Consider the following 137525-nt stretch of genomic DNA (forward strand, 5'->3'; position numbering starts at 1 on the left):
AGATCCTGTCTCAAATTATAAAATAAGAGCCAGGCACGGTGGCACATGCCTGTAATCCCAGTGATTCTGGAGGATCACAAGTTCAAAGTCTGCCTCAGCAGGTGAGGTGCTAAGCAACTCAGTGAGACCCTGACTTATAAAAAATAGGGCTGGGGGTGTGGCTCAGTGGTTGAGTACCTGAGTTCCCCTCCTCCCAAAAAGAAAGAAAAATGAGAGACTGGGATGTAACTCAGTGACAGAGGGGCCCTGGGTTCAATCCCCAGTACTAAATAATTTTTTTTTTTCCTGATGCCAGAATTGCCTTTATTTTTTTGAGCTGTGGTTCCTATAGTATACATTTAGTATAAATCCAGACATTAAACCTAACTGTTTTGTAGGCCTGGGATTCTAATTTTTCACAGATGACTCTGTTTCAGGATAGTTGTTCTAGTACCATTTGAATACAAGATCTCTTTGTGGCTTTTATGGAGATTAAATCTCATCTCTGTGGGGACTGAGATCCTATTTTCCTTGTTATTCAACAGAATTTGGTTTGAATGTAAATTACCTGAGATTTACAGAAACCCTTTCTGGAAACAGGAGGTAATTTTTATCTTGTTAGAGATGATTGTTGACACTGCTTTTTGTGAACAGCAAACATTTTCTATTAATAGACATAACTAAAGTTTTTATTTTTGAGTTCTGTGTTATTTTTAAAAAAAATCATTTTAAACACATTTATTTAATATGTGGTGCTGAGGATTGAACCCAGAACTTTGTGCATGTGAGGGCAGCACTCTGCCAACTGAGCTACCTCCCAGCCCAAGTTCTGTGTTATTTGATAACATGATTCACTTAAGATTCCACTAACCTGCATATATTCTGGGAAACTGAGGAGGTCCATAGAAGGCAGAAGACTGTATTCAGATTAAATATTTGGAACAGACGTATGATGGAATGCTTGTTACTTTTCTGTAACTTCTGTGTTCTGTAGTTCTACTTCTGTCTTTTAAATGGTTATATTCTCAAATAGCTTCCCTGGAAAATTCCCTGGATTATTTATTTTTGGATAAGCTTATTTAAGCCATCCAGAAGGATTAAGGCTACAGCAGTTCAGCCCCAACATCAAAGAGTTTCATCTTTGTTACCATTATGATAAGCTCTGTTGAAAGACTAAGATTTCTTTGAGAAATGTTTGTATAAAAAGTGTATGTACTGTATGAATGTGTAAATATACATGAGAAACAAATTTTACCCCAAATCCAAATTTTTAAGATTTTCCTACAGGAAACATTAGTGATAAGAACCTCTGAATTTATAATTATTTTAGCTGTTTGAAGTTTTCTATAACATACCAAAAAAAAAAAAAAAAAGGAAACAGTATAATGAATATCTATGAACCCATTACCTAACTTAAAATAGCACCAACATTCCACCAAACTTGCTTTATTTCCCATATCCACACAATTTAAAAGTCATAACTATCTCATCATAGCCACAAAAGTGACAGCAAATATCATTCATTACTCAATTCAAACTTCCTGGAATCTCTGTTGTTATCCCAGCCCTGCCCTACCCCCTACAGCTAGGGACCAAACCCAGGGCTTCCTCCTTGCTTGCCAAGTGCTCTGTCACTGAGCTACCTCCAGCTCTAGCCTCCATTATTCTTAAGATGTACTACCATGACTGGGACATTTAAAAATATTTAGTTCTTACAAAGTAGTTTTAGTTTTAAAAATAAAATGTGTAATGCAATATTTCACAACTCAAAAGATCTTTAAAATGTTAAAAGTTATACTAGGCCTGGCATAGTGGTACACACTTATAATCCCATCCACTTGGGAGGCAGGAAGATTAGCAGTTTGAGGCTAGCCTTAGCAACTTAGTGAGACCCTGTCTCAAAATAAAAAGGGTCTGGGAATGTAGATCAGTGGTAGAGCACCCCTGGGTTCAATACCCAGTACCAAAAATAGGGGAGAAAAAAAAAGGTTATGCTATTTCCCACTCAAGAGATAGTGACTATTGTCATTTTCTTGTCTATCCTTCTAGAAACATTTTACTAATTACACATACATATTTTCAGACTTAAAAAAAAAACTTTAAAATTTTAAACTACCTAAATATCTGACTTCTAGTTCTATCTGACCTTTTAAATCAGGGGAAACTAACTCTGTGTGAATTCTTATGTCCCTTATATACTATCTCTTTAATGATATTGCTCCTTGCATATTCTTAGATCATAGCAATTGATATTTTCTATGTTAAATAGCTGGTTTTGGAAATAGCTAATAAATCATTAACAAAGTTTTAACTCAAGTACACAGGATATTTGACATAAAGTCACAAGTTTCTTTTTGGTCTTCTAATTTTGAATATAAATCCCCCAAATAATGAAGATAGAGCTTTTAAAAAAATCTGTGGATCTTGACTGCCTAGTGCGGTGGTGCACGCCTATAATCCCAGAAGCTTAGGAGGCTAACACAGGAGGATCAGGATTTCAAGGCCAGCCTCAGCAATGGTGAGGTGCTGAGCAACTCAGTGAGACCCTGTCTCTAAATAAAATATTAAATAGGGCTGGGGGTGTGGCTCAGTGGTTGAGTGCCCCTGAATTCAATCCCCAGTATCCCCCCCCCAAATAAAATAAATCTATGGATCTGAATTATTTTTATGATAATTTCCTAAAAATAACACACAATTGCATATATTTTACAATTTCAATCTTATATTTATTCTCTTGTGGAATGCTAGGTTTAATATTACAGTATGGTTGCCAAAGCTACTGAAATGTGACAGATGTCCATGTCTAAGTGCTGCAGAACAGTATAACTTTTAATAATTTTAAACAAAACACTTGTTATTGTACAGCTGAGGTCTGATGGTTTTTAAACTGATGACTATATGTATGGCCAGCCACAAACCTTGGGGATGTTTATTACCTGTATTTATATATATATATATATACATACAGGTATATATATAAATACACACACACAAATATATCCCATACATGTGTATACACAGAAGCATGTATTAATTTATGTGTGGAATTTATAAAATTATATCATACATGCATATCTATATACATATACCCACCCTCACCATTGAGCTCACTCTTATAACACAATCAGTTTCATGCCCAATTATTGTTGCCCAGTATAACTACATGATTTTAGTGCCAAAACCATGCACCTTTTGGGTGCAGAATAGATACATTTATGCATATAGATATGAGTATGTTTGTGTATATAAAGAAAGTATCTCTCCCTTTGCTGCTTCTGTCATGCATTACTATAATAAACAGTCTTTTCACCATAGGTTTTGGAATTTTAAACAGTGTAAAATCTACTTTTGGAAAACTGTATATGTTCATAGTTACAAAATATATATTATATATATATATATAATATATATGATTGAAACCTATTGAGTACATATGTTCTTTGAATCTGGCTATACCCTAGCCATTAGATAAATTAAAAAAACAAAACACACCCTCTTAATAGGATGTTATGGTAGCCTTAAATATACCAGTACCTGCATTTAGAATAGTTATTATATTTTAAAAGTTGACAAAATGATGTTAAAGACTTGAAAAACACTATGCATCCGCATTAAATATATAAAGGTTTTCACCAAGGGCCTGGTTCAATTCATTGTCTAACATTTTCATGTTCCAAGATCGACTAATATTATAGTCGTTATTTTTATATTCTTATAATTATGGCTCATTGAGGCTTTTGTACAAAAAAGCCCTATTTTTAATCAGTTATAAAAACAAGTTCTATGTAAAAGGAAAAATGTACATGAACACGAAAGTACTCATGGATATCATCCTGTACAAAGTGTGTAGAAAGAGGAGGCTTGTGCCCTATAAGAACACCTCCCAGTAGCACATGTAAACCTGGTTTGGTTCCTCTGCTCTGCAGCTATTCAGCATGTAAAATTTAAACGGTTTCACATTAACATTTAAATTTAATACAGTGCAAATATTTTGAGAATAACTTGTTCCCCCCAGTGAAACAAGAGCCAGCATTATGCTGGATATTCTTCAGATTTATTTACACGTTGAGTTAAAAGTTCACCATAAACTTAGAAATTTTGCTGAATATCAGCAGAAATGTAACTGAACTAGCAGCAATTGCATTTACAATATTTGATAGTTATTTAAGAGAATGCATAAAATTTTCAAGGCTGTATTCTGAATCATATTGCTCTTGATCCCAAAGATCACTCAGGTTTTCAAGAATTGATTTCATACTTGCTTTTCCAGAAGTTGAGGTATCAGCCTTTTCTGCTTTGCCATCCTTAAGAAAAATTGGCAGAAACATAAAATGAAACATTGTTCAGACATGACTTCAAAAGATAGCCCATCCAATTTTCCCATAGGTCTAGTAATTTTATCATTTTTTAGTCTATACTTAGGAAGAAATTTTGAAACAGCATTATCAAGAATTGTATAGTAATTTTGTCATCCTCCCCGATCCCAGCCCCTTATCTGTATTAGTCAGATCCATAGTTAAACACCAGTTTTTTCCTTGCCCTTTATCTTTAAATAGGAATCCACATATATTCCTGAAACAAGGATATTCTCCAATATAACAAAATTAGATGAAGGAGTTTTAACAGTGCTAGATTAAATGTTCTAATATATAGTCCATTTGTAAATTCTTCCAATTGCCTCCAAAGTGGCCTTTATGGCAATAGCTCATTTCCCTGGAATATCCGAGGCTAGTTCCACTTTGTGAATAATTTTTTTAAACAGAGTAAGAACTATTTGAAGATAGGTATACATGTATCTTGAGGTTAAATATCCCTCATTCTTTCAACTTTACTCCTAGGATATGACTCAAGAGCTTTCCTCCATTCTGACCATCAGGGACTAATTTGTTACCACTAAAATGTAGCACCCAGAATGAGACACTACTGCACATGTGGTTTAACATACAGAATATTCTCAGGCTTGGATGCTACAATTCTGCTATTATAGTTTAATTTCATCTTTATAAAAGGTCATTTCTAACCACAAATTATATTGAGTATGCAGCTGATTTTCTGAACCTGTGAAGGTTTTTTTGTTTTTGTTTATTGATACTGGGGATTGTACTCAGGGGCACTTGACCACGGAGCCACATCTCCAGCCCTATTTTGTATTTAGAGCAAGGTCTCTTTGAGTTGCTTAGCGCCTTGCTGTTGCTGAGGGTGGCTTTTTTAGATCCTCCTATCTCAGCCTCCGGAGCCACTGGGATTACAGGCGTGCACCACTATGCCCGGCTCTGAAGGTTTTTAAATTCAATACTATCAGTTTTGTATCCTGAGACTAGTATTTCCAGCTGGTGCACCTTTTTGATTGTGGACTATTATCTGATGTATTGATTCTATCATCTACTATAAAAATAATGACTACTATTTATTGAGAATCTACTTTAGGTATCCTAACTACATATATATATCTTTATCCTCACAACCAGGAAGCCTGTGAATACATTAAACACAAAACAAATTGTGTAAGTTTCCTACCTTATCAAGAGTAAAGAGATCAAGAAGTTGATCAGTTCCCATACTCTGCAAACTAGAATTCTCTTGGCTAATAACAGTATTAGCTATGTTCATCTTGAATTTCTGCAAACCCATTATTTTCTCTTCCAATGTTCCTCTGGTTATTAATCGGTAAACATTAACCACACGTTTCTGAATGAGAAAAACAATTAAGCAACTGTAGCACACATTAATAAATTCTACGGTTTACCAAGTCAGGGGACTAATCTTAAGCACTTCTGTTTTTTTCTTCCCATTTTTTTTTTATTGGGGCATTATAGTTGTCCATAATGATGGGGTTTATTGCTACACATTCATATATGCACATGTACTAAGTACTTTCTATTATGCTAATTAGAACTGGAATTTTTTGTCTGGCTGCATGAGTTCAATGTATGCAAAAACCATAGAATATTAGGGAGGGACACTGACCCAGGTTTTCTTAGCCCAAAGCACCTCATTTAATACATTAAGGAAATGATACTACACACAAGTTTAGTGACTATCAAAGACTACAACTTGTTAACATCAGAGTAAGAGCCTGAACCTGAATCAAGTCTTCCCCCTTTTGTTTTTTTTTTGGTGGAGAGGTGGCAGGGGTGGTAGTGGTGGGGTGTTTTCCCCAGGGTACCAGGTAACACATGTTTATGTGAAACTAAAATATTTACCTGCCCAATGCGATGGGCCCGGTCCATAGCTTGTAGATCTCTCATGGGATTCCAGTCATGCTCCACAAATACCACTGTGTCAGCGCCCGTCAAGTTAAGCCCCAGGCCACCAACATGAGTCGTAAGTAAGAGAACATCTATGGATGGATCATTGTTAAACCTAAAAGTACAGATATCAAAAAATAAAATTAGTACCTTTCTTACTAAGGCTCTTATCACAGAAACGGTTTAATAAAAATTAAAGAGCACAAATGAAAACAATGCTTTAAAAGCACATGGATAGGGCTGGGGATGTGGCTCAAGTGGTAGCGCGCTCGCCTGGCATGCGTGCGGCCCGGGTTCAATCCTCAGCACCACATACCAACAAAGATGTTGTGTCTGCCGAGAACTAAGAAAAAAATAAATAAATGTTAAAATTCTCTCTCTCTCCCCCCCTCACTCTCTCTTAAAAAAAAAAAAATTCTCTCTCTCTCTTTAAAATAAAATAAAATAAATAAATTAATTAATTAAAAAAAACCCCACAAAACACATGGATATTTCTATGACCTGAGATGAAAATATCCTCTTTTAAAAATTGTTTAGTTATAGATGGACACAATATTTTTGGGTGATGCTGAGGCTCGAACCCAATGCCTCACATTTGCAAGGCAAGCACTCTGCTACTGAGCCACAACTCCAGCCCTGAAAATATCCTCTTTTAATAAAACCTGGAACAGAAGTGTGGGGAATAGATTATATCATTCAGGGAGGGTAGAATATAAGACTTTGGGAGGTTGTTACTATTTTACTAGTTCTAGAAGATATTGATAAAGGACATCTAGTAGTTTCCAGGAATCTAATATCACTAAATTTAAAAATAACAATTACCAAGCCACCATTACATTCTTATTATGAGCAAGCAATGAGCTTCAACTTTATTAACATTGTTAACACAATACAGATCTAAAAGAGTATTGCCATTATTCCTATTTTAGAGGGACTGGGAACACTGTTTAAATAGTATAATCAGGAGTCAAACCTGGGTCTGTCTGCCTCCAAAACTCCCTCCTGAGTCTCTAACTGTATTGTGCCTAACAGTCTTTTTTTTTTTTAAGTGTTTTAAACCAAATATGCTCCAGTAAGTATATCAGACATAGATCTTTTTTGTTTTTTAATATTTATTTATTTATTTTTTAGTATTTGGCGGACACAACATCTTTGTCTGTATGTGGTGCTGAGGATCGAACCCGGGCCGCACGCATGGCAGGCGAGCGCGCTACCGCTTGAGCCACATCCCCAGCCCCAGCCCATGCCTAACAGTCTTTTAGACTTGTTCAAAATGCCCAAAGTCAGCAGGCTTGAGACAGAACCTAGGAATCTGCATTTTAAAAAAGGCAATCACTGAGATGTTTGAAGCAGACCACACCAATTCTGCTTCCTGGATAGGCCAACTTTCAAGAGGAATCAGAACAGATAATTTAGCTAAGTCACTTTTTTGCTTCCTCCCACCTAAATTCCCAAAAATGTAAAGGAGAAAGTAGTTTTCTTAAATTTCTTACATGCTTTTCAGAGTGCTTTATGAATATACTTTTTCATTTATTGAACTGCTGTATTTCTATATTTTTGTATTTTAAAAGGATTTATTTGGGTTCAATTATTGGAAAAACATTCACAGACATTTAGCCAATGAAAATACCTCACAAGGCCAACTTCCAAATATGTAATAATGCATTTATTATACCGTGATTCATAATAACAGTTTTGGGAGCCACTTACCGGGAAACAATGGAATGCCTCTGACCAGGAGGTATGCTGCCATCCAATCTCAAATAAGTGACAGAGGGCAGGTGAGGTTTCAGCAGATCATGTTCTACTATATCAAGCATACTTTTAAGCTGACAGAAGATCAGTATCCTGTGCTGGGCCACAACAGATTCTGTGCCACTCTCTGAAGTACTGCCATTTCCCAAACCACAGTCCAACAGCAACTTGGAAAAAGAAATTATTAGGTATTCAATTAAAGTAGATAACAATTCTCACTGTCACAAGTACTTTTCTCTATGGCAAGCAAAGGGTAAATGAACCTGTAATCTGGAAAGAGATTAGTTCTCTGGGCTATAATCTGTCACCCTTTAGCCTTGGGAACTACTTTTTAAGTGCTCAGACTTCAGAGTTCCTTGGTCACCTCTTCAGGAGGTCACATCTAACAGGGGTTTCTCCTTAGTTCTTTGAGGCTCATTTGAGCCTCAATAAGTGTTGACTGAAAGTAATGACAAAGCAGATGACCCAGGCAAAATGATTCATAAAAGATCATAAAAGAAAAAAGTGTGAAGAATACACAATGGAGCAACTACATTGGAGAGAACCAAAAGTATCCAGCTAGATCACCTGGATTCCTGATAAGAGTCCCCCTTTAACAGCAGGAAACATACTGCCACAGATCTTTTTATTTCCTATACCCTAAGTCATTCAGTGAATACTGTTACTTGCAGTGCATACAAGATAGTTATAAGGCAATGTTCATTATAATATTTTTCATAATAGCCAAAAGGCAGAAATAATCAAAGTGTCAATTCTGTAAATATTTCAATTAAATTGACACAGGTGCATTAAAATAAGTTGGAAATCATAATTTAGAGATTTATAACCTTTCATATATATATATATATGAAAAAAAATATTTTCAAATGTTCTAATCATATACCAATTACTTTTCTCAAAAGATAAGAATTCTAAAAACATTTCAAAGTGACTATAAGTGATATATTTGTTGCTCCCCTCGCCCTCCCCCCCACGTTCTGGGGATCAACCCAGGGCCTTATGCATGCTAGTTAAGCACTCTACCACTGAGTTACATCCCTGGCCCTCAATTTAAAATTCTGATAGGTTTCCCACATCTGGGATGATGGGACAAAATGGTTTGAAGATTGCATGGTGCTAGAAAAAGGGAAAACGATGGGCAGAGTTTTTGGGTGATGGAAAGTTTTTGGAAATAGTGTTATACAATCATCACCAGCACCTATGAATGTAATTAATGCCATAGAACTGCACACTAAAAGCATACAATTTTTTAAAAGGGCTATATCAAAAAATTAACAAGCCAAATATATATCTATGCATTATTTATGTATTTTGGAAAAGCAAATTTACCTAGTGTTAAACATCAGGAACATATCTTACCAGTAAAAGACATACATACTTGTTTCAAAGCTGAGAGTTTAGGCGCATGTTGAATATCATGAAGAGAAGAATTCTGAATTGCCAGTTTTTCAGTAGTGCTCTTGAACTCTGGATGTTGGGGTGTTAAAACTAATGCTGGATGGTTGCACAGTTTACGTAAGTATTGTAATGCCTTTAAGAGGGAAAAAGTTTACATAGTCCATTTCACATACCACAAAAGTTTATTTCTGTATCTTAAGTTATACCATCTTGTCTATATTACCTTTTTTCTTGGAAAACTCCTACTCATTATTCAAGAACCAGTTCAAATGTCTCATTTGTAGTCCTTACACAGTTTGTATATTTCTAAGAATGTAATTTGTAACTTGAAAACATTGTATTGTTTATATCTGCCTCCCCAACTAAACAATGAGCTTCTTATGGCAAAGAGAATGTCTTATTCATCAGCAGCTATAAAACCCTTTCCCACTCAAAGTGCCTGATAATGTATACAGATGTTTCTAGAACCAATATTCATTTCCTAAAGAAGGATTTCTCAAACTTTTGTGGGTATAAACTTTCTTGAGGATCTTACAAATCTGCAGTCTCTCCCTAGACTAACTAGGCAGCATTCTAATTCAGTAGATGTGGTGGTGGTGGGGTGTGTGGGGGGGGGGGGGCAGGGAGGTGAAGGCAGGTAACTGAGAAACAAATACCACAGGGTTTCTTCTCTAATTCAACCACATTCTTTTTCTTCTGCCTTTCACTTGGTTTTTGATTTCAGTCTCACCTTTGGCACACAGTTTTGTATTAGTAAGCTCTATTGACAAGGCTCAACATCACTGAGCACTATGATAAAAATTGTGTGGGAGAGGCATTAAGTCTTCACAACTTCCCTCTTCCCTCTCCTCTGTTTAAAAAAAATGGTACCACAGGGGCTGGAGTTGTGGCTCAGTGGCAGAGAGCTTGCCTAGCATGTGAGGCACTGGGTTCGATTCTCAGCACCATATACAAATAAATGAACAAAATAAAGGTCCATCAACATCTAAAAATTAAAAAAAAATGCTACCACAATTAATTTTCTATGGTGGAATATTTCAAGAGGAAAAGGAAAAGTGAGTTGACACTTGCCACTTTCTTTTCATTTACTAACCTGTTAAGCACACAAGACATGTTCTGTCTCAGGACTTCTGTATCTTCTGCCTAGAATCACTTCCCCTCAACCTATCTGCATGCTTTAATTTTCCCTGAATGTCACTTTCTCAGTGAGGAAGTCCCTAACCCCTCTAATTAAAAACCACAACCTACCCTAAACTCCTGTCTATAATTCCACTCTCTGCCTTATTTTTAAATTTTCTCTTAAATAATATGTATTTTGCCATCTCTACAAGAGAGAGTCTATTTTCTCCACTGTTTTTTTTTTCCCCCAAGTGGCTAGGAATCAAATCCAGGTGCTCATACATACTAAGTGCCAGGCAAGCACTTTACCACTGATGTACACCTCCAGCCCACTGTCTATTGCTTTACTTAATTCTAGAGCGTAGAAAAGTTACTGCTATGTAGTAGTTTTAGAATGGGAAAGATTTTTTTTCTTTTTGGTACCGGGGATTAAACTCAGGGGAACTTAACCACCGAGCTACATCCCTAGCCCTTTTTTGTACATTAGAGACAGGCTCTAAGTTGTTTAGCACTTCGTTAATCTGCTGATACTGGCTTTAAACTCATGATTCTCCTGCCTTAGCCTTCCCAGCTGCTGGGATTACAGGCTTGTGCCATGGCACCTGGTGGAAAAGATTCTTGAGTCTAAAACCCTTCTTTGTATGCAATACACAAACATATATTGCATTTTTGTATATTTAATATTTTCTAATTAATGTTAAACAGGTACTTTGACCTATTTTGATTGATGTGCAATACTGAAAAAGATTGAAATAAACTCATATTTCAGTGTTCCATATAAAAATTGCACCATTAAAAAATATTCTTTAACATTTAAAAAAAAAAAAGTAGACTATAAACTATACCTGGAATACATGGCCTGTAGCTTTAAGCTTTGGTTTTTCAGTTTCTTCAGAAAGTGCAGCTGAAGAAACTGTTTCATCAACATCACACTTGGCACGAGACTTGGCGAAATCTTCATAGAGCTGAACCTGTAAAATTGCCCCCATGAAAACAGTGAAGTATATAATCAGGCATCATTAAGTAAAAAAAAAAAAAAAAAAAAAATATTATCTACAATTCACTACTGATATTATAGATTATCTACTGCATCTTAGTAAATTCTTTTAAATTTACATTTGGAAAAAATAAGTATAGCACATGAAGTTTGGTTGCAAAAGTATTAAAAATACTAGTCCAATAGTCCTATTTCAGTTTTCCTACTGTTCAGAAAAATAAATACTAATAAAAGAGAACCTGAACCCTTCCAACCAAATGGAAAAAGTCTACCTTAAATGAAGTTATGTGAGTGAGACCCTATAAATGATCTCAATAGACAAAAATTTAAAAGAATGTTACCACTAGCCTAGAAAGGGAACTCCTATCAAGTTTAAAACATTACCTTTAGGGTCTGGGATCCTGCATTGTACATACTAAAATAATGTAAAGGGCAATAAAATCTAGAGGGCTAAAGAACAGAAATCAGAGAATGAAAACCTGTGAATGCTAAACAAAGTCAAAATGTCACTTCCCTCTGGAGCTCTCTTCTTCCAAATGTGTTATATACCTATGTTATAGCATCACCACCAGTATATCACCAGAGATATTTCTTTGAGAGGGCATCTTTTTAAAAACTGCACAACTGTAATTAGCCCAAGTTTTAGAAATGAAGGAATAGAAGACCAGAGAGATGAGATACAAAAGAATCAGAGATCTATTAGCTTTCATACTAGTACCTTGCCCACTAAATCCATGTCAAATTTATCAATACTAGCTAATACATTGGGGGGTAAGGGTGGGGAGTAAATTTCTGATGTGTGCATGTAGCTTCCATTCATTTGACAATACTAAATCAACTCCTAATACTGATCAGATTGAATATATATCAAATACTCAAGTATACATCAAACAAAAAATTCTGACTTAGAAGCTATATTACTAAGTCAAGTGACAGTTCTCATTTACATCCTTAGAAAAGTATAAGAAAAAGTTCATAATAAAGTCTTCTGAAAAAAATCAGAACCATGCAGAAAACAAATTTAATTTGGTCAATTTATGGGAAATGTTTAATACTTCAAAGAGGATGAAGTTCCACTGATCAAAGTTTGAAACTCAGCCCTGATGTACTTTGGCTCTATGATTACAGGTAATTTGCTTAATTTTCTTGAGCTTTGCTTTCCTTGCTTGCAAAATGGGGATTAACAATAACTATAATGCTATTGGGAGGATGACATACCATATTCATAAGCAAATTTTTTTGACCCTAATAAACATTGGTTTATAGTAGCCACTCAAAATCCATAGTTTTGTTTTCTATTTTTTCAATTATCCATGTCTGAAAATATTAAATGGGAAAATTCCAGAAATAAACAATATGTTTTAAAACACGTGCTATTGTAAGTAGTGTGATGAAACCCTGCACCATCCCAATGTGTCCTGGTAGGAATGTGAATTACCCTGTTGTTGAGCATAAACACTACCTGCCCATGACTCACTCAGTTATGTCTCCATTATCAGATCAAGTGCCATAGCATCACAGAGTCTGTGTCCAATAAAACTTAAAATTTAACTTAATAATGGCCCCAGAGCACTAGAAGAGCAATGCTGGCAAATTGAAAATGCCAAAAAGAAGCCATATCTTTGAATGAAAAAGGTGAAAGCTTTTATGAAGAAAGAAAAAGAAATCATGCTGAGGTTACTCAGATCTATAATAAGAATAAAACATGGTATACATAGGTTTCAGTACTATTTGTGGTTTCAGATATCCATAGGTGGTCTTAAAATGATATGCATCCTCCATGGATAAGAAGGGACTACTATATTTCTTCATCAATTTAACTTTGCAATCTTTCCAATTAACTAGACATTTAAGAATGCAACTATGGGGCTGGGGATGTGGCTCAAGCGGTAGTGCGCTCGCCTGGCTTGCATGCAGCCCAGGTTCAATCCTCAGCACCACATACAAACAAAGACGTTGTGTCTGCCAATAACTAAAAAAAATAAATAAATATTAAAATTCTATCTCTTTTTAAAAAAAAAAAAAGAATGCAACTATGATACTGTATTTGATCTAATGCTGAATTCTAACTGCACATATCTAAACCCATATTCACATAATTAAACAGATTCAGTTAGGCCTTATTTATATCTGTTTGACACAAAATATTCCTAAAAGCTAGGAAAGTCAAAGCTATATTGTATAAACTATTTTGTAGTTTATATAAGACATTCTGCTAATAAAGATAGCTCTAACAACTACAATCACCAGATTCCTAACCTGGAGAGGACTAAGAGTACAATAATAATCTTGAATAATTTTAGGTGGAAGATCCTGCAAAACATCTTCTTTCATTCTTCTCAAAAGAAATGGCAGGACTTGGCGGTGCAGTGCATCCATTGCAAGAACACCTGTTAATAATAAGAAAATGAGTTTTTAAAAGTTGGGAATGAACTACATTCACTAACATAGGCTCTATAATTAGATCTCTTTCATACCTGCTTCTTGTTCTCGACTGGAACTTCGAGCATCTCTACTTGCTAATATAGGTTTCCCGTATCGAGCAGCAAATTGACGTTCAGTACCCAAAAATCCTGGCATGAGGAAATCGAACAACGACCACAGCTCCAAAACATTGTTCTTAATATAAAAAAGGAATACCAATTATTTTTTGTACTGGGATCACTTCCTTATACTTAAGAAATAGAACATTATTGGAAGCCCATTATGACGACACAAATGGGAGATAATCACCACATTCTTAGGTGTATGGTGTAGGTCTATTTTCAGAATAGTATCCTTGGAGAAAATATTCCATCCTATTTGAGGGAAATCTAGTCTCCTCCAGCAGAATGAGACTAGGTCCATGGTGTTTATACCATACTGCTAGCATCTATGAAGCAGTAAATAGAAGAGCAGAAAGTTTCTGATTCTATTTATCTTTGATACCCAAATTAACAGCAAGATTTAAGGAACCTGGACACAAACACCATGTCTTCAACAAAGAAAACCTATAAGAGTTTAATTATAAGGTCAAGTCCACCCAGAATTTATAGGTTGTGGGGCAAAGGCCTAATAAGTTCCTTCCAAATCACTGGGTTGTTGGGTGGGAATCAGCACTTTACCATTTTGGATGTTTTCCCAATATATGTGGATCCTATGGTGCCCATTCCCTTAACTCCCCCTTCCAGAAAGGTCTTCTGGGTCACCGTATCTTTCTCAGGTCACTATGCTATTCTGCTCTCCCATATGCTCACCCTTCTAAACCTACTCAGGCTCCACAGTGCAGAAATCCACCTGACAGCAGAGTAAAACTGTTCAAACGGAGAAGGGGAAAGAAAGAGGCCTTTAACTAGACAAAACCCCAACAACTTCTTTTGATGTCTGAACCAAATAAAAAAGCCATTATCTATTTAAAGCTACTGTGATTTTTTTTTTTCTTTTGGTGTCTATGTGCTTGGGGATTTGAACCTAGGGCCTCATGCATGCCAAGGCAAGCACTTTACCACTGAGCCACACCACCAGCCCCACTGTGATATTTTTATATGACTTTAAATTGAAGCAAAACAAATTCTGATAATTCAAGCCTAAAGAGTCTTCTTTTCCCTTTTAAGTGTACTCTAAAAAAAAATATTGATAAATTTCTAAAGACTTACCCTTATAATAATCATCAAAAATAATTTAAGCAAAGTAATAAAGACCTACCAATTTTTAGAGTTCAGAGGAATCTCAGGGGTCACTTGGTGTTCACTCTCCTACTGACTAGAAAATAATCAAGGGGATTTTCCTACCAGAGTTGGTTATCCAGGCTAGATGTGAATATATTTGCAACCAAGTCCAACAACAGAATCTTTCAAAAGTATACAAAGATACCTGCATATCCATCCCTTTCCTTTTTCAAGATAAACTTATACAATTGTTCCCCTTCAACTGCCTCCTTATATCAGGTATTCATACATTCACTATATGATGATTCATTTTATCAATTGGTTCTAGTTTTTCAATATTAAACCAGATTGCATGTTATACTACAGAAGAAGAATCATCAGTTTGATTCCCTTCTTATCCATGGAGGATGCATATCATTTTAAGACCACCTATGGATATCTGAAACCACAAATAGTACTGAAACCTATGTATACCATGTTTTATTCTTATTATAGATCTGAGTAACCTCAGCATGATTTTCTTCAGTCAGTAAAGTCTGACTGACTTCTTTCATATTCTGGACATAAGACTCGTATTTACATAGCCTAAAATTATATTTTAAAAATGACTTTTAAAGCCTGGTTTGTTCAGATACTGCTATATTCCAACTGAATCATTATAAAAACAACATAATTATTAGAAAATTATTAAACTAAACAGGTCCTTCCATTAATTCACTAACAATTGCCAAGCCTACTCTCCACTTGTCAAATGTTTTTTAAAAAAGAAAATAGGAAGAACAGTAAATAATTACCTGGATTGGGGTTCCAGAAAGAATAATTCTATAATTAGCAGTCAGTTGTTTTACTGCTTTTGACAACTTTGTTTTTCCATTTTTGATGACATGGCCTTCATCAAGAATACAGTAGTTAAATTTAATATTTCTAAAGGAGAATAAATAGAAAATTTTAGATCTTTTACTATAAGTAACTATAAGGAGAATCTCAGAAGCAGGAAAATACAAAGTTTCTTCAAATTTGATACTAAGTTTCTCAAAAATAATAATAATAATAATTCTTACCTAAAAAAATCTATGTCATTCCTCACAACATCATATGAAGCCACTATCAGATTATGCCTTTTTACTTGATGCTGTAACCTTTATTTAAAAAAGAAAAAAATTAGGAAATCTTCAAAGTTTTAAGTGCAAATTTAATGGTGAAACTACAGCTACCATGATATAAAGTACTTCAACCTGCTTCAGTATTCTTATTAAGCCCTTTCACTTACTCTCTATAGATGAACCTGCTACTTGAAAAACTACTCTCTTTATGATGTGGTCCTGTTATTCTATTAAGTTTGATGAAAAAGGAGATGAAGACTGATTCAAAATGTGGTAGGCATTTTAAACTTGATTTGCCAACATCTATTCTCTGGGAGCACCATTTCTTTATCATTCCAGGTTGTCCTGTGGGTGGGGGTGGCATACAGAGGGTTATCATCACATATTCCCTCAATCAATAAAAAGATGATGCATCAGAACCAATTTGAGCAATTCACAATATTTTAAATTCTGGCCACAGAGGCTGGTTTTGAGATATAATCCAAAAAAGGCCAGTCAATCATGTGTAGTATTGATATTGCTGATGGAAGGGGGAAGATCTGTTTATTATAGGTGCCAAACTGGGACAATGTCACCAGAAGAGCTAATTAGTTCTGCCCATGGTCACCTTGTCCACCATAGACTGAAGTCCAGTAGAGATCAATATAATAAATTGGGAGGAAGAGCAAATGAGAGTAATCTAGATGTGCCTGAAGAAAGAATCCATCCCTAAAATTCAAGATAGTGAATGAATTTACCTTTTCACTTAAGCTAGTTTGAATTGAATTCATATTACTTGCCAATGAATTCTAATCAAGAGGCACTTGCCAATGAATTCTAACTAAGAGTAAATTGCTCAAAAGTGCAAGTTTCTGAACTGCCTGGGTACAAATCCTCACTATACCCACCTTATTAACTGAATGACCTTGGACCCAGGCCTTATGCCTTAAAGTCTTTATCTCTAAACTAGAAAAGCTGTTAATACAGAAGAGCAGCCAAAGCTATGGTTTAATCAGCAACCTTTGACTAGCCAAGCTTTAAAAGATAAAATGAAATAAATGAACTTCCATTCTTCAAAATTTGTAGCTAGGAGCATAAAGAGGTGTACTAGTTAACAGCAAGGGGGTAAAGCAACAAGAACTCTAATGTTGTAATAGCAGTGGAGTGGTTAGAGCAATCACTGTGAACCAAAAGCATATTTGAGAAGAGGAAAGAAAGAGGAAGGAACAAGGGAAAGGGGAACTCTTATAGAAGAAGGTAAAGAATGAAAGTATAACAGAAGCAGCAAGAAGTTACTATGGTAACAAGGCTTCTCAAGGAGCATACAGAATGAACTTGGTTCCCAGATAGCTTCTCCACTCTAATACCAGCTGATTGTACAATGGCTTTGATAAGATTCAATTATAAGTATACCCACCTTTCTTAAATGAGTAATTTTCCATCTTATCACTAAAAGAGCTAACTAAAATTTATTTTAAAATGTTTTACTCTTTCAAACTACATAAAAGATTAAAATATTTTTGTTGTGAAACTTACCTTATTCGTTCGGTGGGAGGTCCAGTATAGTGCAACGGATTGAGATATTCTCTGGAGCAAAATTTACCTACTTCATCCACCCAATGACCTGTTAATGTTGGTGGACAAACAACCAAGGAAGGAAGTGGCATACATTCTGCCAATTTTGACCTTGCATATTCCTGGGCCCTTTACAAAAGCAAAACACAACAAACTTACCAGCTTGTTTATATTTCTTAGAATCTACAAATCTTAAACTAAAATTTAAAATTACCTGTGACAATGATCTCCTGCTAGAATGCAGATGGACTGTAAAGTTTTTCCTAAACCCATGTCATCACACAGAATTCCATGTAGTTTATATTTATTAAGAAATGCTAACCAGTTTACACCATCCTATAAAGTTAGGGGAAAAAAATATAAATTTGAATAGATGATAATTTTTTTTCTTACAAAAAACATGTTTGCACAGACCAAATATCTTTTTAAAAATATTTTTTTAGATGTTGATGGACCTTTACTTTATTCATTTATTTGTATGTGATGCTGAGAATTGAACCCAGTGTCTCACATATGCTAGGCAAGCACTCTACCACTAAGCCACAACCCCAATCCCCCAAAATCTTTATATAAGCAAAAGATAAATAAATGTGACACTAAACATAAGATTTTATGAGGTCAATTTAAAAAATTCTTCAAGGTACAATGGAAAGGAAAAATAACTGTTTCTATTTACAAGATAAGTATAAAACTTACCTGCTGATATTTTCTTAGTTCAGCATTGATTGGTACTGGAATTTTATAATTTTCTAACTTTTTCCCGTCTAACAATTGTTCCAAAAAGTGTCGCTCTTTTGCTTTCAACTGGATTAATTCTTCTGACATGTTTGGAGGGTCTGGAATGCCTGCCTAAAATAATTTTTTAAAAAATGTATTAAAACTATTTAGTCACAATTTTTCATTCTCAAAAGTATCAAATAAGTCTTACCAAAACAGAAATACACAGAAAAAAATAAACAGTATGGTTTTAAAGACTTAAAGACAAACAAGTCTAAAGAATTTGATAGGTATTAAAACTGCTTGAATCAGACTACTAAGAAAACATGAGGTATTTTAAAGAACACAGCTATAGCTTAATTTTCTCACACCATGAATTACTTGATAAAAAGGTAAATAAAAAGTTATGTAGTTTAAATTAAATGTTGTAACTGGGAGTTTCTCAATTTTAGTGTTGTGATGCCCTCTGGTATTTGATCTCAAAATGTGGTCTGGAGAGATCCCTGTGGTAGAGACCCCCTTTGGATCCTAAGACCTTTTTTATCAGAATAATCTGAATTAACTTTTTTTTTCAGTGTTAGAAACAGAATTTAGGGTCTCCAATATGATTTCATTTTTAAAAAAGCCAATATTTGCATTTTTAATTGTGTTGACATCTGCATAAAGTTTGTTGAGTGAAATTGATAGTTTTTTTTTTTTTTAAGAGAGAGGAGAGGAGAGAGAGAGAGAGAATTTTTTTATATATATTTATTTTTTAGTTTTTTTTTTTTGGCGGACACAACATCTTTGTTTGTACGTGGTGCTGAGGATTGAACCTGGGCCGCACGCATGCCAGGCGAGCGCACTACCACTTGAGCCACATTCCCCAGCCTCCGATAGTGTTTTAAGAATGAACCAAGATATACTAGTAATCACTGTATTCCTAGTAATCACTGTATTCCTCACAGCTATCCATTAGCATTTTTAAAAATGCCATTCACTTAAGAATGACACTAATAAAGCAGTAAAAATGACTAATGTTATCAAACCTCAATCCTTGAATACATCTTTTTAACATTCTGTGAGATAAAATGTGAAATACACATAAAGTACTTCTGCTTCTCAGAGTATTATATATTGAGGAAAAGCACTTGTGAGAGATTGTTTAAATTGTGTCTTGAACTACCTACTTGTTTTGTGTTTTCATTTTTTTTAAATAAGTGATCTAAAGTCTTTAGTACTCTGTGCTGTTCAAAGATTCATATTGTATGAACCCAACATTTAATTATCAGGTAATCTGTCACATTTTCAAAGACTAATGATTGCTAACCTTGGATTTATGAACAGTAATTAATATGTCAACAAATTTTGCCCATGGAGATATAATGTACATTAGCATACATTATTATCATTATTATTTAGATGGAACAACACTTTACTTGAAAGGATTGATGAGCCATGGTTAATTTGACTGGGATATTTGGTTGACATTTTCTCAGAAATTAACCTAAGAACAACTGAAATAACCTGTTGGCACTGATAAAATTCAAGATTTTCAGAGAAATTAGCTTCCCAATACTTCCCAATGGTGATATTAATGAACATCTTTTAAAAAATGTATGATGAAACATGTCAACTTGTGGGAGACCAGTATTTCCCAAATGACTAATAAAACATGTATGAGTAAAAGATTCATTCAGAATATAAGTTAAACTAATGGATTTTAATGTGAGAAGATATGAAATATTCATTGACAGAACTTTAGATTCTTACTACCCAGAATATTTTTAAAAATTATTTCTTTTTGAGTTTTGGTATGCTTTTAGATCAAAATATATCCACAATTACTTGAAAAGACCATCAAAAGATTGCTCCCTTTTCCGACTACCTAACTCACTGAACTTTCTTCAAATACCTCAACCAAAATAACATACCTCCAACTATCTACCAGTAGGGCAAACATAAAAGAGATTTACAAAAACGTTAAAAATTGTCCAGTTTCAAGTTCTATTACAGAAAATATCATAAACTAAAGCTCTCTGAAACTTCAATTTTCAAAGTGTAAAGAGGTCCTGAAAGTAACAATGAAAGAAAAAAAAAAATCAAGAAATTATTTTTTTATTTTTTAAATTTTTTTTAGTTAAACAAAATAAAGATACTGTGTCCTTGTATATTTATTTTTATGTGGTGCTGAGGATCATTTGAACCCGGTGCCTCACATGTATGAGGCAAGTGCTCTGCCACTGAGCCACAACCCCAGCCCAAGAATTCCATTTATAATAACATTAAAACAAACATTAAGGCCACGCATAGTGGTGCACATTTGAAATCCAGGCTACTTGAGAGGAGGAGGCAGGAAAATTATAAGTTCAAAGTCATCCTGGACAATTTAGCCAGACCCCGGCTCAAAATAAAAATTTTTAAAAAGGGGACATGGAACTCAGTGGTAGAGTACTTGCCTAGCATGTACCTGGATTCAGTCCCCATTATCAAGAACAAGAACAAAAATTTTAGGAATAAATTTAATCAAGATTTAAACAAAAAAATTTTCTCTAGTTGTAGACGGACATATGCTTAATTAATTAATTAATGTGGTGTTGAGGATTGAACCCACTGCCTCACACGCTAGGCAAGCGCCATACCACTGAGCTAAATTTAACCAAGATTTATGTAATATCTATTCAAAAATTCAATGGCATTTTTCAAAAGCACAGAAAAACAATTCTAAACTAATAATCCTAAAATATATGGAACCCAAATAGCGAACCCAAATAGCGAAAGCAATCTTTAACAAAAAGAACAAAGTTGGAAGGATCATACTACCTTATTTAAAATATACTGGAGGGCTAAGAATATAGCTCAGTAGTACAGCACTTGCTTAGAATGTTCAAGCCCCTGAATTTGATCTCTAGCACCATAATAGTAAGTAAGTAATAAGTAAAAAGAGAACTACAAAGCTGTAGTAATTAAAACAGCATGGTACTAGCATAAAAACAAATTATAGACCGATCTTTGACAATGGTCCAAGAACATAAGAGGGAAGAACAGTTTCTTCAATAGATGGTGCTAGGAAAATTGGATATACAAATGTAGAAGAATGAAATTGGACCCTTATTTTATACCATATACAAAAAACAGGTCATAATGAACCAGACTTTCTATTAGTCTGATTTTTGTTACCTGAAGCTGAGTAACTTTCTTCTGAGAAAAGGTTTATTTAGCTCACAGTTTTGGAGATTTGAGGGCATGGCACCAGCATTTGCACATCTCTGGTTAAGGCCTCATGGCAGATGGCACCACAATCATGGGAACCCATGTGAGAGGGAAAGATCACATCTTAAAATGAGAAGCCAGAGAGTAATTCAGGATCCAGGGGTTGAGCTCACTCTTATAATTATTCTGAGAACTAACTCAGGGACCCATGAGACCACCTCAATTCCTTTGGCACCCTCAATGACCTAAGGATCTCCCAATAGTCTCTACCTCTTAACATCAACACACTAGGGCCAACCTTCCAATATATGAGCCCTTGGGGCAGGGGAGACCACATTCAAACCATAGGACCTGAAACAAAACTACCGAAGAAAATAGGCAATTGGCTTGAAATTGATCCATACAATGATTTTTGGGGGGGATAAAACCCCAAAGAAACAAAAACAAATGGAGACTGATGAGAATGCATCAAACTAAAAACCTTCAGCATAGCAAAGGAAGAAATCAACAGTGAACCTACAGAATAAGAAAAATTATTTGTGAGCTGTCCATCTGATAAGGGGTTGATATCCAAAACATACAAGGAATTCAAAAGCAAGAAAATAACTTAAAATGGACAAAAGGGCTGGGGTTGTGACTCAGTGGAAGAGCACTTGCCTAGCAAGTATATGGCACTGGGTTTAATCTCATCACAACATAAAAATAAATAAAATAAAGGTATTAGGTCCATCTACTAAAAATATATACATTTAAAAATATATATTGTAAAAAAATGGACAAAGGACCCAAATAAATACTTCTCAAAAAAATGTATAAAACAGCCAAAATGGTCAACATCATTAATCACCAGGCAAATCAAATTAAAACTACTATGAGCTATCACCTCACACCTAATGAATGGCTGTTACAGAACTACCATATCATCTAGCAACCCCACTTCTATGTATATATCAAAAGAAATCAGAACATTGAATGGAAAATTTCACCACTCATTACAGTTTTACTCACAATAGTTGAGATGATTTGGAATTAACCTATGTGTTTATCAACAGGTGAATAGATAAAGAAACTGATATATGATGGAACACTATTGAACCAGAATAACACTATGCTAAGCAAAACAAGCCAGACACATAAAAACAAACACTGAATGATCTCACTTTGTGGAACCTAAAAGTCAAATGAATTGAGTAGAGTAGAATGGTGCTTGCTAGGGGTTCTGTAAGAAGGGAAATAGGAAGATGTTGGTTAAAGGATACAAAGTTCCAGAGGGGATGAATAAGTTCTACAGCATGGTGACTATAGTCAATAATAATATATTGCCATACTTAGAAATTCTGAAAATGACACTAAGGTCTTTTATATAGTGGTCTAGACATTTTTTTTTCTGGCCACACTGGTTATTTCTTAATATCATAATAAAATCTACATGCAGAGAAATATGACAATTTAAAATAGTTTTATAAATTAGTACTTTAATAAATTATAAAACCAACATCTCTTTATCAAAACAAGAAAAATCACCTTAGAAAATCCCCTATGCTCCTTGCCAATTAGAATTTCCATTTCACTTCCCCAAGAAGTAATCACTTGACTGAATTTTACTATATCTTTATTATATAAGTGTGCATCCAATTTCTTTTGCCTGTTTTATAACTTCATAAAAGTGGAATATTATGTTAAGAGTTCATTAATAGAGCTGGGGCTGGGGCTCAGTGTTACAGCACCTGCCTAGCACGTGCGAGGCACTAGGTTTGATCCTCACATTATATACAAATAAATAAATTAAATAAGGGTATTATGTCCCTCTACAACTTCAAAATAAATAGTTCACTAATATTGTTCTATGTGTCTGCAGTTTGTTTTTGTTGCAGTGTAAGAGTTCACAACTTGGGCTGGGGATGTGGCTCAAGCGATATCGTGCTTGCCTGGCATGCGCGGGGTGCTGGGTTCATTCCTCAGCACCACATAAAAATAAAATAAAGATGTTGTGTCCACTGAAAAAACTAAAAAATAAGAATTAAAAATTTCTCTCTCTCTTAAAAAAAAGAGTTCACAACTTAAAAATCTACTGTTTGTGAATATGAGTTCCTGGTTTTAGACTACTATAAGTCACGCTATAATAAGTCTTCTGGAAAATGTATCTTGGCACATGTGTTGAGTCTTTCTCTCTATATATTTTTATGTAGAATGGATTTGCTACATCATCGAGATAAATATCTTCATCAAATAAAGCCAACTATTTTTTCAAAGAAGCTATCCAATTTATATTCATACTTTCGTGGTAGGAATATAAAATGGTATAGTAACACTTTGGGGTAGTCTGGCAGTTTCTGGAAAGCAGTCATGGAGAGTCCTTAGAAAGCTAAACTATTGGAAGCACCTAGATGCCCTTCAAAAGATGAATGGATAAAGAAACTATGGTATATATACACAATGGAATAGAGAATAAAATTATAGCATTTGCAGGTAAATGGATGGAGATGGAGAATATCATGCTAAACAAAGTAGACCAATCCCCTAAAACAAAGGCTGAATGTTTTCTCTGATAAGTGGATGCTGATCCATAATAGGGAGGATGAGGCATGGGAAAAATGGAGGAACTTTTGACTCGGCAAAGGGGAGGGGGTTATGGTGGTTGCATGGGGGCATGAGGGCAAGTTGGTGGAATGAGATGGACATCATTACTTTAGGTACATGTATGACTGCTACATCGTATACAATCATAGAAATGTAAAGTTGTGCTGCAATTGTGTACAATGAATCAAAATGCATTCTGCTGTCATACATACCTAATTATAATTAATTAATTTTTTAAAAAAAAGTTTAACAAGCTGAGTATTGTGACACATGACTGCAATCCCAGGTACTTGGGAGGCTGAAGTAGAAGGACCACAAGTTTGAGGCCAGCTTCAGCAATTTAACAAGACCCTGATTTAAAAAAAAAAAAAAAAAATTGGGGATATAGCTCAGTGGTAAAGCACCTCTGGGTTCAATTCCCAGTACCAAAGGGGCAGCAGGGTTAAACTTACTATGTGACTCACAATTTCATTCCTAGATATTTACTCAAAAGAAATAAGAACAAACATATGAAGACTTGTAAGTGTGCCATGCTCATTATTCATAATAGCCAAAAGCTGGTAACAATCCAAATATCCATCATCTGATGGATAAACAAAACATGGTATGTTCATACATGGAATTCTATTCAGCTATAAAAAGTAAGTACCAATACATTCTATATATGTGCCTATTACCTGAATTATGTAAATCCTATCAAAATATTAAAAAGCAGCTTGGTAATGGGATCTAGGCTGATCTCTTGCTTTAAGACACTTCTACTTCCTGCTTCAAGACACTTCTACTTGCTTGCAATAGTTTAGCTTTTTAAGGACTCTCCATGACTGCTTTCCAGAAACTGCCAGACCACATACACTATTTCTGTCCCATGAATGTACTCCAAAGTGCTCCAATTAGCCTTTTAAATTTCTTGCTCCATACTGCTAAGAAACTTCATTTGCTTTTTACAGTTTTAATTTCTATCTCTCAAATTTACCTCTCAACTAAACTTCAGCCCAGAGAAACTTAGGAACAATTCTATTTCTAGAAGAGCAGCAACAAATCATCATTTTTTAAGGAAACGGTCTCTAATTTCTTTTTAAATTAAAACGCTGTTTTTAAAAAAGTATCAAAGTATTAGAAATCTTAATACTTGTAACACTTTCAAATTAATGCCTTTTTGAAAAAACTTGCCATGTTTTAAAGAAGAGTAAAATTATTATGAAGTTACAGAAACATTAAATCCATAAACCAAGTATTGTCAACTTACCTCAAGTGGCATGAGTCTAATTAATGTTGCAAAACATTGTGTAGCCATGAATCTTACACTGTCTGTCTGATCACTCATTCTTCCCAACACAGGAACAACTAAAAGAACAATATATGGAACAATACCAACATCTAGTTGTTCCATTACACCTGAATAAGTGATTAAGGAAATTTTGAAAAGATGTTTTCAATAACAATGACTATATTGTTCTGAAACACTTCCTTATTTTCTCATCTGCACTGAGATGATAGACTTAACCCGAAAGAACTATGATGTAATTATAACATCATTTTCATACTGTACTTCTGAAACCATTATATATTTTTTTCATGATTGAAAACATAAAATTATGTTTTTTTGCCTAAAGAAGACTGGAGGACATTTTAGTAAAAGGATTTTTTAAAACAGAAATTTCAATGTCAAAAAAAAAGTTAGCCACATTTTAAATTAAGAGAACACAATGCAGCGTGTCAAAGATTAATTCTAAATTTCCCTACAGGATCTTGACAATCACCAACTAGATACAGTGGAACTTGTGAGTGCAGGCTCCTATAATCCTCTGCATTTTGAACCAGTTTCTACTGATCTGATCTTCATCCATCTTTCTTGCTCCAGAACCATTTTTCCGATACTTCAAGTTAAAAAATAGCTGCCTTCTCCTTTACAATGAGCTTGCCTACCTAGTTCTAGTTATCTAGTATTATTTTGGTCATTTTCCAACTAAGAAACAAAGAAAGTTTGGAAATATTTTATGTTTATACCACAGGTACTACCTGAAAAAACATTAATTATAAACCAAATAAACAAATCAGTTATTAGATACATAGTTTAAAAGTACATAAAATAGCAAAATTATTTTAAAATTAATAGTGAATCTTTTTTTTTTTTTTGTACCAAGAAGTGAACCCAGGAGCGCTTAACCACTGAGTCACACCCTCAGTCCTTTTTTTTTTTTTTGGTGCTGGGGATTGAACCCAGGGCTTTGTGCATTGTAGGCAAGCACTCTACCACCCAAGCTATATTCCCAACCCCCCAGTCCTTTTTGATATTTTATTTTGAGATAGGGTGTCGATGAATTGCTTAGGACTTTGCTAAGTTGCTGGGGCTGGCTTCAAACTTGCTATCTGCCTGCTTCAGACTTCTGAGCTGGTGGGATTACGGGTGTGTGCCACTGCACCTGGCCAACAGTAATTCTTAAACTTTCCATGTGAAAATTTTAATAAAATATAAAATATTTGTAATGAAATAAAATTTTAAAAGTAATTTTCTTTTTTGAACAAAGTAGGTTATTTATATACATATTTTAATAAGTCAATTTTATTTTGGTCATCCTTAAGAAAACTAAATAAAATGTCTAAGGGGTTTGTCAAAATTAAAAAAGGATACAGGCAAGTGCTTCAATTGCACCCTCTTGTTTGACATTGTCATCAATTGCTCCCAGCCATGGAAGTACCTTTTCCAAAAAGATGTTCATTGTTTCCATGGTAGCTATTTTGCTCATGACACCTACACAACGAGCAGCCATGTGCCTCACTGCAGTGCTCGGGTATTGAAGGCACATATAAAGATGAGACAAATGCTGTACCAACTAAAAATAAAAAAGTTAAAGGCAATCAGAATACTCAATAAGGTCTCTATCATTTAAAATGTTAACTATAATAGCCCATAATCAAAGATGTTCTCAATATTTCTAGTTAACTCTAAATCCAAAAATATCTCCAAATATCTCAAAACATTACTGTCAAGACATCAATGGAAAGTTAATCTAAACTCATTCTAAGATATCATAACTGTTTAAGAAAAGGTACAGAATTTCTCACCATAAGAAAGGCACACACAATTCTTTCAAACTCAACAAGAGACACATCAAAAGGCACTTTCAACATTCTGTTATTAAGACTGGGAATATGATACCACACATCATCAGCCTCCTTCAAATTTGTTGATTTAGGTTTAAGAATGTACTTTTTATTCACTGGGTTCAGTATTCCTAATTTTGTTCTAGGTACCATACTCTGATAGAAATTATCGAGTTATGATTGTGATAACAATAACATCCTATTATTAAATGCTTGCTGCAGGGAACACTAAGATTAATATTACAGTCAAGAACCTGCTCAACAGTTACAACAGCCTTATAGATCAGCTGAATGAATGTTTGCTAATCATGAGGGTAAGAGTATACAGATGGATTCTGTCTTTCTTTACTAATGATAAATTTTTTAAGACAGCTCAAGTGATCCTTATGCCTCAGCCTTCTGAGAAGTTGAGACTACAGGTACACACCACTGTATCCACACCTTATTAACAAAATTTTATCAAGTAAAAGAACATACTTTATACTACATGAACAAAAATCTTTATTCTTCTCTACTCCCTCTTAGCGAATCTAACAATAGAGAACTAGAGCTATTGTCCTTCAGAATGGTACAATTGCAAAGACCTTCCTAATGTAGGTATATGCAAAGAATAACAGTCTTCTTTAGAAAAAACACATAACTAATTTTCCTCCTCCTCCTGTTCCAATTCTTTTGTAAGAAATATAACAGTAAAGTCACAAACCAGTGTTCTATCTTTGACACTGACCAGCTGTGGTTTAGATGATTTCCTTCTACCTTTATATTTACCTTGGGAACAAGCTTTATTACCTGCGTTTTTCCTCTCTTGGAGGTATATTATTGGAATGGTTTGAGCAGCAATACTGGCTTTCGTTCCTGTTTATATCTGGTTTCTGCGGCATTAGAGCCCTTTCTGTAATGCCCCATATTCTAAGCTTCCAGATTGAGATTTCTACCATTCATGTACCCCAGCTCACAAAGCCCACACGAGCTGTACTGTCAGCAAAGAAGAAATATAGTAATACTGTCTTAAAAAAAAAAAAAACAAACAACTGCAATTACTAGGGATGACATGAAGTTGCATTTTTCAAGTCTTAAGATGTTTTAGTAAGATCATTTGTTCTATCTGAAGAAATTTTACATCTGCATTAGTTAAGTTACCAAGGGATGAAGCTCGGAATCCATTGAAGCTGCTGATGTTTCAAAAACTTGCAGAGAATTCACCAATTCTTGAGCAGGTCCATCTCCCCTTTCCAGGAGGGATTTTCCATCTATTCAAATATATTAAAAATCTATATCACACTTTGCAAGTTAATTTTTCAAAATCTCAACCTTCCCCCCATACACAATTTTTAGCACCTCTCAGCTAGTAGTCAATTTTACGTTTCATGTTAAAATGCCATGACCTTAATTTAAGTGCTAGGGTTCTGTACTCAGAGCAAAAAAAGAAGTTAATAATAATGATCTATTTAGACTATCTCTTTTTAGAAACAGAAAAGAAAAAAAAAAAAACGGTTTTTTTTTGGGGGGGGGGTACTGGGGATTGAACTCAGAGGTACTCAACCACTGAGCTATATTTCTAGCCCTAAATTTTATTTTATTTAGAGAAAGGGTCTCAATGAGTGCTTAGCGCCTCACTTTTGCTGAGGCTGGCTTTGAACTCATGATCCTCCTGTCTCAGCCTCCCGAGCTACTAGGATTACAGGCATGTGCCACTGCACCTGGCTAAAATGAATTACGATGTTTTTAACAAATTTCCAATTTTTAAAATTTACAGTTGTCTGGGATAAACAGAAAAAGGTATTTTTATTTTACAGATATATTTAATTGATAGACACTGAAATGTATTAAAAATGGAACTCATAAAATATATATGCATACCAAAATTATTTAGATCAATTATATTCCTCAGTGGGCCAACCATAGCATCCCAGAGATGTGGTAATTTCACTGCCATTTCACCACCAAAATGCTTCACTATAGTTGTCAAGGCAAATTCAGCTCCCCTCCGTTGTACCAGGTAAGGCTTTTGGGCCTAAAATTAAATATTAGTTGAAAACAATCTCAGGAAAAAAGCATAATACATTTAAAATTTTATCAAGAGAATTTAAAGACTTTACAGTGCTTCATTAACTAATGAAGCAATTATTAGACACAATTATGACAACCATAAACATTTTCCAATAATTAAAATACAAAGGACTAAACCTCCTAACTAGATTTTTGTGCCCAAACTAAAATACTTTTGTAGGGTCAGGGATAAGGAATTAAAGGATATATGCTGCTTCTAGATATAGTCCTAAGTGACATTTTTTTCTTTGTTTTATCTTCTTCTTTTCCCTATCCCAAAGAAATTTAGCAGTTAGAAGAAAGATGAAATGATATATCCTTATTTATATTCATGTAAAGGACATAATAAGACATGTTAAGCTAACTGCAAGATTGATAATGTGGTATTCAACAATAATTGCAGTCCATATAAGACCATCTCCCCCACAAAAGAAATATATATACATATTTTTTAATTACTTTAAGATGAAGAAGGGGTTTGGGATAGTGGTAGAGCACTTGCCAAGCATGTGCAAGGCCCTTCATTTGATCCCCCAGCACTGCAAAAAAAGAAAAAAAAGCTATAAAGTATTAGAAGAGCTTTGTAACCCACGGAGGAATAAATACCAAAATCACAGTAAAATTTTGATGGAAACTATTATGGTGAGATATAACCAATGAAAAAGATTTCACACAATTTTGTTTATGTTTTTCTTTTTTCTTTTCTTTTTTGAATCAAGGATTTAACACAGGGGTACTGACTGAGCTACATCCCCAGCCCTTTTTTATTTTTGAGACAAGGTCTTACTAAGTTCTTTAGGGCCTTGATAAGTGTTGAGGTTGGCCATGAACTTATAATCCTCCTGCCTCAGCCTCCCAAGATGCTAGGATTACAATGTACACCACTATGCCTGACAACATTCATAGAGTATAGATATATAGACAATAACTTAAGATGATGATTTTAAAAACAAATTAAAAATAGGCTTATATTTTACAAACCCCTGTCTTTTAGCATCAATAGTTTACTGCTGAACCCAGGTAAGTTCCTACATATTGCGATCAAAACTGTTTAGATTCATTTCATTGTTAATAACGTGAATCAAATTTTCTAAACAAAACACTTATCATTGGTTATTATTTATCTTTAAAGAAGTTAGTAATAAAGAACAGAGAGACCAACAGTACAGAATGGAAAGTCGGAATAAATCCTCGAAAATTAAAAGCATGATATATAACAAAGGGCCCATTATAAATCAAGGAAGAAAGGTTTCAACAGTGGGATAACTGGTTGTTTGCACACAGTTTAGATCCCTATACTCATACCACACATTTAATAAATTCTAAGTTAACCAAAAGTCAGGTGGTCAATGATGATCTCACATTTGTAAAACTACTGTCTGAATATCAAAAGAAATTCTGGATATCAATAAGACTGAGAAGTTGTTTTTTACTCTTGTTTAATATCTTCTTTGTAGTCAATACTATGGGAGTGAATTCGTTTATATATTTATAAATAGCTTATGTACCCACCATCAAGAGGGTTTCTTGCCTAGGAAGGTAAAGTTAGGCTGGTAAAAATTATAAGACACATGAGAAATTTAAATAGCTTAACTATTATCCTGGACCATGTTGCTAGAGTACTCCAAAAAGCTATTAATACTAGTCCTTTCATTTATAAGTACAAAAATACAGTTCTGGAACTTGACATGACAACTTAGTTCTCAATGTATAAGCTAGATATCTGTTTTAAAATCAAAACATTCAAAAGAAAAAAAATCTACTTACCTCATCAAGTTCGACAAGGATACTCCCACTACTTCCAGCAGGAAGATCTGCTATTTGAGCTTTTACTGCTTTCGGGGTAGGACCTCGCCTACTTGTGATAGCAAACGCAGCTTTCTGATGCCTATAGAGTGTAATTATACCTCTGTGCTTGGTTACAGTATGGTGCATTCCATCTTTTTCTGAGTTGGGTCCTAATAAGGAAAAAAATTAGCCTTTTAATTATAATATAGATAACTAAAAGTCTCTGCTCCAAATGAGACACAGCCCTTTATTTAAGGCCTCGATTTTTATAAGCTAATGACATGTTTTTTTAAGACAATGAAATGGCAACAAAAAAATCTACTTGCATAGGTTTTATAACACAAAGTTGTAGAATCATGTGAACAATAAGAAATATCACATGCACGAATGATTGTGCCTAGGCACAAAAAGAAACATTAAAAATAACTCAAGTAAGCTTCCTCTGAAATAATGTTCATGGTCCCCATGAATTCAGGAAAACTTGACCACTGCAGAATATTCCTGCCTCATATAATAAAGGAGAGGGGAAAGATGATAACCCTCTTGTATTTTTATGTTAATATTCCAAATGTTCACATTCTTCTTTCAGATCGCTTTTTGATAGCACCAAAGTAGCAAATCTATTACATTTTCAATAATTTGTTTTGTTTTCCTAAAATCTTATTAATAAAAAATATAAGTCATGTAGGACTGAGTCATGTGAAGAAACACTGGTCTTTGATACCAGACTACTAAATGTAGTTATTTTCCACATGAATTCTCCAAAAGAAAATAGAAAAACTGGTTAAGCATTATTTACTAAACAGAGTTCAATCTCATGAAAGACTAAATTTAGAAAACAAAATACAATAGGAAGAACTTTCATTAACATTTGATACAACTGTTTTCTAGCCTATTAAGTCATACAATGACAATTTTCAAGATGAAGGTAAGGGTGAATACCTGTCTCAATGGATTTCAGTCACCTTATATCAGATATCAGGTCTCTTATGACTGGCTTATTTAAGAGGGTTGTAATTGATTAGCTAATTGAAATAACAAGGATTTTGTTGTAACCAAACTTTTTTCTCTCAGAATGGAATGTGGAGAAAATGGCTCTAACATGAATGATAGATATAAGTAAATGAAAACAAATTTAAATAGTTAATTCCTTCTCTACCCCATATAAAGGTTTAGATATATACCTTTAGAATTTTCCTGGCCACTTTGTGTTGGTACTGGACATGTTACACAAGGAGTTAGATATGGGTCCACACAAAGTGAGCTACAGAGATTTTTAATAATCTTTGAATTGGGACAGGGTGTCCTTGTTGTGCACTGCTGAAGAAGTTTAGCTATGCACTGAGCTGCATAGTTTTGCACTAGTGTATTCTCTTCTTTTTTAATCGTCTCCATTAGTGGTTTTATGATAGGATTTAATTTCTCCGGAAGCTGCTGCAAGCTCACAACTGCACATGCAGCAAAAGTATGCACTCTCAACTGCAACACTTGCCACTCTTGGTTTGTCTCTGTAACTGTCATTTGGACCTGCTGTCGTTTACTATCTAATTGCTGTAATACTTGAGAATTTAAATCGAAAGTTGATGTGACTTCATTAAAAACAGTAGTGACCTAATAAAAAAAAAAGAAATAAAAACTCATTAATTACATCAACCCCAAATAGACTATAAACTCCTAAACAGCAGACAGCAAGTTTTCTGTTTCACAAAAGTTCCTTATTATCTAATATTGTTTTTTAGTACTCAGTAAACTAACAAATACCTAAAACCTCCCAACTAAAGTTTACTTAGTCTAACTTAACATTAACATTATATTCCTGAAGAAAGACACATTCTTTTGAGATGAATAAAATTTCTTATCCTTTAAATATATCTAATCTGTTTGAGGGGAAAATCACACTCAACACTTATAGTGTGCTTTGGTGACATAATGAGAAAGCAATATGCAAATACAGATATATGCAAATATAAACTGTTAATATCAAAATTTAAAAACTTCTTGGGAAAAATATTCTAAAAAATGTTTAGGGTAGCTGTTTACAAAGTGGTTAAGTAATGCTAATTGAATTATTTTCATTCTTTCTTTGACCTCCCTTCTCGCAGAAATGTTCAGGCCACAAAAGAGAGAGGGGAGAAAAATGCAACAGCCATTATTTGTTTAATTACCTAGATAAAGTTGACTGCTGTTCCAGACAACTTTACAAACCTCATTAACAACTGTTCAGTCCATTTTTTTAAAACAACTTTAGTGAGATATAGTTCTTATGCCATAAAAGTAACCCATCTGAAGTATTTATAATTCACTCATTTTTAGTATACTCATAGTTATGAATCAAAATTTTAGAACATATTTTCATAAGTTCATAAAGAATACTCATACTCACTAGCAAACACTCCTCATTTTTCCCCAGCCCTATGGAACTTTCTTATCTGATTTGTCTTTCCAAAGTTGTCTATTTTGTAAATTTTATGTAAATGAATTCATAAAATATGTAGTCATTTGTGACTTATTTCATTCATTTAGTATTATGCTTTCAAGGTTCACAAATGTTTTAGCATTGTATCAATATTTCCTTTTTTGATCAAATAATATTTCATATGATAATTTTTACTTATATACTATATTCATTCATCAATTGATTACTGATGGGTTTTTCCTACTTTTTGAATGATGTTGCTGTGAACATTCACATACATAGAGATTGTCTGATGGGCTCATATAACAAAAACTCATGATAGATAGGTTATAGCAATTATTAAAAGCTTGCAGGGATAGATCCTTATTGACAAGAAAAGCCTAATAACATTGGAAAATTTAAAATCTATTTTCTTTTTAATGGAGAGCCCTTTTTGTTCTCCAACCTCCTGAGTCATTGGGATTACAAGTGTGCATCACTATGCCCAGCAAATCTAATTTTTAATACTTAGAAATTATTAATTTCATTGTGGACAATATCAATAATGCTATTTATTATAAAAAACAAAATAGTCATACAAATAAGATCTTCTTTTATCACTATAAAATGCTGAAGACTAAGTAAACTATATCAGTTTCACTGTCAATCTGCTCACCACACTTACACACACACACACACACACACACACACAAAAAAAAATCACATACCTTTCCTAGCTTATACTTTCTACTCCATTGTTTGTTTTAAGTTCTGCGCAAGAATTATCTGAAACAGGATACACTACTAAAAATTTTCAAATATTGTCCAAAGTACACTATGCTTATTTTTGACAATGTCCAATGATTGTAGGCAATCAAGGAAAAGCCAATCACCCGCAATTAATTCAATCATTTAAACAATATTTACTATCAGATGCTCAAAGATGAATAAGACACAGTCTTAACATACCCTAAAAATGCATAGATGGGAAATATAAATAAAGAATTAAGACAACATAATATATCACTGAGGCAAGGGCAGGTTGCTATGAAAGTTCAGAGAGTCACTTAAAACTTCTTAGTAGAGGGTTGGAGCTATAGCTCAGTGACAGAGTGCTTGCCTAGCATGTGTGAGGCACTGGGTTCAATCCTTAGCACCACATAAAAATAAACAAATAAAATAAAGGCAGTCTGTCCATCTACAATTACCAAAAGAAAATTAAAACAAACAAAAAACTTTCTTAGCAGAGGAGCTTAGGGAAGACTTGCCAGAGGCAGTTAACTAATTTTTAAAAAGGAAAGACTTGGAAAAGTGTTATTAATTAATTTATTTTTAGGTGGGATGTTTCTGTTTTCCAAGCTTGCCTGAACTCCAAGGCTTGAGGATTCCTCCCACTTCAGCACCCACCCACTGCCTTGTAGCTGGGACTATAAGTGTATTGCACCACATCTAGCTTTTTGGATTGGTTTAAAGAATGGTTAAATCAGGAGTTATATACATCTTTGTAAACAGATGAAGTGAGGTAAGAGGTGGAAGGCAGGATACCGTCTAAAGAACTGAAGACAGTTTATCATTGCTTGAGTAAAAGGTGCAAATGGAGAAGTATCAAGAAAAGAACTCTAGGTGAGTGTATAGTGTTGAGGCAGAGAACTTCTGGAAAAGGACCAGGAACTCAGGCATAGAAGTGAGACTGAGTGAGGCACAGAAAACACTGTGTGTGATGTATTTCCGCAAAAAGAAAGCTAACCAGTTTGGCAGAAGTTTGGTAATAAGAAAAGAGATGGGATCTGTATATGGGGTAAAGTTGGGAGTTCATAACCCACTTGAATCAAACTGTGAAAGATGATGTATTAAGAACTGTGTAATGTTTTGAACGACCAACAATAAAAAAAAAAAAAAAGAGTTTCAGCAAAGCTTGTGGAATAAAAGGATGTTAGGTTAAAAAAAAAAAAAAAAAAAAAAGAAAAGAGATGGGGTATCTAGAGAAGGTAATGAGAGTAGGGGGGAGGGGGACTAAAAAGCAAGGGAAAGGAAACCATTTTTAAGGAAGAAAGGGATACAGAGTGGCACAAAAGGATTAATACTAGTCTAGCAAAGCATGAAGGATGAAATGGACCAGAAACTGCCTGGAGGTAGAATCAGAGAAGAATCAGACCTAAATATCAAGGCCTTTAGGCTTTGAAAATGCAAACAGAGAAATGATAAACATGAGACTTTCTGAAAGAAAAATTCCACTTTTGGTTATGTCTGAAGTGGCAATGAGATAATAATCCAAATAAAAGTGCTTAACAAAAGAACATAAGATTAAGAGTAGATAATATTGCACATGATTGAGAAAAGATAATAAGGATAAGAACTAAATTAAGAGACTGGTGAGAGACGAAAAGACAGAAATGCTTATATCGGGTAAATGCCCCTATCTGGCATTTAAGAGGAAAACAGGGATCCAATAAAAGATATAAAAGACCTTTAACTTTTAAAATTACCATCCCTAAATACTTTCTTCCAGAGATTCTGATATTTATGCTATTTCCTGTCCTAAGTTGAAACCACTGGACTGATGAAATTGAATAGTAATTTCACTGGGAAATAAGGGGTCCTTCTTGAAGAAGGAGGATATTTGAAACTTCAATAAGTTTACAGAAATAGTAGGAAGGAAATCTAATTATAAAGAAACTTTGAGGAATTTTAACTCTAGGCATTTAGAAAACTTTACCAAAGAACAACTTGGGTACAAAAATAACAAGTTTAGCTTTCTCTCATAAGTGAGAAAAAAAAAATTCAACTACAGTATTTTTCAGTCAGAAAGGGGATTAAGAAATGAACATTTGGACTGGGATTGTGGCTCAGTGGTAGAGTGCTCGCTTAGCACGGGCGGGACCTGAGTTCGATTCTCAGCACCACATAAAAATAAAGGCATTGTGTTGTATCCATCTACAAAAAAGATTCTCTCTTAAAAAAAAAAAGAAAAGAAAAGAAAGAAACATTATTTCATGAGGCCAAACACAAACAAGTAGCTCAATTTCTCAATTCTATAACCCAGGAATAACTAATTTATACTAACTGAACTCACAGACTCAACTAAGTACAAAGCTGTAGTAATCAGACACTGGTGTTGGTTAGGAAGATACAAACATATCGGGCACAAAGATTCAGATAACAGATCCACATACATTCTTCAGTTGATTTTTTACAAAGATGCCAAAGCAATCCAACAGAAAAAAATGTCCTAATAATGATGCTAGGAAAACTAGATATATGTAGAAAAACAACCTTGACTTCATACTATACACAAACATTAATTCAAGATAGATCACTAGGGATGTAGCTTAGTGGTTCAAAGTGTTTGGCTAGGACACATGAGGCTCTTGGCTTGATCCACAGCACTACTAAAAACTGGCAGAAGAACCGAACGTGGTTGTGCACACCAGTAATCTCAGTGGCTGGGGAAGCTAAGGCAAGAGGATTGCAAGTTCAAAGCCAGCCTCAGCAACTCAGCGAGGCCCTCAGCAACTCGGCAAGACCTTGTCTCTGAATAAAATATTTAAAAAGGGCTGGGGGGGCTGGGGATGTGGCTCAAGCGGTAGCGCCCTCGCCTGGCATGCGTGCGGCCCGGGTTCGATCCTCAGCACCACATACCAACAAAGATGTTGTGTCCGCCAAAAACTAAAAAAAAAAAAATATTAAAAAATTCTCTCTCATTCTCATTCATATTCTCTCTCTCTCTCTCTCTCTCTCTTAAAAAAAAAAAAGGGCTGGGGATATAGCTCAGTGATTAAGCGCCCCTGGGTTTAATCCCTTGTACAAATAATGATGATGATGATGGAAGACAAATCTAAACATGAAAGCTAACACTATGAAGCTTTAGAAGAAAATGAATGCAAATTCCTTCACTATTTGGAGATAGAAAAAGGTTCTTTAGATCACAAATCATAATCAAGGAAATAACTGATAAATTTATTCAGACTGAATCTATCTGACAAGGAATTGGTATCCAGGATTATAAAGAACTCCTATGATTCAATAAGAAACAACTAAAAGCAGTCAAAAGATCTGAAGACATTTCAGAAAGGAAGATACAGAAATGGCCAATAAAGATATAATTTGTCACAAAGAAAATGAAACTCAAAACCACAATGACACCATCACACAACCACAGAATGGCTAAAGTTAAAGGGGCTCATTATACTAAATGCTATTAATGATGTAGAGCACCCAAAACTCTCACACCTTGTTAGTTACGAAGTAAAATGATACAACCACTTTAGGAAGTCTGAGTTTTTAAAATTTAATTTTAGTTTTTTGCAGTGGTGGGTATTACCTAGCTTTATCACTGAGCCATACCCCTATCCTCTATGTAGTTTTCCAAAAAAATAAAGAAAGGCAACTATCTTAAGATTCAGCAATTCCACTCATATATATTTACCAAAGAAAAATGAAAATATATGTCCACCAAAAAATGTATATTAAAAAAGCTTACAGAAGCTTTGCTCACAATAGCCTCAAACTGGCAATAGCCCATGTCTATCAACAGGAGAATCACTTAAACTAGTTTTGAAATATTCATACGATGCCATAAAATGCAGTAATAAAACTAATGAATTATTAATACACATAACATGGATAATTTGGAGGATACCAAGTTCAAGCCAGCCTAGGCAAGTTAATGAGACCCTGTCTTAAAAAAAATGAAAACATGTTGGGGATATAGTTTAGTGGTAGAACACCTCTAGGTTCAATCCTTAGTACACAAAACAAAACAAAAAACCCTTCAGAGCACAGTGTATAATTACATTTATATGATATTGTAGAACAAGCAAAATTAATTTACCATGAGGTAAAGAATGGTTACTTAGGGACAAGGAGAAGAAGGGACTAACTACAAAGTAGTGATGGGAATTTCTATCTTGACAAGGTTTAGATTTTACATTCATATGTATCTGTGAAAATTCATCTAATGTTCACCTAAGACTGAGCACTTACACACTGAAGTGTTCAAATATCTGAAATTTACTTAGAAATACATTAAAAAATAAGATGGATTGGTGGTTTGGAAAGAAGGGTAGATATTTGAATATATGCGTGATAAAGCATATATTCAAAATGTCAACGGCACAATCTAATTGCTGAGTATATAATGTTTGTTGTATGAATTCTTTACTTTTTAAAGTATGTTTAAATTTCCATTTTCATTTAATGTTGGGAGCAGGGAGAAGAAATATTTAGGAATTTGTTAAAGTTTTACCTATATTTTTCCCTTCTCAAGCAAGACTAGGAAACAACAAAATGTAACAACTTTTTTGAATAAAGGTACATTGGTTTGTCAGAATTTGAGTTTAAAGGGATGGGGATGTAGCCCAGAGGCAAAGTGCTTGCTGACATGCATGAGGCCCTGTACTACCAACAAAACAAAACAACAACAACAAAAAAACCCAAATACAAACAATAACAACAACAACAAAAAAAAAAAACACAGAAAAAGAAGGGGAAAACAGAAAAGAAAGTTTTTCCCCATTCTCCAAGAAAAGTCAACACATGAAATAAACTAGAATTGAGATGAGAGGCTACTAGGCCATAGACAGATACAACAAAATATGTGGTTTTGTGACAAACATGCTATGACAAATTTCTAATCTTTATTTCATGCTCTAAAATGAAGAGAGTTACTTCTTTACTCACCAGGTCATTAGCTTGATCTATAGTTAAAACGTTGTTGTTTACTCTATTACCAACTTCAATATGTGCATCAGCTAATGATGATATAAGCTGTTTACATTCATTCTGCATTCGTGTGAATGGAACAGCAATTTCATCATAATATAAATGTTCTGAAAGGATATCAAGTAAACGTGGCTGCACAGCTAGGGTAACAGCTTTACATTCCTAAAAATATAATAGACAACAAATATTCAGGGCAAATATATAAACATAATTTTATAGTTATATAAATCTTCACTTAAAAACTACCAAATTCTAAATTTCTACTGATTTTTTAATCTGTTGTTTTCTCTCAGAGCAATAATTAGTTGTACAGAGAAAGGTATTATACCCAAACTGCTCCAAAATTTTAATATGAATGACTACAGAACATGCATGTGGAATTATTATAATTCCATTAAAATTTATTTTATTTAATTACTCTTATTGTACTGAATTTATTTGATGTTTACATAAATATAGCACAGATTTAAAAGTACATTACTATAAAAATTTCTTAAAAATAAGTCAAGAAAACATTTGGCATGCACTAACTAAAAATATTACTTAAAGTCATTATTAGACTTCTTAACAGTTTAGACCACAGCTTTACATGCCATACTGTAAAAATGGATATATAATTTAAAAGCTACTTACCTGCCCCCAAATTTAACTAACCCTTCCCACTCTCTCTGGTTGTTGCCTGCCCCAACCAGAGGGGGAATGGCCTCAGTGGTGAGCCATGAGGGGTTCTGTGGGATCTGGGTGATCAGCCTGGGCTTCACAGAGTAAATCCAGAGAAGCTCTGTGAGGGTCCAGAAACCGAACTGTCAACACTTGCTGCTGAGTCTGAGAGGCACAAAAACACAGCATCACTGCCTCTCCAGCACACCGAGTCCTGCCTAAAAACAGATGAGCCTTGCTTCTTTCCAGAGGCAAAGCAGGGGTCTCAGTTGCAATAGAGCATGGCTCAATTACTTTTAGACACAGTTTTGACACACTGCTAAGAGGCAGTAACAAGCAACTCTCACAGCAAGTGCAGACAGTTAAATTTCCAGAAACAAGTCTTACAAAAATCATACATCTTATGATAAATTAAAGGTTAAAGGGGCTAAAAGAGAATGATTTGTTTGATACATGAAGATCTGGGTTTAACTATGGAGAGATTTCTCCTCTGACTAAAATTCTGCCCTTGCTACTACCCATTCAAATAGAGCTCTAAAACACAAAGCAGCTTTTTGTAGTTTTAGTATTATGAGATATATACAAGAATGAATGACCAACTGCATACATACAACCCAGTCCATATATACCCATGTTTATATGGATAGGGACCTTTCTTAATAGACTTCGAGGTCAAAAACAAATATTAATTATGGGCATGCCTATTAGTCTTAGGTATGGGTAGAAATGTTAAAAAAAAATGTTATGGTTAAAGGTAAATGAGAATGAAATAATGTTCAATATAGTTTGGAATACTTTTTCTATGATTGCTGGATCCTATTAGAGAAAAATTTCACTTTCATATTGTAAAATATAAATTATCCTAACAGCTAATGGAAATTAGTTCACATAATTTGTCTTTATTATTTTCAGGAAAAAATCTTACCTTTTGTAAAGCAGCCCATTCACAGATTACCAAAGCAACACTAATTCTTTGTAAGGCAGATTTGGAGTTGAGATGGAAGAGTAGTAACTGGCCAAGGGATTCAGCTGGTTTAATTTCTTGAGTTACCATATTTACACCTGGATCACAAATACAGCAACAAAGTGCTCCTAACAATCTAACAGGGAGAAAAAAGAAGTTACTATAGAAATTACCTGAAATAAAATTTCCCCCAATGAAGCCATATATTTTCCAGTAGATTTCACTCCTATCTCATGATTATAAATAGATATAAATTCTATTTTTAAAATGGAAAAAAAAATATTTACTTGCTCTAAGTTTTTCATAGGCTGTAACAAGTGTGATAGAGGAAGGATTAACAGATACATGAGAGGAATCTTTCCTTTAAATGACTTTGGAGGCTGTCCTGGGACAGGGGTCTGAGGGACTCCCTCTAAGGGGACAGTGGGACCTCGACTTAGCCCAGGTGGGTTCTTGACTCACCCTGCTGAGAAAAAATTTAGGATACATGAAAGTAAGGCACAAGCAAAGCCTTATACATTCCTAAGGCAGGCTACAGATGCTGCTCACCTCTCAAATCAGAGAAGAGTGACACACCCAGGGTTGACCTCTGTGACTATATATAGGATGTTCCTGGGAAGAAAAGTGCAGGTTCCCAGGAAAGCTTTTGTGGAAATCAAATCCCATGTTAATTACTTTTGATATTTGGGATTTAGAAAGTTTCTTTTTGGTTAAGCGGTCTAGCCATAATTCAGCTATGGGCACACTATATAGGTCTTTGACTATGGTGACATTTCAACTGAATGTATTTTTGTTCTACTTGATCTATATGCTGAAGGTTTTGTTCATCAAACTAAAGATAATCATGGCTGATAGTGCTCATAAATCTAAGTCTTCATCTAGTTAGGGTCTCTTTTTCTCTCTCCCCATGAGAGCTAATCTGTCAGGCTAGACATATAAATTATTCAACACTTGGTGTGTACTCACTTGGCTGCCATCATTCTGGCCCGCATAACTACAAAATCCCTTGTGGCAGGGTCTTCCATGATGGTGTCTGCACCTGCAATATACTCCTGAAGTACTTCTTTACTTTGACTTTGGCCTTGACGTACCTTACCACCTGTTTTTTCCTACAGAAAAGAAAGAAAAAACAAAAACAAAAAACAATAAAGGTTAAACATAAAATTTAATTGGCAACAACAAAAATATTGAAATAACCACAGTAAAATACACTTCACAACATTATATATTTTTTTTAAATATGCAGTCTCCTTTATTTTATTTAGTGATGCTGGGGATTGTGCATTCAAGGCAAGCAAGCACTCTGTCAAATGAGCTATATCCCCAGCCCCACTTCATAACATTTTAATGGATTAAAAATTACTATTCAACCTTATCATGGTCCTAATAAAAAACAATTTCTCCTTACAAATGCTAAATTAATTTTTGCTGTTAATAATAAAATAATATGAATTTCCTACATGGTTACTATATTGAGGACTGGGGATGTTGCTCAGGGGTAGAGTACCTGCCTGGCATGTATAAGGCCCTGGCATGTATAAGGCCCTATTCAATCCTCAGTGGCTCCCAAAAGAAAAAAAAAATTAAGTTGAATATAGAAATACATGTGTCTCTGTACACTTACCTTGGCTCTAGCTTTCACTTCTAGCAACATATTTAAATCAATAGGTAAGTGAGAAGGCTGCATCATTAAGCAAAGCCAAGCACCCATCCATGGGCAAGCAGCTGCTACCACATACTGAACTGATGCCTTGCTCAAGAGTTCCATCCAAACCTATAAAGTAAAAAGAACATGAAAGTGAAACTTTCCTGTTAAGTACTAACAAAACCTAATATTTATTTTTAGGGATACTGAATCAAATTTTAAAAAGTAAAAATGGCATACATATTAATTTTAAAACTCAACAGAGGCTTATTTTGAAATTCTGTTTTTGGATGGGTTTATATACTACAAGAAGTAATGAAAGAAAAGTTGATTTTTTTAAAAAAAGGAAAACAGAGCCTTCTCCAATATTTTATGGAAAACTTTAAAATATATATTAGCCATAAAGTAAGAGTTGTCTCATTAAGTCACTACACTTCTTTTCATGCATCATAGGGATTGATACAAATGCAATATTATATTCAAGAAAACACTTTAACAGATAATAGCTCTGGATAAGTATTCACTGATAAATTTTAAAGTGGTAATATCCTAGTTGAATTAAAAACAGAGTAAGTCTCAATTCATGATCTTACTCAGTAAGGTATCTTTATTGATGCTTAACATTAAATTGGCTACAACCAGCATGCAGAAATAACTCCACTTTTAAAAGTCTAAAATGAGCTAGTTACCTCAGAGACTAACAATTCAAAACAAATCCTCAAGATACAAGTGCCATTTTTCCCCCACAAATGCTATTAAATATATCAAATGTCTCCTCCTTTTAAGACTTCAACACATATAACTAACCTTGCTAATTTAAAAAAAGTACAAGTCTAAACTTTGATAATTAAGACTTTCCATACTATCAAAATCCCGCCCCCAAATACTTGGATCTATAAGCATACTATAAACAGCAAAATCAGTCTTCCCTGTTTTATTTTCTGTATTAAGGCTTTCAGAAAGTGCTTAAAACAAAGCCTTAAAGATCACAAAATAAGAAAGCAGAATAAGAAATCTTTTGTCAATGGCTTGAATTTTAGCTTAAATAAAATGCACTACTCTAACCAACAATTCCAGCTTGTTATGGCTAACTTTAAAGAAAAAAAAAAAGTGTATCGTACAAATTAAAATGCACAGGCCCAAAGGGACTTTTTCACCTCCTTGATTTTTTTTTTTTTTTTAAGCTTAAAGTACACATTCAAGCTTGGTTACAAAAATAAAACATTCATCAATTTTCATTTACCAACCAAGCACAAAGTTATTTTACACTATGTATTTTAAAGTATACTCTCTCAGATATGGCTTCTTATAGTATTTAAGATACAGCAAGGACATGACTAATTTTTTCAAATTAAAAAATCAGCATTAATAAGTGGGTTTATTGGTCTTTTCTAATTATATGATTTAATGTAAAGTTTGTAAGATAATGGAGGGTATATATATATTATTTCTATGACATGGTGTAGCATTTATATCTTTTTACTACAGTGATCTGTGACAGCAGCAGCTTCATTTTGTATTTTTTTTTAAACTGAAATTATAAAGTATCCATCTTAAAGATATCCACTATTCTAAAAATATGTACAGGATATTCTTTTACTGGTAGAATTAAAAATGTACAAATATTGGCTTTTTCAAAAATATATTTTTTTCTCTTAAAGGTTTAAAGATTTTTACTATATGTAAGAAAATGTAATCATAAATATTAGTTTTGTACCTATATTGTGCAATACTTAAAAAAATTGTATAAAGGTATTTTGAGGCAGTGCCTTACATGTTAAGAGAAACTAAAATAGTTCATATTGTATTATTCTCTAAAATTGGAAAAAAAAAAAAGTGAAGAAGCATGGCTAACTTAACTATTACACTGCACAAGAAACCTACATTCCTGTCTCATTATAAAGACTGCTAGACTTTTCAAGATGACTTTTAATTTCTTAAAAATCTCAGATCCATAGTATAGAAATTATGAAAAGCTTTAAAAAAAATCTACAAAATTTATAGAAAGAGGGATAAAGATATATTCATTATACCTTGTGAATGAGATCCAGAATTTCCTGGCTGCTTTCTAAAACACAGAACTGAAAAATATGTCGAAGCATATCAGGCAGTATAGGTATAAGCCAAGATGAAGAATTCTGAAAATAAAAAGAATCAAAGGTATAGTGTTTAATTCTTTGTTGTCAGCTTATCTGAAATATAAGTCAAATAAGCTAAGTATTATCATGAAAAGATCACATGGCTTTATCAAAAATGTTCAGCTGGTGATAGATTTTGATAAGCCTGAGAGAAAACAAATATTATATTTGTTATTCCAAAGGTGGAGAAATTACATAGAATACAATCATTGGGGAGCTAAAAAAAAAAATTATTAACATCCAAATAAGGTGAAATTATCCTCCATATAGAACCAAGCAGTAACCAGAAGTTTCTCCTTGGTTATATCATACACCACTGCATTTTCAGAAAATTTGGAATAACAGATTATTACACTGTGCTAGAGGATCAGAGTTTAAGTTCTATGTGCTCACTAGTAATACAAGTAATAAGTTTTAAGATAACATCCAACCTAGAAAATTGTACTTTGCATTCACTACAAAAAAAATATTTTAATCTATTTCAGGTAAGGGACATCTCAAAAATCTGATGAAAGTTATTAGGCCCACTCTTTTCTTAGAAAAATACACATTATGTATATACTTTGGTATATAATTTTGTTTCCAATATCAGAGGCTCAAATGTCTCCTCAAACCTAGATTAAAAACCTTAAGATAAGGGATTTCTCAACATTTCAAAAGCCTACCTAAATCAAGTAGCCAAAAAGTATGTAACCAAATACCTATTATGTACCCAGAATTCTCAACACAAGGAACTCTACATATTCTCAATGCTATTCAAATAATTACAAGCTCGTTTTGACCAGAAACACCAGAAAAATCAAATAAATTAGTTCACAGTACCTATTATCCAAACCACATCATGACTTTCTGAACACAAAAAATACAGTGTCTGGAAGAAACTGAAGAGAAATTTGATACTTTTAACTGAAATTCCAGAAACACACGTTCCAATGATAGTATTGCATAACTTAAAAAGCTACCTATCATTTTCTAGCCAGTGAAAAACTAATGACAAATATAGGACCTGGGCTTTACCTTCTCATGATGGTTTAAGAAAAGTTTAAAATAACTTACAAAAATCATCAACCAGGGGAGCATATTTACTAAGTTGGTAAACCATAATTCTTCTTTTTGAAGGAAAGGTAGGAAGAAGAAAATAAATTTATATTTTTTCACCAGAGAGAATTAAAGACAACTAGAAAAACAGTAATAGTGATATACAGATAACTTAATATTATTAGTCTTTCATACTCTCTCTCTTGTGGATTTGTTTTTGATAGGTCTCACTAAGTTGCTAAGGCTAGCCTTGAACTTGTGATCCTAATGCTTCAGGCTCCCAAGCAGCTGGGATTACATTATAGATGGATGTCACTGTGCCCAGCTCCATAATCTCCTTTCATTTCTGATTTTCTCCATTATATTTACCAACTCTTCCCCTATCCTCAACTCCATTGATGGCAATTCAAAAAGTTGTTCGTGGATTCAGAAGCTACATTTGTAGATTCCTTTCTATCACCACCATTTATAACCAGGAAAATGTAACACAAACTGTAGATATTTTCTCAGGCTATAAATTTTTGTTTGTATTTGTTATTTTAGCCAATTCTACCAGGGAGAAGAACAGAGACATGGGTAAAACACAAAAGATTTTTAAGGCAATAAAACTATTCTCTGTGATGTAATTGTGGATACATGACATTATTCATTTCTCAAACCAGTGGTTCACTGATACACACACACATTCATAGATACACCATTGCACGTATCAACATTTCCTGGTTAAAGAGACAAGGGGGGGGGGGATGGTAAATTCCTTTGTTTGATTACCAAGCTAATAGCACAGTAAAAAAAAAAAAAAAAAAAAAAAAAAATCACATCTTCACTGTAAGTAACTACCGATTGAAACCAGTTTGGTTTTCTTAGGAGTTTCTATTTTGTACTCCCCAAGAGTACACTTAGGAAGTATAAAACACTTCCATATGCTAACATTACTCATTAATAAAGACACAGGAATTAAAACATTTTCACAGATGTGATGGTATGCCACAGGGAAATATAATGAAAATAAGATTTCATGAACTATTAACTGTGGTTCTATTTAAAGACATCTTAGAAAAGTGTATACCTGTATACTTAAAATGGGCAAAATTTAAAAATACGGACATCTTCCTTTTTAGTCTTCCAATCTTATCAGGGAAAACAAAAAAGTTAACTAAAGATAATCAGAATAATTTCAAGAGAACAGAAGCTTCAATCTTTTTTTTTTTTTTTAAAAGAGAGATTGAGAGGGAGAGAGGGAGAGAGAGAGAGAGAGAGAGAGAGAGAATTTTAATATTTATTTTTTAGTATTCGGCGGACACAACATCTTCGTTTGTATGTGGTGCTGAGGATCGAACCCGGGCCGCATGCATGCCAGGCGAGCTACTTGAGCCACATCCCCAGCCCCAGAAGCTTCAATCGTAATGAGGCAGCAGTATGCTGGGTCAAGTTTGACCTCACTAATTAGTCTGGAATTATTGAGAATAATAGCTGAATACATGAAAAACTGAAACCAGAACAGTTACTAATAATTCAGAAGTGAGATTCATTTTCTTACTTTGTATGTAAGATGACTTCATATTCAGAAATGGGAAAGCAATTCAACCAATACTTAATCCATTTTGTCCCTATATAAAATGTAGGTTAAAAAGCTGAATGTCAGACTTGAATCTGAAGTAAGCAGCTCACTGTGAGCTGTGTAGCTTATATGGGTTTGGGAAAGTTTCTTAATCTTTGATCATCAGTTCTCTCAAATGCAAAATAAAAATAGCAGTAGTCACTTCATATACAGCGTTTAGCACATCTCCTAGGATAAAACAAGCCAATAATAACTCAGATTATTATTATTTTATTATTAATATCACTTTTAAATATTGCATAAATATATAAATATTTATATAAATATGCTATATCCAAGAATATAAATAAGATTACCAAATTATAAGAATTCTTGAAGTGCAAATGTTAGTGTTTTACTATCCGAACTACTAATTATTTATATTTGTATAGTATTAACATTTTCAAAGCACTTTCATATATGTTATCTCACTTAATCCATACAATTCTGAGGAAGGCTGCATAGGGATTTAACCAAAAAGAGTTAAATAATCTTGACTGAGGTCAAGAAGTCAACAGATGGTAGAGTCAAAGTTAGAACACAGATCCTTCTGTTTAGTTAAAAGATCTTTTCATTAAGCCATTGAAGGTAACAAAATGCTCTAGTTTAATTTAATTTTAATAATTTAATAATCTTTAATTTATGATTGTTTCTATATAAGAATGTCAACTACTCAGCAATAGTAAGATGAGATAAACGGCAAGGAAGCAGCTCAGAAAATGGAAAGCAAGTTAAAGCAAGCATAAATTTTAACATTAGAGGGTTAACATCTCTCATCCAAATTGCCAAGTGCCAGATGTGTTTTGAAATTCAGAATTTTCCAGGTACAGTGACACACACTTGTAATATCAGCAGCTCAGGAGGCTGAGGCAGGAAGATCAAAAGTTCAAAGCCAGCCTCAGCAACTCAGTGAGGCCCTCAGCAACTTAGCAAGATCCCATCTAAAAATAAAAGAATTTAAAAAGGGGCTGGGGATGTGGCTCAGTAGTTAAGTGCCCCTGGGTTCAATCACTGTTAAAAAACATTTTTTTTTCAGAACTTTTCAAATTTTAGAATAATGATGTTGTATGTATTGTACATAATGTAAACACCCAATAAGTCTGAGGCAGTACTTAAATGAAATATATTATTTCTGAAGCAAAATATAGGAATAGGCCCATTAAAAAGGAAAAAAGAGTAAAGAGCCTCTATTCAGTATAGTTTGCAATCAAATAAATAGTTTTATAAACTGACTCAATTTACAAGAAATTTTGGATTTCAGAACTGCAGGTAAGAGATCATGGAATTGAATCAATCAATAAGTATCAGATAATTTGTGAGGAATACAGTAACTGCCTCAAACACGGTTTATTTTGATCTTTAGCACATGTGCTATGATCACAAGATTAAAAATAAAAATTATGTTTTCACCGCATATTAATGCTTTCATCAAAATAATACTTTAAATACAGAAAAATCACAATGAGTGACTAAAGTTGGAATAGATTTGTGGCACTAAAGATTTTGACTTATTCCATGAAGGGATACTCAGAGGCAGAAGGAGAACTGACATTTAGTAAGGTGAGGGTGAGGATAGGGAGTTGTAAAAGCAGAGTGATGAGACATGTGCAAAGATATTCTGATCAAGTGAACATAATTACAATTGTGATACAGAGATAGAATTGGGATATTTTATTGACTCCTGAATATAAATATGGAAACAGATTAAAAGTAGATTTAAAATTGATAAAAGCCAGATATCTGAAGACCAAGAAAGAGAGGAATTTAATTCTAATATAGAGTCAACAACAAACTACTAACAACTTTGCAAATAATTGAAGCTATGCTCCCCCAAATTTTTGTTCAAAGACTTAATTCTCTCCCTCCAGAAAAACTATGACTATATTGAAACTAAGCACTGGAGTAAGAATGATTATATTTTCTATAAACATGTAAAAGGAAAGAAGTAGGTAAATTAAAAACAAGTGATATTTAAACAGGATTACAACTTATTTTTAAATTTTCTTAAACAATGTAAATCAATAAGATAAAAACTAAAACAAATGCCAATTGTGGATGATGAAACATGAATGACTTAATTCCTTGCTCCTTTCTCTACTTAACCCCCCCCCCCGCAAAATAATGGTTGTAGTTGTAAAAGATTTTTTTTTAAATTTTTTTGTAATGGTAGATGGACAGAATGCCTTTATTTTATTTGTTCATTTATATGTGGTGCTAAGGATTGAACCCAGTGCCTCACACATGCCAGGCGAGCGCTCTGCCACTGAGCCACAGCCCAGGCCCTAAAAGATTTTTTTTTAAGGGTTCACTTTATACTACTATTTAAAAAAACATAACAACAAAAAATCAAACAAAAGGAGTAAAGGATATAAAAGGACATTTATGAAGGTCAAAAGCAGAATGTACTGAGGATGAATAATTAACCATAGCTACAGTCTTCAGTGGTAAGGATACTGTGAGGAAGACTCAGGCAGTGACAAAGTACAAAATGATCTATAATCAGCAGTATTAAGTTTCAATGACAGCATTACCCAGGAAAAAGATACTCTGAACAAGTAATAGTTATTCTATGTATGTATAACATGTCAAAATACACCCTACTGTCATGTATATCTAGAAAGAAAAAAAAAAAAGATACTCTGAAGGTAAAGGCAAGACACAATGGGAAATTTCATTAATGATGCTATCAAAAAGTTTTTTTAATTTTATTCACTTATAGTCCTGGAGTTGAACCAAGGTCTCATACATGCTAGGCAAATGCTCTACTACTACTAAGCTACAACCCTCAAAAAGTTTGTTTTATTGACAGTATTGGAGATAGAACCCAAGGGCCTTGTGCAAGTTAGGTAAGTGCTCTACCATTGAGCTACCTCTCTATCCATTTTTTTTTTTTTTTTTGAAGACAGGGTCTCACCAAGTTGCTCAAGTTGACCTTGAACTAGCAGGCCTCCTGCCTCAGTCTCCTAAATAGGTGGGATTGCAGGTGTGCATCACCACGCCCTGCTAAAAAGAAATCTTGAAATTCAACAAGAATAAAACAAGCAACTCAATTTAAAAATAGGGGGACTGAGGGTGTGGCTTAGTGGTAGAATTCTCTCTTAGTACCTGCGAGCCCCTAGGTTTGATCCTCAGCACCACATAAAAATAAATAAATAAAAATAAAGGTATTGTGTTCAACTATAACTAAAATACTTAAAAAAAATTGAAAACTGGGTAAGATCTGAACAAACACCTCACCAAATAAGACAGACAGATGGTAGATAAGCATATAAAGGTGTATATCATCTGTCATTAGGAAACTGCTAAAACAATGAAATACTACTACATAACTACAAGGAAGGTTAAGATCCAAAATAAACAACTGCTAGCCAGGGTATGAAGTAACAGGGACTCTAAACCATGGCTAGTAAAATGCAAAATCACAATCACTTTGGAAGATAATTTGGTGATTTCTTATAAAATTAAATATATGGTTACTATATTATATAGCAATTATGCTCCTTGAAACTTACAGGAGTTGAAAACTTATAAAAAATCTACATAATGACATTTATAGTAGCTTTATTCCTAATTGCCAAAAACTTGAAGTAACCAAGATGTTCTAAAGTAGGTAAATAGATAAATAAACTGTAATATGTCCATATGATGGGATATTATTCAGTGATATTCAGTGACAAATGAGCTACCAAGTCATAAAGACAGCAGAAACAATAATTTCATATTGCTAAGTTAAGGAAGTCAATATAAAAAAGACTGCACACTATATGATTTCAATTGTATAATATTCTGGGAAAGGCAAAACTAAGACATTAAGATGATTTAACCATTAAGATGGTTGCAAGGAATTAAGGGAGTGAAAAGGTGGGATGAACAAGAAGTACAGGGGATTTTTAGTGCAGCTTAAATACTCTGATGATACTGTAAAACTGGATATATGTTATTATTGTAAAAAAAGAGAATCTACAACACAAAGAGTGAACCCTAATGTAAAATAAGGACTTTTGCTAATAATGTAATAATATTGGCTAATCAATTTTAATAAATGTACCACACTAATACAAGATACTAACAATGGAGAAATTGTGAGGATAGTGGAAGGGATGTAAGGGTATATGGGAACTCTACTTTTCCCTTAGTTTTTCTGTAAATCTAAATTACTCTTAAAAATCAAATCTGTATGTTAAAAAAAAAAAAGATTAAGTAGAAGGAATAGATTTGACAGCTTTGAGAGGGTTTTCTAAAGTAAATTTAAGACTGCTTACATCAGAAATATTTAGGCAAAAAAAATATCATAAAACTACAGCAAAAATGAAATGAAAATTAAGAACAATCCATGCCAGTTGTCATATCAACCCATGCCTGATCAACAGAGAATTATAAAACACCTGATAGTTTTTCTGCAGAGAAGATTGATTAGACAAAATCAAAATAAGGCAAAACTCAACTTACAAATGTTTATTCACAGTTTGACACAATATCATGCTGCAGGTTAAAACAAATCTACATAGAATATTCCTAATTCACATGGAAACACATGGTTAATGGACACAAGAGAGACATTTTATTCATGCAATAATCTATTACCTAAAAAAGTTAACCACTGCTTTTTTAAAGATGACTGGCCCAAACTACAGTACTATGTACACTATAGCATGCTATTAACAATAGATTCCTTACTGATATTTCCCCTCAGGTATTTTGTTTTACCTATATGGGGTTATTTTAACAATAGGAATGTGAAGCCTTTTAAAACAGGGCAGGACTCATCAGCTCACCACAGACTACATTCACCCACTGATATTACCTAAAGGATCCCTGTAGGTATTTCAATATGCGACTCCTCAAGTATATTATCCTTGGAAATATCATACTCTTAAGAGTAAACTTTAAGAGAAGGCAATAATATGGGAATTCAGTGGTAAGTCTTTAAGGGCTATACTTCAAAGCTTCCAATGTAGTCTTTCTAACATGGGATAAGTTCTGCCAATCACCAGTTATCAACCATACAAGGCAAGCAAAGACTGAATAACAGGTTTCCTATAGGAAGGGGCTAGTCAATCATTCAGCAAATACTGAGGACCTTGTATGTGTTAAGCACTACTCCAAGGGCTAAGAATACAACTAGAACTAAATATTTAAATATTTCTGCCCTCATGGTGATTGTATTCTTCTATATAGGCCCAACATTTTGATCATTGAATATGTAGCAAGGGAAAGCTAATGATCAGGTTTATTTTATGAAATTAATTTATATAAATTTCAAGACTGCTATATACAGTTATTAGTTCTTACCTGGTCCTGTGTTGATAATAACGTAAACAGAGTTTCCAATGCTGCTCTTCGAACTGATGATATAGTGTGATGCAAAAAAGGCCAGACACGTGGAACTAAAACTGTAAGTGACTGCTGAATACTAATAAAGAAGACACAAATTAATCTTACTCATTCTCAGTTGAAACTCCATACAGTACCTACATTATCATTCTCATGCGGATGGTGATATTGATATCAAGTGTCTTTTTGATGAATAAAAGATGATTCTATCTTACTCGCATATGAACTTTCACTTAACATCCTCATTCAGGCAAGCGCGCTACCGCTTGAGCCACATCCCCAGCCCCTTAACATCCTCATTCAAAACTGTTATCACAGCACCACGAGTCAGAGGAAATGCAGCCAGAAAGAAGGTTTTTCTTTGGCCCTAATGCCATGAATAACCTTTATGAAGTTAGAACTTTCCAAAATAATTATATTTATAACTATGTTTACTCAGGAAAATGGGACACATATTCTAGCTACACAATCAGGTTTGCCAATTCTTATTCCAGCTCCATGGCTAACCCCAATGGGAGATGCACTTAAGTTTAACCCCCCCCTTTAAGGCCATCTCTGCCATGTATCTAAGGAGCAAGAGATAGTATGATGGTAGCTCTGAAATTTGTTATCCTGGTTTAGCATTACTAAGTTAGAAAACCTTTTTTTTTTTTTTTCCTTCTCACAGATTAGATTTTAAATGGGAAAAGAGAAGTCAAGTCTATGCTAACTTGAGCCATAAGATTCTTGCCACATTCATGAATCAGTTGTAAAAGTTTCCTAGAATTAGGAAATGATTCATAAGTAGCATTTGAAATATACACCTCTGTAGAAAAAGTCATGAACAAAAAAAGAACATGCCAAGGTTAATTTCTTATCTATTCGTCTCTAATGTTTCCTCTCAGGACTCCTGTCTTTTAATATTATTTTTATTACTTGCAAGTTTGTATGAACATTACTTCTTGCACTTAAGTTCATTTACACATGTACTAAGTTCATTTATAAAATTCTAATTTGAACACATGCACACAAAGACATAAGAGACTTAAAATATATAAAGCATTATAACAATGTCTTGTTAATAGTGTAATTGTTCATGCACCAAAAAACATGCTGCATCCCTTCTTACATAAACTGCAAAGTATCTGCCAAATAACACACACATGAAGCAGAATTTCTAATAATGCAATTTTGAAATAAACAAATAAAAGCATAGAAAATACATTATTTCACATCAATTTCCCAGAATTTTCAGAACATCACTTCATTTTCTTACATTATCTAGTTTTTCTGACACCATCCTACAAGGCGCAAATAAATGTCAGATCCACTCCAGCCTTTTTTTTTTTTTTTTTTTAAGTTTTATTGGAACACAGGCAAGTTCATTCCTTTATGGGTTTTATATGGCTGTTTTCATGCTGTAACTGCAGAATGGAGTAGTTGTGACAGACACTGTTTGACTCACAAACCAAAAATATTTACTATCTGTGCCTTCACTGAAAAACTTTACCAACTCTTGATTTAGAGCAATTTAAAATCTCTGCATTTTGCAATTTAGAGAGATTTCATATGGATAAACTCACTTAATTCCTATAATTTTCATTAGTAATTAAAGCATACAAAAGTAGGAAACCCCATACATGTACCACCACTTCCATTTCTCTTTTCTACTGTTTTTACAAAGACTTATTTTGTTATTCCTACTTATGTGCTGTCCTATTAGTCTAAATTTAGTGTTAAAATAAAAGCAAGTCATATTATTTGAGAGCTTTTCTACATGTTTCTTTATACATCTAATTTCCACTGGAAATACTTATAAGCCAGAACATTCTTAAGTCACGATTTTACAAACTTTCATTGACCACCTTCACGAAGTTAAGAAAAGTAATTAAGAAAAGTAATTAACATTCTCAACTGTGAATTTTTAAAACTTGCATAGAAGGAGTCAATAATATTTAGGAGCCAGTCTTAAAAGATAGGGAACACACTAATTAACTGAGCTTTACATTAAATATCAGGATACCAAAGCCATTAACTTTAAATTTCTGGTGTATGTTTTTGGCTTCACCTAATCTCTGCCTTTGAGCATAATAGTATTATATATTCACTTTCTGATAAGAAATTACTGAAATCAAGAGTAAGAATTGAGGAAATTAACATTACAAAGAAAAAGTTCAGGGGCTGAGGCTGTAGCTCAGTGCTAAAGTACTTGCCTCACATGTGTGAGGCACTGGGTTCATTCCACAGCACCACATAAAAATAAAGATACTATGTGTTCATCTACAACTAAATAAATATTTTTTTAAAAAGTTCACAGAGAGAAAGTTTTTGAAAATAGAAAGCTGATGGTCAAGTATAATCCTGTAAACTTAATATCATTAAATAATGTCTACGTTATGGGACCAAAGCTGGTAACAATATGTAATGATTATGTTTTTAAAGTGAACTATTTTATGGACTTACATAACTAAAGTAACTCTAGGATAAGGAAACTGGGGGTAGGGGAGAAGCATGGAAGACTGAATTCAGAACCTTGTGCATGCCAAACACACTCTATTACTAAGCTATGCCCATCCCTGAAAATAACTTCTTGCCCCAAATGTGTTGTGGCTACAATAAGGAGAAAGGGGCTGCCTGTGATCTTTTGCCATCCTCAACTTAAATTTTATTAACTCTTAAGATTAATTATCTGAAAAGGGTATGTAAAGAATAATAATCAAAAATAATTACCTGCATTGTTGGACCTGAGGATAAGTTAACAAAGATGAAAGAAGAGTCATAATACTATTTGTTGAAGCTGTGAGATCATCTAATTCCAGAAGAGCATCCCATAATGTATTTATAATGAAGGGTACCTATAAGATCAGTTTTCAAGAAAAGTTATTAACTTTACACAAAAATTTCACAAGCCCTGACAATCCCAATTAACTTTGATAGTGACAGTTTTAAACAAAGTTAAGAGGGAGATATTATTTGCTATTAACATATCTCTATCCCTCTTTTTAGTGCCATTAAACTCTACTTTGGCATTTCCCTTCCTAATCATATTCACACTGGGCAGAAAATTCAGAAAATAAAATAGCTAACATTGTATTTTATATAAAAAACTAAACTCTGAAGATACTGTACAGAAATACAAGACATGCCCCTTTACATAAAGCAATCTTGCTACATTTAAAATGGTACTAGCCATCATGAAAAGATAAATTTAATTTCTGAGCTCAAAATACAATGCTAGTTACACATTTAACTATTGTGTTCTGGATTTGATAAAATGGAATCACATATAACTTAAAACAATCACTTAAAAGAAATGAGGAACCAACCTAGATGCCCTTCAATAGATGAATGCATTTAAAAAATGTGGCATATATACACAATGAAATATAACTCAGCAATAAAAGAGAATAAAATCATGGCATTTTCAGGTAAATGGATGGAGTTAGAGAAGATGATGCTAAGTGAAGTTAGCCAATCCCCAAAAAACCAAATGTCAAATATTTTCTTTGATATAAGGAGGCTGATTCATAGTGGGACAGGGAGAGGGAGCATGGGAGAAATAGATGAACTCTAGATAGGGCAGAGGGATTGGAGGGTAAGAAAGGGGGCATGGGATTATAAATTATGGTGAAATGTGATGATCATTATTAACCAAAATACATGTATAAAGACACGAATTAGTAAGAATATATTTTGTATACAACCAGAGATATGAAAAATTGTGCTCTATATGTGTAATAAAAATTGTAATACATAATGCTGTCATATATATAAAAAAATGAAACCAGATTGAAAATTATTTCAAAAACTAAAATAAAAACAAACAAAAAATAAGGAGTAAAATAAAGAAGAAATTCTCAAGGAATGTCTCTGTATATTATGTATAGGAAGAGAGTAAACAGGCACAATTCATTCTTCCCAGGGACAACATACATATTCAACATTACATGCACCAGAGGATATCTGTCACAAGAAAACTGAGAATAAAGGAGGAAGAAAATTCATATCTCAAATGTAAATATGCTCTACAGAAAACAACAACAACAAACAAAAAATACTAAAAAGTTTAATTTACTTTTTGTGTCTGAAGATAGACTAGGCTTTCAACTACAGGCACTAATGATGCTGCAGCAACCGCTCTGACATCATCATCAAGATCCTGGAGTCCTTCAATTATTCTAGTTAAAACTTTAGGCAATAAAGTATTAATTACATCCTGTAAAATAGTACATCAAAACAGATTAGTTTTCTACAGTACAACTGTTGTGCTTAAACATTTCTATTGAATTTGCCATGTGATAGCATAAAGTCCAATATTTATATATTTTTAAAAATCACACAAATAGAAAAGAAAAATAACACCAGTAGAAGCCAACATAAACAATCCATGTGAGAAAGACTATTAAGTACTTTATTACTGATGTGTCTTCAATATCTGAAGATGTTTCCTAAATAAGATTATAGATTTTTTTTTTTGAGAGAGAGAGAGAGAGAGAGAATTAATTTATTTATTTTTTTAGTTTTTGGCAGACACAACATCTTTGTTTGTATGTGGTGCTGAGGATCAAACCTGGGCCGCAAACACGCATGCAAGCCGAGCGTGCTACCGCTTGAGCCACATCCCCAGCCCAAGATTACAGATTTTCTGTGTGAACATGGACACACACATACACAGGGTAGAACCTTAGCTCCATTTCTTATTCAATGTCAGGGACAACCAAAGCAGGTATGAGAGAAGAGGAAAAGAAAAGGCATCCCTTGCTGCTTCTCACTATTCCCATCTAATCTCTTCTCATTTTCCCCAGTAGGACCAGCACCCAGAAACTACTTCTTTGATCATACACTAGGGGTCTCCCCAAGAATTGGTCTTACTATGAAATAGGGAGAGCTTTTCTAAAACTAGTAAGGCGTTTCCATTTGTGAGAAACTCTGCTGTTCTCTACATGGGCCACAGATCACAACATAGAAAAGCAGTTTTTGTTTGTGAGGGTGATGGGTGTGGAAAAAGTACTAGAGCCAGGAAAAATAAGGAAGGAAGTAAAGAAGAAAATAAGGTACAGAGAGCCCTTGAGTTAACAAGCAAAAATCACAAGGAAATGTCATGTTGTTGGCAGTCATTTAAAACAAAACAAAAAAACCTTAGAAAACTTCAAAAAGCTGTGAGCTTGTATTTAAGGACAGGAAGGGAGTTTTCAATTCTTTTACATCATGAACAAGACAAGAGAGGAAAAGTTGGTCCAAAGCATTAAGGAGCCATTCTGTGTGGTTAATGAAAATAAACTAAGAGGAATACCCCCACCCCCAGCATGCTTCAAAACATGAAGGATTTACCTGACGAACTGCCAAAGCATATTTTATTCCCAGTAGACCACCATGCCTAACTTCCCATTGTTCTTGTGTAAGTAATTTTAGCAGCACATCCACAGTCTTATGAACTCCTGTTTCATTCATGTGTTTCAAAACCACACCTAATGTCTGAGCGCAAGTTTCCCGAACTGGTGCTACAACCTATAGATGAGAAAGAAAGAGAAGTTATATTTGTAAAAATATACAAACTTATTTTCTATAATTTAAAATATGATTGGGCAAAAGGTTCATTTTGATGACACTTACTTCATCAGAAACAAAGTCTCCAAATCTATCCAATGCAAAAACACAAAGGAGTCTAATAACTAAGTCTTCCAACCATTCTTGATGCTGCTGAATCATCTATCAAAACATAATCAGTTTTTAATAACAAAGATCACACTTTGTAAATAGGTCTTTCGGAATAACTTAGATCCAAAATAAAAATAAAATACTAGGACAGACTATTTTATTTTTTAAATATTTTTTAATATTTATTTTTCAGTTTTCGGTGGACACAACATCTTTATTTTTATGTGGTGCTGAGGATGGAACCCAGAGCCCCGCACACGCCAGGAGAGCGCATTACCGCTTGAGCCATATCCCCAGCCCCTAGGACAGACTATTTTAACCGAATGAACAATAACCAAAAAGTAGACCCATTTTAATTACTACCTTTAAAAATTAAGTATATCCTCTTTGCTGATTTAATTTGACTCCTACATAGTATATAAAAAGTTTTAAATTGATGGATTCTCTTACTTGTACTTCAAAGAGAAACTAATGACTTAAGGTTGCTCAGGTATCAAATAAACTTGTTACATATCTACTATTCTAATACCAGTGTCTCTTGCTACAACAATCATGCTGCTCTCGAACCTTTCCACTAACCTCTTATTCACCTTACTCTTCCACTTCATTATGTCTTGCTCAAATACTCTTGCTTCTACATGTTTTCCCACTCAATGTTTCCAAACATGTCCTTCCCCAAACTCATTTTTCCCGTTTATAAACAAACTTCCTATCTTTCCTTTTTGCCTCTTCATTTCTTTAAAAATTTGGTTTATCAATGGATCTTCATTTTATTTATTTATTTATATGAGGCACTGAGATTCAAACCCAGTGCTTCACACATGCTAGGTAAGCACTCTACCACTCATAATTCTTCCTATTATTTACCCCTCACTCCTACTTCATGATGCATACTTTTGTTACTTCCCTCTATGGGAAAAACAAACCAATTACTAAAAAACTTGGTGATATTCAGAGCTTTAATACACTTACCTCTTCTAAAGTGCTATCTCCCATTTTACCACCACTTTTTCCATGAGCTTTAAGAATTTCCCTTAATCCAGTGCCTGCACCGTGTCGAACCTAAAAAGAACCAAAGAAGCAAATGTCAGAGATGAAATGTTTAAAGAAACCAATCTTTTCTTCAATTAAGAAAAAGGGAGGGCTGGGGTTGTAGGTCAGTGGTAGAGCACTTGCCTCGCATGTGTGAGGCACTACACCAAAAATAAATAAATAAATAAATAAAAATAAAGGCATTGTGTCCATCTACAACTAAAAAAAGGGGGGGGGCCGCTGGGCACAATGGGACAATGGCACACGCCTGTAATTCCAGTGGCTCAGGAAGCTGAGGAGGGAGAATCACGAGTTCAAAGCCAGCCTTAGCAAAAGCAAGGCACTAAGCAACTCAGTGAGACCTCGTGTCTAAATAAAACACAAAATAGGGCTGCGGATGTGGCTCTGTGGTAGAGTACCCGAGTTCAATCCCTGGTTCCCCCTCATCCCCCCACAAAAAAGGAAGAACTGAGGATGTAGCTCTGTGGTAAAGTGATCCTGGTTTCAATCCCCAGGACTACAAAAACAAACAAATAAACAAACAAACAACAACAAAAAAACACCTATTCTAAAAATCTTTCTACGATATAAATCCACATGGTTGTCACTCTATCTCCTATCTGTATTTCAGAACTATCCATAATAAGGGAAAAGGGAGAATAAATAAAGCATTATATTTTTTTTCAGTCTCAAAACAATATTTTAGAACTATATGCATCAAAATAAGCTCTAGCTCTGGCACATGCCTGTAATTCCAGTGACTGAGGAGGCTGAGATATAGGAGAATAATAAGTTCAAGTCTAGCCTTAACAACTCCAAGAGACCCTTGGCAACTTAGCAAGATACTGTCTTGAAAATTTTAAAAAATAATAAAATAAAAAGGACTGGGGATGTAGCTCAGTGGTAAAAGCTCCAACATAATCAGTGTTAAGTGCCAAAAAATGAAAATTCAAACAAAATGTCTCATGACTAATGCTTTACTGTTGCCCTGGGATAAATCGCCTTTCTTAGTAAAGGTAAGGATACTTTTCCCAGTGTCATCTGGAAGGGAAAAAAAAAACAAACAAGCTACTGACACTATACTCAAAACCTCATTTGAGCCAAGACTTGAATAAACAGAAGTACATAAAAGAACAGATATGCTGCTAAAACCTTTCAAAGCATTTTTTTTTCCTTTGCTGTGCTGGGAAAATGCATAATACGCAAGTGCTCTACTACTGAGTTACATTCCCAAGCCCAAAGCAAAAAAAAATTTTTTTAAATTTTTTAGTTACCCTAGGGCCAAAGGGGGACAGACTAGGTTAAGACTACAAATTCAACAAATTCAATCAAATGTTTCACTATCTTCTTACATACTGAAACCTATTCAAGATTTTCTTTTGAAAATTTTCTTTGAAGAATATTTTTGAGGGTGAAAAACTGGTTTGAAACCACTCCTTGTGTTTTTGTGTGTGTAGAGAATTAAAATCAGGGTCTTGTGCATGCTAAGCACAGGCTTACTGAGCTATATCCCCAACCTCTGAAAGTACTGTTCTTGATTAATCAAAACTATCCATTCAAAGAAAAGGAAACAATGCCTGGGAGAAAAATGCATGCTTTTAGATTATAGTCAACAAAATGAAAAGAAATAAACAATTCACTTTAAAGTATGACTAAAAGGATATAAAAGGAGAAAACCCAGTCTCAATTTTTCTACTTCAAGGTCAATGATATGATGTGCCCTGATGTCCTAGTCTCTAGAGAAGACTAGAGACCCTTGACAAAGTATACTGGGTCAAGACACTGTTTCCTTCATCAGCACAAAAAATAAGAGCCCAGAGAAACTGTAATGAAGATATCTTACCTCCCAGGAGGGATTAAAAAGGTCATTGCAAAGTTCTTCACAAAAACTTTCCAAAGGCCATTCATTTGTCTGAATAAGAAAGAAAGTTACTACTAGTTTAAAAGATGTGTTTTATGCTAACATTTAGTAATTCAATAAAAGTATTCATTTGTAGGTTTAAGTGGCAGTAATTAAGCTCTAAATTTTTTAAAAATAACTATTTTTTTAGTAATAAAGATACAAAATGTTTACCAATAAAATTTCTCAACTGATAAATTACTTAGTACTCTCAACCGGACATTAGCTTCAGAAATTTTAACAGACAATTAAAACAATTTTAACAGACACTTTAGGCTATTTCAATAGTACCTCTTCAATCAAGGAAGAACTGTCTGGAATGTTGTCAATCAAGACTTTGGAATCATTTGCAGTCTGATTAACAACAACATTTGCTATTTTCCGTCTCTTTTCTTCTGGCTCCCCATCAGTGCTATCATTGCTAAAAAATAAAAGACAAGATTTCAAAAAGTAGGCACAGGATGTGAACCACAATGAATGTAAGAAAATCCATCACTTGAATAAATGCTCTAGCATATTCTGCTTATATGATTTATTAAAAATCTCATGTATCAAATAACTGAAAGTAACTACTTAATATTTTTTGAGCAAAATATATCCCACCACTCTATGGGTCAATGAATGCTTCCTTTCAAATTGGATGCCAAATCTAATGATCACTCTTTCTTCCCCCATAGAACCAGCTCCACTCCTTTTTAAATTACAACAATGTAATCTGGTCTACCATAACACCATCTTCTTTAGGCTTCAGTATTCTGGAGAAAACGAATATGCTGAATAATACCGGGTTCATGAAAGAAATCTGAGCCTCCCTAACCTCAACCTCTATTATTCTTCCCTTAATTTTTCCCAATCTAGCTACATTGGTTGGTCACTTTACATTCTTAAATTTATTAGGTGTGTCTCCATTGTTAGATATTTGCTTTTATAATTTCCTCTATTTGGAATGTCTTTTTCTAGATAGTCAGAGCCACTCTTACTTCTTTCTTATCTTACTCAGAAGTCACTTCTGTGAAGCCCTTCCAGGCCATCCAATCTAAAATTTCAAGTTCTGTATCCACATTTCTTTCTCATTTTATCCTTTTCTCCACATTTAACCCTTATCATTAAAGTGACAAACATATAACACAACATATCTCATTATACATCTTTCTTTCCCTTTAAGCTCCAATGGCAGAAATTCTAATCTATTATATTCACTACTGAATACTCTGGGCCTGCAACAGTACCCGGCAGATAGAAAGTATTTAACAACTTTAGTGAGATGAATGATTTGTAAACTCTAAAAAATAAGTCTATCTTTCCAACACTCAAATCTTTGGGTAAAGAATGTGAATAAAAACTAGTAGGAACATTTATTAGGTTACTAAGAGTAACCTAATTATCCTTTATCCAAAATGCTTGGGACAAGAAGTGCTTCTGATTTTGATTTTTTGCATTTTGGAATATTCTGGAACATTTAGATCAACTTGTTTATGATCTAATGAGTTATTCACTTTAAAAAGTAGTTAATTTCAATAAAATTTAAACCCTTAATAAAACAAAACTTAATCCCAAGTATAAATTTCTTTGAGAGAGAGATCATTTTTTAATATTTATTTTTTAGTTTTCGGTGGACACAACATCTTTATTTTATTTTTATGTGATGCTGAGGATCAAACCCAGCGCCCCATGCATGCCAGGCGAGCACGTTACCACTTGAGCTATATCCCCAGCCCCCAAGTATAAATTTCTACCAAGGGATGCTCATTGGTGCTTAGCTTTTAAACAACTACTATAAACAAACACCTTTTATCTTTATATGAACAGAAAAACAACAAAGTACTGCTATTTGCAACAACTACTATCTGCCTATAAAGTTCTAATTTTATAAGAGTTTCAATGTTTATTAATTCATCATTTACTCAAAAATTTCTTGAACACCAATCAAAGACTCTGATTTAACAGATAAAAATAAGGGCCAAAAAAACTGGACATTAAGAACCTCAGAGAACATCTGGAGGAAGCCATTTTGAACTATCCTTTGAGAACCACTGGTCCAAGCCACACACAGATAACACTTTGATTAACTCATTAAGAAACTGATGGTTGGGGATGTGGCGCAAGCAGTAGCGCGCTCGCCTGGCATGCATGCAGCCCGGGTTCGGTCCTCAGCACCACATACAAAGATGTTGTGTCTGCCAAAAACTAAAAAACAGACATTAAAAAATTCTCTCTTTTTTTCCTTTTTTTTTAAAAGAGAAACTGAAAAGAATGGCTTTACCTATAGAGTTCTTTTCTACAAGATTGAGTAAGCAATCCTCGGTCATTACCACAATTTAGCATAAGCCCAGCCTAGGGAAGAGATGATACAATACCTTGACAATACTTCTCACTTTACTTGACAGTATTTTTAACTTATGATCTTTTGACCACCTCTCTGAAATCCTTCTCTACTAATCTCCCTTTCATCCACTTATTCCCAGCCAACCTGCCCTTCTGATTCTTGAATTATTTCAAGATTAAGGCATTTACATTTATTCCCTCCACCTGGAATACTATTTCCCCTTTGTAATCTTTAGCCATTTGGAGCTGATAATTAGAAACAAACAAACAAAAAAAATCTATTCGGGAGGACTTTTCTTGGGAAGTGGTCTTAGTCTCCAGTAACAGTAAATACTCTCTGACAACTAAGAAAAACAATCCAAACAGTACTCCCCAATTAAACAAAAAACGGCAAAATGTTTTTTACAAATCAAGCAGACATAGATTTTAACTACACAACATTATTGTTTTAAGTGAAAAAACAGAAAGACTACTACCTCTTCTCATTAGTTTCCACTGCATCCCTGGATCTCTGTTTTGCAAAAAGCTTGGCCATTCTTTTAGCTTTATTCTTTTGTCTATTGCTCATTCCTGCTCGGAATTCTGAGTCAATCAACTCTGCTGCCTGGAGCATCTAAAAGAGTAAAAGAATGCTGAGTTTGAACTTCAGAGGTTAAAATAAGTATACTTTTAGTCTCAGCCTCAGTAGAGGACTAATTTACAGAGGATTATACTATAAATTTCAATATATACAGATCAATCACATTCTTTGACAGCCCTATGCTATGCTATTCTATTGTATAGCTGTACCATAATTTCATTTTCTTCCTCCTCCTTCCTTATTCTTCCAATTCCCAACAGATACACCTTTTAACTTTTTATGCCACACACGGCACAAATGAATGCTAACCCATAAAAAGGGCTCTGAAGAGGTGAGACTTCAAAATAACCACATTACCAATTAAAAGTTATGAGAATAAAAAATGTCCACAAAAGAAATATTATCATCAAGAATGGGAAGTGATACTCCATGTATGTATAATATGTCAAAATATACTCTAGTGTCATGCATATATAAAGAGAAGAAATTTTTAAAAATAAAATGCCAAAAAAAGAAACAAATCATCATCTGTTCAAAAAAAGTAAAAAATAATTACAGCCATAAGTGATTAATTGGTCTAGTACACTATAGGTAACTTAGCCCTATTAACCACTCACTGCCTACTTGTTTTGCTCTTTTTTTTTTTTTTTTATTCATGTGAGATACTAATAAAGACTGTGTAATAAACAAGGGACAGTGGTTTGTGCCAGTGATCCCAGTTACTTGGAAGACAGCGGCAGAAAGTATTACTTGAGATCAGGAGTTTGAGCGTAGGCAACATAGTGGGTGGGTGGGTGGGGAGGAATCTGTGATAGAAATGATTTAAACCCATGCCTAAAAATCTGTGACAAACTGTATGATTCAACTAGAATTTATACATATATAACTAGGTATGTTACTAATGTGATGCTCTGCTGCAGTTTTGGTCCAGGAAGCACTGGCATATACATAAGTCAACTATTAACCGTAACATCCCCTGACATCTGTAACATATAATGCCAACTAAACATGGACCTAGCAAATCCCAAATTATCATTATTCATCCCTATCTAAGTATTCTGATGTCTACAGATGACTTTCTCTAAATATACCTCCTTATACATTTCCTTATACTATGCTCAATTATTCATCATAGTATCACATTACTTGATTTTTATTAAATCTCCTTTCTTTTTATACATCTTTATGTTTCTCTTTCTACCACATTTCTTTCCATTCCTTCCTGGCTGTCATTATATTTCTTCCTCTTTATACTCTCTCCTTTTACCTACTGGTATCTGCCATTTTATTCTATGCCAACATAATTCATCATCACACATGCCTCAGCCCTAAAAAATACACTTCATAAATTCTAATGGTTTAGAACTAGTATAAGGCAAATAGAATCAGCAAAGAGAAAGGACAAAATAAGCAGGAATTCTCAATGGGACCCATGAGCTCTAAAGAATATTGGGGGATGGGGAAGAAATATTAACTCCTTGAAATGTAGTATTTTACTTGTGTGTGAGCAAAGAGCCACAACTTTTACTAGAACTTCAGTCTGTGGCATTAAAATAAAAAAGTTAAAAAGCACATTTGCATCCATTGGGAACTGAAAGACCAATGAAAAAGGAGAGAAAAAAGTGAAAAGAGGGAAAAAAGTGCTGATTCTATTTGCCTTTTATTTTGTACAGCCACAAAATAAAACAAAAGGAAGCTATCTAAAAGAATGTGATCAATCTGTATACACTGATATACTAAATTGTATGAAGTGGGAAAAGGTAAACAGGGCTTAAATGGACACATACATACTTGCATGTGTACAGAAAATTTCAGGAAGGATGCACAAGAAACTTAAAAAAAAAAGGGTTGTTGATGAGGCATGGGGACATGTATGTCCATGAACTTGGGCAAAAAATGTTTTACTTCATACTGTACATCCTTTTTTTGTTGTTATTGTTTGAAAGTGTTTTTTGGACATTTTCCCTCATAAATCACAGCTCTGAAGACCTCTATCATCAAATCTATCTATAATAGTTTTAATAGCTTTTCTTCTTTCTCACTCTTCCTCCAAATTACTTTTTCTTTCATACATACATACACACACACACACACACACACACACAAAAAAAAAAAAAAAAAAGGAACAGAAAGAACAAATGCAGCAACTAGGATCTTTCAATACCAGTGGCTCTTAAAAGGGTCACCACAGCTTTTATTTAACAGTCCAATGTTTAGGAGATAGGCTAAGTTTATTTCTCCATACAATCTGTCTGCAGAAATTTAGTTTATATGCTGAGAGTGGTGACACATGTCTGTAATCCCAATTACTTGAGAGGCTGAAGAAGGAATATTGCAATTTCCAGGGCAGCCTAGGAAACCAAGAGAGACCCTATATCTCAAATACAATTGGGGAGGGTGGGGGGATAGGAGAGATTGAACTCAGGGGCACTTGACCACTGAGCCACATCCCTAGTCCTTTTTTTTTTTTTTTTTTTTTGTATCTTATTTAAAGACAGGGTCTCACTGAGTTGCTTAGTGCTGTGCTTTTGCTGAGGCTACCTCAGCCTCTGGAGCCACTGGGATTACAGGTTTGCACCATTGTGCCCGGCTCAAATACAATTTTTAAAAAGGGGCAGGGATATAGTGATATAGGTGAAGTGCTTGCTTATTAGCATGTTTGAAGCCTGGGTTTAATCCCCCATATCACACACACACAAAAAAAAGAATAAATAAAAACATAAATTTTCTTTATGAAAACAGTATAGTGGCACTAAACAACAATAATAAAATTAAGCACAGCATTTAAAAAGAATCACAAATGCATAAGTGAAATGAAGCAAACCCTCTATGTGATTTGCAAACAACCAACCACATGTTTTACCTACAGGTTGTTTGTTTACAAGGGCTGCTGAAGTTGGTGTATAATCCAAATCTTCATCATTGAAGAGTTCTTCAGTACTCATTCCAATTGCTTCTCCCATATTAAGGCCAAGTTTCTTCTGTAATAGTTTTCGCTGACGTGCTATCCTCTCTTTAGGATCTACTTCACCTTTAAACAGAAAAGAAATACATTTCCTCCAAATCTGTTATGAAAATGTCTACTATATGCATATCAGACTCCATTAAAACAAACCATTATACCCCTTCTACCAAAAGAATCACACTCACAATAATATCAACATCCCATAAATCCATTGCCTAATCATGACTGAAAAAGAGTATTCTAACTAACAAAACATTTTAAGAGTTTTCCCTGAGATAGTTTCATTGTCACATTATCCATTATCTAGTATATATGAAATAATAAGATTTATTCTTATGGAAATAAAACAATCTTATTTTATAGCTAGAAAGCTCTAACTAGACTACAAAACAAAATCTCAATTTTAATAGCAGATCACTAGTATTGGGGACTAACCCAATGGTAGTCTACCACTAGGCTATGTCCCCAGTTCTTTTTTGAAACAGGGTCTCACTAGCAAAGTTGCCAAGGCTAGCCTCAAACTTATGATCCTCCTGTTTCAACCTTCCAAGTAGCTGGGATAACAGGTGTGTATCATGTACCCTGCTAAAATTAGATTTTATTTAACAGAAAAGATCAACAAATAAATATTTATTCCAAATGTGGCCTTTATATGTTTTCAAATGATGTATTCCAAATAACAAAGATAAGGGGAAAAAAATAGGTTTTGAATGTTTCAAGTAAACCCTTGATCCTTCACTGGACAAAAGCAGAATACACAAAAAGATATTACTTCAAAAATAAAAATTGAGCCTTAAAACAATGAAACTACAAAAGAAGTCTCTCTACATTGTTGAAATTTTTTTAGTTTTAAAAACAATAATGACCTGCTTCTTGTAATGTCTGAGTAAGTTCCTCTTAGAATAACCCTCTGCAGATAACAACCTTGGTCAAAATGTTATTTTAACAACTACCTGAAGAGCCAGGCACAGCGGTGCATGCTTGTAATCCCAGCGGCTCGGGAGGCTGGGGCAGGAGAATCACGAGTTCAAAGCCAGACTCAGCAAAAGCAAGGCACTAAACAACTCAGTGAGACCCTGTCTCCAAATAAAAAACAAAAAATAGGATTGGGGAGCCCCTGAGTTCAATCCCCAGTACTGCCTCCCCACCCCCCAAAAAAACTACCTAAAGGGACTAAAAATGGAATAAAAGTAGGCATTTACTTATGAGAGTTGACAACAGCTAGAAGAAGGGAATGGCACTGGATGGGATTCTCCTTTCTGTAGCTTTTAGACTGAAGACAGATCCAGTCCATGCAATGTGGGACAGCTAAAACTTGGATTAAAACCCCCATCACTGGGTATGTACAAAAATAATTCCAGTTACTTAAGAGGCCAAGGATAATTGTAACTTTTGAGATCAGCCTGGGCAAAATAAGATCCCATTTTTAAAAAGGAAAGGAAGGAAGGAAGGAAGGAAGGAAGGAAGGAAGGAAGGAAGGAAGGAAGGAAAGGAAGGAAAGGAAGGAAAGGAAGGAAAGGAAGGAAGGAAGGAAGGAAGGAAGGAAGGAAGGAAGGAAGGAAGGAAGGAAGGAAGGAAGGAAGGAAGGAAGATTGGGGACATAGCTCAGGGGTAGAGCACTTGCCTACTACACCCAAGGCCCTGGGTTCAATCCTCAATTACCATAAACTAAAAATTGCAAAAACTGAAAGTCTTTCTGGCTTGAAGAACTAGAAAGAACTAGAAAGAAAAAGAGTGTTAAGGACCACAACAGTTACTAGGAAGAAAAAGTCAAAAAAGGCAGAGCCAAAGAGAAGGCTGTCCAAATTCTGGGTAAATTCAGACCAAGTCTCTGGCTGACTCAGAGCAGATTCCAAACAGTGAAACTAAAGCCAAAATCTAAAAGCCCAAACTGAGATTTGAGCTATTGTCTACCACAAAGGAGACTGAATTTCAAATTTCGAGTTCTGTTAAATTAAATGCCTGCTAAAGCAAACAAGCAAGCAAAAACAATAACAATCTTCAAAGGAATAAAACAGAATCCAGCTTGGAGGGCATAACATTCAAAATTCAACAATGTACAAAGAAAGAAGAAAACATAATTTATTCTCAAAAAAAGACAATGGAGACCAACTTCAATACAAACAGATGTTGGAATTATAAAATTTTAAAGCAGCTAATACAACAGTGCTCATTTTAAGGAAGATATTGTCACAATTTAAGGAAGATACTATCACAATGAATGAAAGGATACCTTGGTAGAGAAACAGAAACTACAAAGTAGAATTGTATCCTTGAAAAGGATCAGTCATATGATGTGCAAAACATACCAATAAAACTATTTTAAAAAAAGAAGTTGTCGGGCTGGGGATGTGGCTCAAGTGGTAGCGCGCTCGCCTGGAGTGCGTGTGGCCCGGGTTCGATCCTCAGCACCACATACCAACAAAGATGTTGTGTCCGCCGAGAACTAAAAAAATAAATATTAAAAAAAAAGAAGTTGTCCTAGACTGCGCTTGGTGGCACATGCTTGTAACCCCAGCTACTTGGAAGACCAGGACAGGAGGATAACAAGTTCAAGGGAGTCTTGGCAACTCAGCAAGACCATCTCAAAACTAAACCGGGGACTTGGGATATAGCTCAGTGGTAGAATGTTTGCCTAGCTTGGGTGAGACCTGAAGTTCAATCTCCAGTATCAAAAATAAAAACATAAATAGAAACTAAAGGCAAGGGGACTGGGATTGTAGCTCAGGGGTAGAGCACTGGCCTAGCATGTATGAGGCACTGGGTTCAATTCTCAGCACCACATATAAATAAAATAAATGTCCACTGACAACAAACAAACAAACAAACAAACAAACAAATAAATAAATAAAGGCTAAGGAGTAGATAAGTGGTAGAGTACTTTGTCTACCATGCATGAGGCTCTGGGTTCCATCCTCAACACTGCAAAAAAAAAGTTCTGACAAGGATGTGGAGAAATTTGAATCCTTATGCACTGTTGGTAAAAATATAAAGTGATGCAATTGCTATGGAAAACTTATAGTTTATCAAAAGATTAAAAACAGAATTATATTATCTGCTTGGAAATTCGCTCCTAGGTATACAACCAAAAGTACTGAAAGCAGAAACTACTCAAAAAGATATGTGTTCACAACTGCATTATTTACTATGGCCAAAGTGTGGCAATGATGGATGAAAGGGTAAATAATATGTGATTTATACACACATGAAATATTACTGAGCCTTTAAAGGACAGAAACTCTAACACTACAATGTGAATAAATCTAGAGGACTTGCTGTTAAGTGAAATAAGCCATTCATACAAAGTAGAATGGTGGTCACCAGGAGCTGGGACAAGGGGAAGTGGGAAGTTTCTATTTAATGGGTTTAATGTTTCAGTCTTGCAATATTTAGACTTCTGAAAACTGGCTGCACAACAACATATGTACTTAACACTATTGAACTGTATACTTCAAAACAGTTAAGATGATAAATTTTATGTTATGCATACTTTACCACAATTTTTTTAAGAAACCTAATACATTTCATAACAGTAATAAGAATTACTACTGAATTACTTACTACTGATATATGTTACAACATGGATAACATTCTGCTAAGTAAAAGAAGCCAGCCACCAAAGATCACATATCATATTTCATTTACAAGTAAGGTCCAGAATAGGAAACCTATAGTCAAAACATAGACAAATGGTTTCTTAGAGCAAAAAGGAGAAAGAAAGTAGGAGGATAAAAGAGTAATAGTTTAAAAATATGGGTTTCTTTGTGAGGCAATTGAAATGTTCTAAAATTGACTGTGATGCAGCTATGGTGGTGCATGCCTATAATCCCAGAGACTTGAGAAGTTGAGAAGGGAGAATTCCAAGTTCCAGGTCAGCCTCAGCAACTCGGGGATACCCTCAACAACTTAGTGAGACCCTGTCTCAAAAGCAAAAAATTTTAAAAAAGGGGGCTGAAGATGTAACTTGGTAGTTGAGCACTCCTGGGTTCAAGCACCAGTACCAGTCAATTAATTAATTAATTGGATTTAACTGACTCTAGTGACACTGCATGTCTGTGAATATAATAAAACCCACTAAACTACACTTAGTAATCTTACTGTTTAGCAATAACTCTTCCAAAAATAAAGCCTTTTAAGAGTTCTACTTCCTAATTAAAATAACTATACTTTGCTGAAATGGGTAAATTGCATGAAATGTGAATTATATTTCAATAAAGCTATTTGAAAAAAATTTTTAAAGATTGCTCTACTCAAGCCTGGTGAGGTGGCACATGCCTATAATCCCAGCCACTTGAGAGGGTAAGGAAGGAGGACTGCAATTTGGAGGTCAGCCTGGGCAAATTAGAGAAACACTGAATAAAAAATAAAAAGGGCTGGAGATGTAGTTGCAAAGCACCACTTGGTTCGACCCTCAGTGCCAAATAATTTAAAAGAAAAAAAGAAAAGCAAGGTTGCTCTACTCAGAAAGGAAAAAAACTAGGCATCCAAAGGTAAATACTTTTGGATCACAAGTCTCAAAACACTGACCCCCAAACTTGTCCTCCCATTCCAAGGAAATTATCAACACAACTTAACTGCAAAGCAAACTTAGACAAATAGCTATACTAATCATGTATAGACATTCATATATGAGAAAACAAAAACAGGTCATTTAAAGTAAAAAAAAAAAAACTCTAACTTCAGGTTTTCAATGAGCACTGTTCAAGCAAGGTGTGACTTATCATACTAACTCTGAGTTCTCAAGAAAATGGGGTTTTGAATCTGGTTATATATCAGAGTCACTTAAAGAGCTGTTCTTTATTTTTATTTGTTTATTTTTTGTTGTTCAATATATTGTTTTAGTTGTAGATGGACACAATACCTTTATTTTATTTATTATGTGGTGCTGAGGATCAAACCCAGTGCTTCACATGTGCTAGGCAAGTGCTTTATCGCTGAGCTACAGCCCTAAAGAGCTGTTCTTTTAAATACAATTTTGCATTGCTCTCCACAGATCTAAGAAATCATAAATCTACAGGATAAGACCCAAACACACATTTTTAAAAAGTGGCAAAGAAGATACTGTCTTTTATATGTGGAAAAAGAATCAAAGATTTCTTATAACATCTATGATATTCTAATAAGCTTAGTAAACTTACTGTTTACCAATAATGGCTTCAAAATAGTTTTTTAAAAGAGTTCTATATCCCTTATCTAAAAAACTATGCTTTTCTTGAAACTTAAGAAAATTATCCTGTTAATTCTCTCCAAAAATAAACTAGATATTTTAAATAAAAACCATAATAAGAGAAAATGGCTTCTGACGATTTTAGAGATTAACAAAACTAAAATGCTTTGAATGATAATTAATTAGCAAGAAACAAAAAGCCCTATTCAGTTTTGGTTTTTAGTCAAAGGGCAACTTATTTACTTACAGAAATCCATTAAAAACATCAAGCTTTATCCACTCAAGGCCACAATCTTGAATGGCCAAAACATTTATTTTAAATCCAGATAGATTCTGTAAGTTTAAAGATAATGGGACAATTATCTATCCAAATTTTAATTTTTAGTTTTTGCTTTAGATGCCAGCATGAGAAGATCCAACCATATTAGAAACACAAGATAAAGATAAAACAACCATGGGGCTGGGAGTGCATCTCACTAGTAGACTGCTTGCCTAGCATGCAGAAGGCCCTGGGTTTGATCCCGAACACTGTCAATAAATAAATAAAACAATCAAATGATCTCTCAAATCTCAAATTACATTACTATAATCTATACTGTGCTAAAACTGATTTTTAAATCTATTATCCTGAGGCTTCTGAGTAATACACCTAATTTCTATACTACATAGTAAAATTACTCCAGAAATATTAATATGTATCAACTAATGATACATGGTACACATTCACTTAAGAGGAAGAAAAATAATTCTATTGTAGCTTTTAAAAACAGACTGCTGGCTACCTTTCCCACCAATATCATCCTTATCTACCTACAAACTTCAGTCAATTTACATTTCCTGCCATGTTAGATTACAATGAAAATATATACCATGTGACATATCAGTATGAAAACACAAAGTTCAGGCTTTATTACTATTACATACCTGATTTTTCATCTTGGACTTCAAATTCTGCACCAGCAGACCCCAAAAGTGATGCTCCATGTTGTAACAGTCTACATATGTCAAATCTGTCAAAATTCAATCGATCTGTAGTAGATGAATCTTCCATTGAACTTTCCGAAGTAGTCTCTAGATAGGTTTAAAATATTAATGAACATATAGTTAAGCCAAAGTGTAGAATCAAAGGAAATTGCACATCATAACTGCAGTATATGTATAATAAGGAATAATGAACTAGCAAAGAGAAGGCTCTTTTCTACAAGTTATAATGTCTCCTGCTTATACATTTCACTAGACAAGAGAAGACAAATCAATACAATAACTCTAAATAATAGGTCCAGAAAATAAAAGCAAAAATTTTAGACAAGCTAAGATGTATGCTAAAAGTGATGTTATTCTGGTGACATGAAAATGGATATAATTGCAACATTTTAAATTTTCACTTAGGGAACATTTATAAAATGTGGCTTGATTTCAGAAATGAAAATAAAGCTAATTAAAAAAGTTAAACTAAATTAGTAATTTTGTCCTTTAACATCAGTCTTGCCTTATTCTGGGAATTAAAAAAGAATTCTAATTGAAATAAAAATAAAAAATGCATTTCCACTTAAAATGTATACCTTTTCAACTTTTCAAAACATAATTTGTTTTTAAATGTCATTATAATCAGAAGACAAACAATTTTTTGACCACTACAGAATGCTCTAAGGAGTACATAAAAAATTAAAGATTTGCCCTTTCAATTATCCACATGTAACTTAATTATGCTTAAATTTAGAAAATAACCTCACTATCCTATTCTCTGAGCAATAAGAAAATAGATTGTTTCACATATTAGCACTGTATTCACTTAATTTCTTTTTTAAGAATTTGAATTCCTTGAGCATACTATAGTATTAATAATATTAATAATGTATAGAAACATTGTTTATTTATTTATTTTGTTCAGTGGTAAAAATCACCTTATTCAATATCATTTTCTGACAAAATCTCACCTGAAAGCACTAAAACTAAATTAAAATAAAAGTTATTCAAATATAAACTACACTATTATAGTTAATTCTGCAGTTAAGCTACTTTTTCCACTTAAAAGCACCTTGTTTTGTTCTTGGTACTGGATTCCACTCAGGCACATTTTTCACTATAGCCTCAACAGCTTGTCCTGCCGCAATCCGGGTATCCCAATTTGCACTCCTTAAATAAATCAATACCTTAAAAATTATAAAATAGAATAGTTACGTAACAAAAAAGTTTGTTCAAGGTAGCCAAAACCAAGAAATACAAATTTACTTGTTATTAATTTATAATCTGGCAGCCCTCCAAATATAATATAAAATAATAGATATATCTTTTTTTGTGTGTGGTGCTGAGGATTGAGCTGAGGGCCTTGTGCATGCAAAGTAAAGCACTCTACCAACTGAGCTATATCCCCGGCCCCTATATCTCTTTTTTAAGTTGTCGAAAGATGTTTATTTATTTATATGTGGGGCTGAGAAACGAACCCAGTGCTTCTCACATTCCAGGCAAGCACTCTACCTCGAGCCACAACCCCAGCGCAATCACTACCATTTTAAAACGTGAAAACAAACTTTTAAAAGAATACTTAAGCAAGTTAGGCACAGGTCTGCAATCCATCCCAGTGACTCAGGAAGCTAAGGCAGGAGGACTAAAAATTCAAGGTCATAACAACTTAGTGAGGCCCTAAGCAATATGGTGAAATCATATCTCAAAATAAAAATTGGGGGGGGGGGTGATAAAATGTCCCTGGATTCAATCCCCAGTACCAATAAATAAATAAATTTTAAAATTAAGCAGAAAAAAGAAAAAAAGTGCATTTAAAAAATATAACCACATTAATAAAAAGCAAATACATATTCAGTGAGTCCTATTACATAACACAAAGTTATACATGATATACCCCTCCCCCACATAAAGCTCCTATAAGTTTTAAAAGTGAGGCTGGGGATATAGTGTTAGAAAGGTTGCCTAGTTCATAAAAAAACCCTGGGTTCAATTCCCACCACTGGGGGGGCGGGGAGCCAGTAGACAAATAAATTCAGCAGAGCTATAAGACATAAAATTACCATACAAAGTCAAATGTATTTCTATGTATTACTCTGAAATGAAATTAAGAAAACAATCCTATTTGTGATAGCATCAAAAACTAGAAAATACTCAAATTTAACAAAAGAAATGTGAAACTTGTATATTAAAAATTATGAAATATTAAAAACTTTGTTCTGAAATTAAAGATCTAAATAAACCATGAGCTCCCAAATAAACTTTTCCTTCTCAAAAAAAAAAAAAAAAAAGATCTAAATAAAAAGACACTTCTTGTTCATGGATTAGAAGATTTAATACTGTTAAGATAATAATATTCCCTAAATTGATTTATAGATCCAACCTAATTACTACAAAAATCTTGGCTGGCATTTTTGCAGAAATGCACAAGCTAATCCTATAATTCATATGGAAATGTAAGGGACCCAAAATCACCAAAACAATCTTGAAAAAGTATTGTAAACTCATAACTTTTTATTTCAAAATTCACAGTAATCAAGACAGTGTGGTACTGGTAAAATGACTGACCATAGACCAGTGGAATAGAATGCCAAGACAATTCAGTGGGGATTCTTTTTCAACAAATGGTACTGGGAAAACTAAACAGTCACATGTAAAACAAATAACCCAACCAATAAATGGGCAAAGGAACTGAACAGACACTTTTCAAAAGAAGAAAAACAAATGATCAACAAATACATGAAAAAATGTTTAACACTTCTAGTAATTACAGAAATGCAAATTAAAATTGCACTGAGATTCCACCTCACTCCAGTCAGAATGGCAATTATCAAAAATACAAGTAACAACAAATGTTGGCAAGGGTGTGGGGAAAAGGAAATGCTCATACATTGCTGGTGGAACTGCAAATAAAACAGTATGGAAAGTCTTCAAAAAAATAGGAATCACCATGTGACCCAGTTGTATCCCACTCCTGGGCATATATCTGAAAAGATTTAAAAAATCAGCTGCAGCCACATCAATGTGTATAGCAGTACAATTCACATTAACTAAGCTATGGAACCAACCTAGATGCCCATCAATAGATGAATGGATAAAGTAATTGTGGTATATATAAACACAGTGAAATATTACTCAGCCATAAAGAAGAATGACTTTATGAAATCTGCCAGTAAATGGATAGATCTGGAAAATATCATGCTAAGTGACATAAGCCAATCCCCTAAAACCAAAGATCAAATATTTTCACTTGATATGTGGAAGCTAACCCATAATAAAGTGAGGAGGGGGAAGTTCAGTAAATTAGACAGAGGGGAATGAAAGGAAGTGGGGGAGATAGGAATAGGAAAGACAGTGGAATAAATCTAATATAATTTTCCTATGTACACACATGAAATTACTCAAGTAAATCCCACCATCATGCCAACCCACAAGAATGGGGTCCTAATTAGGAGAAGATATATCCTATGCTTGAATAATTTTACCAAAATGGACACTACTGTCATGTATAAATAAGAACCAATAAAATAAAATAAAGAATAATGCTGAACATCTACCTCACACCATAAACAAAAATTAACTCAAATACGAACCAGAGACCTAAAAGGAAGAGCTAAAACTATACAACTCTTAGAAAACATAGGGAGTAAATCTGTGTGACTTTAGGTCAGGCAACAATTTCTTAAGTATGAAAACAAAAGCATCAATGATTTAAAAAAAAAAAATCTCAATCAACATTAAAAACTTCTGTGTTGGGGCTGGGGATGTGGCTCAAGCGGTAGCGCGCTCGCCTGGTATGCGTGCGGCCCGGGTTCAATCCTCAGCACCACATACCAACAAAGATGTTGTGTCCACCGAGAACTAATAGATAGATAGATAGATAGATAGATAGATAGATAGATAGATAGATAGATAGATAGATAGGAAAAGGATGCTCTTTAAAAAAAAAAAAACAAAAAAACTTCTGTGTTTCACATGATACTACCAAAAAAAAAATGAAGACAACCAACACAACAGGAAAATACATGTGGAAATCATATATATAAGAGGGTTGTATCCAAATTGTATAAAGAACTCTTACAACTCATTTTTTTTTTTTGAGAGAGAGAGAGAGAGAGAGAGAATTTTTTTTAATATTTATTTTTTAGTTTTCGGCGGGCACAACATCTTTGTTTGAATGTGGTGCTGAGGATCGAACCCAGGCCGCACGCATTCCAGGCGAGCGTGCTACCACTTGAGCCACATCCCCAGCCCTCTTACAACTCATTTTTAAAAGAATAATAAGGCTAGAAATGTAGCTCAGGGGCAGAGAACTTCAATCCCCAATCCTACTGAGAGGCAGGAGGATCACTTGCACCCAAGAGGTAGAGACCAGCCTGGGCAACACAGAAAGATACCTTAAAAAAAAAAAAAAAAAAGGCGGGGGTTGGGTGGGGGGCTGCTGGGGTTATGGCTCAGCCTTAGAACACTCACCTAGCATGTGCGAGGCGCTAGATTCGATCCTCAGCACCACATAAAAATAAATAAATAAAATAAAAGTATTGTGCCCAACTACAACCAAAAAAAAAATTTTTTTTTTTTTTTTTAAAGAAAAGAGAGCAGAACTAGAGTTGTGGCTCAGTGGTAGAGTGCTCGCCTAGCATGCATGAGGCACTGGGTTCCATCCTCAGCACCACATAAAAACAAACTAATGTATCCACCTAAAACTAAAGATACATAAGTAAAAATAAATATTAAAAAAAAGAGAGAAATTAAGGAAGGAGAAAGGACAAATAATTTAAAATTGAGGTAAAAAATGATCAAACTTCCCCAAATCCCTGTCAGGACTAGTTATCATCATAGAATGTTTTGAATTTCGCTATTTCTTGATAGATATAAATAATACTTATTACACTTTTGTATTTAATTATCAAAAAGGTGGGGCAAAAAGGACTGGAAATGTAGCTCAGTGGTGCACTTGCCTAGTATGCAAGAGGCTCTGGATTCAATCCCTGGTACTGAAGAAAAAAAAAAGAAAAGGAGGAAGCGAAGAAGGAAAAACAAAAGAAGGAAAAGGAGAAAAAAGTTCGGCATTATTTGATATTATACTATTAATTTATAAGGTTGGCTTTTTTTCTATAAAGTCCCATTCATAACCATTGTTCACTACTGAATTGCTCTTTACTTCATAATTGAGCACTTTGTAGAACAAAGAATTGGTATTCTGTCAATTTGTTATGTTGAACATATTTCTATTTGTCTTTTGAGTATGGAGTCTCTTTTTTCTATATGAATATTAAAATAATTTGAGTTGGGGATGTAGTTCAACAGTACAGCACTTGCCTACATGCATGAGGCCCTGGGTTCAATTTCCAGCACTAAAAAATAAAATAAAATGAAAAACTTCAATAATAAAAGAGGAGGGGGCAAAAGGTCTAAATGGCATTTCTCCAAACAACTAATAAACATGAAAATATGTTTGATATCTTTAGTCATCAAAGAAATGTAAATCCAAACCACTTCATACTCACTAGGATGACTTTGGTCAAAAAGTCAGTTAATAACTATTAATAAGGATGTAGGGAAATCTGGGCTTTTATACACTACTGTTAGGAATATAAAATGGAACCACTTTGGAAAACATTTTGGCAATTCCTCAAAGTTAAACAATACTACTTCCAGGTATATACTCAAAAGAATGAAAACATACTACTATGGCTTCAATGTCCTCACCAAAACTCAAGTTGAAATTTAATTCCCATTGTGAGGTACTAAGAGGTAAGATCAGGTAACATCTTTAATTAAGAGATGATTAAGTAATGAGGTCTCTGTCCTCATGAATGGACTAATCCATTCGTGGATTAATGGGTTACATGTAGAGTGGATCCTTTATAAAAGCCAGTGTGGCTCTCTTTTGGATGTGCCCCTTTTGCCATGTGATGCCCTACAACACACAGGGACTCTGCAAAAGACAGCAAGAAGGCCTTCACAGATGCAGCTGCCCAATCTTGGGACTTTCCAACCTTTAGAACTGTGAATTAAATAAACCTCTAATCTTTATAAATTACTTTGTGGTATTCTGTTATTACAGCAGAAAATGAACTAATTTACATACCTCCGTACAAAAATTTTGTATATGAATTTTCACAGCAGTATTTTACATAACAGTAAAATATTACATAATAGTAGGAGGGCTGGGGGTTGTGGCTCAGTGATAGAACACTTGCCTCACACATGTGAGGCACTGGGTTTGATCCTCAGCACCACATAAAAATAAACAAACAAAAAAAAGATATTGTGCCCATATATAACTAAAAAAATTTTTTTTAAAAAATTAAAAAGAGGGCTGGGGATGTGGCTCAAGCAGTAGAGCGCTCTCCTGGCATGTGTGCGGCCCAGGTTCGATCTTCAGCACCACATACAAAGATGTTGTATCCGCCAAAAACTAAAAAAATAAATATTAAAATTCTCTTTCAAAAAAAAAAAAATTAAAAAGAAATGGAAACAAGTCAATTGTCCATTAACTGATAAATGGTTAAGATGTGGTATACCGTAAATATATATTGGATATTATACAACAATTAAATGGAATAAAGTAATGGTACGTGCTTTAATATGAACACAGTATTTAAAGTGAAAGAAACAATTCCCAGAGATTACAAATAAGGTATGATTTGTTTAAAAAAAAATGTTCAGAATAGGCAAATATACATACATTATTTTAATGGCTTCCTAGAGCTCGGTATGGGAAGGGGAATAATAGAGAGGGAGGTTTGATTAGGTTGAATAGATTGAGGTTTCTTTTTGAGTGATAAAAATGTTTTAAATTAGACTGTGGTGACAACTGTTGCATACAACAGTAATATACTAAATCACTGAACTGTACATTTAAGATATGTAAATTACATTTCAATAAAATTCTTAAAAAAACAAAACCAAGATAACAGGAAAATATTGAGGGAAAAGAAGAGGATCAGAAGGCAAGAAGTTGCTAAAGATAACTTCCCCTTTTAGAATGATTTGATGGCAGCCAGTTTGCTGAGTTCTGAATTAAGAAAAAAAACAGAATTCATTTGGAAAGCTAGAAACCTTTATCAGTTCTGCACAGTCAGTCCTATTGTATTGTTCCCTGTCTAGAGTTATCAGACCTCCATTTCTTCCCTTGGAATAAGGAAGAGAAATACACATGCTTCTATTTCCTCACCTCACAGATGCCTAATATGCAGCCTTCTCTTTTCTGAGAATGTGGAGGTTGTAGGTAGCAAATCACTGTCTCTCCATCTTGAGTAGACAGTTAATCTAGCAGGGGAGTAGGTTCGAAAGGGAGTCTTTAAAAGCCCTTGGGGAGCAACCATATAGTGTAGATTTGTATATGTTGAAAAAGGACTTACAGCTCCTACTGTTATGTATCAGGGAGTGACAAATGAGAATGAAAGGAAGAGGTTAAAGTAGAAGAAAGAGGTATCTTCAGGCTTCCAATATCTGAGCAATCATATTGTTCCACCACCCTATTCTCTATCTCTGTCCCAACACTCCCCTCCCCACCAAAGCACTCCTGCTTTACTTTGCATGCCAGGGAATTAAACACATAGAATTCACCAATTACAACCATAAAGGTACACCTAAACAAGCCCAGAGTTCAGTAAAAATACAACTATTATTTAGGGAAAGAACATGGAGTAGGGGTATGAAAACACTGGTCCACCAAAGCAGAATGTTTCCACTTTCAAATTGCTATTAACTGGGCTGAGGATATAGCTCAGTTTTGGTAGAGTGCTTGCCTAGCATGCACAAGGCCCTGGGTTCAATCCCCAGCACCAAAAAAAAAAAAAAAAAGAAAAGAAAAAAAGCTATTAACTAAGGATGTAAGGATGTAATATAACAATTAGCTTCTCATGTATTTCAATCATTGCCCATGAGAACTTCATTTGAAAACTATCAACTATGATATAATTATTAGCCATTAAGAACAAGTCAGACCACTAAGAAACCAGACTAACAACTCAGTTCATTACCAAATTGGGTCAGATTCAAATTTGTGACACAAGCAAAAAGTTCTAATTGTCAAGTCCCTTAAAGAATTAAACTAGAGTTTAAAAAGAAAAAAAAATTAAGTCTTATCACCAAAGAAAAGAAATAGCAAAATTTTTAAATCTATTTGGAGAACTGTAAGATATTTAATGGAATTTGGAGATCACAAATTTGTTACTTAACATAAAATTATGTTTATCTTTATTTTTGTTTTCCTATCCATGGACAAGTCTCTACAATTGTTATTATACTAAGAAAAATAAAAAGAGTCCTTACTTTAGATAACAGATTATTTAGTTCATGAGGATGAAGCTTCACCACTTCTCCAAGTTGCTGTGCAGCAGCTTTTCTTGTAACTGGAGTAGTGCCAGTATCCAGTAAGATAAAAAGACGATCAAGCCTATAACAAAAATATAATAGTTAACCTGAAATGAGTTTCCTCATAAGTTTGAGTCAATAAATGCATTAAGCACCTATGAACAAAGACCTATGTAGGGCAGCAGGAGATGCCTGATCTCTGCTCTCAAGGAAGAAACATCTAGAAGAGGGAACAAGAACACAATAAGAAAAGGAAGAGTATGTTTTTGGAAGTGAAAAAACATAGCTTGTTGCACTTAAGAAAACAATGGGAGATACAGCTACAGAACAAGCTGAAGCCCTATTGTGGAAACCTTTGAATATATAGTGCAACCATGAAAGTCTTTGGTCAAAAAGTAAGGGGACTGGAGCTATGGAGCTATGCTTTAGGAAGATTAAACTGGCAGCAGTGTGAACACTGAAACAGAAGGAATCTTTTGGAGAATTACACACTAAAAGTGCAGACCTGAACTACAATCCTGGCAAGAAGATTAGAAAGAAGTTATTTTACATTTATGTGGTGCTTGAGGATTGAACCCAGCACCCCGTGCATGCTAGGCGAGCACTCTATACCACTGAGCCACAACCTCAGCCCCTTAAGGACACAGGTTTTGCATCTTAGAAAACAAGAGATGTCATTAAAAAGAAATGTGAAAAAGCAGTAGAGGAAATATTATAGAAGAAGATGACAAGCTCACTATGGCAGGGAAAGTACAGCAAGGAGATAAAAAGAACAGAGATTTAAAATTCACATCAAAGTTGGGACTAAAGTTATGAGGTAGCCTAGCCCAGTAGAATATTCCTATAATCCCAGTGACTCAGGAGGCTGAGGCAGAAGGATCACAAGTTTGAGGACAGCCTCAGCAACTTAGCAAGGCTTACCTAAGCAACTTAGCAAGACCCTATGTCAAAATAAAAAATTAAGAGGCTGGGAATATAGCTCAATGGTCAAGTGCTCCTCCCTGGATTCAATCCCTAGTCCCTAAACAAACAACATACATATAGACAGGTATGGGGGTACATGAGTTAGCTGAAGAGAGGATGATAAATAATATCTGCAAATTTATAAAATCATATGGCATAATGGCACAAATTCCAGGGCCTTAGTTCAAATCCCAGTTCTGCCACTTCTGAAAAAAGCTGGGGATAAAATCATAATGTCTTGTACCTAGAGTAAGAGTGTGGTGGTAAAAAACTGTCACTTTGTTTCTAAGATACAAGAAAATCCTAAAAAGTCTTAAAGAGGCAAAGTCACAGGTAATTGCTACCTCCTGTTTACATATTCTATGGGTCTAGATCTATCACCACACTAATTACCTTTAGTGAGGTAATGAAAAGGAGGCTTCAAATCTGTAATAAATGGACATTTTAAACAAAATGAGGGTGACAAGGGGCAAAGTTGTAATGACTGTTAATCCTATATAAGGGGATATCTAGTGAATATATCTTCAAATTTTATCAAATAAGGAAGAGAAAGCAAAGGGTCCAAATCAAGCAAAAGCATTAAGCATTGAAAAACTGCAAACCGACTCCTATTACTTCTGAGATTTCTTTTATCTCACAAAGAACTAAAAAGTTACAAAGTGAACTTCTGAAAGCCTTTTACTACAAAAAAATAAACTTGTAAAAGGTTGAGAAATAGATACTTTCTGTGATATCAGGAGACAAACAGTAGAAACACAGCATTTAAAAAATTTAGTCGTTAATAAGTATAAATTCGTAATAAATGATAAGAAATATAACTAAAATATATCTTTTTCTGTCAAGAATGCTAACATTTTCTCTCATATGTGGATACTAGACCAAAATAAGGGGGAAAAGAGGGAGTGGGACTCCCCTGAAACAGAAGGGAGATCTGTAGAACAGAGGAAGGGGATTGAATGGAAGGGAGGAACGACAGAAAAGTGGGTAACAGTGAAATAAAATTGACCAAAATATGCTATGTACATATATAAATATGCCACAGTGAACTTCATCCTATATATATCTATAATGTACTAAGAAGTGTGTTTGCTTCCTAGAAGAATGGGAAGCCATGAGAGGAGGAGAGGTACTTTTGATGCTCTCCAAATCCTTGGTTTTAGAATACTTGGCCCATCCTAGTACACTCAATCAGGCTGGTGGCATTACTTGTGGCATGTGCCTTGGCTGAGGCCTCTGGATACACTTTGGAATGCTCTCCAAAAGCTCAATAAGTGAGACAGACCAAAAAACAGAACTAAAGCAAGCATCTTGGGAGAGAATGAGGAGTACAAAATGATTCTTATGGTCTGAAATAACTTATGGGAAAAGGAAAAGTTGCTGCCCAGTGCTCTCATGCTGCTGTTTCCGCCTACAAGCAATTTCAAAGGAGAAACCCTGAGTGCTCAAACAGGAATAAATTGGTCAGACCAAAATGGTGTCAAAGCCCCAGATGAAGAAACCCTGACTGAATTACTGACCTATGCAAAAAATGCTGGGACCGACTGTAAATTTGATTCAAGATGCTATATGTACTTGGATGGAACCAGGCTCCCCAACTGTTTTAGGAATTGAACCATGACCAGCAGACCTAATCAACAAAGTTACTGGTCACCTAAAGCTTTACAGGATGGGCTCTTGTATGATGTTTTTGTTTGAGTGTTTGTTTGTTTTGTTTTGTTTGAGCCTGTCAAATTCTAACATTAAAAGATTAATTTCTTGGGGCTGGGGTTGTGGCTCAGCGGTAGAGCACTTGCCTCTCACGTGTGAGACCCTGGGTTCGATCCTCAGCACCACATAAAAATAAACAAATGAAGATATTGTGTCCACGTATAACTAAAAAATTTTTTTTAAAAAGATCAATTTCTTTCCCCAATTTAAATATTCTTGAGATGAAAGTAAAATTTGTTCCTGTAGGGGAGGCACTAATTAAAAAAAAAAAAAAAAAAAACACCAAAAGTGAATGGAAGGAAGACCAGTAGAATAGAGGAAGAGGAACAGGGGGAGGAAGGGATGGAGGGAGAGAAGAAAAAGGGAAGAACTGGGAACTTAAATAGATAGAGCAAATTATATTCCATGCTTAAATTATTATATCAAAATGAACTATGTCAAAATGAACTACAGTAACAGGTATAACTATAAAGTACTAATTAAAAAATACTAACAGTGCTATGAAAGTTTCAGCTGTTAGAGAACAAAATACTAAGAGGCAAAGTTGACACTTAAAATTATTTTAAACAATTAAAGCTAACCACATAAAGAAAAAAGAATTATATGACACTTAATTTCTAAAAGAAATTACAAACAGTAATTTACTTTTTACATACAATATGCACAGATGTAATCCAGTATTAACACAGTATTTCTCCTTATTCATTCAAGGCTATTTAAACACTTGCCTTTACTTGCAAGATGAAATACTGTTTAATTACTGAGGATTGAGCTGGAGCTGTAGCTCAGTGGTAGAGCACTTGCCTAGTATGTGTGAGACCCTGGGTTTGATCCTCAGCACCACATAAAAATAAATAATAAAGGTATTGTGAAAAAAAAATTTAATTACTGATTGAACTCAGAGGCGCTCTACCAATAAGCTACATCCCCAGCTCTTTTTATTTTATTTTGAGACAGGGTCTCATTGAGTATTCCAGGTTGGTCTCAAACTTGCACTCCCTTCTGTCTCAGCCTCCCTAATCTCTGGGATTTCAGGCTGCACACACCCAGTGTGTTCTTAAAAAGTTCTAAGACCAAATCGGACCTAAAATCCCTTTGCCAGAAAATGGCTTCCCTCACCCATTCATTACATAACCTTCAGCATGCTCTTTGACTTATATTCATAAGGAAGTTGATAGTAAAGTTCATAAGACTCCTCTCGTGAACTTTTATAACAAATACCTTAGGAATGCTAACAAATTGCCATGGCTGTAATTTTTAATGTCCCCAGCTCAATAAAGAAAAATTTAAGCATCCACTAACAACTTTCTGTATGCATCAACATAAATATTTACTTTTTTAAAAGTTTCATACTGTCAAATCAAACTAAATTTGACATCCTCCTGGAGCCTGTATATAATTAACTGCAACCTAACTTGGTCAAAATATTCATTTTAAACCTTCTACATTCTATGGCAGGCAAACTTACCAAAAATTAAATATTTAAATTAGTTTCAGCATAAAGAATTAGCCCAAGATCAAGTTTATGCTACATATGCTATATACACTCTGTATAACATTGGACTCGTTTTTATAATGTGTACAATTCAGATAGATTGAGGACTTTCCTACCAGAAAGAATGATAAAATGAAAAACTAGACTAGAAGTTAGGAGATCACTGAAGTCCCACTTCTACAATTTCTTAGAATATTAAGGGAAGCTCACTAACTTCACTTAATCTTATTTTCAAGGGTAAAAGTAGATATACACACACATTTTAAATTTTACAACCTTAAAAGGTGTTTTTGTTTCCTATGTTTGTCCTATTTATGACTTATCTGATATCAGTTTGTTAGATTACTGCTGGAAAAAAGTCAAAAACTTCCCAGTTCCTTTTCTGTGATACACCTTCTATTCATGGTGACCCAAAGCAATACTGTGCAAAATAAACTCTAAGGAAGATACAATAGTAACCCATTTATAAACCCATATGCAAAAAGAATAAAAATTCTCAAAAATTTCCTAAGTCATAAAAATTTCCTCAAACTACCAATTAGCTATTCTAGTTCATAAAAAGGAGTAGATCCCACACTACAGAACACAAATTATCTCAAGTTTTTTCCCTTACTTCTAAAGATTAGTTTTTATATTTATGCTATTTCAGATTGAAGACAGTGTCACTCCTTTTCAGGGCTTAGATACTAACTTTTATCTTAAAACCATCCTGTCCTCCTATCTTCAATAATCCTTTCTCCAATATCTCAAATCACTGCTTTATTAATCCATTCCTTTCTATAGTCCACTCTGCAGATATCTAATGAGAAAATAAATTGCCTGACTTCCATCTTCTAGAACACTTTCCTTTTACTGCCAAACATCTTGAACAAGTGTCTTAAAACACTTCTTTCATTTCTCATCGTACACAATTTAATCCTTACAAATCAAGTTTCTCTCTATACTACACCTGTACAGGTGTAGTATATCTACGTCACGAATGACCTCTTTAAGTGCTAAATACAACAGTTTTCTCTTAAATTCAATTTTGTTTAGCTCTTCAATGACATGTGACACCAGTAAGTACCACATTCACAAAATACTTTCCTTCCTAAGTTTTCACACTACTGTTCTCCAAACCCTTCTTTCCTTGGTCTTTCTATTCTTAGCACACTCAGTATGAACATTCCCCAGATTTAAACCTTTTTGGAAACTGTTTAGTTTTATTTTTTGTTATCAGTACACTAGCCCATCTGGGAGTTCCAGTTCCATAATTTCCACTGCCTGGGTAAGCATAACTTCACACTAAATGGGATCACATTACAAAACTAACTTCCTAAAGCACCATTTGTTCAAATCATTATTCTAAAACTTTCAGTGGCTCACCCTTAGCTATCTGTAATCCAAAACAAAAAAGTACCATCCAAATATGGGTCTTTTGAGTTTCCATGGTTAATCTGTACTGTTTTCTCCACTTAGAATGTCTTTTCTTGTTTCAATTTGTTAACTAGATCTTTTCCATCAACATTCAACTATAATCCTTCACCATTTGACTACTATAGAATAGAAATTTCTCTCCAGAAATTTACATGAATTTTCACCTTGAGCAGTTATTTAGGTATTTATTATGCTTTTTATATGCAGCATCTCTTAGGTTAATTCATTACAAGATGCCTTATGCTTCTTATTAGGCTTCACTTCCTTCAATGATTCTTTTTGTCCCCCAGAATACTTTGCACAATATTTAAGTATTTATTATGTTATAATTACAGATAAGGAAATGTTCAAGTTTCTTGCGGGTTTAAGTACCAATATTATGGAAATTTTTGCTTCCTTTAAAAACATCTTTAATAGCTATATTACATATAAAAACAAGTTATAAAAATAACTAAGTGATGCTAAGGTAATGTTTCAATAAGTGAAAATATCAGCACAGCAGTATTTGGGCATTCTGAATAAGGCAATCATGCCAGCTCCAGTCATAGCAAGCTCAAAGAGCCCATAATTCCCATTCTTCCTGAACTTTCCCTTTCCTCTGCCCCCCAGCTTCATTTAGAATCCTGCCCAAAGGCCTTCATCTTTTCTCTAACCTAATGCTGATCCTGCCTCATAGCCCTACAGTTCCTCTTGTTCTCTCCTTTCTGCAGAGCCTTTTATTCCAATGCCATGTCATGTCATCTCTGTTCTCTCACCATCCAATTGTCCTAATGATAGAAATCAGCTTTCTCTCTCCTGCAACCCTAGGTCTGTTTATCCTTACCTCTTCCACTCTGGTGATAGCCAAACTTGCTTTAGTTGTAGCCTCTTTGAATAGAGGAATGGGGACATAAGAGACTCCTTTGGTTCTCTCAACTTAAAGTTCCTTTTGGAGTTCTCCATTCCTCTCTCCCAGACAGTAAATTAGACATCACACAAAAGGAAAAACAAAGGGATGAAAAGACAAGGATCTGACAAGAAGGCAGTCTGACCTGTTACCCCAGGGTTGTCTGTCAACTATAAGGCAAACAGTAAGCACCAGGGCCAGGCCACAGTGGAAAAGACTGATGCAGTTAAGTGGTGCAGGAGGATGAGAATTATACTGGAGGGCAGACAGGTTTCTTGGTGAGGCAGAAGTCTAAAAGAAGTTATATGTCAAGAGAGAAGAGAAGTTAAAAGGAGGGTTGACTGAGGGAACACAGTAGTTACAAGACTAATTTTGCTTCAAACTTCTCTTATAGAAGTTTCTAACAGGAAGAAGAAATAAAGTCATTCTTCATGCTCTGAAGGACAAACAAATGAAAGAGATGGAGGTAACAAACATAAAATTTCTGTGTTAATAGCTGCACATGGTGGCACGACTGGGAGGCTGAGGCAGGAGAATCAGGACTTCAAAGCCAGCCTCAGCAAAAGCAAGACGTTAAGCAACTCAGTGAAACCCTGTCTCTAAATATAATACAAAATAGGGCTGGGGATATGGCTCAGTCATTGTCCCTGAGTTCAATCCCCGGTACAAAAGAAAAAATAATTCTATGGTACTAAAAATAAATAAATAAATAAATAAAGACCTACTGACAACTAAAAAAATACTTTTAAAAAATATTTGGAGGGCTGGCGATATGGCTCAAGCGGTAGCGCACTCGCCTGGCATGCGTGCGGCCTGGGTTCGATCCTCAGCACCACATATAAACAACGATGTTGTGTCCACCAAAAACTGAAAAATAAATATTAAAATTCTCTCTCTCCTCTCTCTCTCTTTAAAAAAAAAAAATTTGAAATAAATACTAGTTCATACTGTGGGTAATGTGTTATTATGTTTTCCCAAATAAGGAGATTTTAGATACTACACAGAATACAAAGAATATAAAGATATGAAACCACACTGCAAGTACCTCTCAACCCAAAATAAATTCCATGAGAATGGAGACTACTTTTCTTCTCTGTTATATCTCTAGTACCTAGAACATGAAAGCATTCAGTAAATACTAGTTAAATGAATGATGAATGTTGAAAAAGGATATCCAAGCTATGCTATTTCCTTTGGGACTTTTTCCCCTTTACACTTAATCTCTGATCCAACATGCCTTTGTATGATTTTATCTAAAAGATAACAATACATCTGGGGGACACCGGGGTTGTGGCTCAGTGGTAGAGTGCTCACCTAGAATGCACAAGGCACCAGGTTTAATCCTAGGCACCACATAAATGTAAAATAAAAATATTGTGTCCACCTAAAAAAATATTTCTTTAAAAAATACGTCTGGAGATAGAGCTCACCAATAGAACACTTACCTAGCATGTCTAGCACCCCGGGAGGAAATAAAACAACTTGCTTCTAGGTTCTTTAGCAGAAATAGCTGTGGTTTCAACACAATATGAAATCATAAATTTTAAAATGGTAAATTCTGTTATTTGTTACCAAAATTAAAAACAAAAACAGGGTTGGGGGTTTAGCTCAGTGGTAAAGCATATGCCTAGCCATGTGTAAGGCTCTGGGTCTGATCCCTTGCACTGCAAAGGAAGCCAATAAACAAACTTCATAGAAGTACTTTGTATGAAGAAACAGAAAGGAATTAACCATAGAAGATAAAATGGAAAAGCTCCGGTACTTTTTCCTGACTCTAATTTTTTATAATAAGATGTTTAATACATTATGACTTACAATACTACCTCCTGCCAATCTCATAATGGACTGAAATTAGCAGTAAGGGATAAGTAAGACTAGCACACCTGTGTGGTCTCATATAGGAAATGAACGGGTTTTGTTCTATTTTTTTTTTTTTTTTAAGTTGTAGATGGACATCATGCCTTTATTTATCTTTTTATGTGGTGCTGAGGATCGAACCCAGTACCTCACACATGCTAGGCAAGTAATCTGCCAAAGAGATACAGTCCCAGCCCCGGGTTTTGTTCTATATTACCATTTTCCCTGTCATTAGGAAGGATTCACTGAACTGCCTCCACATCAAGAAACTTTTTCTTCTTTGCAGAATTGGCCTATTGAAACAATGTTTCTCTGAAATATCAGCAGTGCAAAGTGAGAATTAACTAAAGCAAAATTCTGTTCATATGTAGCAACTTGTTTCTTCAGTAAGAGGGTATGACCTCCAGCATGCTTTTTGTTTTGTTTTTTTACCCCCTGAATCCTTTCTGAACTGCATCATTTTCATGTGCACAGATACATGTCGCATACATGCTGTAAAAGAGTCAAATCAAGCTGGCTGTGCTGGTGCATGCTTGTAATCCCAGCAGCTCAGGAGGCTGAGGCAAGAGATCAGCCCCAGTAACTTATTGAGACCCTATGTCTAAATAAAATATAAAAAATGGCAAGGCTTGTGGCTCAATGGTTAAGTGTCTCTGGGTTCAATCCCCAGTACCCTTCCCACCAAAATTAAAATAAATAAATAAATAAAGACATGGCCTTTAAATCATGATCATTGAAAAAGATCTATTTTATTTTTTAGAATCTCTATATGATCAAGGAAAAACTAATGGCTCAAAACTGTTGTACAGGGGCTGAGAGTATAGCTCAGATGGTAGAGTGCTTGTCTCACAAGCACAGGCCCTGGGCTCAATCCCCAAAACCAAAAAAAAAAAAAAAAAGAAGAAAGAAAACTATTGTACAACAGTCAACTCGATCAATTGTAGCATAAGTTGGTAAAGATATAAAAAGCAATTTTTTTGGAAAAAAAATCTACATTAAGCTTTGGAATCCTAGTTATAAATTGAACACCAATGAATAAATCCCTCTAGGGCTGCCTTTATTGTTGGTTGTTTAATGCCAACTAAAAAAAATATTGGGAGAAAGCCTCACAAAACAAAACAAAGGTATTAAAAGATTTATGAGATAAGACTTAGGGTTGGGGTTGTGGCTCAGAGGTATAGCACTCGCCTACCATGCGTGAAGACTGGGTTCGATCCTCAGCACCACATAAAAATAAAATGAAGATACTGTGTCCACCTATAACTACAAAATAAATATTAAAAAGAAAAAAAGACAAACTTAAATCATCTGTGAGCAACAATGAAAGCCTAGACCATATACTAATTTTTTCCCCAAACTTGGTTTTTGTGGACACAGTTATGTAGTTAAGAGCATGAGATTAAACGACTTAACAATATTTACATTTTAAAGGCAATGTTGTTGTCTATAATTGTATGTAATCTCATATCTATCTCTTCCTCCCTGTCTTTTGGCGGTGGTACTGGAGAGTAAACCCAGGCAGGCAAATGCTCTACCCCAACCCCCCCACCACACACACCTACCATCCTTTAAATTTTATTTTAAGACAGGGTTTCCCTAAAATGTCAAAGCTGGCCTTTAATTTGCAATCCTCTTGACTCAGTCTTCCTCTTGAGTAGCTGGGATTATAGGCATGCACCACCACACCCCAGAGTATGCCATCTCTTTTTTTAAGGATCTAAAGGAGTTATATATCCTCCAGTGATATTGTAGTAAAATTTATAGAAAACTTCCAATGTTAGGATTGTATTTGCAACTTTAGAGAGTCACAAAGTTATTTTTGCAAGATATATCTCACCCAGATTAAGCATTGTCCATACATTTCATAATTTGACACATTCTTAACAATTCAAAGTACAATAAAACCAAGCCTTGATAGCACTATAAGTAGGATCTAAACTTTTTGATCATACAAAATACAGGTTTGTACATTACAAAAGTCTATGTTATCACATAGACTTTAACTGCATTTAGAACTTAACTGTATTTAAACTTCAAAAAATTATTCTGATGATTTTTTAAAAAATTATAATCCTGGCCAATTTCAAAGCTATAGTGCATATTTTTCTTTCTGAGGAAAACTAGTTGAACATAGAAACACTGAAAAACACAGGAAATATTCTACTATGCATAAGTTATGGTAAAATTATAAAAGGTTTTAAAGCAAGCAACAAAATCACTAGTTTTTTTGTTTGCTTTTAATATATTCAGGGCTGGGAGTGTGGCTCAGCTGTCAAGCACTTACATAGCACTTGGGAATCCTTGGGTTCAATGCTAAGCACCACAAATTAATTAATCAACTAATCAATATTTTAAAAATATTAAGCCAGGTACCATGTGCCTGCCAGCCTACAATCCTGGTTGCATGAGGCTGAGTCAGGAGAATCCCTTGAGCTCAAGAGTTTAAGCAACCCAGGCAATATAAGGAGACTCCTTCCCAATAAAGAAAAGAGGAGCCAGGTGTAGAGGCACACACCTACACTCCCAGCTGTTCAGGAAGAAGCAGCAGAAAAATCTCAAGTTAGAGGCCAACTGGGCAATTTAGGGAGACCCTGTCTCAAAAAAAAAGTGGGGGTGAGGATGTAGCTCAGTGGTAGAGTACTCCTGGGTTCAATCCCCAACAGAAAGTGCAGGGAGGGGACAAGGAAAACAAAAGAAAAAATAAATGTACTGAGCATCATATCCTAGAAGCCGGGGACAGAAAGATCAAAGACACATTCCTTTCTCTCACTGAATTTATGTTAATTAAGAAAGGGAGAGAACAATTAAACAATTACAATGTATGATTAAATAATACAATGGACAAAAGTATACATTGTTGCAAACAGCAAAGGTGAAGTAAAAACTGCAGAGGCTTTCTGAACAAAGTGATATAGGCTTAGATCAAAAAAAACTATGGTTGGAATTAGCCAGACTTGAGCTGAGCAAAGATATTTGGGAATTTGGACTTTGTCCTAAGGCAACAGAAAACTAACAAGTTTTAAGCAGAAAAATGACCATGTTAAAATCTGCATATTAGCAAATAATATGGCTGAAGTGAAGAATGAACCAGAGTGAAATAGCATAAGAGGTAGGTAGTGGAGAGAAGCTACTTATGTTTGCAGGTGTTTTGGAGTAGAGAGGTTGAGAGATTAGAAAGGAAAACTGGAATAGGTAACTGGCTGGATGTTGATAGAGGGGAAGGACAGAAAAGCCAAAGATTATCCCCAGATTTCTTGACCTGGCAGTTGAGGAAATGACAGTACCAATTTACTGTTTCCTTTCTGTTAGAAATATCTTCAAGGCCCTAAAAATATTGCAGTTTATCTTCGGTTACACACATTAATATAAATAAAACAAATATTTTAGATTTGATTCTGGCATGTGATTTTTATCTCTTGAACTATCTTCCACTTTATTTCACTTAAAATAGTATTAAAGTAGTCCATATTTCCACAAGCATACATCAACAGGAAAGAAAGGAAGCTTGGTTAGCACAGAAATAATGCTTAGTGCATGAAGAAGGCCAGCTTGAAACTAAGGTTTGCCATTCAAAGAGAATCCACATTTTAAAATATGACCAAAACACAGTGTCTCAAAAATACTTTGCTTGAACTTATATTATTAAAGCAGGCAGAGAAGTAGTTCTTCATGAAAAACCTGACAGACGTTTTTTAAAAAGAATTGACAAAGTGAATAAGAAAAAGGATACCAAAAAAACAAACAAAAAACTACTCTGAAATCCAATAGCCAGAACAGAAGGCAGAAGCCTTCAAAACCCACTCATTCATTCAGAAATACTAGGTGACCTAAACTTAAATAGATTAGTGTGACTAAAGCAGATAAGACTCTGATAAAGTACTATCATTTTGTCTCTAAAAGGCTACATCCAGTATTGTAGAAAATATACAGTCTACTCTAAGTAAGGAAGTATTCATTCCTTAAACACTGTAACACCTAATAAACAAATCTCATATTAAGTTAATGAATCAATGTGCTTATAATGTATATATTTGTGTATTTATATTGGAGCAGCATATTAGAAGAAATTCCTTTTTGTATTTGCAAAAAAAATATATATATATATATTACTTGTATTCTGTTAGAGCAGTTTTATACATCACAAAACAAGAATTTCCTCACATTAATCCCAGCAACTCTGGAGACTGAGGGAAGAAAATCGAAAATTTGAGGCCAGCCAATAATTTAGCAAGACCCTGCCACAAAACAAAAACTAAAAAGGACTGGGGATGTAGTTCAGTGGTAAAGTGCCCCTGGATTCAATATCTAGTACCAAAAAAAAAAGAGAGAGAGAAAATTCCTCACATTGAATGGATTAATTAATCTATGAAATAAAAATTAGATACTCCATACTATCAGTACCTAGCAACCCCCTTCACCCAACTCCCATAGGCTTCTCCCACACACTATTTCATCAGTTATCTAGGGAGTCTGGGAGGTGCAGGGGTTATTCTTACCCTTGAATAACAGTTAACATTTTAGCTAGTAATATGCTCAAAGAATGTGTTCAATTAATTATAAAAAATGAATGAAAACTATTTTCATCATTTTTTCCTTCAGCCTGTGTAGTAAAAGAACCCAATTCTCATTAAAAGTTCCCTTGCCAACTCTAAAGATCTTGATGACTCTTTCTGACTGCTAGCACCAAGAGACCATATTCCCATGAGGACCACCAAAATCAAATCTCTCCAAAAAAGCAGGCATGGTGGCCCACACCTGTAATCCAGTGACTTGGGAAACAGAGGCAGGAGGATGTCAAATTGAAAGGACAGCCTCAGCAACTGAGCAGACCTTATCTCAAAATAAAGTGACCTTGAATTAAATCCCCAGTACCATTAAGAAAAAAATTTAACAAATAATAAAAACAAAGTTTTTCAAACATTTGTCATTTAGGCGAAGAAAACTTTCCTCTTATAGCTAAACAAATGTCTTGTTCTTCTTTAGTTTTCTTAACTTTTCAGTCATTGGGCATTGTTTTACAATAATTTAAAATTTGTGATGGGGCTAATACAATAAGATTACAACGCTGACTACAGAACGTCTACTGCTGAACAAAATGATTTTTATACTTTAATGTAGGGGAAAAATGCCTCAGGAAAGAGCATATGCCTAACTCTGTAAATGTTTTAAAAATTAGCATAATCAGACGGTCTCTTTGTTAATAGGAAACCCAAATCTCCCCTCCTTCGACGGTTCCTACCAAGTTTTGCCATGAAATGGAGGTTAGGGATCAGACTTAGAATGCTAAGACGTACCCTCCTAGAACTGAAAGAGGGAAGAGAAACCAGAGAAGAGAAACACAGCGAGGAAAAGAAAAAGAAAAAAAAAGCAGCTCTAACGTGCTGGAGGGTCTACTTAACAAGAAAAAGACATTCTTGAACCGATTTACTAGGAGTAACCCAAGCCCAAGCCCCCGCCGACCGAGGGACGAACTCCGAAGTCTAGGGAAGAAGGTGCTGGAGTCCAGTGACAATGAGAACCGCTCCTCTCCAGGAGCTCCGGCGCCAAGAGCAGCCGGTGCCTCGCCTGACCCCTTTCCGTTCGCACGTCAGGGGCGAGACCCACCTGGAGACCGCCATGGCCGAGCGCTGGCGGTTCGGAGCGCCCCGCGAGCTACTCGCCGCGCCGCTGAGGCGCTAGTTTCCAGAGAGCAGAGCGGCGCAGGCCCAGGCCGCGGAGCCGAGAGGAGCGGCCGGTGCGGTGCGAGGCGTCCCGGAGCGGGCCCTCGGGCATCTGCTCCGCCACCTACAGGAGGTCGTCCCCGCCGCAACCGGGAGCTGGGATCTGAGACAGCGGCGGAGGCGGCAGTCCTCCGACCCGCACGACTTCAAACCCGGTGCCCCCAGCCCCGCTCTTTGCTGACGCAGGCGTCGGCACGCCGGACTGAGCGTCAGCGCGCCGGAAATGACATCAGCTCACCGCGAGGGGCTGCGCTCCGCGGAGGAGTGAAAGGAGCTGGAGAGGCCGGTGCCTGGCCCTGGCGCTTGAAAACAAAGCTCTGCCTGCAGATCTGGAGCGGACCTCTGGTCTCAAAATTAAGCAGAGACGTGAAATACAGGGCCCCCGGTTTTCCAGAGAAGGAAAATGGACAATTTAGCCAAAGTTCAGGAAGTTAAAAATTTTGGTTTACAGTTGCATTCCGTCCTGATCCTCCTTCTACCTGGCAAACGCAGAAGGAGCTTATGGCACTGTGGCCCACGTGGCGGTGCTTGTAGGAGGGATGAAATCAAGAAAGATCTGCAGCCTCCCGGGCTTGGTGACGTGTGCCCTTAATCCCAGCGATTTAGAAGGCTGAGGCAGGAGAACCGTAAATCAGAGGCCAGCCTCTAATAAATGATTTTTTTTTTGTTTAAGGTAAGATCTGCAGCAGTACTGAAACGGCTCAATCACGTGCCACTATTTGAAAGAAATTCTGCATAGGTGTTAAAGGGAAGATCTTGCCCACAACTTTACCAATTTGATTTTTTAATCTTTTTTTGAATGTTGGTACAGTCATTAATAAATCAGATTCAAAAACTCCCATTTAAAAAAATGCTTCGCTTATCTGTAATTCGATCGTTTTAAGTTTATCAGTTTTTTGGGTTTTTAACAACAGCAACAACAACAACAAACCTTAACACTCTTCTGTCACGTCGTGCAAACCCTTTATCACGTTAAACTTTATGTGAGTAAATATAGTAATATTTCTCCATTTTTTTCAATCGAGCCCATTTTAGAGGTCACTAACAGATTAATCTTCAAAAGCACTTATCGCTTCCTCTGCTTTAAAACATTACCTGAAGAGGCTGTGTCTGAATCTTTGAGTGTTTTTCATCTGTAAAATGAGGCTAATGAGAAGCACTATAGTAGGCTGTGGAAATAAAATGAGGTCATGTATCTTAGAGAGCTTGCAAGAACTTTGTAAACCATAAAGCGAATATACATGGAGAAAGAAACTAACTTAAGTACCTGCTATATGCTGGGCACTTGGCTTCAATTATCTCATAGGATTTGTGGGCCAGCACTGTAAAGTAAGTTTTAATCTTCTCTTTACAGGTGGGGAAACTAAGCTCTGAAAGCTTAAGTAATTTGTCCAAGATCCAAGATAGGGATAATACTTATTGTTCATTTATTCAACAAATATTTATTTGGCACCTTTGTGTCAGACACCCTGCTAGGCAATGTTTATGTTATCAGACAACATCTGATTAAGCTGTTGTACCACAGTTTCTCTTTGGTTTCATCTGCCTCTTCAATTTAACTCCCATCACTCAGACTAATAAGTAGGACTATAAACTCATTGTGTACAACATTCATTTTAATCAGCCAGAATTAAGCATCTACTGTTTGAGAAAGTCGGGCCTCACATGAGCTTAAAACAGAGAAGGTGGACTGGGGCTGTGGCTCAGTGGTAGCGCACTTGCCTGGCATGTGTGAGGCACTGGGTTCGATTCTCAGCACCACATAAAAATAAATAAAATAAAGGTCTATCAACAACTAAAAAAAAAAAATTAAAAAAAAAAAAAACAGGGAAGGTGCCCACTCTGGTTGAACTACAATTCTTTTTTTTTCCCCTCTTTGGTACCAGGAATTGAGCCCAAGGTCACTTAACCACTGAGCCACATCCCCAGCCCTTTTATTTAAGTTTTATTTTGAGACAAGAGTGTTGAACTACAATTCTAATGGGAGGAAAAAGTAAGTAAACAGATAAACACAAAAATATGTTTAGGTGCTATGTAAAAGGATGCTGAAATAAAAAGGGCAACATAGGCCTACTTAAGTAATGAGGGAAAAAAACTAAGAAGAAACTAAAGTTGAGGCCTAAATGACAAGAGATATTTAGTTGTGTGAAGATCTGAAGAACTTTCTGGGTAGGGGATTCACCTACAACAAAAGCTTGAGAAGTCTGCTCTATTGGAAGATGAGATGGGAGAGGAAGAAAGGGCCTATGATAAGGAATTTGGATTTTATGCTAAAGGTAGTAGAAAGGAAGGTTTTAAGCAAGAGATTAAAATGATCTAATTTACATTTTAAAAATCTTATTCTTTAGTGTCAAAATGATAATTAAATATATAGTCTAGATGGCACTCTCAGGAGAAGAAAGGTATATCAGATTTGTAAGGATACTTTATCAAATACATTGACATTGGATATGTTTATTTTTCAAACCTTTTGATCACACTTAACAGTTGTCCAGGGAAATATATAATCTCAGTAAGCTTCAATTCCTTTTCCTAGGAAATGAGGAAAATAATGGTACTCACAGAGTTGGGTGGTGGGGATTAAATAGATAATGTATATAAAACACTTAACTAAATGATTGCCATGAAAAACACTAACAGATATTATTTATTCCTTTGATTTTGTATAAGTAGTGCTAGGGATCAAAATCATGCTTGGCAAGTACTCTACCATTGGACTACAGCCCTAGTCCTTATTATTATTATTTTTTTTAACAATATGACCTTGAGCAAGTATATTAATTCTCTAGGCTGTGAAATGGCACCAATTAATGTTGATTCACAATGTTTATCTGAAAACCTGCCAGAATTACAAATTCTTTTGATTTTGAAAAGTAATGCAATGAATATACTTCAGATGATGCCACACACCAGTACCTTCTAGGGCAACACTCTATAATCAAATAGAGATATAGTTCTATGGCAAATTTGGTAATAACCATACCCAAACACCATAAAAAACTATATAGATAGCTTTATGCCAGTTCAGGTCAGGTTTTGCCACCAAATGAAATTTTTAATGTAGTTTTCAGATTTTTTTTCGGTCTCAGAATTGTAAATAATAAATGATGAGTTGGTACTGTGGTAATGATTAAATAAATTAATACATCATACACTTAGAAAATACCAAGTGCTAAATAAATACTTTTTTTTTTACCACTAGAAAAGTGGCTTTCAAAATCATTGATGAAAGAAAAAAAAATATTAAAGAACATGGGACAACTGGCTCTCCATATGGATGCACAAATGAAATCTTTATTTCATACCATATGCAAAAATAAATCTCAGATGGATTAAAGATCCAAAAATGAAAAGCAGAACTATAAAACTGTTAGAAGACTTATATTGAAGACTATTTTGACACCAGAATAGGAAAAAATTTCTTACTGCACAGAACATTTACCACTGATGAAGAAAATAGGTAAACTTGAACCCACCAAACTGTTGAACTTATATATTGCAAAAGAAGAACACACGAGGAAAGGGGAAGAAAGACATGACTTTCTATTATCTCTTAAGAGCAGAGAAGAACTTTCCCAAAAACTGACAGGGAACTTCTAAATGTATGCAGAATTGGGTCACATCCATAACTAAACAAACCATTAGCAATGGGGATGTAGTCTTAAACCACCCAAGAGGGGTTGGGGTGTAGCTCAGTGGTAGAGCACCCCAGGTGTCCATCTCCAATACCTCAAAAACAAAACCAAACAAAAACCACACACACAAGAAAAGAAACATTTAGGTCATACACCTCTTGACTCATTTCTGGATACCCCAGCGGGTACATGTATTCCAGTTTAAGTATAACTGCAGTAGGGACATACTCTGGTAGAGAAAATCTCTAAAGAGTAGCACTGTTTACTTTCTAGAAAACCTGGAAATAATCTAAATGCCCATCAGTAGAGTAATGGCTAAGTTAAATGTTATATATCTCATAATGAGATCCTAACACCAGTGAAATGAATAAACTGGGTGTGGTAGTGCATACCTGTAATCCCGGCAGCTTGGGACGCTAAGGCAAGAGGATCATGTGTTCCCAAAGCCAGCCTCAGCAATTTAACGAGGCCCTATTCAACTTAGTGAGACCCTGTCTCAAAATAAAACCAAAAAATGTGGCTCAGGGATAAGGTGCCTCTAAGTTAAATACCCAGCACCAAAACAAAACAAAACAAAAAAACAATGCAAGCTGAGCATGGTGGCACATACCTATAATTTCAGCCATTTGGAAGGCTGAGGCAGGAAGATCCAAAGTTTGAGGCTTAGCCTCACCAACTTGGTGAGACCCTGTGTCAAAAAATAAAAAGGTTTGGAGATGTAGTTAAGTGGTAGAGCACTCATATGAAAGATTCTTGAGTTCAATCCCCAGTGCAAAAACTAACAACAACAAAAAAAAAGCAGGATATTTAAATGTTAATATTTTACTAAATTTGCTTCAGATACATTTCAAGAAATTAAAATGTAATTGAAGTCATTTTTCACTCTTCTCCAATTCCATCCCCTCCCTATTTTCTCAGAAATAACTATAATGAAGTTTGTGTATATGCTTACTGTCTTTGTTTTTATATCAGTTTGATACATACATGTATATACGTAAACAATAAAGAGTATCATTTTATAAACTTGTTTTAAATTAATTAACATTGTTTCCAAGATTTATTTCATTATATGAAAATCTACAATTTATCTATTTCCATACTGGTTGATATTTAGTTTTTTCAATTTCTCATTAATAATAAAGCTACAATGACTATACTTGATATTAACTTTTTATATGTATGCATAAACAATTATTCTTACAAGAATTCACCAACTGGGCTAGGATGTGACTCAGCAGTAGAATGCTTGCTTAACACTTGCAGGGCGATGGGTTCCATCCTCAGCTCTACATAAAAATAAATAAATAAAATAAAGGTATTGTGTCCAACTACAACTAAAAGAATATTTAAAAAAAAAAGAATTCACCAACTTACCATAACATACCTGTGATCCCTGTATGACAATACAGTGCAGAAGGAATTAGGATTTGACAAGGGTAATAGAGATATAAGCAACGACCATATTTTTTTTTCCTTAAAAAAAAACCATGAAACAGGGTTGGGGATATAGCTCAGTTGGTAGAGTGCTTGCATATACTGGGTTCAATCCCCAGCACTACAAAAAAAAAAAAAAAATCATGGAACACAAATATGACAAGATATTAACCTAGGTTAGTTCTGAATAGTAGAAACACTTTTTATTATGTTCATTTTTGTTTTTCAATATTAATTATGAAAAATTCAGAAGTACAGAAAATTGAAAAAATTATCTAGTGAACACACCCATCTACTACCTAGACTCTGTGATTAGTATTTTTGTTGTATTTGCTTTATCATGCAATTTTCCATTACTAATTTCCCTCTATTCATGTGATCTATATATTTTTTTCAAAAATAAGTTGCAAACATTGACTAATTTCACCCCTAAACATTTCAGAATGGTTATCATTAACTTGGGTTTAATAATTGTTTAATGTTATTTTTAGATAAAATTTACATACAATAAAATGCTGAATTAATTAATTAATTAATTAATTTTGGTATTGGGGATAGAACCCAGGGATGCTTTACCACAGAGCTGCATCCTAGTCCTTTTTATTTTTAATTTTGAGTGGGGGTTTCCCTAAGTTGCTTAGGTTCTTGCTGAATTGCTGAGGCTAGCCTCTAATTTGTGATCCTCCTACCTCATCTTCCCAGGTTGCCAAGTTTACAGACATGACACTGCTGCTTGTTAAAATACACAAATCCTAAGTGTAACCTCTTACCTATGACCTATGAGGGCAGTGAAATTTGGTTTTCCTTTGCGTGAAGCAGGCTGGCTGCGAAACAAAGCTAAGAAAAGAAGGCTGCAAAAAAAAAAACAAAACAGGACACAGAAAGTAATTTTGAAAAGTGAGGGCAGAATGACTCAAGGACCTTGGGGGTTGAGCTTCCACACTGGAAAGAGAGAGCCCCAGAGCCAGCTTTTGGTGTATTTACACAAGGAACTTCAAAGGTTTTCCATGGAATGTTCTTTTGCCAAATAAGATAGGGGGTGGGCTGTTAGTTCCCAATGGGTTGCTCCCAACTACAAGAGATGTCCCATTAGTAGAGTGAGGGCAGAGATCTCACACCTTGGGTGGTCTACACCGGGAATACCAGATTGTTCCCAAGGGGAGACCAAATCCCCCATGGCTCAATACTGAGTAAAAGACCACTCAAGTAGCTTTGAAAGGGTAAAGTTTCTAAGCTGCAAAGCCTGAATTAAAAAGTGAAAGACCAGGTATTGTTAAGTTCCTCTGCTACACCCAGAACCTGAAATTCCTGAGGCAGTTAAGACAATGCCCTACTGGCCATTTAGCCTAGGGCCCTATGCAGCTTGTCACGTAGGCATACAGGGCCCGAACCAATCAGTTTGAATGTGTACCCCGCTTAGGAGTGACCAATCACACCCCCTCCACTTGTTCCTGTCAATGAATGTGCTAATCATGTATGAGAGTTGTTGTTCAATTTTCCCTCGCCTCTTGCTGATTTGTTCTGATGTATACAAGGCCCCCCCCCATCCCCAAAAAGTGTACTTAAGCACTGCTTAGCCTCTGCTCTGGGCTCTGGGCTGCTCTCGCTTCTTGAGTGAGCCTAGAGCCTCAGCGTGCTGAATTGGATCCTCAATAAATCCCCTTCTGCAATTGCATGAGTCAGTCTCTTGGTGGTCTCTTCCTCCGACTTTTTGCCCTACCCTTATAGCTTCACTGGTGGTGTTCCACAGTAACTCCAACCTCTGCCAAGATATGGAATGTAGCCAAAACCCTAGAAAGGTTTTTTATATCCCTCACTCATTCCCCAGAAGCAGTCCCATTCTGATTTTTTTTTTCCAACCATGGATTAGTTGTGCTTATTCCAGAACATATACATGAATCATGCAATATGGCTTTTTTGTGTCTGTCTACATTTACTCAACATTACAATTATTGTTGCATGTTGTGGTAGTTCTGTCCTTTTCATTGCTGAGGAATAAACAGATTGTATCATAATGTATTTATTCCCTTGTTGATGGATCATTGGATTCTTTCCAGTTTGGGGCTATTATGAGTAATATGCAATGTGTTGAGGGCCACAGCCAGTCGGGATGAAGCATGGCATTCTGCCAGAAGGGAGTGGTTGAGAGGTGACTCCAGCGAGCCATTGAGATGATGATGGTTATGTTAAGCTGTGTATTCAGTTGTATATGGACCCCTGCTGTCTGGCAATAGGGTGGCTCCTGGAATAGGACAGCTCTGGGAATAGAGTGGTTCCTGCGCCTGCTATTTTGGAGTTCCCGTTGAGTTGTGTGTGTGTGTGGGGGGGGGGGGTCCGAGTGGGGTAGGCGCGGAGCCTGGAGGAGAGCTGGGAGAGTTCCCAGGGAGTGTGTGTGGAGTGCTGGTGGAGTTCGGGCAATAAAGTTTCCTGTTTGAACACACAAGTGGTTTGTGCCCAGCCAGACTGCGGCAGCAATGAACATTCTTGTGTGTGTCTTTCCTTAACTTTGAATAAATACCTAGGAGTAGAAATCTGGATCATAGAGTAAGTGTGTATTTAACTTTATGAGAAAATGTCAAAATAGTATTCCAAAGTGACTGTGCCATTTAATACTCCTACTAACCATGTATGAGAATTCAAAAAATTACTTTTTGTCTTGAGTATTTTATTAGGTTTAAACAGTTCTTTAAAATAATCCTTTCGAAGGCTGGAGTTGTGGCTTGGTGGTAAATCGCTTGCCTCACATGCGTGGGGCACTGGGTTTGATCCTCAGCACCACATAAATAAATAAAATAAAGGTATTATGTCCATCTACAACTAAACATTTTTTAAAATCCTGTCTAAAAAAACCTTCCAATATAATTTGGGAGATTAGGGGTTGAGGTTGTTGCTCAGTGGTAAAGCACATGTCTAGAATGTGTGAGGCACTTCAATTCTCAGCACCACATATAAATAAATGAATAAAATAAAGGTCAATCAACATCTAAATTTTTTTAAAAATAATAATTTGGGAGGTTAGGCTAGCATACATGAAACAATATTTAATTATTAGGGCTGGGGATGTGGCTTAAGCAGTAGCGCGCTCGCCTGGCATGCGTGCGACCCGGTTCGATCCTCAGCACCACATACAAACAGAGATGTTGTATCCACCGAAAGCTGAAAAATAAACATTAAAAAAAAATTCTCTCTCTTTTCTCTCTCTCTCTCTCTCTCTCTCTCTCTCTCTCTCTCTCTCTCTCTCTCTTTAAAAAAATATATTTAATTATTAAACTATGCAAAGCTCATTTTATATTCAGGAAGAATGACAAAGTCTTAAGAAACTGAAAGATAGGAACACTCACATTCCATCTACCATAGAATTTTGTTAGGTTAGGTGCTACAGCTCACCTTATCTGAGCACAAGGGGCTGCAAATACTATTTTTTTATGGTTAAGATTTTTCTTTGGGCTGGGGATGTGGCTCAAGCGGTAGTGTGCCTGTCTAGCATGTGCGCGGCCCGGGGTTCGATCCTCAGCACCACCACATACAAACAAATATGTTGTATCTGCCGAAAAAACTAAGAAATAAAATATTAAAATTCTCTCTCTCTCTCCCCTTGTCTCTAAAAAAAAAAAAAAAAAAAAAAAAAGATTTTTCTTTTTTGGGATTCATAGGACCAAACAATCACTGAAATTATTAAAAAATTTCACCTCATTATAAACCATCAGGTAGTATATGATAGGAATCCAAACAAACCTATTGGATTGTTGATGCAAACAAGATTTTTGAAAACATTAGGACATATATTTCATCTTAATCACATCACATAATGATATTTGAAAAAGGAATCTTCCTTGGACTACACAAAGTTAAAAACTATGTCATATCACAAAACACTATTAATAGAATGAAGAGGTAATCCACAGAATGGGAGAGAATATTTGCAAATCATACAACTGACAAAAAAGCCAACCCAATCTTAAAATGAGAAAAGGACTTGAATAGATATTTCTTCAGAGAGGATAAACAATTGGCCTATAAGCATATGGAAAGATGATCAACATCACTAATCATCAGAGAAATGCACATCGCCACCACAAAGATACTACTTCACACGTAGAGAGTGGATATTACACAGGAACAAATAATAATAACGAATAAGTATTGGCAAGGATATGGAGAAATTGGAACTCTTCTGCACTGTCGGTTGGCATGTAACATGGAGCAGCCACTATAGAAAGATAGTAGAGCAATTCTTCAAAAAGTTAAAAATAGAATTATCATGTTATCCTGGTAACTCTACTCCTTTCGAGTATATACTAAAAATAATTGAAAACAAGAACTGGAATAGATATTTGTTCCCCAATGTCCATTAAAGCATTATACATAATATACAAAATGTAGAAGCAATCCAAGTGTCCACCAGTGGATGAAGAATAAAGAAGATGTAATACATAAATACAATAGAATGTGACTCGATCTTAAAAAGGAAAGAAATTCAGAAACAAGTCACAATATAAATTAACCTGAAGAATATCATCCTGGAGAAACAAGCCAGTCACAGAAAGACAAATATTATATGATTTTACTTTTTATAGAATACCCAAAGTGGTCAAATTCATAGAGACAGTAGAATGATGGCTTCCAGCAGGTGGAGATAGAAAGGGATAGAAAGTCATTGTTTAATGGATACAGATTTCAATTTTGGAAAATTAAAAACTGCTCTGGAGATAAATGTTGATGATGATAGCACAACAGTGTGGATGTTGCCAGGTGTGGTGGCACTCACATTTAATCTCAGCCACTGGAGAGGCTGAGGCAGGAACCTTCAGAACTTTTGTGACACACTGTCTCAAAATAAAAAATAAAAAAGGCTGGGGAGGTGGCTTATTGGTAAAGCGCCCCTGGGTTCAATCCTTAGTACTGAAAACAGATAAAACCCAGTGCACTAAACTGTGCAGTTAAAAATGGTCAAAATGGTAAATTTTGTTTTTTTACCATAACTTTTGAAAATTAGTTTTCCTTTTCTGACATGAGGTAGGCACATCTGTGTGCCCTCAGTTTTTCCCCCAGGAAAAAATGTTTCTGACAACAAAGCAGGGTCTCTGTAATCTCAGTAATTATGTCTTGAGATACACTTTTTCATTGTAATTAGTGCATAATGCCACAAGATGTCACTCTCTAGCTGAAAAAAATATGTTTTGTAGGTGACAATGACAAAGCTACAGGGGAAAAAAAAATACTCTTCAGTGCTCTATCCCTACAAATATGCTTTTCTGCAAAAGAAAGGATTTGTTTCCATTTGTGAAAAATATTAATAATTTACTGCTAATTATGAAATATTTGTTGCCATTTATTTTAATTGCCAATAGACCTTTATTTTGTTTATTAATTTATTTATATATGGTGCTAAGAATCAAACCCAGTGCCTCACACATGCTAGGCAAGCCTTCTACCACTGAGCCACAATTCCACCCTCTTCTTACCATTTCTTAATTTTATAGGTTAAAAAAAAAAATTGGTTTTCATTATAAACTGAAGTGGTGTAATTAAGACCCAACTAACTTTGAAATTAGTAGTAATAAAATACAAAGCCATAATGTAAAAATCATTGACCACTGAAAGACAGATGTCTTATGACAATATCACCCAATGATATACAACCTTGAGCAAGTCATTTGATTTTTACCAACTCACCAGAGTGGTGAACATCTTTTTCCTTAGGTCACTATACATCAGTATATATTTAGTATATAGCACTATATATTTAAATACATTATTCCAATGCTAAAATATTTTGGTTTTTATAGTAATAATTGGATTACAATTGTTCAAATACAATACCAATGATGGTTCAGTAATTTTAAAAAATACTATTTTAGGAAAAAGTATGTAAAACAATTAGAGGCACAAACTTTTTTTTTTTTTTAATTGTGGTTCTAGGGAACAATCAAACCCAGAATATTGTGTGTTCTAGGCAAGTGCTCTCCTACTGAGCTACATTCCCAGTCTCTAATAAAAACTCTTTAAATTTTTTTTTTTTTTTATTGGTTGTTCAAAACATTACAGAGCTCAAGACATATCATCTTTCATACATTCGACTCAATTGGGTTTTGAACTCCCCAAATACATAATACAGACTCACTTCTGTTACATACTCACATTTTTACATAATGGCATATTAGTGACTGTTGTATTCTGCTACCTTTCCTATCCCCTACTATCCCCCCGCCCCTCCCCTCCCCTCCCAACATCCCTCTCTACCTCCTCTGCTGTTGTTCAATTCTCTCCCCTTTAAACTCTTTAAATTTTAAACATCATATTTATTACTGAGAAAATGTTTTAAAATAGATGGAATACATTGACATTTAAAACAATTGCTTTGTTTAGCCAGGAGTGGTGGTACACACCTGTAATCACAGCAGTTTGTGAGACTAAAGCAGGAAGATTGCAAGTTCAAAGTCAACCTCAGCAAGTTAGCAAGATCCAGTCTTAAAATTAAAAGAAAAAAAATGAATGAAATAAAAAGGGCTGGGGATGTAGGGATGTGGCTTGGTGGTTAAATGCCCCTAGTTTCAATCCCTAGTATCAAAATAAATAAATAAACAAATAAACAGCTTTGAGGATTTTTTAAATTACTTATATTGGTATTGCGAATTGAACCCAGAGGCATTTTGCCACTGAGCCACATCCCCAGCCCTTTGGCTGGCCTTAAACTTGACATTCTCCTGCCTCAGTACCAGTCAGTGGGAGTGCAGGTGTGCACCACCTTACCAGGCCCTAACAACATATTATTACTTTTTTAATTTTTTAATTCTAACTTGTTACATATGACCACAGAATGCATTATAATTTATATTACACATATAGAGCACAATTTTTCATATCTCTGGTTGTATACAAAGTATATTTACACCATTCATGTCTCCATACATGTACTTAGGGTAATGATGTCCATTGCATTCCCCTCCTTTTCCCTCCCACCCTTTTGCCCTATCTAAAGTTCATCTAATCTTCCCATGCTCCCCATCCCAACCCCACTATGAATCTATTCCTTATATCAGAGAAAACATTTGGCATTTGGTTTTTTGGGATTGGCTAACTTCACTTAGCATTATATTTTCCAACTCCATTTATTTACCTTGCAAATGCCATGATTTTATTTTCATTTATTGCAGAGTAATACTCCATTGTGTATATGTGCCACATTTTCTTTATCCGTTCATCTATTGAAGGACATCTAGGTTGGTTCCACAGTTTAGCTATTGTGAATTGTGCTGCAATAAACATTGATGTGGCTGTGTCCCTGTAGTATGCTGTTTTTAAGTCCTTTGGGTATAGACTTAGGAGTGGGATACCTGGATCAAAAGATGGTTCCATTCCTAGTTTTCCAAGGAATCTCCATACTGCTTTCCAATTTGCAGTCCCACCAGCAGTGTATGAGTGTACCTTTCCCCCCACATCCTCACCAACACTTATTGTTGTTTGTATTCTTAATAGCTGCCATTCTGACTGGAGGGAGATGACATCTTAGTTTTGATTTGCATTTCTCTAATTGCTTGAGATGCTGAACATTTTTCCACATATTTGTTGATTGTATATCATCTTCTGAGAAGTGTCTGTTCTAAGAACACATTAATTCTTAAATGTTAAACCCTTTGATTTGATATTACCTTTCAACTATAACACAAATCATTTCTTTAAAACCCTTTACTTTTTGTGGGCTGAGGTTGTGATTCAGCAGTAGAGCGCTCGCCTAGCATGTGTGAGGCCCTGGGTTGGATCCTCATCACCACATATAAATAAGTAAAATAAACGTATTGTGTCCAACTACAACTAAAAAATAAATATTTAAAAAAATAAAACTATTTACTTTAAAAAAATTAATACTTATTTTTTAAGTTTTAGGTGGACACAATATCTTTATTTTACATTTATGTGGTGCTGAGGTTCGAACCCAGTGCCTCGTGTATGCTATGCAACCACTCTACCACTGAACCACAACTGCAGCCCAAAACCCTTCACTTTTTGAAAGACATTTATAACTGATTCATAACATCTAAAAATAATCAAAAGTAAAAATGCTCACCGCTGGTTAAACAGCTAGACACCATAGTATGTTAATAAACTATGATATTATAATTTGATTAGTAGTAATGTTTGTTAAGTTGTTATAAGAAACAGTAAAATGATAGGTAAAAATATAGGACTCAGAATGGTAGGAAAATAGTATAATGGTGTAAATACTGGTTGGTTTAGAATATTGACTTCCATTTTATTTTATTTAAAGCTTAAAACATCTTTCAGTTTAACTTTTGGTTTTTTGGATGATTAAATAAAGAAAATAAAAAAATTGTTAAAATTTGCAAATTTTTATTTTTTAACCACCACTTGCATTAGCTTGATGATAAAATAGTGAGACATCCAAGTAAGATATTCCAAAAGATTCCACCCTTGCATTTGTTAACAAGGTGGTTGCTTTCATGCACTTGGTTCCAATACACTATTATAAATGATGAATTTCTTTAGGAAAAAGAAAACCTTGCATGATTATTTTTTAAAGTGGAAGCAAAATGCAAGATATGTATTTCACATCACAGGGCCGCTTCTGTCATACCGCGTGTGTGTGTGTGTGTGTGTGTGTGTGTGTGTGTGTGTGTGTGTGTTGGAAAATCCAGTGTGAGAGAAGTCTGGTTGGGAGGGGCATAGCAGGGGAGGCCTCTTCTGTTCCATTGATAACATGTTCATTCATTGGGAACAGGCTAAAACAGACTACGCAGTCATTCCCTCTACTCTAAGGCTCTGCCACCTCTCCCAGAACTCGGTAAGTTGGAAGTGCAGTAAAGTGCAGATTTCAGAGAACTAATCTGAAATCATTTTGTTGATAATTTATTGAAGGGTGGAAAACGGAGGGATAAAGGAGGAAATTATCAGTAATCATTTAGCTATCGTGTTTGTATGGGGAAGAAAAATCTCAATGTATAAATAGTTTCAAACAGTAAGCTGTTTCTTCCCAGGAAAGCTTTTCAGAGGGGGCCCCTTGCAACTAGGGGAACCAATTTCTAGGAAGTCTGGGGAGGGAAGTTCACAGGTGCATGTGCCTGGGCATAGGCTGCACAGGGCTCAGTCGGTAGTGGTTTCTGCCTCCGTCCGCAGATCCGGGGATGCTCCTCGCCTCGCCTCGCCTCCACTGAAGTACTCAGGGGTCCCAGAAGAGTACAGTGCGGACACCGTGGGCCATGAGTCCTTCGAAACTACAACCGTCTCTCTCGCTGCTGCTGCTTCTGCTGCTGGGCGGTTGCCTCCACGCTGCAGCCCGGAGGGACAAGGGGGCAGCTGGCAGCGTGGTGAAAACGTCCTCTGGCTCTATGGGTGGCTCTTCGGGTCGTTTCATGAGCCCGGAGCAGCACGTGTGCAGCTGGCAGCTCCTGCTGCCTACCCCAGGGGCCACTGCCGGCAGCGAATTGGCGCTGCACTGCCAGGGCCCGGACGGGGTGCGCCACCAGTGTGCCTACCGAGGAGAGCCAGAGCGCTGCGCAGCCTACCGGGCTCGCCGCTCCCACTACTGGAAGCAGGTGCTGGGCGGGCTACGCAAGAAACGGCGGCCCTGCCACGACCCTGCGCCGCTCCAGCCCCGCTTATGCGCTGGCAAGAAGGGCCACGGCGCCGAGCTGCGCCTGGTGCCCGGCGCGTACCTCCCCGCCCGCCCCACCGCCGCGGGCTTCCCCCGGGAACCCAGGCTAAGGGTCAGGAGCCGGGGGCTGCCCCGGCAGCCTGCGCCAGACCGTGCGGCGGCGGCTCCACCTCCCCCGAACTCGCTGTCCAAGGAAAAGCCCTCCGAGAGGAAGATCAGAGCAGGCAAGAGGAAGGGGACCTCGGGCTCCTTGGAGGAGCGACCCAAGGGGACCGGGACCGGCTCCGAAGGGCTGGAGGAGAACGCACAGCTCACGGAGACCTATTGCGCTGAGAAGTGGCACTCCCTCTGCAACTTCTTTGTGAATTTCTGGAACGGCTGAGGCTACGGGTCTGGGGAGGGACGTGGGGACAGGTGTGAGGGAAGAGCATGTCAGCGCGATTAGGGCAGGGAAGCGAAGAGCATCTTAGACCAAGGGGTACCAGGATAGAGTGTGAAGGAGTTCGGATTCTGCAATGGGGCAGGGGAGGGCTGGGAGCTTGGGGTGAGAGTGTAGGGGGGCTATGGAGAATCTCTGAAGCAGCAGAAAGGTTTTTTGTTGTTTTGTTTTTGCTTTTGAAAAATTAAACAATTTTGAAGTGTCTCGATTTTGTTTAAAAGCAGAAGAAATAGTGGAAACAGAAATAGGTGTACATTTAAATATGCAAAAACTGTAGGCTGGGGAGAGGTACAGAGATAGGCTGGGAATAAGAGGCAGATTAGTGATTAAAGTGATGAGACTTCCTCACGAGAAGCAGGGTACAATGTACCTTAACAATTTATGAAAAAATGTAACCATGACCAATAGATAATGTACACCAGGCAGAATTGTTCATTGTCTTCTTATCTAATAGCTGACGAGATGACAGAATTTTTTTCCTTTTCTGAATTGTTACGACCTTTGGTGTAGCTTAGCATCACAGACCATTTCTATGGAGACAGGTCAAAACTGTCTCCACGAAAAGATTTTCAGGATGATTATCTTTTAAACTGATTTCCTTTTAAACTAATGTTCTGAAACTTTCCCATTAACCTTCAAAATTCAGAAATGTAGAAGTTGAAGGCTCTAGAAGGTCTTTTTAAAGAAAACAAATAAATCTCTTTATTTTGATCATCCTTTTGAAAACAGTTAAAGTGTGAAGATCTCATTTTGACTATTCTCTCTTTCATGTAATTAACTGCTAATGTATTTCAGTTTTAATGTGATATAATGATTGACTTTGCACTTTTTAGGTGCACAATAAAAACTGTCTGATTAGATTTAAAGAACCAGCAAGGCAATGGAAATTCTGCTGCATTTGACTACTTCCAAGCACACTTTGAATTAAGTTCTCAAACACATCTTGAATCAATCGTGTTTAAGATTACTTCTCATTTTCCCTCCTTCCCTCTTTCTTCCTATTTGGATTAGTTGTCAACATTTAAAAATTAGATAATTTCATATTAAAATCTAGATTTCTGGTTGTCTTGAAAAATGATCTGGCAACACTGGATTTACCTTCTCACAGGGAAACTACTGATTGACAATTGGCTCTTTTCAGATATATTTTCTAGAGTTCTCCATTATTCCTTCATCTTAAGAATCAACTTTATTAATTTATATTACCAGCCTGAGATCACTGGACATTTAAATCACCCCTCAATATGAAGTTTTAACCTTTTGCTGACCTGTTCTTTTCACCCCTCCCCTTTAAAAATAGTAGTAAATGCAACAATTGCATCCTGATGTTTTCCCTCTCTGACCTGCCTCCAGGAAATGTAAAATATTTTATACTTATTCTATATATTCTTGTATTCACACATTTTTTAAAACATTCAGATTCAACATACTTTCCGGCCAAGCTTATGAGTTCACACTCTAACACTGACTTTTAGATAAAATTCATTATGGCCAAAAAAGGGAAACTTGGGGACCTGGAGACTACTCCCCCAAAATATGGACCAACATACACTTTCTCTAAAAAACTTAGCACTTAAAGCAAGTGTCCTCAGAAATGGGTATTGAAAATGAAGCCGCATTGCCTAGAACCATGGCTAGAATTGGGATGTACCTCTCCTAGCTAATTCCTCTGTGCCTTTTGACAGTCTGATGACCTTTCCTCTAAGAAAACTCTGTATGCCCAAGAACACAGATGCTACTCCCTGTGCTCCTTTGCTCTGTAAGAAGAGATGTGCTATGACTCTGTCATGGGAACAAAGGACTGACAGGAGCCAGCTGCTTGCAGTGGGAGGAAAATTGACAGATCTTACCATCAGCTTCCTGAATGACGATGGCTAAGTCCTAGAGTCTTAAAGACTATATATTTAGGGGATTGGTTTGGGTTAAATCTGAGGTTCTTGAAATACACTGTTATCATTCTAGAATCCTACACATAGTTTTTTTTTTTTTTAAAGAGAGAGTGAGAGAGAGAGGGGGACAGAGAGAGAGAGAGAATTTTAACATTTATTTATTTTTTCTTAGTTCTTGGCAGACACAACATCTTTGTTGGTATGTGGTGCTGCTGAGGATCGAACCCGGGCCGCACGCATGCTAGGCGAGCGCGCTACCGCTTGAGCCACATCCCCAGCCCCCTCCTACACATAGTTTTGCATAGAGATAACAACATGAGAATCTCATATTCTTTCATGCTATAGCCCAAGAAGATCATGGACATTCCGAGGAAGGCAGATGAATGGCTAGGGAAATACAGAAGGCTTCCACATCTGGAGCACCTAAAAACATTTGGAAGAATAGACTAGAAGGACAATCCTGCCGTTGGGAGACCTCAGGATCAAAATCTCTAAAATAACAAGGAGATGAACATGAGGAACGTGGGTATTTTCCACTACAGGTGCCATTAGAAATAAAGGGAGACTCGCCAGTGTACACCCAGGCTTACTGTCAGTACTGGGAAAAAACCTCAGGATCTTAAGTAGCAAGGGACTGCAGCATGGTCTGTGGGAGGTAGAGAACTTATCACAGACATTGGATCACTTTGTTTTGGTTCTAATTTCCAAGTTACTTAGTGCAGGGGGAACTGGAATTACATTTATGTATTCCAATTCTAGTTTGCCTTTCTGAACACCTTTTTTTTTTTTTCTTTTTTCTTTTTGGTGGTATTGGGCATCAAACACAGCCCTCACACATGCTAGGCAAGCTCTCCACTACTGAGCTTCATTCCTAGACTGAACTTATCTTGATTAGGCAAAGTCTTTTCAACCTTCAAGTTTCCTTAAGTTCACTCTTTTTTTTTTTTTAAATTAAGCAACTTATTTTAATTAGGTATATATGACAGCAGAATGCATTTTGACTCATTTTACACAATTGCAGCAAAATTTTTCATTTCAGTGGTTGTACACAATGTAGCGTCACACCATATGTGCAGTCATACATGTACCTAGGGTAATGATGCCCATCTCAAAAAATATGGAATGCTTCATGATTTGCATGTCATCCTTACACAGCACAAGTTTCATTCTTTTGGTTTGCCCTATACACCACCAACATATTAAGCCGACTAAAACATTTTATCCAATGACTCATGATTTTAATTAAAGATGAGTGTCTTGGGAAACTACATTAGAGCCTAAAAGGAAAACCGGTAATAATGATCCTATCTTTATTTGAAAATTCAATATTTTGTTCAATATGGATTGTTTGCATTGATTTTGATTTTTTAAAATGTTATATTGGGCTGGGGATGTGGCTCAAGCGGTAGCGCGCTCGCCTGGCATGCGTGCGGCCCAGGTTCGATGCTCAGCACCACATACCAACAAAGATGTTGTGTCCGCCGAGAACTAAAAAATAAATATTAAAAATTCTCTCTCTCTCTCTCTCTCTCTCTCTCTCTCTCTCTCTCTCTCTCTCTCTCTCCCTCCTCTCTCACTCTCTCTTTAAAAAAATTAAAATGTTATATTAATATTGCATTTATCTTTATTACTGTGTTTTGTGGGTTTTTTTTTTTTTTTCCCTTAGCATTTTGCACCCAAGGCTAAAGCCTTATCTTACTTCCCTCCTTCTAGTGCTGGCCCTGGGAGGCAGCTCCTGTGAGGTAGGCAAACATCAGTACTGGAATCAGACAGAACTGGTTTGAATACTAGTTCTGCCTGCCACTTACTCTAGGTTACTTTAAGAAATTTGTTAATCTGTCTGTTTTATTCTCTTCTCTTGTTAAATGAGAATAGTAGTTAACTTGCAGCATTATCATGAAGAATAAACTGTTTTATATTAATTATTGCCCAGTAACACAAATGCTTGGTCCATAAAATGTACCCAACCAAATATTAATTCTTCTTTTTTTAGAGAATGGTAAGTTTAAAAATCAATTAATTAGATGATAAATAAAGGGGTTAAGGATGTAGCTCAGTGGTAAAGTGTGTGCTTAGCATGCATGAAGTTCTGTGTTCAGTCCCCAGTACCACAATACACATACACACACAAAAAATGAGTAGTGTTTAGTATCAAGGAAGGGAGGCAGGCATATCCTGATATAGTACCTACCTTCTATAAGTTTGAATTTAAGATTATACCATAAAACCATTAGAAAACAACAAAAACATAAATTAGGTTTCTACATGTAAGAGATTAGGGAAATGAAAGATAAATGTAGGTTTGATTATCTGGGAAGGCTATTCAGGAATTATTTTATTGTGCACGTATGCTAGTTTATCTGCAAGATGCATACATTGAATTCATGGATTAAAGGATATATGCTCTTAGGTTTTTGAAAGATATTGCTATATTGCCCCCACCCATAACATTGTACAACTGAAACTTCCATGAAGACATTTTCATTAAACATTTTTTAAAAAATACACAAGTATAAAGAGTAAAATATAAAAATCCTTCCATATCTTCTTTGGTCCCCAAACAGCCTCCACTCCATAGAAGTCACCAATAACTACTGCAACCTGGTATAAGTTTTTTTTTTTTTTTTTTAATAAAACCTTTTTATATAATAGATATTCAGATCACTTCTCTGTGGTCTATGGCTGAGGTTCTTAGAAGCTATTCGAATCTTCATCCTGTGTTCTATTTAATTGTATAAATGTATTTATGTTTATAAATATATTGGTTTATTCTTTTTGCATAAATGAAGTCATAATTAATTTTTCACATGATAATGTAGTTTGTAGCAGTTGGCTCTTATTGTTTTTATTTGTACATAATATTAAGATAAGAAATAATCACAAAATCAAAATTGCCTATGCACTTCCACAAGGTTTGATTCTATTCTTATACTTCCTTCAATTATAATTATATTAGTTCCTAGGGTTGCTGAAACAATTACAAACTGGGTGGCTTAAACCACATAAATTTTTTGTCTCATAATTCTGAAAACTACAAGTTTGAGATCAAGGTGCCTGCAAGCGTTGATTCATTCTGTCAGCTGTGATAAAACTATTTGGCGTTGTTTGGCTTCTATCTGTGACATTTTCCCTGTGTCTGTCTTCAAATTCCCCTCCCCCCTTTTAAGTTAAGACATGGGGTCTCACTATGTTGCTCAGGCTGGTCCGGACTCCTGGGTCCAAATGATTCTCTAGCCTCCTGAGTAGAGCAGTAACTTTCCCCCCTTCCCCCACCCCCCCTTTTTTAAAATAAAGACCCAAGTCCTGTTGAATTAAAGGTCCATCCTACTCCAGAATGACCTCATATTAAATAATCACATCTGCTACAACCCAATTTCCAAATAGGGTCACATCCTGAGATACTGGGGATTAAGACTCTAATTAAATTTTCAGGGGACACAATTCAACCCATAACAATAACAACTTCTCTGACCCCGCCCTTTGCCACAAAGAATCAGTTCTTTGCTATTATACATAAGCACATTTCCCTTTCTTATGGATATTGTTTCCATTGATTTTTTTTTCTTTCAATTTTACTTAACTGGTAAGGCATCTCCTCTATGAAACTAATCCAATTTGACTGTAAATTCATTTAGCAGACATAGGGAAATGTCACAATGTGCTTGACATGCTGACTGTCTGCCATACATTTCTAATTCAGAAAGCAAATCTGTATGAGAATATTATTAGGCTTATAAAATGCTAACTTTCCACCACATCTCATTGCCTGAGCATATTGTTACCTGAAAGATGAGTCTTAATTTTCCACATTCTGCTGACTGAAAGAAAATTCTAGTGGTAAACCTCCCATCTTGATATTCAACACAAAGTTCAAGGCAAAAACAAGAAACCTTGAAAAGGTCATGCTGGAAGCAAAAGACAATCAGATCAACCTCAAAGAAAATATACAATGGAAGCTGGAGGGGAGAATCAATTTCCTTGCCCCCTTTCCAGCTTTTAGAGGCTCCATACCTTCCTTAGACCACAGTCTTCTTCTATCTTCAAAGTCAGCAATCATCTCATTTCAACTTCTATTTCCATTACCACTTGCCTCCCTCTTTTTTACTTAAAAAAAACCTTTGTGAGCATATAAAGTTCAGTAAGTTAGCAATCTTAACAATTCATTTGTAACTTCAAAATCATTACCATGATTTTGCAATCATTTGTGGACATGGGCATGCACAGAATGGTGAAAAATTTTAGTTACCCAACATGCTTGTTTCCAGCTGAGATCCAACAAGACATCACACTGCCTTCTTAGTTCAGTTCTTTTTAAAAATATATATATTTTTTTAGATACCAGGGATTGAATCCAGGAGCATTCAACCACTGAGCCACATTCACACCCTGTTTTTTATATCTTATTTTGAAATAGGGTCTTGCTAAGTTGCTAAGGGCCTCACTAGGTTGGTGAGGCTCGCTTGGAACTCATGATCCTCTTGTCTCAGCCTCTGGAGCCAACTGCAATTACAGGCATGAACCATCACACTCAGCTTGGTTCAGTTCTTACACTGTAAATATATCTCTTTTACATGATATTATTCATGCCACTTTTTCCCCCATTTTTTGTGCCCTTTGTTAGTTCTTTTGCAGTTTAAAATAGCCCTCAAGTGGGTTAGGGTTGTGGTTCAGTGGTAGAGCACTTGCCTACTATGTGTGGGGCACTGGGTTTAATCCTCAGCACCACATAAAATAAATAAAATAAAGGTATTGTGTCCATCCACAACTAAAAAGAAATTAAAAGAAAAAAATAGCCCCCAAACATAGTGCTGAAGTGCTGTCTAGCTTTCCTAAATCTGAGAAGGCTCTGATGTGCTGAACATCTGTTAATAAGCTTTTTTCAGGTACTTGGAAACTGTTCATAGTGCTATTTTTCAGGAGTTACAATGCTAATGAATCAACCATATATATCAAATAAGTGAAGCAGAAACATACATAAATTATGCATCCTATGGTTGATGAAAATAAAACGTTTTGACTAGAGGCTTGCAGAAAACTAATCGTGTATATTCCCCAGGAGCAATGGTTCAGTATTTGCTAATTAAGTGTTCATACCAACTCTATAGAATGTCACTATCACAAATAATGAAAACAAACTGTATTTCTTATTTAAGCTCCTGTATTCTGAGATTTCCCTTTACCATAACTAATGCAAGATTTTAGCAGTTTCTATTAGTCAAAAACAAATGCTGATCTGGGTGTGGTGATGTTCACCTGTAATCCAAGTTACTTGGGAGGCTTAGAAGTTCAGGGCCAACCTCAGAAATTTAGCAAAGCCCTCAGCAACTTAGCAAGACCCTGTTCAAAATAAAAATAACTGGGGGTATGCCTTAATGATAAAGCACTCCTGGGTTTAATCCCCAGTACCAAAACCAAAAAACAAACAAACAAACAAAAAACCCAAATACTGTATTTAAGAATACTTAGGTATACATCATATCATCATTGTCCCTGTATGAAATATATAACACAATAAGGGATATCTGAAGAATTTATTGAAGGAACTGTTTATAAAAGTGTAGAGTAAGGGGACTGTCCTTCCAAAAACCTCAAAGAGTGACCTTGTATTTAAACAGGGTATTTGTAGATGTAATCAATTAAAATAAGATTATACTAGATTAAGGTGATCCTCGAATCCATTTTGACTGGTGTCCTTACAAGAAGAGGAGAAGAGAGAAATGCAGAGGAAGGAAGGTCAAGTGAAGAAGGAGGCAGAGACTGAAATTATGGACATACAAGCCAAGAGTTGCCAGTAACCACCAGAAACTAGAAGAGGCCAGAAGAAATTTGTCCCTAGGGTCCTCATTCCAAATGAGCATGGCACCTTGATTTGACTCCAAACCTCCAGAACCATGAGAGAATAATTCTGTGTTAGTTTAAGCCATGCTGATGTGATCATTTGTTAGGGCACCTCTAGGAAACAAATACAGGGGCTAATAAGGAATGATGACATTTCTAAGAATAGCAATAATAGGAAGCTATTTTCATCCCTAAGTTCAAAGGGGCGAGGGAGGAGTGATTTCCAGAGCAGAGAAAGAGGGAATGAGATGGGGAGGGGAGGAGAGTGAGCTGTAGCTGTAGGACAAAGTCGGTCAATAAGAACTATATAGTCTTTTTTTGTTTTGTTTTAAAGAGAGAGTGAGAGAGAGAGAGAGAGAGAATTTTTTTTTTAATATTTATTTTTTAGTTCTCGGCGGACACAACATCCTCGTTTGTATGTGGTGCTGAGGATCAAACCCGGGCCGCACGCATGCCAGGCTAGCTCGCTACCGCCTGAGCCACATCCCCAGCTCTATATAGTCTTAATTACATAAATGCAACTGCTGTCAACTCCTGGCCTACTGGAATGAACCCAAGAAAATAAACAAATACTTTGACTTCTCTCTCCACTACTCTTCAACCTTCTGTCTCTACTTTTCATGGACTGAACATGATCAGAAACCAGAGACAAGGGGATCTGGAGGATGCAATGCTTAGTGGTCCAAAGCATTGTGGAAAGGGAAGGGTGGAGAGATCTGAAGAGATAAAGACTATCTTATACACCATTGTATCTCACATTTACATGTGAAATCAGAATACATCTTATAATAGGTAACATGTCATCATTTAGTTGGCAGTATCTTTTTACTTTGTTAATGTCACATTAAAATGGCATGGATTACAATTTATTGAGCTTTAAATTCAATGAAATACAATAATAGGGCTGGAGATGTGGCTCAAGCGGTAGCGCGCTCGCCTGGCATGCATGCGGCCCGGGTTCGATCCTCAGCACCACATACAAAGATGTTGTGTCCGTCGAATACCAAAAAATAAATATTAAAAAAACCCTCTCTCTCTCTCTCTCTCTCTCTCTCTCTCTCTCTCTTAAAAAAAAAAGAAATACAATAATAAAGGCCCTACCTGTGGGTAGCAGAATGCTAGATATTGACAGAGATATAAACTTATTAAATAGCATTCTGTGTCTCCTGTTCAGGAAAGGAAACAGGTATAATAAGTGCAGATTAACAGCATAGACAAACTGACAAATGAATATTTTACCACTGATTGTGCACATGCTCAATTGCTCTGTTGAGGACTTCACCGGAGGTCATGCTCATGGCCCATACAATGAATATAAAGACACTCAAAACTAGTTTCATTGATGCTCAGTTCTAGTCAGACTACACCATTATGTCCCATCCTAAAACAAAGAGATAAAGAAACTTTGAAAGATATAGTGGGACCTTTAAGACACATATGACAAAAATGTAAATTAGGGGTGATGGTTGTAAGGAATAAAGGAAGAGGGTACAGGAGTAGGTGGGAAGAAGCTCTGAGTCATGTGCAGGTTGAGTGGGAGGAAGGAGAATTGGGTAAGAAGAGCCTCAGCTTTGTGCAGTTCTGAGAACATCTTAGCCATGCCTGTGGGGAGTCCCCGCACACAGATTGTCCATTGAAGGAGCCCCACACTGGACAGGAATGGCCTGGTTCTAGCTCCCCTGTAGGCATAGTCATTGATGGTAATATCTCAATGAGTGCACACTCTTAGTGATAACACTGGTGGATTCTGAAAATGGTCACCTAACCACACTCCTCAAAAAGGTACTTTCTTAAAGGGAGTAAGCATTCCCATGGCTGCTAAAAAAAGTTTAGAAAGAGAATAATGTTTCAGTTTGACAGAGGCATGATTGGGGTATTTTTTCCCCTCTCTATAAAAATATGTTATGGCTAAAAGGTACTCAGAATGTATGCAATGGAGACCAACATACGTGGGTTCGAATCTTGGTGTTACCATGAACAGTTGTGTAACCTTGGACAATTTTTTTTTCATCTCTCAGTGTTGGTTTTCCCATTTGTAAAATAAGAAGGATAGTAATAGCACTTCCCTGTAGGGTGGTGGAGAGCATTAAATTAAATGGTCATGTATAGTACAGTGCTTGACACATTGCAAAAATTTAATAATATATTGTTTGGGATTCTATTTCTTTATGTATTCCAGTGCAAGCATCCAGAGGGAACTTTCAGTTGAAGGGCACTTACACAAAATTGTGATCAGCCACTCTTCATCTCAGCTTGGAACAGCATAAAAAGAAATAGGGATGGGAAGGGATGAGGGTGTAGCTCAATGGTAGAACTTGTGCTTAGCATGTGCAAGGCTCTGGGTTCAATCCTCAGTGTGCAAACATACACCAAAAAAAAAAAAAAAGAAAGAAAGAAAGAAAGAAAGAAAGAAAGAAGTGAGCAAGAATCTTGTAGGTGTAGCAGAGAGAATTATGTGATGATAAGAGCAATATGTAGTACTCATATCCTTAATGTGGAGGCATAAGAGGTTGGAAGATCTCCTTCAATATGGAGGACTTGAAAAGAAATGAAAATGTTTCTATCCAGGAGTTCATATGTGGTCTTGGAGTCTGGGATACCACAGCTGACCTCCCAGCTTCACAGCTTTCTTATAACTTCAAAGAAAGATTTTCTTTAGTTCCTGACCACAGCTTACAGCTGCAGGGCTTTGATGAACTTACTCAAGTTTTGTCCCTCCCATGACCTTTGGCTCATCACATTCAAACTTGTCCCCATTTCAAATTGTAAAAGCAGCCATAAAAGCAGACCAAGATCCTCCTCTCCTGTTTAAAGAAAGAAGCCTACTTTATCCATATTAAAATTATTGGGAACTGAGCTCAGTAGTAGCATGGGTGGTGCCCTGAGTTTGATCCCCAGCACAGAAAAAAAAAAAAAAAAAGTATTGGAGGTCATCTAACATAGACAATCACAGTGGAAGATACCATTAATAACAGCAACCCATGGTAAAATACCTAAGAGTGAACTCAATGAGAAATACGGGAAAACTGTATGAAGAATATAGAAATACTTCTGAGGGCAGAAAAGAAAGGCTGAAATAAGTGAAAACACGTAGATTCATTATTATTATTAATTAAAAAGTTTTGACATTTAAAAAAAATGTCAATTCTTTCTAGATTTATTTATATATGTATAAATAAATATATAAATGTATATGCATATACACGTATATATATACATATATAAATTATATATTAAAATTGTATATATTACAATCAAAGTATCAATAGGATTTTGGAAAATCCTAGGCAAACTGATTCTAAAGTTCCCTTGGAAAACCAAAAGTGAATTTGGGAGGTACAAGGAGGCAAGATTGCATGTTTGAGAGAGAGAGAGAGAGAGAGAGAGAGAGAGAGAGAGAGAGAGAGAGAGAGAAACAAAAGAAAGACACTTTCATTAAGGAGTACAACTTGAAATGGCTTAATACAGAGTCTCCCAAAAGAATGTTGGCAGCACAGTGCAAAACAATGTAAGCGATGTGTGTATGTTCAGGGGGGTGGGCGTTTCTAGGTAACCACAGGGACTTGCCTTGAAAAGCCTGAAGCTTCCAACCAGCACTTCACTTGACAGTTGCTGCCTTTGAGCTGGGTAGTCATGTGATGGTGGTGGGGGGCTGAAGATCCTAAACCTTTGATCCATATGTTCTTTTGTTCCTGGGCACAATGATTTCAATGAGAACAATTTTCCAAATGGAGATAGAGATAGGATCCTTCTGCATTGATTTTTAAAGATGTTGGGAGGGAATTAAATGGAAGAGAGTTAGTATGGAATGCCAGAAGGGTGAAATGTCAAAGTTTATGCTTAACCAAATACTGTATGAATATTCCTTGGTAGTGCCATGGGATGAAATACAAGCATTTAGAGGCAGCTATTTAATCTCCTGTCTTCTTATCCCTTTCTATTATTGCCCAAAGCTCAGGAATGTACTCAATTAAACATCAACAACAAAAGCAAAGAAAACACCCTTCCCCCCTCAAAGACACACACACAGCACAGAGGCTTGGAGCATTTTGAAAACGTGTCAGCAGCAGATGTTCCTAGAGGAAAGATGATGTTTAATACAGTTCAGTCTTTAATTTCTTACCTCACATCACAGTCTCAACCACATGGGAATGCTAGTATCCAACCAATTTTTTTTTTTTTTTTTTGAAACAAGGTCTCCTAAGCTGCTGAAGAACTTGCAATCCTCCTGCCTCAGCCTCCTGAGTTGGTGGAATTCCTTAGATGGGTTTGGATGTTCTTGCAAAGCCCTGTTAAGATCGTAACACAAACCCTCAGGAAAATTGGAGGATAAAACCACTTTGTGGAACTGTGGCTGGCTGTCTGGCACCTACACAGATACAATTTTTTAGTGAAGCACCCCGAATGAATGATCTCTGTGTATGATTAGGGCATAAGGCAGGGTACATATCAAAAGCTGGAGAGCTAAAGTTATTTGCTAACAGGACAATTAGCCTCATGGGACCCTCTGGTAGGATATAAGAGGAGAGGGAGCTAGCAGGAGCATTTAGGCTGCAGCCTCAAACTTTGGCTGCTAGTCAATGGTAAATTTATTTAAAAGAGCAGAGGGGAGCCAGAAAGGTGGTACAGGCCTGTAATCCCAGTGGTTTCGAGGTTAAGGCAGGAGGATAGGGAGTTCAAAGCCAGCCTCAGCAAAAGTTGAGGCATTAATCAACTCGGTGAAACTCTGTCTCTTAATAAAAAAAACCAACCAACCAAACAAACAAAAAAACCCAATAAACAAAAAAGGGCCGGGAATATGGCTTAGTGGTCGAGTGCCCCTGAGTTTAATCCCTGGTACAAAAAACAGAGAGAGAGAGAGCAGAGGAATCCTCCTCTTTTATTGCTGGGCGGGGGTGGGGGGTGGGGGGGTGTTGAACTCAGGGGCACTCGACCACCGAGTCACATCTCCAGCCCTATTTGTATTTTATTAAGAGACGGGGTCTCACTGAGTTTGTTTAGTGCCTTGTTTTTGCTGAGGCTGGCTTTGAACTTTCAATCCTTCTGTCTCAGCCTCCAGAGTTGCTGGGATTACAGGCCTGTGCCACCATGGCCAGTAGGAGGTTTCCTCTTTTAATGGCTGTGTAGTTGCCTTTGCCATAATAATAATAATAATAATAATAATAATAATAATAATAATAATAACATTACTATTGTTTAATGCTTAACTGATCCTGAATTTTGATCTTGCTTAGAAAATAATTTAGCCAGTAACTATTGTATTATTTTGTTACTGTAGTCTTATAAAGTTCAATACAGCATAAAAATGCCTTGATTAATTACTATATTGTTTATCTGGAAGTTTGCTGTTATATCCTAATTGAAATTCATAGACTTCTTGGCTAAATATTGTTAAATATTGAAAATGAGGGAAGTTTCCAAGTATCTGAATATGTAGAGGTTCCTGAAGAGGGTTGTACCTGGAAAGGGCATAGAAGCTCTGTGCCTCTTCCCTAATACCTCACCCTGTGCACTTTCTCACCTGCATCCTTTATAATACACCCGTAAATGCTAGTTACACATAGTATTGTACTCTTTTGCAATGCTGGTGAGCAGAAGCTGTAATTTCCAGTCAATCATGTGATCACAAGGAGAAACAATGAATTCTCTACATGTATTTTATTTCCAGTATTTTTTTTTTTTTTTTGGATACAGGAATATCTGTCCCATGAACCTTGCAATGAATGAGGAAAGAAATCTTTTCTCCTCTCTACCGCTTTTTTTTTTTTCCTTAGCCAGAAATGTTCCTAATTTTGCAAAGGGAAAAGGAAACAGATGTGGAATTTCTTCTAAAATCATCGGCTTCAGGAGGCTAGAAAAAAAGTGGGGGCTACTCCCTTCACAGCAGGGTTATGCTCTAAAAAGGTGATTCAGTGAGAAGATTCATATAAAGAAAACGTTTATAATGATAAATACAGCCTACCACTGTTCACCATCTACTGATATTAGTTTGAAAATGCATGAGCCTTGAGAAAGTACACGTACATACACAAAGAGAAAAAATTATCACTTATTACCTCCTTTAATCATTTGATTACAAAAGAAGATGATTTTGTTTTAGATGTAATCAAGCCTCATAAGACCTATTTTGTATATCTTGTGGACCTTCAAAAGAAATTGTTCTAGTGCTGGGGATGTAGCTCAGTGGTAGAGCGCTTGCTCAGCATGAATGAGGCCCTTGGTTCAATCCCCAACACTTAAAAAAAAATTATAAAAGAAATTGTTCTTGGGGCTGGGGTCTTGGCTCAGTGGTAGAGTGCTCATCTAGCATGCATGAGGCACTGGGTTCAATCCTCAGCATCACATAAAAATAAGATAAAGATATTGTGCCCACCTAAAACTAAAAAATAAATATTAAAAAAAAAGAAAAAGAAATTGTTCTTTGAGAAATAAAAAATTTTCTGATCTAATTGTTCCCTTGTCTACTCTACCTGGTTCAAAATACCATGAGAAAAAAAAATTATGTTGCTATTATAAAACAGCGTATACACAAATTTATCCAGAGTTATAGACTAATAAGTCTAGAATTAACCATGCAGTCAGAAAATAGGTAGACATACACAGAGACTAACAAATAAATGACAGTCTTAAATAAATAAAAAATAAATAAATATTGAAGATGAGAGCTTAAGTCTAAGGGTGAGAGGGTCCTTACTGAGCTCTATGACCTTAATGTTGGTACCAGCTCAGTTTTTCTTTTTCCAAGTAAATTAATAATTTCATTTCCAATTCTTCATTCCACATAGTGATCCTTTATTTGATTATTTCTTAACTGTCTTACATATTTGGCTGTTTTAGTTTTAACTTTTGAAGTCATGTTTACTAAATCTAGAAATTTCTCATTATTTCTGTAAATAATATGCTATCAGTGCCATGAAAAATGTCACAATGTACGACTAAGTATGGAACATCTATTGTTAATTTAGGACTGCTACCTTAATGTTTTATATTAGCCTTTAGTTGTCATTGTGAATCTATCAATTGCTGCTTATTCAGCCTTTTTTTAAGTTCCAATAATTGCATCTACTATTTTTGTTTTTGCTTTTGAATGAGCAAGTGACAGTCATATACTTGTATCAGTGAACTTAAATGTTTCTTCACTGGCTAAAGGTAATCAGGAATTTGGTTGTGAGATGTTAAAGTAGCTACAGGGTATTTTATCTTTGTGGCTTAACATATCAAAGCCAATTTCTAGTTTCTCATTTGAAGGAATTTGATATAAAGTAAAATATTACAACTTATGCCAGGTTCATTCAAAGGAAAATTGGATAATCATTCTTTTGAGTCAAATTGTGTTTTGCTAGAAACTCTCTCCTGCTGCCAAAAGGATGGAATAGCCATTTTCTAGGATGCTTATCTAAAAACTTCAGTAAAGTTCTGAAGTTCTCTTCTTCCTATTCAGTTTGTCAATTTCATGGATATAATTTTTTCCACTTCCTAATAGACAGTTCAGAGTAGCATTTGAACTTTCTGAGTTGTGGTTTAATAGGGATAATTCTTTCTTATCCTCATTGATTTGTGTTATCACTATATCTCCATTTTAGAATGAGAAGGTGCAGCCAGTGCATACCTGTAATCTCAGCTACTTGGAAGACTGAGGAAAGAGGATTCCAAGTTTGAGGCCACCATGGGCAAATTGGTGAGACCTTGTCTTAAAATAAAATAAAATAACTGGGGATTGAACTCTGGCCTTCGTATACTGAGCTATACTGCAAATAAATAAATAAATAAAAATAAATAAATAATAACAATAATAATAATAATTTGGAGGTGCAAAACATTTCATTCACTTGTTCAAACTGAAGATTTGATAAGAATAAATTTTTAATCCAAATTTAATTAAGCAACTAAATCATCGGTGGTAAAAAAAAAATTTCAAATTTCCTGTTTGTACATTTTAAGATAATCATAACTGGGTGTTTTGTTTGGGTTTGCTTTGGTTTTGGTACTAGGGATTGAACCCAGGAGTGCTTAAGCACTGAGTTACATCCCTAACCTTTTAATTTTTTTTCAATTAATTAATTAAATTTCCTTTTTATTTTTTATTTTGAGACAGGGTCTAAGTTGCTTACGGACTTTGATAAGTTGCTGAAGCTGGCTTTAAACTTGTGATCCTTCTGGCTCAGCCTCCTTAGTGACTAGGATTATAGGCATACACCAACCAAGATAATCATAGCTTATGGTTTGGAGTTTTAAAAAATTTAAATAAGTCACTTTAATAACTTATTTTTCCTTTTTTCCTTTCAGCTTTTTTTCAGTTCCGAGTTTCATTTTGATACTTTCCATTACAGTCTTTTTAAAAAAAAAATTTTTTTTATATAGTTGTAGATGGACAGCATGCCTTTACTTTATTTATTTGGTACTAAGGATCCAACCAGTGCTTCACATATGCTAAGCAAGTGCTCTACCACTGAGCTACACCCCAGCCCCTCTATTACAGTCTTAACTAGTATTCATTCTCTCAGTGAATTACAGGGTAAAAAATAAAATGTGGGACTGGACATGTAGGTCAGTGGTAGAGTGCTTATCTACCATAATTGAGGCCTTAGGTTTGGTTTTTAGCAATTAAAAAAAAATTAAAAATAAAATGTAATAACATCTGATAGGTACAAAAATTGATGATCTTTATTAAAAATATGTGAAATTTTAGTAATGAGAAAATCCAGTCATTTAAATTATTTCATAAATGTTGTTTTCTCCTAAAATATTAAAATTATCTACTTACTAAACTCAAAGAAAGGCTGCGGGTGTATCTCACTGGTAGAGTACTTGTGAGAGGCCCTGGGTTTAGTAGCCAGCACTGTAAAAACAAAACAAAAAGTCTTTTAAATCAAAAGGAAAATATAAAACAAAAAATTTCAAAACTTTAAATCAAAATTATGTAAATAAAGCTAAAAACTTATTTTTTGAAATTTTATTAAACATAAAATTATTATCAATGCTTTCATTCAATGTCTATTTCTATTTGCTGATGGAAAACACTTCTTTAGTGTTTCATGTACATAATGTTTAGACCCATAAATTTAAGAGTTATATAAATTGTTTACTAATCAAAAAAAATTAGGTGGCACTTACATTATGAACACTGTTTTTTTTTAGTTGTCAATGAACTTTCTTTTATTTATTTATATGTGATGCTGAGAATCAAACCCAGTGCCTCACACATGCAAGGCAAGTGCTCTACCACTGAGCCATGACCCCAGCCCCTAAACACTGTTCTTATTCATGAATACTTTTGTACACATAAATTGGAACATAAAAGAGAAGAAGAAAATTGTCGTGTAGTGCTACTGGAAAATAAATAATAATAAAAAGTCACAGTGCAAGAATCTACTGCATTTCTGCTGAGAGGAAGCATTGACATGTTAATTCATCTTTTCTCACGGGGTTTCTTTGACAAACTCTTCCTCATACTCTGAGGAGAATCAATCTCCAAGATCAGGAGCATTCATGGTTACCTTGTGTTTTGAGGACACAGGCCAAGAAATATGGAGAAGCATTTCCCTGAGGTCTAAACAGTACTGTCACAAAAGTGGATATGTAAGGCTATAGGCCCAGCTGTGCTAGAACCAAGCCCTCTCAAGTGACAGAGTTACCCTTATGCTCTTTTTTTTTTTCATCTTTAAATAATTAATTATTTCTCAGAGTTCTGGAAGATGAAAGGTCTAATATTAAGGTGATAGCAGATTCAGTATCTGATAAAGGCACTAATTCTGTCTTCACTTGACAGAAGGGGAAAGGCAACTCTCTTCAACCTCTTTCCTTTTCACATTTTTTTTGTGTGTGTGCAATACAGTTGTACATAATGATGGGATCTGTTCTTACATATTCATACATACACAGAATATAACAATATATTTTGGCCAATATCCCTCCCCAGCATTTTCCCCTCCCTTTCCTCTACTGATCACCTTTTGAGTTCCATGAGATCCCCATTCCTTACCTTTATTTTCCTTTTATCTCTCTAGCTTGTACATATGAGAGAAAATATAGGATCTTTGACCTTCTGAGTTTGACTGATTTTGCTTAACATAATGTTCTCATGTTCCACCCATTTTTCTGGAAACGACATAATGTCATTTTTCTTTATGGCAGAATAAAACTCCATTGTGTATACATACCACATATTTTTTATTCATTCATCTGCTGATCAACACCTAGGCTGATTCCATAGTTGCGATTGTAGATTCTGCTTTAAACATGGATATGTATGCATCACTACATTATAATGACTAATTCTTTAGGGGAAATACTGAAGAGTGGCATAGCTGAGTCATATGGTGGTTTCTTGCCTTATCTTTCAAGAAATCCCCATACTGATTTCCGTGGTGGTTGTACTAATTTGCAATTCCAAAAACAGTGTAAAAGTGTTCCTTTTTCTCCACATTCTCTCAAGAATTATTGTTTGTGTTCTCTATGACTGCGTTCTGACTGGTATGAGATTTGCACTTCGCTAATGAGTAATGATATTGAACGTTTTTTCATATATTTGATGACCATTTGTATTTCTTCTTTTGAAATGTGTCTGTTAAGTTCATTTATCAATTTATTGGGGTTTTTTTGGTTTTCAGTTTTTTTTTTGTGTGTGTGTGTGTGTGTGTTCTTTATATAATCCTAGATATTAATCTTCTGTTAGCAGATTAGCTAGCAAAGATTTTCTCCCATTCTGCAGGGTTTCTCTTCACATTCTTGTTTCCTTTGCCATGCAGAAACTTTCAATTTGATGATATCTCATTTATTAACTCTTGACAATTTCCCCTGACCTTTAGGGGTCCTATTGTGAAAGTCATTGCCTGTGCCTATATATTGGAGTGTTGATCCTAGGTTTTCTTCTTGGAATTGCATAGTTTCTGTGCTAATTCCTAGATTTTTCCATCCATTTTTGAGTTGATTTTTGTGCAGGGGGAGAGATAAGTGTCTAGTTTCATTCTTCTATATATGAATAACCAATTTTCCCAGAACCATTTGTTAAAAAGGCTGTCTTTTCTCCAGTGTATGTTTTTGGCACCTTTGTGAAGAATCAGTTGACTGTAGATGTGTAGGTTTGTCTCTGTGTCTTCAATTTTGTACCACTGGTCTATGTGTCTGTTTTTATGTAAGTACCACGCAGTTTTTGTTACTACAGTTTTATAGTATCATTTGAAGTCAGATATTGTGACGATTCCAATGTTGCTTCTTTGACATAGAATTGGATATTTTGGGTCCTTTATCCTTTCAAATAAATTTTAGGACTTTTTTTTTCTAGTTCTGTGAAGAATGTCATTGTTATTTTGATGGGGATTGCATTAAATCTGTGTATTACTTTAGTATTATATAATACTTTGGTATCATTTTAATTATTTGGTAATATTTTAACAATATTAATTCTGCCTATCCATAAACATGAGAAATCTTTCCATCTTCCTATGTTCTCAATATTCTATAATTTTTATTGTAGAGGTCTTTCACCTCTTGGTAAGGTTTTTTTTTTGTTTTGTTTTGTTTTAGGATATTGTGAATGAGATTCCTTCCTGATTTCTTTCTCAGTAGATTCATTATTGATATATAGGAAAGTAGGTTGATTTTGTAACTTGCTATTTTGCTGAGTTTATTAGCTCTAGCAATCTTTTGGTGGATATCTCTGGATCTTTTAAGTATAGGGTCATATCATCTGCAAACAGTGATAATTTGACTTCTTTCTTTTCCATTTTTATCTCCTTCTCTTACCTAATTGCTCTAGCTAGAATTCCTAGCACTATATTAAATAGGAGTGGTGAGAATGGATATCTTTGTCCTGTTCCAAATTTTAAAGGAAATGCTTTCAGTTTTCTTTCTCATTTACTATAATGTTGGCTTTGGGTTCATGTATAATGTTTATGATTTTGAGGTAGCTTCCTTCTATCCCTAGCTTCTTCAGTGTTTTTTATCATAAATGGGTGCTGGATTTTGTCAAAGGCCTTCTCTGCATCTATTGAGATAGCTAAGTGATTTTTTTGTCCTGAGTTCTATTTAAGTGATGAATTACATTTATTGATTTTGTATATTAAACCATCCTTGAATCTCTGGGGTAAAACCAACTCCAGGTGCTCTTTTATTTGTTTAATTATTTTTGAACTGAGGATTGTACCCAGAAGCACTAAATTGTATCTCCAGGTCTTTTTTTATTTTTAACTTTGAGACAGGGTCTAAGTTGCTTAGGAACTTCCTAAATTGCTAAGGCTTTCCTTCAACTTGTGATCCTCCTGCCTCAGCCTCCCAAGTTACTGGGATTACAGGTATGCACCACCATGCCTGGCTTAATATATATATGAAATGTGTTTGTGCTATGCAGAGTCCTCTCCAGAGCAGGCTCAAGCAGAGAACCTCCTGACCTGGCCCTAAGTGTAGTATTGCTCCTCTTAGGAGTTTATGCTACCGGCCTGAGCTTCAGGGATGCACAATACTCAGTGACTATCCTGTTCAGTGTAAACTCTGCCTTGTATTGCAGCCTCTTCCCAGGCACCAAACCATGTATAAAGCTGGAGAGGCTGGAACTAGTACTGCCTTAAGACTGAGAGGACGGTGTTCTACCTACATGCCTAAGAATGAAATCTTCAATGCCACTGCTGTTCTCCATCTCATATAAAATCTAGTGTTCAAAATTGTTTCCTCCAAATCCCTGCTTCTCCAGAATGGTATCATACATACTTGTTTTAAAGTCTTTATTATAGAAAACTTATCAATAATGACTCACATAATTTGTATTTCTTTTTTTTTTAATTTGCAAAGCATTTTCTTGTATATCTCTTTATCTACCTTGTGAGATGGCATTTAAAAGGTGAGAAAATCAGGTTCAGAGATATTCAATAATTTCTCCAAGAACACAGAGTAGAACTAGAAACTAGGTCTTCCCAATACCGCATAGCTGTCTTATCATCAGGGCATGGACTTTGAACACATTCTACCAACCCCTCAGTCCTTCATCCTCTAGGAACAAATATTTGTGTTCAGAGTGACTTTCTATCAGTTCTACATCCACAGGCTTTGAATGCATCAGTCTTCACCCTTTACTAGAGGGGAACCACTATTTGTGATCTTGTTAGGTGGATATAACCCCATTTTATGTAGTGTCTAGCATATAGCTAGTGCTTGGTACACATTTATTACAGATAAGCATGAAGAGAAAGGCAATAGAAGTATAAGAAAAGAATTCTGAGATCCTCACATGGTAAAAGAAGAGCCATTGGACTTAAGGAAACTTTAAAATGTTTTTAATGATCACTTAAAAAGAGAAAAGAGAGTGGTCCTATTTATTTATTTTTTCCTGTGGTACTAGGGATTGAACCCAGAACTTTGTCCATGTGAGGCAAGCATTCTACCAACTAAGTCAAGTCTCCAGCCCTTAACTTGGTTTTTGATCAGAGCTTTTGTAAAACAGCAAAAAAATCATTGGGATCTAAAGGGAAGCAAAGCAGGCTGGGGATATAGCTTACTGGTAGAGCTCCTGCCTAGTATGCATGAGGCCCTGAGGTTCCAGAACTGCAAAAAATAAATAAATAATGGGAGGTAAGGAAAAAACAAAAAGACTAATACAATGGTCTTTAGGAGATATTTGGCTCTGGGGGAGAAGGTCTGGGAAAGAAAACATTGTTGCTTCAATGTTGGGTCAGTCCCCAAGCTAGGGAAGTATAGCTGTCTGCACAGGAAACCCAGGATATGTACCAGAAGCTCAGCAATAAAGGATTTCACTCAAAAGCCTGGTTTACAAATGTGCTAACTAGCCCTCCAGTGAAGACAGACCTAGAATAACCTTAGCCACCAAATTCAAATGCCTGACCGAAAATATTAATAAATGTTGAGTGGTGAGGGTTGTAGGTCCTGCAGAGGGTTTGAGGCCATGAGTATAATCTCCAGCACAGTTAAAAAAAAAAAAAAATAAGGGCTGGGATTGTGGCGCAGCAGTAGAGTGCTCGCCTAGCATGTGCAAGGCCCTGGGTTTGATCCACATAAAAATACATAAATAAAATAAAGGTATTGTATCCAACTACAACTAAAAAAAAGTTAATTAAAAAATTTAACAAAAGGAAAAGAAAATTACCCTAAAAAGCAAGTAACAAGGGCTGGGGATGTGGCTCAAGCGGTAGCGCGCTAGCCTGACATGCGTGCGGCCCGGGTTCGATCCTCAGCACCACATACCAACAAAGATGTTGTGTCCTCCGAGAACTAAACAATAAAACATTAAAAATTCAAAAAAAAAAGCAAGTAACAAAATTAAATGTAATGCATGGGGCTGGGGTTGTGGCTCAGTGGTAGAGTGCTCACCTAGCATACATGGGGCACTGGATTTGATCCTCAGCACCACATAAATGTAAAATAAAGATATTGTGTCCACCTAAAACTAATATATATATATATATATGAAACCAATGAGTGAGCATTTAAAAAAAATAAATGTAATGCATGAATCCTTATTGTACTCTGGATACTGAAAGCTTAGTTAAAAGACATATTTTGAGCTGAGTGCATTGGCACACACTTGTAATCCAGGTGAATGGGAGGTTGAGGCAGGAGGATCTCAAGTTGAAAGTCAGCCTCAGCAACATAGAGACCCTATCTCAAAATTTTAAAAAAGGGCTGGGGAAGTGGCTCTGTAGTAAAGTGCCCCTGGGTTCAATCTCTGGTTCAAAAAAAAAAAAAGAAAAAGACAAAGATACATTTTGGTAACAAGTGTGAGAAGTTAAATATAACCTATATTTTAGGTTGAATCAATGATATTTAAGGTATTAGTATTTATTAATGATATTGTAGATATGTGAGAAACTCCCTATACACATAGATGATAAAGTGAACAGGAAAAAATGATAACACATGATCAATCTAGGTAAAGGATAGATAAACAGATGTATATTGTATTATTGCATAATATTTTGAACTTTTCTGTAGAATTAAATATTCTTGAATTTAAAGTTTGGAGGAAAACTCATTGGAGACCCAACATATCTCCAATTTAGGAATATGATAAGGTAATAAATTATTACACGTGCGCGCGCGCACACACACACACACACACACACACACACACACACACACACTCCCTGTGCACTCCCTGTGCAGTTTTAAGCGCTTGCTTAGGGACTGCCTTTCCTCTTCTGGGTACTGTGCAGTGACTTCCAGCAAGGGAAGCCAGGCATTGTACCAGTTTCCCAGACCTTATGATTACCTTAATGTCTTTTCTAAATTTTTTGAATTGTGGTGAGAGTATGCGGTTGTGCGGTTGTGATTAAGTGGTGAGATTTAAAAAGACAGCAACACCCAGAGAGCCACTTGTACATGCAGAGGAACGTGAACGTGGCAAGTCGCAGCGCGCGGTTCACGAAAGGGTGCTGGGTACCCAGCGTGACGCTCGTGGAGGCCGCGGGAGGGGATGCTCCGGGCGCCAGGCTGCGCACCGCGGGCGCACACAGGGTTAACCGCGGGAGAGGGGCCGCACGTCCTCCGCCCGCCCACATTCCGCTGCTGAATGGAGACGGTGGTCTGATGCCGGTGGGGTGATTTCGCCGCTCAGCGTCCGACCTTCCCACTGGCCAGGCCGGCGCCCCTCCCGGGCGGTCCCCAGGCTCCTCTGTCACGTTACCTTCGCCGCCATTCATGCGGCCCCGCGGGGTTACAAAGCGCGACATTAGAAGTCTGCGGATGTCGCGGGAACTAGAAATGCTGGGCCAGGAACGTGGGGACAATTACAGTGGCTCTGAAGGCCGGTCGCCCAGCCTTGCCATCTGACCGCTTCCGCGATGTTACAGGAGACTGCTTGTGAAGCCATTTCTTTGTTTGCATTTTGGAAATAAAGCGTGATACAACTTCAGAAATGTGTGTGCCGGTCCTGAACTCCATATTAATCAAGCAAAAAAGAGACACTTTTAAGAATTTACCTTTTAATTTTATGAAGTATGAATTTTTTTTTTTTTTTGCTTTTAAAAGGAAAACCAGGTTTTAAGTCTATGGAGACTTAAATGAAATATATGTCTTCACAAATAATCCTGACCCACGTATAATTATTGAACTTATTTTGACAAACTGCATTTGGAATCTTGCTTGTATTGATAACTACAGCTGGCAAACTATCTTAAAACATGTAAAACATAAAATGGTGTAAATGCTTTCTTTTAAAAGGTAATCCAATGATTATTAAAATTACAGAAAGTATGACCAAGTGAACAAAAACAAAACGACATTTATTTTAGCCATAGAAAGTCAACTGGTGGGGCTGGGGTTGTAGCTCAGCAGGTGCCTAGCACCTGGGAGGCGCTGAGTTCTGGGTTCGATCCTCAGCACCACATAAAAATAATCAAATCAAATAAAGGTACAACTATAATTAAAAAAAAAAAAGAGAGAGTTAACTGAGTAAAATGATATGTTCAAATAGAAATTTTTAAAAAATATTTATTTATGTATCTTTAGTTTTACGTGGACACAGTTTGTTTTTATGTAGTGCCTGAGGATCAAACCTCATTCATGCCTCATTCATGCTAAGCAACCGCTCTACCACTGAGCCACCACCCCAGCCCCTCCAAATAGAAAATTATTTCACTCCTTCAATTAGTACTCAGAGAGCCCATGGTTGTGTAGGAATTCAATGATGCCTGGGGACATGGTCTTGCCTTTGGGGATCTCTGAGTACTCCTGAGAATAAAGAGGAGTAGAATAAAGAGGCCAAAGGATATATTACAGGTGCTGCAGGAGAGACACCCCACAGAGTCAAGGTCATGGGTGCTTGGAGCTGGTGAAAGAGGAGAAAGCCACCTGCAGGTATCCTGAAGATACATTAGGCATTAAGCCAGAGGTTCTCCAACTTTGCTGGACATCAAAATCACTTCAGGAACTGTTAAAACTCCTCATGGCCCAGGCCACATCGCAATTAAATCAGAATGCCAGAGGCTGAGAGTCTGATATCCATATTTTTAAAAAAGATTCCAAGTGATTCCAATGTACAGCAAAATTTGGGGGAATTATTACTAAAGCAGAGAAAGAAAATGTGATGTTTTTAAATTTTTCTGAAGAAAAGTATCTGGCCAGTAGGTATGTAGTAGGTGCTAGTAATTATTCTTTTATTCCTCCTTTTCCTCTGCACTGTCTTGCTTTTTAGTAACCTCTCAGGACATTATTATTGGAGTTAGAGCAAAAACTAATTTTAAAATAGTTGGGATGGTGGCACATGTATGTAATCTCAGCTACTTAGGATGCTGAGGCAGGAGGATGGCAGAGTCCAGGGTGCCTGAGGAATGTAACAAGGCCCTATCTCAAAATTTAAAATAAATAAATAAATAAATGCCTGGGGATATAGTTCAGTGGCAGAGCACTTACTGAGCATGTGTGAGACCCTGGGTTTAATCCTAGGGGCTCAGGGTTTAGCTGAGTGGCAGAATATTTGCATGGTATGCTTGAGGCCCTAGGTTGGATCCCCAGCACTGTAAAACCAAACCAAACCAAACAACAACAAAAAACAACCAGATTCTATAGTTTGGATGCTGAATGTCCTCCAAAAGCCCATGCATGGTCTCCAGCTGGTGCTATTGGGAAGTGGTAACTTTTAAGAGGTAGGGCTTAAGGAGAGGTTTTAAGGTCACTGAGGGTATGCCTGAATGGGGAAAGATTCTCTTTTTCTCTTTTGCTTCTCAGTCATGAGGTTAGTGATTGTGCTTTGCCACATCCTCCTGCCACGATGTGCTACAACACCACCAACCCACCGTGGACTGAGACCTCTGAAACTATAAGCTGAAATGAACCTTTTTCTCTTTATATCATTTCAGGTATTTGTTATAGGACTGGAAAGCAGACTAGCACACTAGGCCTTCCTAAAGAATGCCCTTTAGCACTAATTAGAGTCTAAATTTTATAATGGTGAATTCTCACCTAAGGAGAACGTAAAATGCAACATTTTGACAGTTGGTAGAAAAAGTCACTCCTCTCAATTCATCTGCTCCATCTTCAGGTGTGTGCTATAATCATAACTATATAGGCCACGGTCCAAATAGCTTTGTTTCTATTTTTAAGTGATTTCTCCCTCTTTACTAAAAAAGCCCAAAGCTTGCTAAAATTCTGGGTGTGTTAATCATGATAAATGAAGACTAGCCCAAGGAAGAGGCCATAGAAGAAAGAATATTCCTTCCTGTTCCTTGAGACAAGCCACTGGGGCTGGAAGCTAACTAAGGCTCTCTCCACTCACCAGTTGCTTTGTATCCCTGCAGCTCTCAGAAGAGAATGATTGGCCTCCACTTTCTTGCTAAGCATTCTTGGGGGTTCTGCTTTGTAACTGCTCCTGCATGAAATGGCCTCTTGCAATTTATCTCCTGTTTTGAATGGTAGTTCCATCAGTTAAAAGGGAGACAGGAAACAAAACAAAACTCTTTTAATCCAGACTGAGTCAGACTGCATTTTCATTAGATCACAGACCACAGGGTTTGAACTCCCTTTTTAGGGGAAAGATGGTGGGAGCCTCTAGTGTCTGACATTCTAAGAGACCTAGGAAGCTCTGACTAAAGAACACGCCACATCACTCAGGGCTTAGGATGTACCTCAGTGGTACAGTGCTTGCCTGAGTTCAATCTCCAGGACCACCAAAAAAGAAAAAAAAAAATCTGCACCTAAATTCCTATTAAACACACTTTCCATCCCTGTCAATGGGCTTTACTTGTGACTCACCTCATTTTAGGCCAGCTTCTGCTTTTCAACGCTTTGTGCTTATCTCAACTTGTTGGTTTCAAAGGCACAGCTACTTGATTGCCTCTGCTATGGGTCTAATGAAAAAGGTTTCCTTTCAGACCCATTCTTGGCCCTGGCCAGGATTTGGGAAAGCCTTTGTGACATGAATCTAAGTCACAAAACTGCCCTTGTAAATCTCATGGGGTCACAGTTGAAGATAGTTCTTCAAGGGAAGACCAATGAGACAAAATAAATGCCTTGTATTTGCCTTCCTGCTTTCTTACAAAGAGATGCAAAAGTTCCTAGAGGTT

The 137525-nt window shown here is 35.6% G+C and overlaps 2 protein-coding genes and 1 pseudogene across 5 annotated transcripts; 2 read left to right on the plus strand and 1 right to left on the minus strand.

Moving 5' to 3' along the window:
• Positions 1–2683: 2683 nt before the first annotated feature.
• Btaf1 (B-TFIID TATA-box binding protein associated factor 1) lies at positions 2684–95881 on the minus strand. Of its 4 annotated transcripts, XM_005333734.5 has the most exons (38): positions 95555–95881; positions 81585–81708; positions 74374–74488; positions 73260–73406; positions 67071–67234; positions 64100–64236; positions 61590–61719; positions 61242–61310; positions 59339–59428; positions 58322–58417; positions 58040–58216; positions 56784–56924; positions 55439–55563; positions 52688–52808; positions 44653–44757; positions 42599–42748; positions 41941–42083; positions 40936–41110; positions 39309–39512; positions 32419–32845; positions 31214–31404; positions 29258–29411; positions 28538–28647; positions 26925–27126; positions 25539–25687; positions 18497–18649; positions 18015–18136; positions 17762–17929; positions 16205–16282; positions 15938–16067; positions 13974–14115; positions 13756–13886; positions 11345–11470; positions 9361–9513; positions 7938–8149; positions 6183–6342; positions 5497–5667; positions 2684–4283 (listed from the first exon to the last, which is right to left on the minus strand). In XM_005333734.5, the coding sequence occupies exons 1-38, from the start codon at positions 95566–95568 to the stop codon at positions 4140–4142; spliced, it is 5550 nt and encodes a 1849-aa protein (XP_005333791.1). In that variant the 5' UTR covers positions 95569–95881; the 3' UTR covers positions 2684–4139. The 4 variants fall into 4 exon arrangements, with proteins under 4 accessions (XP_005333791.1, XP_077894216.1, XP_077894221.1 ...); XM_078038090.1 differs by lacking the exon at positions 61242–61310; XM_078038095.1 differs by lacking the exons at positions 74374–74488; positions 95555–95881.
• LOC101963445 (peptidyl-tRNA hydrolase 2, mitochondrial-like) lies at positions 83725–86445 on the plus strand (annotated as a pseudogene).
• A 13562-nt stretch (positions 95882–109443) lies between the features above and the next one.
• On the plus strand, positions 109444–111761 carry Fgfbp3 (fibroblast growth factor binding protein 3). Its single transcript, XM_005333735.4, has 2 exons — positions 109444–109542; positions 109875–111761. The coding sequence occupies exon 2, from the start codon at positions 109958–109960 to the stop codon at positions 110732–110734; it is 777 nt and encodes a 258-aa protein (XP_005333792.1). The 5' UTR covers positions 109444–109542; positions 109875–109957; the 3' UTR covers positions 110735–111761.
• The last annotated feature ends 25764 nt before the right edge of the window (positions 111762–137525 follow it).

This window comes from Ictidomys tridecemlineatus, chromosome 1 (assembly GCF_052094955.1).
Source record: "Ictidomys tridecemlineatus isolate mIctTri1 chromosome 1, mIctTri1.hap1, whole genome shotgun sequence".
In the NCBI taxonomy this organism is placed as follows: Eukaryota; Metazoa; Chordata; class Mammalia; order Rodentia; family Sciuridae; genus Ictidomys; species Ictidomys tridecemlineatus.

Excerpts from the sequence above, each read along its gene's own strand:
- Fgfbp3 (XM_005333735.4), top strand. The coding sequence starts at position 109,958 with ATGAGTCCTTCGAAACTACAACCGTCTCTCTCGCTGCTGCTGCTTCTG.
- Btaf1 (XM_005333734.5), bottom strand. Across the intron at positions 44,758-52,687 it reads TATTATCAACACAGGACCAG|AATTCTTCATCTTGGCTTAT; the intron begins GTAAGAACTAAT and ends TTTTATTTTCAG. Across the intron at positions 28,648-29,257 it reads AATTGATCTAAATAATTTTG|ATGGAAAATCCCTCCTGGAA; the intron begins GTATGCATATAT and ends ATATTTGAATAG.